We start from the raw sequence: 144179 nt of genomic DNA, 5'->3' as shown, positions 1-144179 counted from the left end.
CACCAAAAAGAGCCTGAAATTGGTTTAGGAAGCATGCAATGAAAGGTCCCTTTGAAAGGCCTTGAATGGGATTGTTCTACACATGCATCATAGACATAAAATATGGCCAAAGGGGCTCTGGAAAGAGTCAAGGCAGACCTCAAAACTCACAAAATAGGGCCTGAAATGTGACTTCACAACATGCAAGATGGAGCCCCTTTGGAAGGCCAACAATGCTAGTAAAGAGAACAAGGGGTGAGAGGGTCACCCCTCTCTGATTTGAAGCTCAAAAACACATCTAAGCCACTGAAAATCCACTAGATTTCATTGGCTAAAAGGCCAAACCAAGGACAATGCAAATGCTCAAATGCAAGGCTCAAAACATGAGGAAATGAAGCATGGAAGGGGGAAGATGACTCCAAACAGAAAAGTGACCTCAATCAAACTTAAAGAGAAGGTCAAAGCAAGATTTTCTTCAGTTTAGGTCGAAGTCCAAAAATGCTCACAAATATGGCTAAGATAGGAAGCAAAATAATGTAAAAATGGGAGAAATAAAGACTCACCCTTATAGACAATGACTCCAGCAGCTTCTAGACCAAGATGGTGAGCCTTCAACCTTTGGAAATCAGCCCCAATATGCTTGAATGGATGGTGGAGGTGGTAGGCTATGAGGTGTAGTACAAATGGTGCAAGAATATTAGGGTTTGGAGACTTGAAGTATAGAGATAGAGGGAGTTGTATGTATGCTCCAGCCAAAAACTTTCTAACCTTGCAAAATGGAGTTGAGAGCTTGTCTTATAGAAGACAAAGGGCCATGGCTTCTCTAGGAAGCCTCAAGTAAAGGGTGCAAGCTTATAAAGGAAGCTAACCAAAAGGGTCAAGCTTCTTGAGGAAGCTAGACCAAAAGGGTCAAGCTTCTCTTAGAAGCTAGGCAAAGGGACCAAAGCTTGCTTAAGAAGAGAAACAAAGGGCTCAAATCTCGGACAGTGGGTCAAGTGCTTCACAGCTGGCACAGCTGTGTTGCACTTGAGAAGAGCAAAAAGCAGAAAGTTGGCCGACCAGCTAAGGTGGCCGGCCGGCCACTCCCCCTGGTCGGCCGACCAGGGGTCAAAAGGGTCAATGAGAAATGCTGGCCGGCCATACCAGAAAGGTGGCCTTCCAGATGAGTGCAACACAGCTGTATGGTAGAAAACCAAAAAATGTGACCCAAGAGAGAGAAAAATCAGCTTTTTAGCAAGGTTCAAAAGGGTCAAGAAGAATTACTAGTCGAACTACCCATATTGGTGGCCTCCCAGATGAGCACAACACAATGGTGGTATGAAAAGCCAGAAATTGTGGCTCAAAAGTGAGAAAAACAAGCTTTCTGTCAGAAAAATCGGCTTTAGAGGAGAGAAAAAGAGAAAACTGGTTTCCAAGGGAAAAAGGTGGCCTCCCACCATACTACCACCTCCCTAGCAATGAAAATAGAGTCCCTACCAAAAATGGACCAAGACGGATGCAAAACGAGGGTTCGGGGGCCAAAAAGCGCAGTCTGGGGCCCCGAAAACAGGTTGTTAGGCACCGGACGTGGCGTATGACCACGAAGGTGGTCTCCCAGGCCACAGTGTCCCTCTAAAGGGAGGAAATAAGGTGTGTGCCAAAAATCAGAGCAAACGGAAGTAGTTAAGCGGTCCCGAACTGAGGCACACGGTCGACGGCTCCGAAAATCGAAAACTAGGCTCCAAACGGGAAAAATGGCCTACGACCACGAAATGTAGCCTACGGCCACTGAGAGATGGTCTACGAGACCTCTCCCTCCCTTTGGAAAGAGAAAGCAAAGAAAACAGGACCTGATTCGCAAACCGAGGCAAAGCACAAAAGAGCCCCGAAGTCCAAAGGCAAGGCTCGCAGCCGAGACTCCGCAACCTCAGAACGAGCACAATATGCAACATCACCGAGCACTCAATTGGTGACGTCTGAGTCTTAAGGTCGGTCAAAAATGGGGTGTCTGCAGTGGGCTTCTCGCTAGCTTTATGAGTGGTGAGTGTGATGAGACCCAGATTGTATTGCCGAGAGTGGTGCTTGAATTACTTAGAACCCATAGGCTGTATGCCAAGTTTGGGAAATGTGAGTTCTGGCTAGGAGAGGTCAAATTCTTAGACCATGTGGTCTCCGGAGAAGGGGTGTCGGTTGATACATCCAATGTAGAGGCAGTGCATGACTAGGCACAGCCTAAGAGCATTTTTGAGATCCGCAGTTTTCTAGGATTAGCTGGGTATTACCGTCGGTTTGTGAAAGATTTATCCAGGCTAGCTTCACCGTTGACTAGATTGACGCGGAAATGGGTCAAATTTGTATGGAGTGAGACTTGTGAAAAGTCGTTCCAGGTGTTGAAGGTTAGATTGACCACCGCTCTGGTCTTGATTATTCCGGAGAGAGGTTTGGGTTATGCTGTTTATTGTGATGCCTTATGAGAGGGTTTGGGTTGTGTGTTGATGCAAGAGGGGAAAGTAGTAGCATATGGCTCACGTCAGTTGAAAATACACGAGAGAAATTATCCTACACATGACCTAGAGTTAGCAGCAGTGATCTTTGCCTTGAAGATTCGAAGGCACTACCTTTATGGTGAGAGGTTCGAGGTGTTCTCGGACCGTAAGAGTTTGAAATATCTGTTCACACAGAGAGACTTGAATTTGAGGCAGAGGAGGTGGATGGAATTTATTGAGGACTACGATTTTGAGTTGCACTATCACCCAGGGAAGGCTAATGTTGTGGCCGATGCCCTTAGTAGAAAATCCATTAGTGATGTAGCTTGTATAGCCATTCGAGAGTGGCAGATGTTGGGTGCACTCGGCGAGTTTGATTTGCTTCTGGACGAATCCGTTGAGGCTGCGGCCTTGTTTTCTATTGTTGCATAGCCTACACTTGTGAGTCAAGTGTTAGAGGCACAGAGAGGTGACCTAGAGGTGGAATCCCTCCGAGAGAAGATCTCCAGTGGGAAGGTTGAGAAGGGTTTGATGGTGTATCCCGACCAGAGTGTGAGATACCGAGACCGTCTGTTTGTACCGGAGTCTTGCCGAGAGGAGGTATTCCGAGAGTTTCACCATTCACGCCTTGCGGTGCATCCAGGAGGCACTAAGATGTATCGTGATTTGGGTCGCCAGTTTTGGTGGCGGGGTATGAAGAAGGATGTGGCAGTTTTCATATCGAAGTGCCTTACTTGTCAGCAAGTGAAGGCCGAGCATCAGAGGCCAGCTGGTTTGTTGCAACCCTTGCCTATTGCCGAGTGGAAGTGGGAGCATGTCACTATAGACTTTGTTGTAGGTCTTCTGAGGACTCAGCGGGGTAGTGATGCTATTTAGGTGGTTGTAGACCGGTTGACTAAGTTGGCGCACTCCATTCCTATACGCGTAAGAGATTCGGTAGATCATCTCGCCGATTTGTATATTTGGGACATAGTGAGGTTGCACGGGGTCCCAGTGACGATCGTCTCAGATTGAGATCCTCGTTTTACTGCTAGGTTGTGGCAGAGTTTGCAGAGTGCCTTAGGTACTGGGTTGACCTTTAGTACGGCTTATCATCCTCAGACTGACGGGCAGTCCGAGCGTACTATTTAGATCCTTAAGGATATGCTTCGAGGTTGTGTTCTTGACTTTAGTGGGTCGTGGGAGAGGCACTTGCCCTTGGTGGAGTTTGCCTACAACAAGAGTTTTCAGTCGAGTATCGGTATGGCACCGTTTGAGGCCTTGTATGGCCGACCTTGTAGGTCCCCAGTTTGTTGGGCCGAGGTAGGTGATGCACGTTTGTTAGGCCCGGAGTTGGTGTGGAAAACGACGGAGAAGGTTGAGCTTATCCGTAGGAGGCTTGTTACAGCCTAGAGTCGCCAAAAGAGTTATGCTGACCGTAGGAGGAGGCCTTTGGTTTTTGAGGTGGGTGATCATGTTATCTTGAAAATATCACCTAGGCGGGGTTTGATGAGATTTGGGAAGAGTGGGAAGTTGTCCGCTCGGTTTATTAGGCCTTTTGAGATCCTTGAGAGGATTGGGGAGGTTGCGTACCATCTAGCTCTGCCGCCGCAGTTGTCCGGAGTTCATAACGTGTTTCATGTTAGTATGCTTCGGAAGTACGAGCCAGATCCAACGCATGTATTGGATTGGACCGACTTAAAGGTTGATGAGGATGCCTCGTATGAGGAGAGACCGGTTCTGGTCTTAGATAGGCGGGAACAAGTCTTGCGAGGCAAGACCATTCCCTTGGTAAAGGTTTTGTGGAAACATCACAGGGTGAAGAGGCCACTGGGGAACGTGAGTTAGAGGTCCGTGAAAAATATCCGGACATGTTTGTTGATGTGTAATCATGTATTGGGAATTTTGTAATATTGTAGAACTTGCCTTGAAATGGAAATCATCTTAACATTGTGTACGTTAGATATATTGTAGAAATGCAAGCATGATATTAATGTTGCAAATGTTATAAAATTGTGGAAAATGTGTTGAAATTGGTAAATTTCAAGGGAAAGCATGATAATAATGCATATTGAGTATATTGTGAAATGCCTCTTGAAAGAGATGAGATGACCGGTAATGGGTTAAGATATTGAATTATGGATTGTAATGTTGTTGGGAATTAAGAAAACTTGTTTTTGAAAACTTATACTTAATTTCAGGGACGAAATTCTTTAAGGGGGGGAGGTTATAGCGATCCCAGGATTTACTCCTTTATGTTCAGTGTTCTGGGCTTTGTTTCGTAGTATTGATTGTTGTTATGTCTTGTTGTCATCCTTTGATTTCTTATATTTGAGTTTTAGGATGTATTGGGCAGAGTTGTTACAGGTTGGTTGAGCTTTGGTCCCATTCCTTGTTGCCCAGATTTTTGGTGGTACGCTCGAGCGGGTACTTTTGCGCTCGAGCGGAGTTTGATTTTTGGTTGTCCACTCGAGCGGGTATCTTTGCGCTCGAGCGGAGTTTGCACACTTCCAGTATATGGGCCTTTGCAAAAGTACTGCGGGGTTATTTTTCACGCTCGAGCGGATTTCTTCATGCTCGAGCGGGTCGCACTTGAGCAGGTGTTCTGTTTCTGTGAAAGTACTAGAGGTGGTGAATCTACGCTTAAGCGGATGTTCTTTCGAGCTCTAGCGGGTGTGTTTTGCAGTTGTGTCTTGGTGCTCGAACGAGTATTCTTGCGCTCGAGCGGGTCCAGTTTTTGTGCTTGACGCTTGAGCGTCCTATTTTCCGCTCGAGCGGACCTGTTTGTATATCACTTCGGGACTTCACCTTTTTGGATCACTTTTTGATTTCCTTTCTCTCTCTTACTTTTTCAAAACTCCATTGGAGAGCTCCCCTCTCTAAAAACTCACCTTCTCTCTAGGGATTGATCTAGTATGAGTGATCCTTTACCTTTCGGCCTTTGTAAAAAGTGTGGGGATCGTTGAGGGCTACATTTTGATCCGAAGATCTTGGATTTTGGAGCAATTTCGTTTTTCTTCATCTTCTTCCTTGGGTTCATCTCTTGAGGTGGGGATTCCTACTCATCTTTATGAGCTTTAACCTAGATGTTGAGCTTTTGTTTAAATGGTTTGATTTGGGGAAGTTAGGGTTTTGAAATGTGCTATTTTGAAAAGAGGGGTCTTATAATTTTAGTCCAAAAACATGTATTTTGGGTCTTAAAAAGAGGTTGTTAGTGTTGTGGGTAACATTTGGACCTTTGGGTCAATTTTGAGAAAAAAGGAGAAAATGCCATGTTTGGGTATATTTGGGTCATTAGTGTAATTAATGACATTTATTGTGGAAATATGAAATTGAGATGAGGATAATGAAATTGGCTCATTGTGAATTAGAATGGTGGTGTTGAATTTAATAATCACCCACTTGAGAATTATTGACAATTTATCTGTTAATGCATTTATTATCAGTTTAAAAATAATTGCTTTGGGCTACCCGTGGAGGGTAGTCTTGATTGTTGTAGACAATGCATGATGATTAGGCAAACTAAAACTAATCAATTGAGTATGCCATCGAATATGGCGGTTGACATAATACATGAATTTTATGTATTGATTTGATTATGTATATGATATGTGTTTATATACATTGTGTTGTATGAGAGGAGATAGGGGATGTACTCCACGATTTAGGAGAAGATAGGGAAGAGACCTCTAAACCGGATATTGTTTGGGAGGAGATAGGGGATGGACTCCATTGATACAGCACTAAAATGTGTATCATTTCTGAAGTATGGAAGTGTTTTTATGTGTTATTGATACAGCACTAAAATGTGTATCATTTCTAAAGTATGAAAGTTTTTTTATGTGTTATTGATACAGTACCAAAATGTGTACCATTTGTGAAGTGTGGAAGTGTTCAGTTTGTGATTGATACAGCGAATATGTGTATCAATTATGAAGTATGAAATGTTTAACATGAGTTATTATCTCACCTGAAATGGAAATACTGTTAATAGGAGACGTGATCTCATTTAAATTGTGTGGCCAGGTTCTGAGCCTTGGATGTGAATTGAGAGTTGAATAAGAAGTGAAAAATGGAATAACTCATGGACATCTTAGTCATGGAGTTGAAATGTGTTATAGGTTGATGTAAATAAATTAAACATTTATCGAATGCTAATATTTTAGTTATTGTTCATACTATGTTTAGTATATCTCTACTGGGCGTTGGCTCACCCTATATAGGACATCATTTTTAGGTTCAGGTATCATGCCGCCTCCGAGATCTTAGCTTGGATGGTTGTGGGAGTTGAAGACTCTTTTTGTTGTTTTGTTTGTATTACATGTATATCAAGCCAAGGGCTTATCTTGTATAGAGTTAGTATTCTTCTTTTTGTAATCAAGTGTTGACTTGGAAAGTTGTAAGCCCATAGGGCATTTAATTTTGTTGTCAACATGTAATACATTTGTAAGAAATACTCTGATGAAATATAGTTATGCTTCATTCTCTTACGTCTAAGCATGTCAATATCATATGATTTATGGGTTTATTCTGAGGGCGTTACAAGAACCGATCAAAGGAAAAAAAGGATATCACGAGAGAATCTACTGTAACTTGATGGTGTATCATAGGTTCATCTCTATATCTTCTACCCTTATTTATTTTTTTTTTTGCCTTTTGGAGTTAAAGGGAAATCATACCTAGATCCAAGGAAAATCAAGAAAGAAAATAATATTCTGATTACGAGACATAGTTATGGGATTTAAACACACCCTTAGACATTTATCGTTCATACAAAAATGAACGATAGTCCCCTGGTCACCACGTGCCCTGCAGGCCTGGGTTTCTGGAAGATTTCATCTCCACTTCACAAAAGGGTTGACAGAGAATTTTTATAATTTTTTCAGTTTATTTATTTTATTTTTGAAATAAAAATAAATAAATGTCAAAAAATAGCCCAATATTGGAGGTGTTTGTTGTGGATTAAATAAGTTGTTTATAGTTTGTCTTAATTTGAAAGTATGTATCGTGCAATTTCTTCTGCTTATTGCTTATTGAGAAAAACCAATTTTTTAAAAGTTTGGATTTTGGTCTTTATTTTTTATTATTAACTTGTGGTTTACAATAAGGTACATCAAACAAATCTATTAAAAAATAATAATTTAAAAATATTTATGGTAAATTATACTTACCTCCCCTAAGGTTTCTGACAAATGTGGGGGACCTTCCTAGTAATTTTAATAATTACAAAAACTTTTCCTACTTTAATTGACAATATCAAGATTCCCTCATTTTTTTATTACCCTTCGCACAACTAACAAAAATTACTGATGCCATCAAAGATAAATTTTGAAATACCCATAATACCCTCAAGTGTCTTATTGAGAAACGACAATACCCAAATTCAAACAAAGCAATACCCAGTTCAAGTGATTTTTCAAATCTCATATATGTGAATAGATACATATATATAAACACATGCAAACTTATTTTGATTTCTAGCAAAAAAAATAAAATCCAATTAAATTTATTTGTAAATTTGTTTAACAGATATATATATATACATTCAAACATGGAAGCAATTTTTTTTTCTTCTAACAGATATATATAATATATGAATCAAGATCCTCTGCTTGACTTTTCTCCTTGACTCCTTAGACCATCTCCAACAGTTCATCAAATACATCAACAAATTCAAATTTTGTGAAAAAGTGGAACTTTTTGTGCTCCAATGGTTTCACCAAAATGGTATCAAATTGAGAACGGACTAAATTTTTCACCATTCTAAGGATTTCGGCAGATTTCAGCAGTTTACTTTGCGTTTACATTCGGAAGGGTCTTACTAGACGTCCGATCGGTTGTCCCTCCGGGGCCGATCATCCGGATAACTGAGCAATTCCCAGAACACAGCCATGGTTTGGACTGTAAATTGGCTTGCAATTTCCAGAGCTAGCTTAATTTCAACGTAGCCACAACTAGAATTCACATATACTTCTTCAACTCACAACTGCACAGTTTGCTATTCTAGTCCCAAAAATCCAGCATCGAATTGAATTAAAGAAGATTGAAAATACAATGAAAGCATATGTGGATGATCACTTGATGTGTGAAATCGAAGGCAACTACCTCTTCGTCACCGCCATCATCAATCATGACGGCAGTGTTTGGGCCTAAAGCTCCTCCTTCCCTCAGAGTTCTACTCATCTTCCAATTTATTCAATTGAGTTGGATTCCTTGATCTAAACCACCATGCCCTTTATTGTTCATTTTTGATGTGTTGTTGTAGTGAAAATGATGAGATTTCTGGAGCTATTAAGCTTTTGTAATTATTATCAATTCTATCGAATTGATTTCTCTAATTTGGATATGGGTTTGCTTTTGCTTTTCTTGCAGTTTGCTTTTGTAATCTGTTTATATCTGTCGATTGGCCGAATTTCGGTTTGTTGCAAGGGATGTATCTAGGTTTGTTACAGTTTGCTTTGCTTTTGCTTTAGCTTTTGTTGCAGAAATAAAGGGGGGGAAAAAAACCATTCTGCTCTTGCTAGTCAACCGGCCAGTTGTCCCCATGGACATCCTGTTGTTTGATGAAAGCTACAGTATTCACCATTGGAGTGGCTGATATCAGATGGAGGAATTCGTCTTTTTTTTACTCAAATTTTGTGAAATTTCTAATGAACCGTTGGAGATGCTCTTACTTGTTGGGCCATTGGGTCCATTTTTTGGCCCAATTTCGATAATCCGAATCGTTCACATTATAAAATTTGTTGAGTATATCATACCTGTAAAAATCAAGTTGATTGGATATCAGAAAGCATGTGTTCGGAAAACTGTTTATTAAATTTTTTTAAAAAATGATTTTTAGTTCGATGATACGAACACGTAGTTTCTGATATCCGATCAATTTCATTTTTTACAAGTATGATATACTCAACAAATCTTAAAATGTGAACGGTTCGGATCATCGAAATTAGGCCCAAAAGTGAGCCCAATGGCCTAGCAAGTAGGGAGTCAATGAGAGAAGTCAATGAGAGGATCCTGATTCATAATATATACATACAAATGTATTAACATGGAAATAATTTGTTTAACAAATATATGTATATTTATATACACACACACACACATTAAAATTCAAATAGGAACTTGTTTGGAATTCTAACAAAGAATAGAAACCCAATTTAAGCAAATCAATAGCTACGATAAGAAAAAAAGAACAACTGAACAAGACAAATGATCAACACAGAACAACCGAGAAATCATCCAAGACTCACCAACCCATCATAGCAGCAATGAAGACAACGAAAAAAAAATAGAGAGTTGAGAAAAATAGTTATTAAAGTGATCAATCCACAGATTCAAACACCCAAGCCCTTGATTCTTGCAAAATTGAGCTTCAATATTGTTAATCACACCCAGAAGTACATCAAGCTTCTTTCTTGCTTGAATGTGCACCTCTAACCAAAAATCATAAAGAAATTGCACAAATCAAGCTTCAATCTTCAACAACATGAGTAGATGTAGGTTTGTAATTCATGAAGAGGGGTGTATTTCCTTTCCAATGAAGATTACGAGGCTGCACAATGAACCTATGGGCTCAAGTTTTGTTTTCTTGTAGTTGAGAGTGCATAACATTTGTTTAAGAAGTATGACCCTCATTCCTCTCACCTCCTCCCTCTGTATTTTTCCAGACTTGGCAATAGCGATAGCGATAAATGAACAAGGGCGGCGAGGAGAACAGGGGATAGAAGGCAATGAAGAAAAGAGGTCGCCATTAGAAAAAGGGGGTTGAGGACAATAATCGCCAGCGGACTTTGGGATCGCCAAAGGCAGTTGTATTTGTGGTGGTCGAAGAGATTATGGATAAAAGAGAGGAAGCGAGAAGAAAGAGATAGAGAAGGAAAGAGAGAGAGAGAGAGAGAGAGAGAGAGAGAGAGAGAGGGGGGCAAAGCATGGTGAGGTAAGTATGAGAGATTTAGGAATTAAAGGGTATTTTCGTCTTTTTGTTCAAAATTGATGGATTAGGGGAATCTTAATATTATAAGTTAAAGTATGAGAGGTTTCTGTAATTATTGTAATCATAGGGGAAGTTCCTGTATTTGTCAGAATTCTCAGGGGAGGTATTTATAATTTATCCAAATATATATTTTAAAAATAAATCACAAAATTTAAATAATGAAAAAATAGTCTCTCTATTCCCATTGTGGAATAAATGTTTGATGAATTGTTAAAAATGGTGGAAGGAGCATACCTAATAGTCTCTCTATTCCCATTATTTTTGTACTTTAATGAATCAAATACAAAATAATTCCCTCTAATAATCTTCCTACTCAATTTCCTATTTAAGGGAGTGAACTTTTGACCCTTTACATTTAGGAACACTTTAATAACTCTTTATAATTAAAAAAATTATTATTTTTTTCTCATCCCTCACATTTTTCTTAAATGGTGGAGGAGAGAAAAGAAAGTTTGGAAAAGTATTTTTAATAAAGAAAAAATATTTTTAAAATATATAGCGAAAAAATAAAAGGTATTGCTCAAAATGATAATTGAAAAGGTGATATCCTAAAATAAGAAAGACACTTCTTAATTAAAATCATAAAAAATAATAATAAAAAAATAATAATAACGATAGTTAGAGATGCTCTAAAATAGTGATTAGTAATGGTAAATGGCCAAAAGTGATATTTCATGGTAAGAATGGTCGAAATTGATGGCAGATAATGATGACCAGCGGTAGGTGGTTGATAAATGAGTGAAAATGAAATAAAATGTTATTTTGAAAATAAATAAAATGGTTAATTATACTTTACCTCTTAATTATTATTGAATTTTACTTTCCCGTTTGTTTTTAAATTATTTTATAAAATGATGAATAAAATAATTATTTCACCTCTAATTTCGTATGATTGGATTTGAATACTACATTTCATATGGAATTGCTAATTCCCTCACTAAAGGATATTTCTAATCCCATGATCATTTGTCCAAACAAGCATCATTCTCATGACCCTACCTCACTACTAATTCGATCTCATCATCAATCACTCAAAATAAACAAGATTTTACATCTCTAAATTATCAAAAATTATAAATAAAAAAAGGGCCCGTTAATGAGGGCTGAAAATGAAACAACAGTTGAAAGATAAGGTAATATTTAATAATAGTTATGGAGGTAAAATGTAATTAATTAACCTAAATAAAAATATCAAAACTTTAAGAGCTTGTTTGGTAATATTTTTATTTTAAAAAGATTGATAAACCATAAATAAAAATTTATTTGATTTCTATTTTCATTTTTTAAAACTTGTAAACGAATTATAAAATTTAAAAGTTGGTTCCACTTGTTTAATTTAATTTTTTATTTTAATTTCATTTTTTCCTCTTTTGCTCACCATTTTGGACTATCACCAATTACTCATCACTATAACTAGCCATTATCGGTGACTTCCTCCGTCAACCACCTTCTCTTATCACCTCCAACCACCTTCCATTAGCAATAATCACTTTTAACTACCATTTCTGACCACTGAAAACTATTTTTAGCCATCACTTCCTGTGATTAGCAATTACCTCTGACCACCACCAACCACCTCTGATCAATGGCCACCACGTTCGGCAATTAACAACTAGCTCTAATCACCATATCCAACTATCGATACCACTTCTCACAACCTCTCTTTTCACTTATTTTTTAAAAAAAAATTAAAAATACTTGTATACCAAATATTGTTTTATTTTCTTTTTTATCCAATATAAACATAAATATGTTTAATGTTCTATAAACTAAAAATAGTAAATTGTAATCTGGTAGAATTTTTATATCCCTGTATTGCTCTAATTTATTTATTTATTCTAATCACAAAGCAATTTGTTTTTAATGTTCAAAAACATAAAATGAAAATGATTCCAAAAATTGTGGATCGTAATTAGGGATGGTCATTTTAATTCAATCTGTGGGCTCACCCATATCCTCTCAAATGGAACAGATTTTACCTGACTTGACACTTACGTGGGGCAGGGGTGAGTTATATTTTGATCATCCGCAACGGGGGTGGGACGAGTGTATCGCCTCCCCCGATCCAAACCCAAACCGATATAATTGATAATATATATATATATATATATATATGTATATTTATAATATAATTAGATATAAGAAATGAAAACTAAAAGAATGTGATTTTGTTTAAATATAAATAAATAATAATCCTAAAAGTCTCACGATTTATATATATATATATATATATATGAAAACAATAAAATTTATTTAGTGTGCTAAAAATTTAAATGATTCTTAATTTTTTTGACTATTTGAAATATGATCGGGCATCCACGGAGGTGGAGATGGAGTTAAAAAATTCCACCGGTAACAGAAGCGAGGGTAAGGTTTATCCGTGGAAACAGGAGCGCAGAATGACAAACCCGCCCCAAACTCACCCACCCGTCATCATCCCAAATCATAATCACTTTACTTAATAATAATAATAATCAATAACACTTCGGATCAAAATCAAGGCCACCTAGGCATATTGGCGGAATTTAAAACTTCCCCCAAACAATACCCAAAAAAAATAAAAAAATAAAAACAATTTAAAAGACTCTTCAATTCCTTCCTCATGTCAGATGACATTTTCCGGGAAAATCACAAACAAAGGGAAGCAAAAAAGAAACGGTTTTTTTATCCCACCAATCTCGCTGATCACTGTACGGAACAAGTGATTCTCTGATCTCCCCATTAATTATACCTTTATTACTCTGTCTTTGTTTTCCTACGTAAGTTCTTCATATCTTTTTGTTTTACAATACTTTATACGTTTGTAATAATCGTGATGTATTGCTTAAGATTACTATTACTGATCTCCTAGAATCTCAAAAAATTGTTTCTTTTTTCTGGGTTTCGATGTGATTGGAGACTAAGAAACGGGTTTGCAATTGTAATCCATACAATGTATATACATGGCATGTATTTGTTTTTACCATGAGGGCCCTAGGTTGTTTGGTTGATGAGAATCTGTAGGAAAACGATAGAAACTAAAAGCGAGATTAAATTTTTGAAAGTTCTTAATCTATGATTTGCAAATACCAAACTGTTTTTCATGTTTTTGGAAACAAAAGCAATGAAAAATTCAAAGACAACCATTGTTTTCCATATCTTTTTCTTTTTTGTGTGAAAATAGTTTTTGAAAATTTAGAAAACAACTTGAAAATGTTTCCTTCAAAAATTTCGGAATTTTTTTTCCTAAAAACTATTTGTCAAACTGATTTTTATCCTCACTTTCCTTTGTTTTTTCTGTTTTCGATAATAGAAAACATAAAATGAAAACAATCATTTTCAAGTTTTCGTGCGTTCGGAAACAAAAATGAATTAAAATTTCGGAGACAAACCATTGTTTCCATTTCCTTTTCTTCTTTGTCCGAAACAATTTTCAGAAAGTTTGAAAACAACTTGAAAGCGCTTCCTAAAAAAAATTGTTTTTGAGAAAAGTTTGCTAAGAAACAATTTTAGAAAACAATTTTTCAAATAAATTGTCTGTCATTATGCCAATAATTTGCTTCCTTTAATAGAATTCAGACTTCAAATATAAAACCTATCATTAGATTTTGCTTGCTTTCTACAGTATCATTGCTTTTCAATAACTAGTTTTTTCCTATTGGTCTTATTGGCAAAGAGCAGTGTTTGTTTGCAGAGAAAATTTTATAGAAAAGCATCAATTGGTGCAAGATGAGTCAACAGAATAAGCAGGCAAGCACTTCCACGCCAGCAGACCCTCCATTGAAGCGTAAACGTGGTCGTCCACGCAAGGATGAAAGCCTTGTCCACAAGGAGAAACCAGCAGAATCACCTCAACCCACTCCATCTGATGATGTAAGAACTAATCAACACACTGAATTTGATCCGAGTGATGATATAGACAATGACATGGTCGGCCAGGTGGTTTCTGGTGTCATAGAGGGCTCTTTTGATGCCGGGTATTTCCTTTCTGTACGGACTGGCAACACGGGGACTCTTCTCCGGGGCGTGGTGTTTCAGCCGGGGCTATTCTCTCCCATTACTGCTGCAAATGATGTTGCTCCACAAGCTAAGATGTACCAAAGAAGAGAATTTCCCATCCCGGTCCTCAACTTGCACAGCCAAGTTGACGGTTCTACTTCTATCCCACAACCAGAAAGGAATAATGAGCACCCTGTCCGGTTAGAGAACCAGGCACCTACCATTCCAGCCCTAGTTTTACCTTCCGAGCTCCAATCAGGCTCCCCATCTACACTTGCTAGTCCTAATGCACGAGGCTCCCACGACTACGGGGTATGTGAAGGGTTGGGTGTATCCAGCCATACCCCTGCATCCAAAGAGGCTACGTATGTGGCAAAAAATAAGTCAGATGCTTTTATGGGAGGAAAAACCGTACCAAAGGAGAATTCTGAATTTGGGCTTGAGAAACAATCCACCCCTGATTCAATACCTCTAACAGATAAAAAGGATAGTCCTAGTGCACGAGACTCTAGTTATTGTGGGATTTGGGGAGAATCAAATGTATGCAGTCTTACCCCTGCATACAAAGAGGCTGCTTTTGTGACAAAAAAAGAGTCGGACCCTTTTATGAAAGAAAAAATTGTGTCAGGACAGAATTCTGAGTTTGGGCTCAAGAAACAATCTGCCACTCATAGCAGTCCTGGTCCACGAGACTCTAGTTACTGTGGGATCTGGGGAGGGTCATCCACTTTTATGGGAGAGAAAACCGTGCCAGAGCAGAATTCTGAGTTTGGGCTCAAGAAACAATCCACCCCTCAGACCAATACCTTCCTAAAGATTGATCCAAGAAAAGACTTGCCACAACAACTTTCTGAGTTTGGGCTCGAGAACCAATCTGCCTCTTGGTTGCAGCCAGTTGCTTCATTTCCCAGTGTTAACCAATCTGCCTTTGGTAAGATACCGATGACTGATTACTTGTGCGCTTCCTTGGGAGCGAAAAATGTGCCAAATCACAACTCCGAGTTTGGACTTGATAACCAATTTGCAGTCACTACCAAATCTGCCTCAGTTATGACACCTCTGACTGATTCCATGGGAGGGTTAAAAGACGCACCACAACAAAATTCTGGACCTGCACTTGACAACCAACTGATACCACAACAAAATTCCAAGTTTGGATTTGAGAATGTATCTACGAAACAGGATGAGATAATGCAAGATCTTGAAGATTCAATTCTGCTAGAAAGGCATAACATTGATGGAGAGGGAATGAAAGATGTGAATGTGGTACTAGAAATAGGATCTCAACGGAGTGTTGATATTTGTCATGGTGAGGAAAACATGGATCAGGTGCCTCAAGTTCAACACGAGGCTGTAGATTTTGGGCTCGAGTCAAGTGAGTTGGCTTGTGATGAGCTAAAGAGTGGAAATCCCGAGCTACAACAAACTCCAGCTGGTGCTAAAACCGATACACCACAGATTATGCAGTCAGAGTCTATCAAAGATTCAGGGAGAGATGAAATTACCCAAAATTGAAAACCGGTAATTGATGCTGGTTAATCAACCAGTAACATTTGCCGGGAAAAGGTGCTGCTTTTGAACCTAAGGTAGCAGCCGGAGGAATTCTTTGTTCTGGAAAAGGTTAGTTCTTCTGTTCTAGCCAATGATGTGGATTTTGTTCTTGAAGAATTCCACCACCTACCAGGAATCACAAGAAGAAAAGAAAAGAAAAGAATGAGAAAAAGAAAAGAATTCACAGCTAAAGATAGATAAAGACTTCAGGAAAAACAAGTATGAGCGGAATTCTATACTTTTGAACTTAACTTTCATGTTTCTCTTATTGTTGTTTCAATCATTCAGTTCTTACTGTTTTCTAGTTGTTCACAATGTGTTTGGACAAGTTTCATTCGTTGCTTCATTTTTTTAGCATTATATACTTCATCGTAATCCAATATTTCTTGAATGTTTGGGTAATGTTTACTAAGAAATTGAAGATAAAAGCAATCCTTGGCATTGTTGATTGAGTTTGTACTAACAGCTGCTTATGGCCTTGGATGAAATTGAATGGGAAACAAAGTATGCATGTTGCCAACTCCGGCTAATGAGAATAGGTTTTTGTTGAGTTGAATTTAGTTGAGTTTATATTTACAAAAATTTTAAAAACTGGAAATGAAACTTGTTTGGTATCTTTTTTTGTTTTCAAAAAAATTGTAAATAGTTCACAAATTTTACTAAATTCTTATAATTCAAAAAAAAAAAAAATTACTTATCTGAAAAATAAGTTTTTATTCCTTTCTCCATCTCCCATCTCCTGTGGCTGTCATCTATCGCTCATTACCACCGCTAGCAACCACCTTTAGCTATTGCCACCAACAACCTCCTCCAGTCACCATTTCCTACAGTCAACAAATATTTCTGACTACCACCAACCACATCTGGACATCTTGTTGACAACCACCTCTTGTCACCATTTTCGATCCTCAATAATTCATCCACCACCGCCCACTGACAACCAATGTTGATCACTCCTCACTTGTTTTTCAAACATTTTCAAAATACATCAGCCAAATTTGTTTTTTATTTTCATTTTCCCCACACACACACACACACCCAAAAAGGGTATATGATCCATCTTTTGGTATTTTACAATTTGAGATCCATCAAATTAACCAAAGACTCTCTTTGCCAAAATAGTTAGTCCTCGTAGTTATTTTTTGTCGTGCACTGCATTTCATTTTAAACTCAAAACTAACTAGTGTGTGCGTAGACCATTGGAAAATTATGAGAAATGTGTGGCGGATTAAATTTTGAAGCTAGGATGTGAAATGCATCCGAAAAATGATAGGGTAATGGTATTTTTAAAATTTAGAGCTGTCTTTATGAGTAATTTTTTTGTGTGTTTTAAAATGAATGGCGTCACCAATCCAACCTCATCATCATCTTTGAAAATAAAAATTATGCATTGCTTAATTGGTTGGTATAACATTGTTCTTCCCTGGAACTACGTTAACAGTGGTTCAAAATTGTAATAAAACAGGCTTTAATTTTTTTTCTTTAATTTTGTTGGTCATAAAAAATTTAAAATTTAAAATAAAAAAATTGATTATTTATTCCAAATCTAGATTCAAAACATACAAATTAATTGAATGATAATGTTATTCAAAATTGTATTTCATAAATTCATATACGGAAAAAATCAAATTAAAAATGCAATGAAAATGAAGGGTAAGCATCATCTAACTAATGATATTAGGGTTAGAAAGATACTGTATCAAGATAATTTTGACAGGTTCACACATTTTAACCAGCCAACCAACTGACCCGCCGATTTTTATCACTCGAACTACCCAACCCAACCCGCTAACCTTCTCAAACCGCACAACTGATTTGGGTTGGTGCGGGATGGCAAATTAAAAGAATAAGCATAAAGGTCTAGAACCATGCTGTCAAGAGAATCATGCAATATTTAATACTTCTCATTTACCCAAAAGAAGTCCCATGTGTTACTATCACCAAACTCCAACATTTCTATACTGACATAATTCCCAGCACCAAGCCATAGAAAATAAATGGTAATAAGGTGAGCAAACAGGTATGTATGACTAGGACAAACAGGAAAAAGAAAATTTTGACGGATCAAGAATGAAGTAGCATGCAAGTTACAAAAAAGACAACTCTCAAGTACAGAATCCTCCAAACACTAGGTACAGAAATGAAGTCAACAACCAGTGATTTAGCCAAAGTATGCTACATTATGGGCAAATAGAACTTTCATAGTCTTCCTCTTCACAGATATGACGTCAATCACCATCCACCATCTTTTGCAGCCAAATGAACCAGAAATACACTGCATAATAACATATCGTAACTCAGTTAGGTATACCCGTGCAAAGAGAAACTACATGAGCATACTGCTGTAGCATATAGGCACAAAAAGATTCAGGAATTGATTAATTCATAATTTCACTTGTATCGACAAAGAGCCAACTTATATCTGTATTCTATGATGCATTACTAAATCATAACTGGTAACTACCACCAAACTTCCAATGTTGTGCATGTGTCAGCTCGAGCTAAGAACTGAACAACTGCGGTGGTAGTGGTTTAGGTGGTGATAGGGTGGTGGCATTGATAAAACTGTAGTCTGGAAAACATTTTACACTTTTTAAAGGAGTGGAGAACATTTTCCGCCCAAATAAACTTGTTTTCCATTGACTTTAGTTTTATGTCCTAACCACCAAACAATCAAAAATGCAGAAAATATTTTCCAAAAAATGTTTTCTGCCAAAACAAACAGAGTGAAAAATGTGATTAGAATCATGAGAACTTGGTCGTATGCTAACCCAAAAATAAATATAAAAAAATACTGAAAAGCCTAAGAGCACTCCACTCTGGGTTCACCATCTCCTTCTTTGCCACAAAACAAAAACTGCCCTCATTGCAAAGGAAAACTATAAAGGGAATATCACACCAATATTGGTAATTTCTGAACTCTAAAACTAAACAAAGTTGGATTTAAGCATTGCTTCCAAATGGCTCTAGAAAGGAAGATAGTGTATAATATTAAAACTCTGATCGGTAAGTTTAACCAAGTATTCAAATAATTAAATCAATAAAACAAAAAGTCTAACAGCATCATCTTGTCGAACATTTTAATAATGCAAAAAGAATAATCAAATAGATAAGCTATAGAAATCGACTTGGTCATCACATCTCAAGTATTTAACCACATATTCACATTTTATATTTAGGACTCTTGGGGGTACTTTGTCCTATAACTACACTAGGAAAGAGCACATGACCAAGTAATACCAAAACTGAAAGAAACTTTAAGCATCACTTGAAAGAATAAGTTATTGGCTGCAAAAGAAGCCAAAGGGCACACTTATATATCTTACCTCTACTGCTGCTGGGGGGGTTGCTGATAGTTTCCATATCCAGGATAGTTTCTGTAGTACAGATTGGGATCTTGAGCAGCTGCGGCATATCCATAAGTTTCATATCCAGGTGTATATCCATAATATCCCCCATTCCACTGGCTTGGATCTGGTTGAGACTGAACAAAGCCAACAGACGGAAACTGTATATTTTAATACTACAAGGGAGAAAATGTGAAGTAAATGCAAAGAGCACAAGTTTCTTGGTTTTAGAAGATACGAACCTGTTTGCTTGAAGGACTACGACCCCATGAAAGCCGAATTTTTTGACCACCCAACTGAGTTCCATTTAACATCCTCAGTGCTTCCTCAGCACAATGCCTGCCATCACATATGCATGGAACAGAACAAAGTCTCACACATTAATGTTTAATTCCAATCAAGGAAAATTCGAGGCAGACCTAGCTTACCTGTCAGCAAATTGAACAAACCCACATCGCTTGCCCGCTGGTATTTTCACATGGACTAATTGCCCATATGGGCTGAAAACTTGCCTGAGTTGGTCATCCGAAACACTTTCATTCACACCACCAACAAATATCTGGCCATGCAAATTGTTTTCCACAAGCGTATCAGCCCCCGTCTCCCCAAAAGAAAGAAAATTTGAAAAATTCAAAGAAAGAAAAAAAAAGTACGCACAGTTGTATTATTTGGATCAGCCTCATCCTGAGTTCCTTGTGTATTCTGAAATGAAGCTGCAAATACAAAAAGGCTAAAAAAATGAATTTTCCTTCTACAACTACGTCAGATGCTATGGATCATGTTAAAAAACCATGCAGAAGATTTTCATCCAACATAATTGGTATATTGAAGACATTATCAGAACATCCATAAGCATACAAAAAAAATGGAAAAAGAGAATAAAAGTGCAACACATACAAGCTGACAGAAGATCTGACTGATCACAAAACCAAATGAACACACTATAGCCACTTTGTCAAGATAGTAGCATTCAGGAAAATCTTTTAACAGCAAAAAGATAATGCCAGAATGAAATATGCCATCTTGCAAACAGAATGCCAAGTGGCCATTGCAATAGTTCACTTCTTAGTTCTTAAACACATGTACAGAAAAGAAAAAAGAAAAAAAGGGAAAAAGATAACCACTAAAACCTTATTATAGCATCAAAGCAGTATGCTCAAGAACGTAACAGCATATGTGAACTAAATATAATAGACATAAATATTTTTTTCATTATCGAACACATGTTGACCCACCAAATCACAAAATCTTACAGCCAGAGAGTTTTATAACGTGGATACACAAATTAATTTTTTTTTTTTTTAATAACATACCAAATAAATAAAAAAACCTGCTACTGTATCCAAGTCAAGACAGCTCATTGGCTCGGTAAAAGAAATGAGACGACTACACAACTTCCCTCGCTTGGTTGCTAACATATCTGATCCCCACATCATTAAATCCCTAAGATGTGAGCTCCACGAGTCACGAATAATTGAACATTAACCATTTGTACTGCTTCTAAACCAACTACTACATGCAGGGGGGAAAATGAGCATACAAGACAAAAATTTACACAACATTTGCAGTGAAGAAAAATGTTGAAATTCAGAATGGCACGGGACAATATTTAGTTAAATAAACTATTATAACAAACCAAACCAAACCAAACCAAGCCTTGTGTCCCAATCAAGTGGAGTCGGCTATATGAATCTTTTTTCGACATTCAAGTGGAGTCAGCTAAATAAACCATTGTAAAAAGCTAAAGCATTTCCTAATTTAATGCAGTATCTAAATTGAAAAAGAAAAATTGTCATAGCAGTGTTTCCTTTCGTCTTTAAAAAAATAAAAAGAAAAATCGACAAAGATTTCAAGGGAAAAATAAAGAAGGAACGGAACAATCCAAATGGACTGTACAGACTGAAAAAACAACCTATTCAGGAAGCTGAACTAAATACATACATTCATATTTGTAAGTTGTGACTAAGCCTCCTATATGCAATTCCAAACAAATGGATGAAAATTGACGACTGTGGTACGAAGTCAGCCTTTTCTCAAAGTCAATCAAAATAATAAATAAAAGATAATTTAAGCTTCAGGCAACAACAGGAGGAAATAGGGGACAAATTCAAATCTTAACTCAAAAGCAGATGATACAGGATGTAATGTGCCGAATAGTGTTATCTCTTCTGGAAGACAAATCAAAAATAATTGACAACAACTGGAACGGAAAATGAAATACAACTTTGAATGACTGCTAAATCAAAAAAAGGAACTGGAGAAAGAATTTGAAAATTGTAGCGTAATTGATGCCACAACGAACTGATATAAAGGGCAAAGTAATGACATAAAAAAGAAAACTGACCTAAGTAAGGCCACGCACTATAGGGGTAACCATTTCAGCTGAAATCAGTTCCCAGTCCCTAAACGATAGAGCCACTTGACACCCTGCTTTGAGACAACAATTTTATAAGTTGTTGCAAGTTTTAGCATTCATATATTATTAATGCCCAAAATTTCGAAAGGGAAGCACTGGAAGGAAATTAATTTAAAGCCGGTGCTTTATCCAAGAATCAAGAGCATAACTGAAAGGAACTGAAATCAACAATATTCTTTAGAAGACAAAGACTGCACGTAAAAACATTGGGGAAAAGAAACTATCAAGCACGGGTACTTCACAAATATTGCCATACTCGTACTAGGTACTGGTACTCGTACCGATAGGGCTGCATGCCTACCGAGTACTCGAAATACGTACCAGGTACTTCTTATACATTCTTTGCCAGTTGGGTACTCCATGGATACTTCATGGGTACGAGATGGGTACATCGAGGGTACACCAAGTTATGGGACATTGATAGAGATACGTATAATTTATTTAAGAGTTCTGATTTACTTGAAATTGTAAGATGAAATTGATGCAAGTGAAAATTGAAATTTTAAGTTTTCAAATTTTGCTTAGTTCGCCTTTGGAATGAAGCTTTGTTTTGTAATTTTTCCTATTTAATGGCATTAAAACAGCTTATAATCTTCGCTTTGGTATTAGTAATAGTATTGTTAAACTACGATTTCTCTTTCAGTTTTATAATTTTTTTCTTTTAGTTTTGGTATTGAACTTTGATTTGTGGATTGAATATCAAACTATAAATTATAAAAATAAAAATCAAATTATTGGCGTACCCCAGCCATACCTGTATCTTATTTTTTTTAGGTTTTGTCGTATTGGCATACCCATAACATACCCGTGCCAGTATCCGTACCTGAACCCGTGCGTCATAAACATAACCTACCATACAATTCTAAAGGCAAAATTTGAAAAATCCAACCACGTGATAACATATGCACACAAGATTAAATATTCGTATCCAAATAATAATGCCATCTGAATGCAGAACATTTCAAATGCACTAACAATTATCACAAAAGGCCCCGGAAAGTATGTAACACTATTAAATACACCTTCAGGGTATTGCCAACTTACCCACATTCTTCTTGTTAGCAGCTGGCCCAACACGCATGGGCCTGGTTGAACAGAACTTTCCATTCATCTCGGTTATAGCACGTAATTGTTCACTTTCATCTCCAAACCTGACAAACCCATAGCCCTTCGTCCGTCCGGTCATCCTATCAGTTACAACCTTTGCACCCTTAACTGAGGGATATTGGGACCTGAACGTCTCTTGTAGCATGTAATCTGTAACATCAGATGCCAGGTCTCCAACAAATATGGTGAAGTCAGGCGTACCATCTGAACGCTTTTCACCAGCACCAAACGATGCCCAGTTCAGTCTGTAATTCTGCTCAACATTTGGCATCAAGGTACCATTATATGTTTGTAAAGTTCTTTCTGCAGCAGCACGACTTCCAAACTCAATAAACCCATAACCTTCCGATTGAGCAGTTTGCTTGTTACGGATAACTTTCGCAGTGACCACCTGCACTCACAATTGCACAAACATTCCCAATTAGAATACATGTAGGGAGCGGCAGGTGTCCCTGACATAAATACCTACACAGTTGTCTGCATTTATGCCCTGTACATGCATGCCTATTCACACGATCTGGATAATGATTATTATGATGTATCTTCGTGCATCAAGGCGGGTGCATAGCGCTATGACAAGCATGATGATACATTTACTCATACAGAAAATCAACAGCCTGATTTAAATTTGCATAACAAATTTCAACCATAAATATGCTTTGCACATCGTAAACGTTAAATTCTGCAAAACTAGTTTTAAAAAAAACCATTCGTGACATGTTAACCATTTCTTTTTTGTGAATAATGCCATACAGAACCCACATAATTACAGAAGCATGAATACATCTGTTAAAAACCAAATAACAAGTTGCAAAATAATACTATACAGAACCCCAAAAAATAATGCAGAGCGTTTCTTGTACAACACAACAAAATTTAATGCAAAAAATAGATTTGCTCTTCACTACACCAATCAATTGCATAAGCAACTGCTTTGCTTAAACTTTCTCGCAAACCAATCAATCCCAAATAAAATAAATAAAAACCAAATCTTGCAAAATAATAGAACTAGTATAGACAAAAAAAGGAGCACCACATCACAATGCATCCCCAAAACACCTATGTTTCCAGGTACGTACAGCATAATAAAATTCAATGCAAATAATGGATTTCTCTCCACTACACCAATCAATTGCTTAAACTTTCTCTCAAACCTATCAATCCAAAACATTTATAAAAAATTTAAAACAAAGCATCACAATACATACCTATCAATTGCGTATCAACTGGCAAAACTCTTTCTCAAACTTTACTTCCAATCCGAAACATTTCAAAAAATAATAATATTAAAAATAAAAATAAAAGATAAAAGATAAAAGATAGAATAGAGCAAATGAGAGTTACCTCGCCAATCTGGGCGAAACAGTTGACGAGATATTGTTCATCCATCCAGTACTGGAGATCGCCGATCCAGAGCGTGTGGACCTCGTCGGAGCTGGCCGGGAACTGCGATTGCGCCGCCTGAGACGGTGGTTGCTGCTGGTGATAATACATCGGCGGCTGCGGCTGCGGATGTTGGAAAGGTGGTTGTTGTGGTGGTTGTTGGTGGTGGTGATTGGGCATCATCCATGGCTGTTGTTGCTGTTGGTATTGGAAGTGGCTCTGTTGGTGGGGGACGGTTGGAGGCGCCATTTGTGGAGGAACCAAGGTCGTTCCTGGTTGTTGCATCATCGTCAAGATCCTTACTTTGAAGAAAATGTAGAGATAGAGGGGTTTGGGGGTCTGGAAATCGTAACCCTAGAAATGGATTAGAAGAAGCGTCACCGAGTGGTGCCAGAACAACGAAAGCACAATTTGGACAAAAGCTGTGTCGCCCTGTCTGCTTGAGGGCCATGCTGATATATTTGTTAATCCATGGGGGTTAATATTATTTGTCAAGGAATGAGTTGGGAAATTCTATTTTCACGCGTCACATTATCTGCTTATCTTTTCTCACTCCACTCATTTGATAATTTAATTTTTAAGGTGTCATTTGGAAGCATTTATATTTTTAATTTTTTATTTATATTTATAAAAATTTAAAAAATTCAAATAAAAATTTGTTTGGTAAAATTTTTTATTTATAAATCAATAGTCTCCAGTTTATAAATTTAGCTAAAAAATGAAAATACAAAAAATATGTTTCCATTTTGAGTTTTCAATTTTTTTTTTTTTACCACCCAACACTAGCCACCACCCGCCACAATTTTCTACCATCGTCTTCCGCCACCACCACCACCACCACCACCACCACCACTACCCACCACCCACCACCCACCTGCCATCCACCCGCCACCACTCGCCACTACCATCTACCGCCCGCCACCACCACCACCACCTACTTGCCACCACCACTCACCACCCACCTGCCACCACTACCATCCACCACCTGCCACCACCAGCCATCTGCCACTCACCCGCCACCACCACCCACTACCCGTCACCACCACCCACTACCCAGTACCACCACCACCACCACGATCACCCACAACCCACCTGCCACCACCACCCGCCACCACCACCCACTCGTTACCACCTACCACCCGCCACTGTCACCCAACTACCCACCCACCATCACCACCACCATCCGCCACCTACCCGCCACCACCCAGCCACCTGCCACCACCCGTTACCGTCACCCACCCACCCATCATCACTACCTGCCACCACCCGCCATCCGCCACCCACCTGCCACCACCATCCACCACCCGCCACCATCACCACCACCACCCACTCGTTACCATCCACCACCCGTCATCGTCACCCACCCACCTACCACCACTCGCAATCCGCCACCAACCTGCCACCACCACCCACTCACTACCACTCACCACCTGCTACCGTCACCCATCCATCACCACCACCACCCACCACCTACTCGCCACCACCACCCACCTGCCACCACCACCCACCACTCGCCACCGCCGCCACCACCACCCACTCGTTACCACCCGCCACCATCACCCACCCACCCACCCACTACCACCACCACCCACCATCACCAGCTACCAACCACCCACCGTCACCACTTTCCACCACCGTCTTCTGCCACCACTTGCCACCACTCGCCATTTCTCACTCTTTTTTATATTTTAAATTTTTTTAAAACATTTTGTCAATTACCAAACGCGTTTGTAGTTTATGTTTTTCTAAAAATAAACAAAAGTCAGTTTATAAAATTTTTGTAAATATAAACTGAAAACGTAAACGTTGCCAAACACACCCTAAGTATTTATCTCAATTCATACGCCTCACATTTCAAATATACTCTTTTAATAAAAAATATATACACACCCTTATTTTCTTCATCTTCCAAACTCTAACCCTAGCCAACAACCACCTCCTGGGCACTAATTTACTAAATTAAGTTACATATTTCTTTCTACTTACCTTAAGCATGGCAGTAGGTCACTAAAAAAAAGTCATATCTATTTTATCAAGAAACAAGGTGTTTTTCCTTCTTTTAAACTAACAATGTCCATGTGATTTCTTCGCATAGCCAACAGTCAATACCACATCCCATGCTCCCTTTTTATGCTTATCAATTACCAATCCTTCCATGTGATAATCCAAAATATTGTTTGGCAGACGGTACATAGAACTACAAAGACATATTACGTTAAATATAAAACAGACCCCGTAATATTTTCTTAGACTTCTAAAATGTTTCACAGATAATTGGTTCTATAACTCCATTACTTTCTTATCTTCATTATTTTTAATTGTTGTCAAATGGCTACTGGTAGTAAGTAGTGGCTAGGGTTTTGATTGAGGGTTAGGGTTTTAATTGAAGGAGAAAGGGATATTTTGGTAATTTCATTTAAGACAAAAATGTAATAAAAAAAATTCATTACGTGTGTTGATAGAGAATAACTGGTGTGTGGAAATAGAATTTTCTGAATGAGTTGCCTCTTGCTGGAATTTCAATTTACCACATAGTTAAGGCAAAAAGCATTAAGCGCTTGTTTGAATGATTTAAATAAGTATATTTTTTGATTTTTTATGGAATATGAATTGAATATGGATTGGATTTGAAGTGATGTAATAGTGATGTGATGTGACTTAAATAAAATGATATGACTTAAATAGGATAGTAATTTTTTAACTTTTTACTTTTTTTAAGTTATGACAAATAAGATTTAAATAAAATATTCTTAACTTTAAGAGTTATTAAATGAAAAACTCTCACTAAGAGTATTTGAAAAAAAATTATTGGATCATATATTCATAAATTTTTACCCATAAGAGACGTCCGCTTAAAGATTGTTACTAGCAATAAATCTTAGCTGTCTAGTCCAATTGCAAGTTCAACTAGAGACAAACTAAATTTTGTAAATAATTATTAATATCCAGCCAGTAATGTTTTCCAAAAATAATTATAAATTTTGTAAATAAAAAAATTTCTGAAATATTCCTCTTCAATTTTTGTTAGTAAGAGAGGTACAATATCTTTTTTCTTATTAATAAAGGTCTCTCAATAATATTATTAAAAAAAATTCAGCTCATCATTTGAAAAATTGAAATTTCACTGTGAAAAAAAAAAATTATTTGTGTTATTTGTGAAGAGTTGAAAATTGTAAAAATGTTTAGGAATTTTAATTACTGTAAAATATTATATATGTTTTATCCTAGAAAATCTTAATATCATGAATCTTAAACTAAAAAAAATCTCGTTATAAATATTATTAATTAGAATTATAAAAATAATTAAAATGTGATGTAATAGAAATAAAGTTAATTAAGGGTCCGTTTGGCAACAGCTAAACGGGATTTTTTTGGCTATTTTAGCCACAAAAGACAAAATAGGCTATTTTAGCTACAAAAAATAAAATATTACATCTAACCCATAATCATTACATCATTCTCTCACAAAAAAAGTCAAAAAGTCAAAGAATTTTTCTCAAACTAAACTTTTTAACCTAAACTAAAATAGCCAAAAAAATCAAAAAATTAAAAAATCAACCAATTTTTCAAACGGAGGCTAAATAACTTATTTGAGGTGTCCAAAAGAGGCCATTTGGGGTGTCCCCAAAAAGGCGTCAATTGCCTATAGCTTAGCTCACAAGTTTGCGACAAGTTTGCGACACCTTTATTCGTGATTGATTTGTACAAATTCATTTAAGATCAATTTGTTGCGTAAATAAATTAAATTTAAATATAATTTAAAACTTATTGATTTTCCAGTTAAGTTTAAATAATTTACTATTCAATTCAATAAGTTTATATGATTGTAACCTAGGGGTGGGTGGCCTTCTGGTAAGAGCATGGGAATTAAGCCCCCGAGTCATGAGTTCAAATCCTCCCTAGGTCAATCTCCTGGGCGTAACACAGTTGGTTAGGAGGTTTGATCTCAAGTTGTCTAACCAGCACTTGGTGTGGGTTCAATACTGTCCCGCTATGCGAGTCCTGATTTTAGCGGAGCCTGTCTTGGAAGGTCGGGACAAGTTCCCAGATTATAATCTCCTCGCTCGAAACGGCTAACGGGAACAGCTAATAGGACACCAGCGAGTCCTGAGTTTAGCGGACAAATTCCCAGGTTATAATCTCCTTGCTTGGAACGGCTAACAGGACACCTTAGTGATCTCTACAAAGGGGCGCCGCCTTGGACCTGCGGGAAAGTAGAGAGGATTTTTCTGTTACAAAAAAAAATATATATATATATATATATATGATTGTTAAAATAAAATTTAAAAATAAATTATAAAATAAACAAATTGAGATTGATGACAAAAAATTACAAATTAATATAAAATTATTTAAAATATGCTACATGTGAAAAGGGGAATAAAGTACAAAAAAAAAAAAAAAAAATGAAATTCCCTTTTGAATTATGAAATTATTCCTTCCGTCTCTTCATTTTTTTTTAGTAGAAATAGAAAGCTCTAGACAAAAAGTTCTAAAGTTTGAGCTGATAGTGAAAACAAAATATATATATTAAAAATGTTTGGGAGTTTTAAGGGTGTGGACTTTACAGTGATAGTCATGTTTTGCCTTGTTTTTGTTTTTTTTTAATTTTTTATCACATTATTAGAGTTTAATTAAAATTTAAAAATTCAAAAAATGTATCATTACTTTAAAAAATAAAAAAAAAATAAAAAAAAGCAAAACTGGGTAAGGCCCACCCATTAAAACTCCCTTAAAACTCTTAGTTCAAACTCTCAAACATTTTTTTTTTTTCTCTGCAACTTTGAATTCCATTGGCCACCACCACCGTCATCCCCTCCCTCCTCCATTGTTGGCCTTTTTCCCCAAAATAAACATCTAAAAAATATTTTTTAATTATTTTTGTCAATAAAAATATATTAAATTATATAAAAATAACGATGATTGACCTATAAATTTTAAAAAGTGAACTTGCGGATCAGTAAGTTCTAACTTTATTTTAATTAATACGAAATCTCATTAAATGAGAATTGGTACATTTGCCCATGTAATTTAATGTATTAGTCATATTTAGAAAATACACTGATTACGTTTGGAAAAAATATATATATTAAAGTATTTTTTATTTGTTTTATATTAGTCACTTTTGAAAAATACACTAAGAGCCACATTTGAAAAATATACTAGCCATGTTTCACTTTTGAAATAAGTACACTGAAGATTTTTTTGAAGGTCCTTGCTATTAAAATTTTGTAGTATAAAGGATACTTAATATTTTCATAATCTCTAAGGTCTTTCAATATCGATTCAGAGAAAATTCAACCTAGAGAATTTCTCTGAACTTCCTAAAGATTTTCTCTAGAAAAATTCTCTCTAAAGAAATTCTGGGAATTTCTCTAGACTTTCTAGTGATTTTCTCTCCGTAAAAATTCTAGAATTTCTCTGGACTTTCCAATGATTTTCTCTCCAGTGAAATTAGACTTCCAAGAGAATTTCTCTAAACCTCCCAAAGATATTCTCTCCAGAGAAATTCTTTCTGTGGACTTCCCAGAGAATTTCTCTGTGTTTTTGACCAATTTTCTTTGATTTGCTCATAATTTTCTCTGAACTTCCCAGAGAATTTCTCTGGACCTCCCAAAGATTTTCTCTTCAGAAAAATTCTCTGTGGACTTCCAGAGAATTTCTCTGTATTTTTCACCAATTTTCTTTGGTTTGCTCATAATTTTCTCTATGTTTTTTATCAAACCATAGAAAATTGAACAACTACCATTTTTATTTTGATCAATTTTCTCCAAACTGTAAGACATTCAGACAACAACAACTAAGAAAAAATTGAACATCAAACTTATCAACTAAGAAACACCTCAAAAGCACCAGCTAACAACCAAAGAATATTAGAACTAAATATTACCAACCCTCCAACACCATTGTTGTTTACACACAAATAAGAGTTACACAGAGAGAAATTTACAGATACACAAAAGAATATACCTTCACTGGAATCAGATTTCTCATCAAAACCAAGAGTGAAAATTGAAATTTATTTGGCTTTGTTCACAAATTTCTCTGTATTTGTTCACAATTTTAAACTAAAGAAAATTGTATTAACCAAACCAGAGAAATTTTAGCACAATGATTTTAAACCAAAAAAAATTATTTTAACCAAACCAAAGAAATTTTAGCACAAATTTCTCTGTGTTTGTTCACAATTTTAAACTAGAGAAAATTATTTTAACCAAATCAGAAAAATTTTAGCACAATAATTTACAATATTATTAGAGAAAAAAGCAACCAACTAACAACCAAAGAATATTAGAACTAAATATTACTAACCCTCCAACACCATTGTTATTTACACGGAAAGAAATTTACAAATACACAAAAGAATATACCTTCACTGGAATCAGATTTCTCCTCAAAACCAAGAGTGAAAATTGAAATTTATTTGGCTTTGTTCACAAATTTCTCTGGCTTTGTTCACGGAGAATTTCTCTAGCTTTGTTCACAAATTTCTTTGTATTTGTTCACAATTTTAAACCAAAGAAAATTGTATTAATCAAATCAGAAAAATTTTAGCACAATGATTTTAAACTATAGAAAATTATTTTAACCAAACCAAAGAAATTTTAACACAAATTTCTCTGTGTTTGTTCATAATTTTAAACCAAAGAAAATTGTTTTAACCAAATCAGAAAAATTTTAGCATAATAATTTCAAACCAGAGAAAATTGTTTTAATCAAATTAGAGAAATTTTAGTACAAATTTCTCTATATTTATTCACAATTTTAAATCAAAGAAAATTATTCTAATCAAACCAGAAAAATTGCCCCTCATTTACTTCGATGAGTCTAGTGTTCCGATCATGGTGTCAATCAATGTATAATCAGAATTGAGAAAAACTTGATCTTAGATAGATTATTAGAGAGAGATAGAAGAGAAAAACCCACCACTCAAATATTCTTGTCTTTGACCATGTCCATGTTTACATCTCCTTGTTTAATGGCATCAAAATCACTAACCTTTCTCTTCCTAGAATGCATCTTGACATAGACAGCAAGAGAATGATTGTTACACAGAGAGGGGAAAGAAAAACCCACCACACAAATATCCTTGTCTTTGGCCCCGTTTGGTAAAGTTGTGGAAAAGTGATTATAGCTTATAATTGTGAACACAAGTTGATTTTTGACTTATAAATTAAGCTTCTCCTCCCCCACTCAAAGAATAAATTGATTTTTGACGTACAAAAAGCTATAAGTTGTATTATTAAGCTGAACCAAACACATCAAAATAGTTTAAATTAAGCTAAAAGCTAAAATAAGCTGGAAATAAGCCCTACTAAACAGGGCTTTTGACCATGTCTATGTTTACATCTCTATCTTTAATGGCATCAAAATCACCAACATTTTCTCTTCCTAAGATGCATCTTGACATAGAAATTAAGAAACAGTAAGAGAATGGCAGCATTGAGAACCGAAATAACAAGAGAATGCGAATATATGTATATATTTATATGTGCACGTATATATAGGACGACGATGCAAACACAGTTCCTTCGAGAACGTGAATTTGAGCCATGGATGTTGCAATTTATGTGTTTGAATCAACAAAACTCAAACCCTAACCCTAGTAATTGAAGCAATATGTATATTATATGTATATATATGTGTCTGTGTATAGAGAGAGAGGGGTTTTGGAAATTAGCGACAATAGATGAAGAGAAAGAGAGATGAGGTTTGATATGAAAGAATCAAATTTCTCTCTGATATATGGGTGTAGGGGTTAAGAGATCTTAGACATCACAAAATAATATTGTAGACATTTCCTATTACTAAAAGTAGAAGAGGGACGTTAGACTAATTTTTTCTTTTTTTATTTGTTTTGTACTAGCCACGTTTGGAAAAAATACACTAAGGGCCATATTTGGAAAAAGTAGACTAAGAGCTTTTTTATTTGTTCTGTATTAGTCATGTTTGGAAAATGTAACCCATTAAAAATAAAATAAAATGAACTCAATTTTCAATAAGGAGAAAAAGTGACACAATAATATGTTAGGATCTCGTAGAAAATATTTCTAAATGAATAGCACCTACCGATTAATAAAAAATAAAAGAAGATTTTATGATATATAAATTTCTAAAGTGGGGTTTTTAAGTAATTTTTCCTAAAAATAATCATCTTGTTTGGTTCTGGTTTTCAGAAAACAGTTTTCAAAAAATTCAACTTTTTTATTTTTCGTATTTTAATGTTTTCAATGAATTTTTTTAATATTTTAAGTATTTTTTTTAATTTTTAGACACACCTAACATAAATACACTTAAAAAGTATAACATTTGTGAAAAAAATCTTTAAAAAATACACTATATTTCATAAAAAATCAAAAAGTGCACTTATTTAGTCTTCCCAAACTAGGCCTAAATACTAAGGCCAAGTTTGGAAAGTTTGAGAAAAGTCAAAAAGTCAAAAAGTTACTCAAAAAGTTAAAAAGTTAACACTATTCACCAAAAGTCAACAATTATGGCTGCACAACTCCTAATTCTAATTTTCCTCTACAAATCAATTTTTATAATTTTTTATTACACATTTTTCCATAAAAAGTCAAAAAGTTAACTCAAACATCCATATTTTTTTCCTCAACTTTTTAGTCTAAAAATACAAAAATTACACTTATTAGGACACCCCAAACAACCCCTAAAAACACAAAAAATATGAAAATTCATTATATTTTTCATATTTTTATATATTTATTAATTTTTTAAAATATTTTTTGACAAATATTTTACTATATAGATACATCTAAATAAGGTATATCTAAAAAAGTTTTTAAAAAATTGTTTAAAATTTAAAAAATACTCACTAAAAATAAAAAAAAAATACAAAAAACAAAAAAACTCAATTTTTGAAAAAACTGAAATCAAATACACTGATTCAGTAAAAGTTTTTAATTTTTTAAGTAAATTGAAACCAATTTTTAAGTAAACTCAATTTTTAAAAAACTGAATTCAGAAAATTGAAACCAAACACACATTGAGTTTTTAATTTTTTTTCAGTAACAAGTTTTCTTAAAAATTCGAAACCAAATTATTAAAACTTAACCAAGAAAAAAATTTCAACAGTGCTGGACTACCGAGTTGGCTGGTTGTGTCCATTTTTAGCAATACCATTGCGCATGCTGCGTCAGTATCTTTTATGCTATGTCAACCACAACATTTGTTATGTTATCCCATTTGATAAATCTCATCCTTATTAAAAAGTCCATTATAACCACTTTAAAAAAAAAATCCAAAAAAAACATTTGTCAAAAAACTAATTTATTTTTTAAAAAATTATTTCTAACTAATACAATAACTTCTTTTTTTTTTTGTTTTTTGTGTGTGTTTGTTTGTTAGTGTTTATTTTTAAAGTTGAGGTTAACTAATTTATCGAAAAAACTAATTTATTTTTTAAAAAAATTATTTTTAACTAATACAATAACTTGTGTGTGTGTGTGTGTGTGTGTGTGTGTGTGTGTGTGTGTGTGTGTTTGTTTGGTGGTGTTTATTTTTAAAGTTGAGGTTAATATTTTCACTCCGTAAAAAATGAGGGATCTGGTTGGTTATTGAAATTAGCTAGATATCTCACCATCAAGACTGGCTTACATATTTCCAGTATAGCATTAAATTACATTTTCATATGTAAGGATATCAGGTGCTGCTTATTTTCTTCTTTTGAAGTAATTTATTTTTAATTATTAGAGTCTTACATAAATTAAAATAATGTCTTTAATTAAGACTATTACTTCTACGACTAATAATACTAAGATTACCACTCTTTTAGAATTATGTATTTTTATCTTATATTTGGAATATCTAGATTAGGAGAGAGATTAGTTAAATCTAAATTGAGATCCACTCAATTACATTATTTGATTAAGGTAAATTATATGATCTTATTTTTATTTAAAATTAAAAAAAAAATCATTATAACGGTTGACATAATTTTTTACAATTATTAGACGACATAATAGAGATCTTTTATTATAACTATGTAAGATCAAATGAAAGAAGGGTTTTTTTTTAAGGTCCCTCGTATTAAGATTTTATAGCATAAAGGACATCTAATATTTTTATAATGTCTAAGGTCCCTCAATTTGATCCAAAGAAAATTGGTCCGAACAAAATTAGTTCAGAGAAAATTGGTCCAGAGAAAATTAATCCAGAGAAAATTAGTCCAGAGAAAATTCACGTCACAGAGAAAATTGGTCCAAAGAAATTTTAAAAATTTCTCCAGACAACGTAGCAACCCTTTCTACAAGCAACCTTTGCTCGTGCTGGAAATCCAGAGAAAGTTGGAAAAGAAGAGGTTGCCAAATTTCTCTGGACAACATTGAGGACTAGTTCAATCCAAACCAGAGAATTTCTCTGGATCAACCCAGAGAAATTCAGTTCATTCAGTTCAAACCATAGAATTTCTTTAGGCCAATCCAGAGAAAATTCAGTTTAAACCCAAGAATTTCTCTGGACCAACCCAGAGAAATTTCAGTTGAAACAAGAAAATTTCTCTTCACCAATCCAGAGAAATTTCAGTTCAAAGCAGAGAGAGAAAATCATTTCATTGAGTGAATAAGCAACAAATAGTAACCTATATATATATTAAACAAATTTCTCTGAGTTTATTTTTTTGAAATTTCACTGACTTGTCTCAATAAATTTCACTGGGTTTGATCCTCTTCCTCAAAACCTCATTGCCCCATTTCAATCATCAGCTTATCCGGATCAATCACCGATTCCTTCTTTCCAATGGCTTGCCGTTACGAAATGGAGGTGAACGTGACATCGGCGAAGGATCTAAAGAATGTGAACTGGCGTTACGGGAGACTGAAACCATATGCCGTGGTGTGGGTTGAGCCCAACAACAAATGCTCCACCAGGGTCGTCAGCGCAGCAAGGGGACTAAGTCAGATCGGCGAAGCTCAGCCGTCGCCGTGAATCGCCGTCGTCTCAGTTGTACTAAATCTGCACCAGATCTTCATCTACAACAAAATATCTCGCAACTTTGCATTCGCCGCCTCCTCCAGCGGCTTGGGGTCACAAGAACTGTCGGAGCATAAACATAAGCCACAAAATTTGCAACCTCTCAAACAATCACTACATGTGCAAAAATGTCAGAACATAATGTTAATAACCCATTAGACCAGTACGTTTTCCCACAATAATCAAATTCATTATGCAATGAAAGAAACTAAATAAATTAAAGATTAAACTATAAAATAAATATAAAAAATAAAAAAGTAGTAGAGATCTAATTCGGACTGACCTGCGTGAGTGCCTGCATCAGCAGCACGCTTGAGCCATTTCTTCTTCAGGATGAAACTAGTGCCTATGAACAAGCTCGAACCCACAGCTAGTATCAAACCTTTCGCATTGTCCAAAATCCCCATCTCTATCTCTCTCTCTCTCTCTCTCTCGCAACACATAGCCTTGTGTGTATCAATTGAATCGTGTGTCAATCGATGACCGAGATGAGGACAAATCTAGATTTCCTGCCAAGAGAACTCGAACTGTTGAGCCTTTTTTAATCTTCCCTTCCCTCCAAGAACGAGTGTTAACAAAGAGTAAAATTTCTCTGATATATGTTTAGGGACCTTAGATATCAAAAAATAATTTTGTGAATCTCTTTCATTACGAAAAGTAGGAGAGGAACCCTAGACTAATTTTATATAATGATTTTATTTCTATTTTCGAATTGTCGTGATTCTATCCCAAGATATCTTAATCCCAAAAATACATAGCCTAAAAGTGGAAAGAGAAAATTTAGGAACAGAGAAAAAATATAGGAATAGTGAATTTGCAACTTCATATACCAGATTTGCAGATTTTTTTGTATTTATAAATATTTGAAGGTTATTTTTGTCATTTCATCATTGAATCTCTACCTCAGCAACCTCACCTTTACCATTTCCCCAAGATAGATACCAGTTGTTCTTCAATAGCTCTGAAGAGCCAATCATCAATTAAACATTACTCTCCAACTTGGCCTATAAATATACAAAACCCAACTCTCTTTTCTATCTCCTTCATTCAACCAACCAATCCCCATCTCTCCCAGCCTCCAAATTTTCTCTCTCATTTTCTTTTCCCTGAAAATCAATAATGGACCTCCCAACATTTCATCAATCTTCATGGCCTTCTCTGTTCACCTCTCCCTTTCTCCTCCCCTATAGCTTCATCCCTGAAAACTATGTCCACTGGACTGAAACCCCTGAATCTCACATCTACTTGGCTGACCTCCCTGGTATGTTTTCGCTTTCGTTTTTTGTTTTCTGTTTTTCGGAACAGAGTGCTCTGTTTTCCATTGGTCATATGAACATGTGTTTTTTGTTTTTGTTTTTTTTGCCAAAACAGAGTGCTCTGTTTCCTATTGTTCATATGAACATATGTTTTTCTTTTTTGTTTTTTCCAAAACAGAGTCCTCTGTTTCCAATTGTTCATATGAGCATGTGTTTTTTGTTTTTGTTTTTGTTTTTCCCAAAACAGAGTTTTCTGTTTCCTATTGTTCATATGAACATGTACATATGGAAAATGTTATAGAAATTAGCAATTCTTGTACTATGATTCTCCTTGATTTCAAGGGACAAAAATAAAATAAACAAAATTGGCTATCTAAGTCAAAAATATTTTGACTATTTGGTTTCATTTTATTTAGTTGACGATGAAGAACAAAATAATATGTTTGTTTCTACTTTTTAGTCTTTCTAATCTAAAGATATCTAAAAAGTACTAAAAAATAAAAAAAAGCAATTTTTTTTGGTCATTTGTCAAATTCATTAGATTTTTTTAGCAACAACATTATTCTAAAAAGTTTTTTTTTTTTTTAAAAAATTTTGTCAAAACCAGTCTCAACTTATGTCACATATAATAATGAAATTTTTGAATTTACTAATAGAGTCCACTTCAATGCAATTTGATAGTGTTACATCAGTTGATAAAGTAGCTTGTTAGAGCATCTCCAACCCACTAGGTATATGATGTTTGTTAGTCAAAATGCCTAATGTGACTCACTTTTTTTAACTCCAATGCACTAGGCATATGATTAGGCATTTTGGCTCATCTCAAATTCACTAGCTACATGTAGCTAGCCTTCAAGACTAGGCAAAATGTATTTAATCATTGAGATTATTTCCCTCAATCTTTGTTGCTGACGTGGCATTCTATGAAGTTAATAATATTTGGATGAATAGCTAAAATAAAGAGCATGGTTGGAGTAGAAACATGAAAAAATTGACAAGCAAAATAAAAGGTATACTTTATAGTAATATTTAGATAGGTAAAATGCCTACTACCATTGGAGATGCTCTTAGATGTATTAGTTTATAGCATTAGGTTGTGCAAATACTGATTAGATTAGATTTCTCATTTTTGGTTGCTATGACAGGTGTGAGGAAAGAGGAGATAAGAGTGGAAGTTGAGGACTCCAAGTACCTCATAATCCAGACCACAGCGGCCGATGAATCGACAGAGCCGGCAAGGAGCTTCTTGAAAAAATTTCGACTACCTGGGATGATTGACGTGAACGGGATCTCAGCCGGGTACGAAGATGGTGTGCTAACGGTGACAGTGCCAAGGTCTTTTGTGAGGAGGGGATTCTATATTGAATCGGCTGACTTGCCGGACCGAGTTGAAGTTTTGGCTAGGGCTGCTTGATTTTAAAACATTGGCTTTAATGTTGTACGGTTTAAGGGCTGCTAGATTTTGAAACATTGGCCTTTAATGTTGTAGGGTTTAATTTGATTTGATTTTAATTAGAAAGTCTAGGCATTGGTGGTGGATGAATTCATTTGGGGATTTTTGCTTCTTGATTTTATTCTACAAATTGTTGAATCTAAATGAATGATGACTTGCTATGCTATGTTTGGTTAAGTATATTCCAAGTTATCTTTTATTTGTACATGTCTTTCCAATCATCTTTCATTGTGATGTTTGATCATGTGTAAAAGGGTGTAATTTTGTTATATAGTTTCTATATATCATGTTTGGACATAACAGATAATTCACTTAATGTATTTGGCTTCTTTTTTTTTCATTTGTTAATACTAATAGTACTATGTAGATGTAGACACATGTTTCCTAATATTATAAGACTACCTAATAATTTTAAGTTGAATAATATTAATTGTGATTTTCAGTTTTGTTCTAAAGAGGGATTAATTATGGCCTAATCTAATTATGATAAATAACTCTTTTTTTTGAAGGCAATATTATATAAACTTACAAATCTTTAGAGCATCTCCAACAATCTTCACATTCTCACTTTTATTTTATTTTATTTTAAGGAATCAAACATAAAAGAATTCCCTTCAATCTCCCTACTTAACTCCCTGTTTAAATGAATGAGCATTCGGCTCCCTAAATCCTATAATTAAAAAATTATTCTTTTTCTCAAATGATGGGAAAAAGAGAAGAAGTTTGGAGAATATTTTTAATAAAAATAATTAAGAAAAAATATTTTTTAAATATTTGAAACATATAAAGAAGAAAATATAAAATATTGTTCGATATGATAGTTACCTAGAATAGGGAAGACAAATTTTAGCTAAAATTTGAGAAAAAATTGTGGAGGATGCTTTTACAAATTCTATTTGAGATGTCATCTAATAATAGAATTTTAAAATTAGAAATAAAGCTCATTTCAATAATATGATATATGCCACATCAATTAGTAATGAAGAGTATAAAATTTGTAAGATTGTAGTTCTTGCATATGTGGGATCTAGTTATGTTCTACTGAAATTATTTAAATCGTTTATTTTGTATAACTTTTTGAATAAAGCCATTTATCCAAAACATAGATTGATTAAATATTGGTAATCACATGATTATGCCACATTTGTCTTAGTTCAAATTTTTAAGACAAATGTGATGTGATCATACAGTTCTCAATGTCTATTAAATTTAATTTTTTGCACAAATAATATATTCTACAAAATAAACGATTTGAATTATATTGATGGATCGACTATAATGACACTGGCAGTAGGGTTTGTTGTGCCTTGTTCACAACAGGATCCCAAATCCAAAATACAGCGCAATCCCGACTCCAAAATTTGTTATTTTTTGTATAGAATTCTACGATATGTTTGTGTGGAAGGAAAACATTTAAAATATTTTGTAAAAAGTATTTTTCATATAAATTGGCATTTGGTACAATAGAAAACAAAAATCAAGGGATAACCTTTTTTAAAAAATTTATTTATAGTTGATGAAAAACAAAACTATTTGGGCTTAAAATATTTTTTACTTTTAAAATACCAAATTTTTTTCCGGATTATCAATATCATAATACTACCAATGCTACTCTCATGTCCACCACCACACTATCATTGCCACCATCACCCCATCTCCGCCCCACCATGACAGTACCACCTCCACCTCTACTTTCGTTCCACCACCGTTATCATCAATCATAAACACCTCTACTTTCGTCCCACCACCGCCATCGTCAAACATAAAAAAATATATTTTTTCTAGAAAATAAATTTTTTTTAAATCTTAAAAATATTTTCCATTTTAATGTTTTGTCCAAACAAGTGGAGCCTTACTTTTTAAATTCAGTAAATAAAGGGTTCTGGTAACAAATACTGACACTTGTTAAGAATACATTAAATACGGTTAACCACCTCCACTATCATAGAAAAGAGTAAAGACTATAAATATGTTTTGTTAGAAACCAAATTATCATTTTTTTTTCTTCTAATTCTTTCTATTTTAAAATTATACACTTTTCATAACCAAATTATATGGTGTAAAAAAAAATAAAGAACATATATTTGTCGTGATTTTTTATTTTTATTTTTGTAATTTTTATATGTACTTTATTTTGCAACAATCATAAAAAATATATATGCCCTTTATTTTTTTCATTATGTTTTTTTAATTTTTATAGAAAATATAAAAAATTATATGCCGTTTATTTTTTTTTAGATTCATTTTTTTACACTATATAATTTAATTATGATTGAAAATAGAGGACATTTAAAATTAAAAAAAAACTAGGAAATATTATTTAAAAATAAAGACAATTACTTTTGCAATAATTTTTTTTTAAAAAAAAAAACTCTATTACGAAAAGTATAGAATTTTAAAATAAAAAGAATTAAAGAAATGTGTAATTTAGTCTCTAGCAAAACATAATTATAGTCATTACACTTTTTCTATAATAACAGAGGTGATTAACCATAGTGAGGTCCACATGTGATGTGATATGTGTGCTTATATATTTTTTTCCTTCAGCCATATTATTAGAGCTCTCTTTAGAGTTCCAAAATTAAAGTTGTCGTGCTATTGAAACGGCACCGTTTTTTTTTGTTTTTTTTAGTGAGGATTACATTAATTCTTATTTTATTATAACAAAACAATGAAGCTGCTGCCGTTATACATTTTTTTATTAAAAAAAATTTAAAACTATAAAATGCGTAACATTACCACAAAAATACATAACATTGTTATAAAAATATGTAATATTACTACAAAAATACATAACATTGCTATAAAAGAATATTTATGAATTACAAATTATCGTAACTCTTCAAAAAAAATTATATAATATTTAGACGAAAATACATAACATATGCAAAAAAAAAAAATACATAATAAAGTAATTTTCTTATAATATACAATTGTGTTTCTCAGTCCATTCACAGAGAACAAACCAAATCATTATACTTGTTGAACTCACTAACACACTGTATAAAATAAAACACGAAGTATATACACATACATATACATATATATAGATACACATATCAATTTGTTAAACAATAATGATCCATAATTTTGGTGGAAGGACGGTGAAGCGAAGATAGAGAACACCGTCTCATTTGTTTGAGAGAAGTTAAAAACGTATAAAAATTATATTAAAAAAAATAAAATTAGCTTTTCTATTTTATGTAAAGTGGTGACCTTTTGCTTGAGAAGGTTGACGACAACGACTTGATTGTTTTGTTATAATAAAATAAAAATTAATGTAATTCTCAAAAAAAAAAAAAAAAAAAAAAACAACATCAAGCGCTTGCAGGCACAGCAAGGAGGGAAAGACCACAGTAACCCCTCATCCTCCCTTTTATTGTTGTAACAGTATTTAATGCATCCTTACATCCTTGATAACAAAACCCATAAATAAAAATATGCATTGATGGAACTGTTGAAATCTATGCTACATCATGCTTTTTCTGGGCTTTCAAACACATTCAGCCAAGTTTAGGTTGAAGCGAAAAAGTTATTTAAAAAATTAAAAAATTATTATTATTTATTAAAAGTTAAAAAGTATGATTTGATAATTTTTTATTTTAATTTTTTTATATATTAATTTATATAATTTTTTAATATATATTTTTTTATAAAAAGTTAATCTAAACGATCATATTTTTTTTCTTAATTTTTTAATCTAAAAAATTAAAAAGTGTACTCATTTAAGACTTCCCGAACAACCCCTCAGTGGTGTTTTGAGAAAATAACAAAATATTAAATTTTTGAAATTTTAAATTTTAAATTTTTAAATTTTTTTTGTATAAAAAAATAAAGAGATAATACGACTCAAAAAAACATAAAAAATTGCTTGTTTTCACTTTTTAAAAAACACTTTTCAGAAAATTCTACTTTTTTATTTTTCGCGTTTTTTTGTTTTTACTGAATTTTTTTAATATTTTAAGCAATTTTTTTACTTTTTAGACACACCTAACATAAATACACCTAAAAAGTAAAAAAATTACAAAAAAAATCTTTTAAAAATTCACAAAATATCAAAAATATAAAAAAAATACAAGAATTTGGTACATTTTTTGTATTTTTATGTATTTATTAATTTTTTAAAATATTTTTTCAAAATTTTTTTACTTTTTAGATACATCTAAGTAAGGTGCATCTAAAAAAGTAAAAAAAAAGTTTAAAATTTAAAAAATATTTACTAAAAACAAAAAAACACGAAAACCAAAAAAGTCAATTTTCAAAAAACTTAAAAATGTTTTGAAAAGTTGGTAAAAAATTGACTTTTGACTTTTTACCAAGCTTTTTAGCTTTTTGAAAAGTGATTTGGGAAGTTGGTAAAAAGCTGGCTTTTGACTTTTTAGTTTAATATTTGTTTATGATGTCAAATCAAATTAAAATGATCAAAATACCCTTACTCAACATAAGAAACTTATTTTTTTTATTTTTTTGTCATAAGCCTCAATTTGTAATTTCACACTTGCGTTTTTATAATTTTCCAAATCAATTTTATTGCGTTTTTGGACTTTGGATAAAAAACGTGACTTTTTATTTTAGTTCCCAAAATATCACTTAATTCAGAAAACTTAAACCAAACACACGGAATGTTTCCAAAACACCCCAATAGTGGAGTGGAACCAACTAAACTTTAAAGAATAAAGAAAAGGGTAAAATGATAGAAATATTAAATTTTCTATTAAATAAATGATCAAACATCTCATATGATATGAAATCCATAAAAGTATAAGTTCACGCCCATATGAGACATGTAATCATTTATTTGATAAAAAATTTAGAATCTATAATAGTTTTCTAAAGAAAAACTCTGATAAAAAAATTGCAATTATTTATTTATTTATTTATTTTTGATGATCTAGAGATCAGAGACTCTTTCTGTGATTGGCAGTAGATGTGGTGGGTGGTCAATATTTGAACTGCCAAACAGGCCCTTGGATTGGGGTTGGGGTGGTGGATATTTTTGGGACGTGGAACCTATCTCCTTTGTTTTCCGCCCATCCAACTGTGTTCGAGTGAGAAATTTGTCAAAAAATAAAAATAAAAAATATTTATATTTTATTTAATTTTATATATATCTTTATTTTAAATTTTTCTTCAAATCCCTCAATTAAATACAAGTCTAAAAAATGATTTTTTATGTAACCCACATGTCACATTTTTGGGATAATATGGTCTCACAATTTTATTTAGTAATTGATATTGGGTTGTTTGGGATGATCTAAGGCCAAGTTTGGCATACTCAAAATAATCCATCTTTTTATCTTTTTTCATCACATCACCTCTCTACTTTTCTGTACATCTTTTCGTAAAAAGACAAAAAGTGTACTTATTTAGGTCATCCCAAACAACCCCCAAATAAGTGCACTTTTGACTTTTTATGAAATATGGATTGAATTTAAAGGAATGTGTTAGAGAGGTGATGTGACTAAAATAGGATAGTGACTTTTTGACTTTTTCCAAACATGTCAAACTAGTAGTTAAATTTAAGATCGATGTAATTAAATACTGAATATTTTATATTAAGCAAAAAAATAAATTTTCAAGTCATATTTTAATTACATATTAATTAAGAAGTGTTTTAGGAAAATAGTTAAAAGTAATATTTTGACTTTTCTTAACCTTTTTATGAGATGAAAATAAATTAAAAGTTAAAAAATAACTTTTAACCAACTTCTCAAAATAGCCTTAATGCTTCAAAAAGTACTCATATCAATTGACATACTTGCTGAACAATTACTCCAACTTTTGGTTGAAAAAGTAAAAGGTGGACTATCGATTCGGTTGAATTAATAATCTTTTGTGTGAAATAACTTAATTTTATGAGAGGTGTGGGGGGTAGAAATAAACACATTAAATTCATTTTCAAATTTGCTATTAAAATGACCAAATCGACATTCAAGTATGCATCATTTATTTCTTTCATTTTTTTAAGCATGTTACGTTTTTTTTATTTTTATTTTAAATACGTATAAACTAATATTGTAATATATAATAATATCTTTTATTAGCAAAATAGTAAAAGGAAATACACTACTAATGTTCAAGAGAAAAACAATATATAATATATATTTTAATTTTTTTAAAAATGTTGAATTTTTTTAAACATATATAAATTAATCTCATGGCATATAATAATTTTCTCTCATTTTATTTATTTTTTTTACATTAGCAAAATCACAAATGAAAATATTCTTTTAATATTGTATTTAAATAAAATTAAAAGTGATTTTAATAAATTTAAATAAAATAAAATAAAATAACTTTAAATCTAGCATAATCGCCTTTTGAGAAGTTTATCATTTTTTTAATTTATTAATTAGTATGAGAGTCACGACATTTTCAGACATTTAAAGCGTCGCGACAAAATCACCAAAATAATTTCTCCACGTGAAGATAAATTTTGTGGGCCGCGACTGCAAATTTTTAAACTTGGGTTAGGGTGTTTTAAAAAAATGTATTTTTTATTTTTTTTATGAAAAGATGTACAGAAAAGTAAAGAGGTGATGTGATGAAAAAAAGATAAAAAGATAAAAAGATGGATTATATAGGTTATGCCAAACCTAGCCTTAGAAAAGAACACTTTGACTACAATGTAAAATAAATAAATCAATCAATAGAAAATAATCATTTCTCCTGCCTTCGGATAATTTTAAAATAGATAAATTATAAATAAATTTCCTAAAATTTATTTATTTATTTATTTATTTTTGATCGGCAAATGTTAGTTGTTAGTTGTTAGATTAGCACCTATGCGAGAAGATCTCCTCACCCTTGGCAAAGTATATAAGTGTTTGCACTCTCTTAATTCAACTTCCTAAGGAGAATTGAACACATGACCAAAATTTACTTAGAGTGTAGATTGTTTTCTATAATTTTTTTTAAAAAAATGACTAATAAATCTTATATTTTAAACTTGTAATTTATACGGGGGTGTTTGGGAAGTGTTTTTTTTTGGCTAAAAAAACACTAAAAGACAAAATTGGTTAAAAAAAAAAAAAAATCCAGACAAAATGTTACATCAAATTCATAATTATTTCACTTTTTTCTCACAAACATCACATCCAACTATAAAAAAAAACAACTATCTTCTCAAATAAAAAATTTTTAACCTTCTAAAATAATCAAAAACTAAAAAAAAATCTACTAAAATAACAATGAGAGAGTAATTTATAAGTAAATTGGGTCGAACTGGGTAAATAGGTCGCAGTAAAAAGGGCCAAGTGAGAGGACCTTGCAATTAGCTCGGCCCAAATGTGCTTGTGGTTACCACGGTCGGTATGGTGTAATTAGCGCAGTCATACCATTCTGAGCCAAGATGATTTGGGCTGTCCTCAGGACCTTGCTCTTGATTAGCTCGGTCCAAAGCTTGCTATGGTTAGCTCGGCCTCAACAAGCGAAACCGAGGTACAAACAATGAAGAGAAGAACCAAGCTAGTTAGAGCTCGGTCATTTCTGTCACTTTAGCATAGCCATGTTAGCTCGGTCGTTTTGTCATACTATCGAGGTAAAACCATCTCACTTGGTTTAAGCAGTGAAGGGGTGTTGAAGGATAAGCATTATCTTTCAGGAGTATGATTCTTAGGAGGACTCTACATGGAGGAATAAGAGTCCTACTAGGATTGTGCCACACGAAACTTATAAAGAGCTCACAACATAACATATATAGAGGTAACACAACTTTGATTCTCGAATACACAGAGCTTTTGTCTATTTGTCTATTTTACTGACTTAGGTATTGGAAAGGTATCCGGCACACACCCGCCGGCTAACTCACGTTTATGTTTTCAGGGAGTAAAACAACGACATTTGGAGGAGCACAGACTTGATTAACAGGATTATACGAGAACATTATTTCTTGCTCGTACAAACAACTTCCCAAACACCCACATAGTCCCACATTTTGTCTTGTAATCCATTTAGACATTTTTTATATGTAATGACTCATTTATCCACCATATTTGAGTGTCACACTTAAAAAAAGAATACTAATGAGTTTTTTAATGTCACATCATACCCGTTACATTAAAGTATCATATTTGAGAAAAGTATACTAAAGAGTTTTTAATTTTTTACAATGCCATATTATACTCGCCACATTAGAGTGTCACGTGTCACGTTTGAAAAAAGTATATTAATGAATTTTTAGTTTTTTTTTAGTGTCACGTCATATCTGTCACGTTGTCACATTTGAAAAAAAAATACACTAATGAATTTTTTTTTTAATGTCACATTATACTCATCACGTTGTCATATTTGAAAAAAGTACACTAATAAATTTTTAATTTTTTTGGAGTATCACATTATACCCGTCTCGTTGTCACATTTGAGCCATGTTGTCACATTCAGAAAAAATACACTAATAAGTTTTTAATTTTTTTGGAGTGTCACATCATACCTGTCACATTGTTACATTTGAAAGAAGTATACTATGGAATTTTTTTGGAGTGTCACATTATATCTGCCACATTATCACATATGGAAAAAAAAAATTATACGAAGGAGTTTTTCTTTTTTTTTAATAAAAAATTTAGAGTGTCACATCATACCCCGTCACGTTGTTACATTTGAGAAAAGTATATTAAGAAATTTTTAGTTTTTTTAGTGTGTTACATCATACCTGTCACGTTGGAGTGTCACAATAATACTTGCCACCTTAGAGTGTCACATCGTACCTATCATATTAATAAAATGGTATAGTCATCCACCAAAATACTACCAAAATAAAAAATAGGATCATATGAAAAGAAACTTTCTACTGATACGACTTAACAGATCAATAAAAAAAACTTGAGACTAATTAGAGTATTTGTTTGTGAGATGGGATTTATTAATAAATATCCCTTTAAAAAATTATAAATATTTTCTTGTCAAAAAAATGTATTGAACAGAATTAATTGAAAAAAATAAAATTAGTAATTACTCTCCTATATAATGATATTACTTGAATTATTAATTAAAATAAATTTCCGAGATCATAAAAAATTATTAATTAACTTAATGATTTATTAATAAAAAGAATTATATGTTATGAAATTAAAAACTTTAAGAATAAAATGTAATTTCTAAAAACAAACTTTAAAAATTATATTTGTTATTTACCATTTAAAAATTTATATTTAGACTTCCCTCCATTTTTTAGACTTAAAAAAACTTGACGCGGTGTCTGCCCATCGTGGTATTATTCGAATTTTTATTTTATAATACTCTTTATATATATAATTTATGAAAATAAATTAAATCAATTTAATAATCGTAATATTTTTATTTTAGTAAATAAAAACGATAAGACATCTAATAAACATAATAAAACAAAAATATTACTATTATCGAATTGATTTGTTTTATTTAAATAATATATGTTAAGAGTCTTACCAAATAAACTATTCATATACTTTAAATATTAATTTGAAAGAAGTCTAACTTTAAAATGAATCATACCCATGTTATGTTCCGCTCAAGTGGTAAAGATGGTCTTCTTTATTGGACTCAATTTTTAGTCTCAAATCTCATCTTTCCTTGTATATAATTTTTTATTTTAAATATAAATAGAAATATATTTAAAAAATTCAAAATATAAGACTTGGTTTGAAAGGGTTTTTTTTTTAAGCTCCCTAATAATAACAATTTTCTGCATAAAGGACATTAAAAAATGTAATACTGTCTCAGGTCCCTAACCAAAATACCCACGCATTTTATCAATTTCTTGGACCAAAATACCCTACGTCTGTTCATCTTCAGACGAGTTGATTTTTTTGACCTGAATGGTGCAATTTCAATGCGTGTTTAAACCTTTTCAATCTCAATTTTTATCATTTCTGGTTGTAGGAATGAGAGATGATTCAAAAGAATTTGTGTTGGAATTGTTCAATGCTCTGAGCAGACGACGAAGGTTGAATGTTGACAAGATCAGCAGAGATGAGCTTTACGAGTATTGGTCTCAAATCACTAATCAGAGCTTCGATTCTCGACTCCAGATCTTCTTCGACATGTATGCATTATTACTTTTTCTTTTCAAAAAAATTTAATAGATGTATATATATGATACATACATATATATATATATATATATATACAATCAGTTGCTTACTGTCTTGACTAGTATATATATGATAATTGATCAATTAAGACCATTTGCAACCATAATCAAACAGTCACTCTTAGTTATCTTATCTATGGTTGCAAACATATATATATATATGATACATACATATATATATATATATACAATGTCAGCACATATATATATATATATCCAGTGTTGAATATAACATCTTCAGGTTCAAAATTTCTCTGAGTGTTGAATATAATATCTTTTGATTTTTTGGGTTTAGTAGAATTGGAGTTGTTTCTGGAAAAGCAATATTTGGACCCCTACTTGAAGAATATTGGAAAAAGAAGCTTGAGGAAGAGGCAGCAGTAGATGAAGGCTTAAAGTGATCTAGAGAAATTTGAATTTTCTCTGGATTCAACCCAGAGAAATTCATACCATTAAGTTTAAAGAAAATCTATCACAAACTCATAGAAGAACTATTAATTTGTTTGTGCAGGAAATTATAATTGAATCAGCAGCAGCAAAACCAATGACAAATTAATCAAATCAGAGTTTTATTGTTCCAGAGAAATTCTGGACCAGAGAAATTTGAATTTTCTCTGGGTTGAATCCAGAGAAATTCCTTGGAAGTCCAGAATTTCTTTGCTTCCAACTGATGATGGGTTGCTTTCCTTCCAACTGTCAAAATTGAACTGCTTTCTGTGCATTTGGGGCTTCTTATTGAAGCTTCTTGTGTTCTTGTTTTTGTAATTTTCTCTGGCTTGCTACATTTGTGTTTCTCTATTGTGTAATTTTATCTGGTATGTTTATGTTTCTTCATTATTTTCTCAAGCAAATTATCTGTGGCTTACTACTCTATTGGTGTGGCTAATTTTCTCTGGCATTTATAATTTTCTCTGGCCAAATTACTTTTCTTACTTGTGTGTCTAATTTTCTCTGGCAGCATTTATAATTTTCTCTGGCCACATTATGTTTATGTCTTGTGTCTAATTTTCTCTGGCATATTTATTTTGTTCAATGCTCCATTTCCTCAAAATTTCTCTGTTGTGTAATTTTCTCTGTCATGTTTATGTTGTTACCTTGTAATTTTCTCTGTTGTGTAATCATTGCTACCTTGTAATTTTCTCTGGGATTTAATGTTTATGTTTTCATTCTATAGAAATGACAAAACGCAGAAGCAACACAACCCCAGAAACCCCAAAAAAGAAACCAAAAGTCTCTGTGTCTGCGTCTTATGATCTTAGATCAAAACGCAGTAGCAGCACCAGAACACCACAAAAAAAAACAAGGCCAAGTTGAAGAAGCAATAAGCATCAAGATCAAGACACCAACTTCAAGGGTGATTTTCACTCAACTACAAGCTTAACATTTTCTCTGTCATTTTCATTGGATTATAATAACAAACCTACGATTTTCTCTATACTACAAAGAAAAGTCCACAAACATGAATAGTGCAAAAAAAAAAAAATGAAAAGTGCAAAGAAAACATATCAGAAAACTTTGAAAAGTGCAAACATATAAAAACACATAAAAACACAACATATAAGTCCAGAGAAATTTGTAATACTTATCATTTGTAATACAATCATATGATTTTCTCTGGACTACAAAGAAAAGTCCAGAGAAATTTGTGAATTTATATTCACTTTCAATATAACAAAAACAAAAACACATTAACATCAAGAGACAAAAATATATTAAACACAAGCACATAAAAAAATCACAGAGAAGATCTGTTATGTTCACAAAACATTCAATTCAAAAAATTTAAAAAAAAAAAAACAAAACACTTACTACTCTATTGCTACGTCTGTAAATTTCTCTGCCCACTTACAATTTTCTCTGTGATTTTCACTGCACTACAAGCTTACAATTTTCTCTGTGATTTGAGTTCAATTATAGTAACAAACCTGTAATTTTCTCTGCACTACACAAAAAATGCAAAGTGAACAAAAAACAGAGCACAAAAACGCAGAAAAACAGAGCACCAAAAAGCAACTCATAACCATGTTGACAGAGAATGAAAAAGCAACTCCAAAAATCAAAATCAACTCCATCGAAAATTCATCAATAACAAATAATGAAAAATTAACTTCAAAATCAAAAACAACAACACTGAGTTCGTCTCTCTCACATTTATCAAAACTAAAAACAAAAACCTAATTCAACACCTACACGATCAAATCAAATCAAAAATTGAAAACTTATCTAATTCAACTCCACATGAAATCAAATCAAACACAATGAACCAGATTTCAACTCCTACACGATCGATCAACACCTACAAACAACGAACATGATTTCAATTCGTACAGGATTTCAACACCTACAAACAACGAATAGGATTTCAACACCTACAAAAACCCTAGAAAATCTCCACAAAAATCTGAATCGTTAAGTTCATCCTCACGTAATCTCCCACAAAATATCAATATGATCTTTAGCTGCCAAATTGAAAACAACGTATATTATAAACAAGGGTAAGACAGGTATTTTACACTCTAAAATAACATTGAGGGACCTTAGGCTACAAAAGAACACATTGTGGACCTAATCCATTACTAAAAGTTGGATAGGGACCTTAAACCGATTTTCCCGGTTTGAAAACATCCCAAATAAGTTATTTATTGATTTATTAATTTATTTCCATCTCATCACCTATTTATTTTTTTACATATTTTTCATAATAAATAAAAAATAAATTATGTCCAAAACAAAACCAATACTAAAGTGAGTGTTTGGGAAGTGAGTTTTTTTCTAGGTTTTTTTAGTTGTAAGATATTATTGGAGAAATTTTTTTTTGTGTTTGGGAAGATAGTTAGATTTTTTTGTGGTTGGATGTGATGTTTGTGAGAGAAAAAGTGAAATAATTATAGGGTTTGATGTGATATTTTGTTTGGATTTGTTTTTTTGGTTTTGTAACCAATTTTTCTTTTAGGGAAGAAAAAACAAAACAAAAAAAAAACCCAAAAAAATTGTTTCCAAACACTGCCAAAGTTGCAAGCTGCTAAATTGGATAAAAAAATATCTTATGAATGAAGCATTAGAATATCTCTAACGGTTTAGCTTTTTTTCATTAAATTTGAGTAAAAATTTTATTTAATATCAAGTATTTCAATGGAAGATTTTGTACTTTTATCAAAATACCGATCGGCCGGATGGACGACTAGGCCGATATTTGGCCGAACCTCCCAGTGTATTTTTTTTTACAAATTTTTACTTAGGGGTGGTCATCTAAGTCGAGAGACATCTGGGAGGATATTTGGTGTTAAAAATTTAACGATTATAAATAGTGATTTGATGAAAACTCCCAACATCTTTAATTTGATACAAGAAAAAAAAAATCATATTCTCAATTTAATATTTATTTGATGAGACTATTATAATAAAAAAAAATACTTTTTTTTATTAAATTTAAAATTAATAATGGAATGATGAACCATTGAAAATGGTCTTAGAACTGTGACCGTGTCTTAATTGGACCCGCAAGGCAATTGGCCATGCTGACTGCATGTGCTCGTGAGTTTCTCTCCTCTAAAAACTGATATTAACCACCGCCATCTACAATTTGTCTATTTAGGAATAATGTGGAAAATAAAAATTACATACAAGTGAGAGTTAGGAAAAAAAAATTATAAATTTATGAGAATCTAACTGCATTTAAGATGAGTGTAAATAAAAAATTGTAGAGTTATACGTGCCACTTGCACCCCTCTATTTGTTAGTATTTTTTTTTTTCTTAACTCCTACCTGCATTTTGTTTTCCCTTTAGAAAAAACGTATAGAGACAGTTTGATGATTATAATAAAATAAAATATAAATTTTGTTAATTTAAATTATAATATTTTAATTTATTTTAAATTTAAATTATCAATGTATTTGTGTTTAATAAAATGGACCAAAAAAAGATAGATATTATATTCAATAAACGTATATATAAAATGTCTAAAATAATATTTTTTATTGAATTTAATAAAAATAGATAAATAATTTAGATTGAAAATAAATAAAAATTTTTGAATTTAAATTAATAAAATAAAAAATATATATCTATTATAAGGGTCAAATCGTGAAATTTTTTTTTTGATAATTTTTACTTTTATTAATTTATACATTAGGTCTACAAATCCAAAAAATTGACAAAAAATCTACATGGTCCATTTGAAATTCTGGTTTGATTTATGGTTTTATATGAACATAATGTTAGGTTTTTATAATTGGTAATCTCGTTTGACAAAATTTGTTGTAATTTTATTCGTTCTTTGTTTCAGTGAGCCTGTGAGTGTTTAGATTCGAATCCAACTCGAATTGTGCTTGTGTAGAGGAATTTGTGCTGACATTCCGTGTTTTGAACATTTCTTATTTGCCACTTCGCTCACTATGTACGGGACTTGAACGATCATTTGTATACTCGAGCGGTGAAGTAATACATCCAATATTTGAGTTTGCATTCAAAATTTATGGAAAACTCGTTTTACCGTTCGAGCGGTGGATGTTACACTTGAGCGGTTGGCTTATAAGTTTTGCACCACCTTTACTCACACCGTTCAAGCGGCTTTCGCGGTTTTGTTTGTTATAAAGTGTGTTGTTGCTCGTTTTAGGGTTTAACCCGTCTAAATTATCAGAGAGGATAAAAATACAAATACATTGGATGCTGTTTTTATAGAGTCCGGATCCTCTCCAGCCAAAGCCTCCGGCCCTTCCTCCAGTCAAGGGCCACGATTTGGCCACGTCGCTTAAATGAAGGTCTACGGCTCAGATGCAAAAAAATAATAATAATAATAAAAAATTGAATTTCTTTCATTCAACCCAGCCACAAAGCTTCGAACAATACAGCCACACAGCCACAATTTTTTTTTGAATTTCTTCAGCTTTGGTGAACGGCGACGGCATCTCGTGACATCGACGACGGCGAATCCAAGTCAGCGGCGAACATCGGTGGGCTCTCCCTCTCTCCCTCTGTCTTACTCCGAAGATTTGGACTGTGATTTAAGCCGCGAACCATAGTTAAAGGTTAAAAAAAAAAATTATTGTTTCCCCCAAATAATCTCTTGTCCCTTTCCTGTCCCTCACCAGAGATGAAAGAAATCTGAGATGGAGAGACCACCATTTTAGGTTGAAATGTTTAGTGAAATTGAAAAAATCTGAGATGGTTGTTTTCTGGGATTAAAATTTTCTCATCCCTTTAGGTTAAAATGTCTCGTCCTTTGACCACCATTTTAGGTTAAAATGTTTAGTAAAATGTTCTCTTGTGAGTTATATAGTTTTGCTGGGATTAAAATAGTTGTTTATCTAAGAGCCACTGTGATGCCCCAATTTTAAAGCAAGTTAGTTTTGCTGGGATTAAAGTGGTTGTTTATCTAAGAGCCACTGTGATGTCCCAATTCTTCTTTGATTTGTTTGTTAATTTTTTTTTTATTATCATTTTGATTGATGACTTAATTTGTGATTTTTTTTATTATCATTATGTTTAAATAAATGTGTATATTGTTCATTGAAGGGCGTTTTTTATATTCTATTGATTCAGCAGTGCCAATGTGGTTGTTCATGTGCAAACAGAAACATCCACAATGGAGACAAAACTCATAAGCTGCTATATTATGTGTTCACGTGCAAACTCATTTATTGTTCTATTAACTAAAAAAGAATAGTTTGTTTCATTCTCTCTTCAAAACTAACAGTATTTGATTTGCTTGATGGTGTGAAAACTCTGCTTAATTAATGATATGTTAAATTCATTACTTTATAATAATAAAGTAGTTCCTATTAGGTGTGTGCAAAACTACGATGACCATAGGAAAACTAAAGGAGAGTGGAGGGAGAAGAATGAGTATTAACAGAGCTTAACTCCATTTCATCATTTCAAATATTAAGAATTTCAGTCCATATTTCAACACAACTGATAGGTCACACCTCTTTTTGCTTGTTTCATTGTTATCTTTACGGGTCTTTCAAGAGATCTAAATACATTATATTTTCTTCCACATTTTTGCTTGGACTTTTCCACAAAACAACAAATCAATATATGCTGTCAGTTTTTTCCTATTTAAGAAATTTATTGTCATGTTTTCAACATCCAAGGTTGCAACTCAAATTTATTGTTCTATTAACTAAAAAAGAATAGTATTGTTTGGTAAGAGTTCATGAACTCAAACATTTATACTTTTGTAGTGTATAACATTTATACTTTTGTGGTGTAAACAAATTTCCGTAAGAGATGTCTTCATGTGCTTTGTTATTTGATAATTTTTTGTAGGTCAATGTCAATGTCAAGCACAAATGCAAGTATGGACAACATGCATGAAGTTAGATTCGACAACCGCACTTGTCGATGTGGCAAAAAAGCTATGGTTAAAATTTCTCAGTCAATGGATAATCCAAATTGCCTTTATTTTGTATGCCCCAATTCACCGAATGGTTGTAAGTTCTTTGAGTGGTGGATCCCTCCACATATGCAGCATAATTTGAAGGTGGTCAAGAATGATATTCTTGAAGAACGCATGGAAGTCTTGTCTACTCTTAGAGAAGTAATTATCGTGTATGTAATGTAAGGTAGAATGAGTATGACTTGTATTGTAGGTTGAATGTGTATGTAATATATGGTGGACCACTACCATTTTGTTCAAGTGGTAATGAATGTAATGGCATTTTTTGTTTGATGAAGTGGCAGTGATTTATTTGCTTAAGAGTTGAATGTAATGGCTTGTGACCTGCTTGTGAATGAGTATGAATGAGTATGATTTATTTACCATACAACAACTAAATTGAACTCCAACGAACAACATCAATGCTAATTAAAATGCATTCATAATGGTAATTAAATACTTCAACAAGTTTTGTGCAACATCAACATCAATATCAATGTTAAATACTTCATTCATAATGGTCCAAAGAACAATTTCACCATTCATGCAAATCTCATCCCAATTAAAATTCATTCATAATAGTCACTACAAAAATTCAACATGAAATTTGAAGTCACTACAAAGCTTCACTACAAAAACATAATAGATGCATAACAAATGGTGTGTTGCTGTTGCACATCAGAGGCATCTCCTATACATGGAATTTGAAGTGCCTTCCATCTCTTCATGGCCATCCAAACCCTGGAAAAAAAAATTTGACAAACAGCAAAAATTCAGCCACCAAAACAGTATTTTAGCAGCACTAAAACTATATTTCAGCAGCACAACATGACAGTATTTCAGCACCAAAAAAATGACCAAAATACAGCAACTCAACAACACAAATTCAGCACCAAAAAGAACATTTCAGCAGCACAAAATCAGCACCAAAAAGAACATTTCAGCAGCACAAAATCAGCACCAAGATAGGCTTGATCTCCCATACTTTCCACGCAAAGATGAGTAAATCCAAAAATAAATAGACTTTACCAAACACCTGGGGGGGTGGGGGAGATTAATTTGACATGCAAAATGAAGTTTAAGGCTTTCTACTGCCACAAAAAATTTCAGTGACTTTAAAATGCCAACAATCAGATGCAAGCATGGATTTCTACTTGCTTTCTATAAGATGTCAAGAGTACCATTCAATCTAACCAAAAAATAACACATGGAAAAAGAAGAAAACAAGTGCACATGACGGAATAGTTACTTAAGAAAGTAAAGTGAACAATGCATGGAAAGACAAGAAAATTCAAAAACAAACTTGTGTTGTTTAGGTTTATTCTTCAAAATAGAAGGCATAAAAATGAATATGTGCAAACTCTTTTGACAGCAGAATGAATTGGGTATACTTGACATGCCTACAGATTCACTTGTTATGAGCACACAATTTAAAATAGAACAACTAGTCTCCAAAGCCTCAAGAAGAAATTTGAATGCAGACAATATTAGTGATTATTATTTTTTTGGGGTAAAAATGTTCTGTTTCCTCTTGTTTGCTAAATATCATGTACATGCTTTAGGAAAGAATATGTGTACTTCTAAATTGTTTCAAGTTCAAAAAATTAGTACAGGTGGAAAATTCTGACAAATATAGAAGCTAATAAAAGCTTAGAATCTCAAAAGATGCTAAAAAAAAATAACTATAATAAACTGAGGATAAAATTACCTCCATAAGAGAACGTAACTGGCAAACCACCAAAAGTTATTTGAACATGGCAGATTTGAACATGGCAGGTTATTTGCGGAAAAACGCTTTGAACATGGCAAGGAAAAATGCTTTGAACATGGTAGATTATATGGGGAAAAATTAAGGAAAAAAAATATTACCTTCAGTTTGATGACGAAGTGCAGCTCTGGTTCGCGGAGTCGCCGGAGCTTGGTTCACCGTCGATGTTCGCCGCCGACTTCGATTCTGCGCCGATCATTGTCGATGTTCGCCATGGACTTCGCCAATCGTCCTTCGCCAGAGCTTCGAAGAGGGAGGGAAAACGGACTCGTGAATGGGAGGGAAGTTGCTGCTGGGTTGAATGAAAGAAATTCAATTTTTTTTTTTTTTTTTTTTTTTTTTTGCATCTGAGCCGTTGATCTTCACTTAAGCGACGTGGCCAAACTGTGGCCCTTGACCGGAGGAATGGTCGGAGGCTTTGGTTGGAGAGGATCCGGACTCGTTTTTATATGGGTTTCTTTGATGTATAGAAAGTGATTGATTGATCAACGAACTATAGTGTCAAACATCAATAGTTGATTTTGTTCTTTTATTCACATAAAGAGAGATGTGTTCACCTGTAGATTTCAGGAAACTTGGGCTTGCAGCTTTGGTGGATTTTGGCGTGACTTATTGTCGTAGATTCAACATCGGCGTTGTGGATTCAATATTGGACAAAGCAATTTCGTGGTGAAGACGGTGTTGGAAGAAACACAATGGGTTTGGTTCAATTCGGGTATAGATTCATTAGGTAATTGAGGATACTCGTGTGTAATTCCTTTTTATCTTTTTAGGATATTGTTTTGTGATTTTTTTATCACAATTGGAGGTGTTCCAATTATAATTTTTTTCACGTTAAATCGTTATATTAATTTGTCGTTGATTGTCTGATTAAGATTGATATTTATTATTTTGAATTGAAACATAATCGCGAATCAATAACACGAGAATTTTTAGATTCTTTACATAATTTTTTGTATTGTATTTTGCATTAATTATATCAAGTTTTTCAAGTTTTGTATCGTTTTATTTCTCTCATGTATGAAAAATGAACCTATATGCATTGATTTATTTAACTATAAAAATTGTACAAATATCTCTTTCTAAAGGTGGTTTGGAAGAGTAAAAACGATACATTTTTATAATTGAATTAATAAATATATATATGTTTTTAAAAGAGGGATAAAATTAACAGTTGAGATAGCGTTGGTGTAATGTATCCTAGTATTTTGTATAAAATAATCTAGAATTTTGTGAATTTTTTATTTTAAATTAAAATACCTATTTTTGTAATTTATAATTTAAAAACTATGACTAACACCATTTTTATGATTTTGCTGAAACATAATTTTATTTAACGGTCCAGCTTGTCTTTAGTTGGAGATTAAGACTGGACCGTCCAGTCTAGCATGTGGGTTTATTTTTTAGTCCCGTTTCGATAATATGAACTATTCGATATGTAGAATTCATCAAGTACTAATATCTATTTGGTCAGATCAATTTTGTATAAAAAAAATGAACGGTAAAACAATAAATTGTTGATAGAAATCTGATCTGATCAAATAACTATCGATATCCGATCAATATGATATTTTACAAGAGTATAATAATCAACCCATTATATATATTGAACGGTTCAAATTAGGGGTGGGCGCGGGTCGGTTGCGGCCACGGAACCTCCAATCTGCCATTCGTCCGCCAAATTGGCGGATTGGAGAAAATCAATCCGCATCCGTCTGCCAATCCGGCGGATGTGGATTGAGCGGTTTGGCGGATGGATGCGAATCGGTTTGGCGGTTTAAGATTTTATAAATTTTTAACATAATTCAACTTGTGCACTTTCTCAAAAAAAAAAAAAAGAGAAAAAGAAAAAGTATTACAGTCAATGACTTAAAAAACTATTACAATTACTGTATGTCTCATCCAAAAAAAGAAAGTTTGAAACTTTAGAATATCACAATCACTGCATGACTCATCCACATATTACAATCACAGTATGATTCATCCACATAAAGTATTACAATATTTGGTTCTTAAAATATAATAGCAATTCAAACCACCAAAACCATGAACAGGGCAGTAGTAGAGATTGTATGTCTCTGTATTGTGACATCTATATATGTTTTTGAAAACAAAAACCAACTAGCATATATCATATTTTCTATTTATTATTTTTAGAGTCAAATTCAAAAACCAAAAAATATAGATAAATAATACGTTTATTTTTTTCAATTCAACAAATATATTCAAGTTGAAAACTTTTTTTCAACAGAATATTTAAACTCTTTTTCAATTGAAAACACAAACAAAATATTTAAACAAATTGAAAACATAAAGTCTTATAAATTATTAGGGGTACTCGCGGTTAGGCGGTTCGGTTGTGGCCAAAAGAATCTCAAATCCGCCATCCGTCTGCCAAATTGGCGGATTGGAGAAAATCAATCCGCAACCGTCCGCTCGTCATCACGCATCCGTCCAAAATGCGGCGGATTGGTTCGGTTCGGTCGGTTTTGGAGGATCGGTGTATCCGCTGCTCACCCCTAATTTTTATATAGTAAAATTCATACTTAATCTCAACCACACATTAGTTTTCTAAATCAATTCATCACTCAAACTATTTACTATTCTTTTAAGTAATATTCACTTTTTTAAAACTCATCCAAATAATACTCTGATCGAGCTCTTCATCATCCTTGTTGTTGTCATGTTCACTACTAGGGATGGTAATTTGAACCCGGCCCGACGAGGACCCCCCAACCCCGATTAGAGTGATTTTTCCTCGAAAAATACTTCCGACGGGCCGGGGATGATATTAGAAAATGAATCCTTGATGATTTTCGAGTCGGGACGATGATACATTTCTTAGCCTTATTTCTGGCCCGTTCCAAGCCTCGACCCCTATCCCGTTTCCCCCGCAAAGTAAAATTACGATTATACCTCTGTCTATATATATGTGTGTGCCTCTATTTTGTTGACTCACTTTAGGGTTTGGTTGACAGACCCTCACACACGGCTGTTGCTCCCTCACACACGACTTCGTGTGAGAAAAATAAAGATAATGGTAGATAGACACTTACATTTGGTTGTTGCTCCCTCACACACAGCTTCGCATGAGAAAAATAGAGAGGATGGAGAGAGAGAATGAGAGAGAGAAGAGAGCCACCATGGACCTCACCTCGCCCTCTTCACAGCGCCGCTTCTCTATCGACTCCTTCGCCGATCTCCTCCGCCGCTTCTCTACCGACTCCTTCCCGACCCATTCCATTTTTCTTTATTCCTCTCTTTCACTCTCTTTCTCTATGTGTTTTATATATATACATATTATAGATTGCGGCTCAAATCTATGAGATCTACGATCATGATGATCTGTTGTTGTTGATTTTTTTTTTTGATCTGTTGTTGATTTTTTTTTTTTTTTGATCTATTGTTGTTTTTTTGTTGATCTGTTGTTGTTGATCTCTCTCTTTTGCCATGTTGATTTGTTTTTTTTTAATCCTCCGTACAGTTTCAAAGTAGTTTTCAAAAAAAAAAAAAGGGTCAAGGATTTTTCGAGGTCAAGGAAACCTAATCACTGTTAGGGGACGGAGACGGCAGGTGATGGGTTCCTCGCCGAGATCAAGGGCGGGGATAGGAACAAGGGCAGGGACGGGAACGAGGAATTTTGTATCTTCGGGGATTGGGGACGGGAAGTGTAATCCCCGGCCCCGGCGTGACCCATTGCCATTCCTACTCACCACCTCCACTAATCACTATGCAACTCTGGTATAGTTTTTTATATTTGCAAATTTAGAAAAACAATGTTGGGGAAATGAAAAGGTACCGTTGGAGTTTTAAAGATTTAAAAAAAAAAGTGTGGTTTTAGTTTTTCTTATTCCATATATGGGTGATTAATTTTTTTTTTAAATCCATAAATTATGGAAGAGTGTTCATTATTTAAAATTTTATTTATTGACGGGCAAGTCAATTAAATATTTTTAATTTTTTACAAATAAAAAAATTTGAAAAAATTGTTTAAAAAATTTTAAAAAAAGTTGCCAAATTATAAAGAACAATATAAGACACCATATTCTATTAAAAAACTCATAACTATATTATCAATTTACATATATAAAAAATAATAATAACAACAATATAAAAAATACACAAACGTCCACCAAAAAAATAAAAATAAAACTTCAAATTAACTCTCAAAACAAAGATAGTTAAACACACATACATACATATATATATATATATATATATATTATCAATTTAGTTGGGAAAAAAAAAAGTCATATAGAGAAAAAAAAATACTCACACAAAAATAGAAATTTACAAAAAAAAAGAAGAAACAAATAAATTTGAAATAAGTTTGGACTATTGACAAAAAGAGATACTAATCTTTGCATCATTACATTTGGAGAGGAGTTGGCCGAACTGAAAAAAAGATCAAATATTGACTATTCTAAAGAGAGAATTGTATTGAATTTTTAATTTGATTGGGTTTTTAAAATTTTAGGATTTATATTATTTTCGAAAAAGATGAGAGTGACTTACTATATTATTTTGAATTTTGAAATTTAAAATCAAAGATAATTAGTACTTTTATTGTTTCTTTATTTGAATTGTTTTGATCAATATTATTTTTGAAAAGAGTGAGGGTAACTTATCATATTGTTTTGAATTTTAAAATTCAAAATCATAGATAATTAGAGTTTTTTTTTTTTTTTTTTTGACTTAAGGAACTAACCAGTAGAGTTTTTTTTACTTTTTATTTTTATTATTATTTCTTTAAAAATTAACAAATTAACAAAATTAGTTTGGGAGTTTGAAACTTCCACAATTGATGTTCTTAAAAAAGTTCCTTTTCCTTATATATATATATATAGATTTATGTTTTATATGATTGATTTTTGTTTCCATGAACTTATTGTTGGGTTTGTGATGTTTTCTTCCCCTCTCGGTTACTGTTTTGTTAGAATATGGTTGATGGGTGTTTTGAGAAATAGGTTCAAAGTTAATTTTAAAATTTTTAAATTTTTTTTTTATAAAATTGTGTAAAAAAAACAAATAGATAGTATAACCCAAAAAAATTAAAAATTAAAAATTAATAATTTAACTTTTAATTAACTTGACAAAATAAGCCAAAAATCAAGGATGTGTAGGGGCAATGTGGGAGCATAGAGGTGTCGGAATAATTTGTTATTTTTAGATGGAGATGGTAATGATAAGGTATAAGAGACATAAAAATTAATTAGCAATGAAAGTGGAAAAAAGTAAAACCACAAAAAATTATATATATATATATATATATAAGAAGCTCTTTCTTCATCATGGCTCATCTTTTTTTTCTTTTTTGTATTTTTATTTTGAATAATTTACTATTTATGGCCTATATTTTGAATAAGAAGCTCTTCTTCATAATGCCTTTTCGTAATTACACAAACATTCTTGATCAATTACGAAATAGGTTTTTTTTTGTAATTATGCAAATATTTTTGATCAATTATAAAACATAAATATTTTATTTTTGAACAAATTACAAATACAATCATAAAGCTTATTTAAAATTTGAATTTGTCCTACAATACTATAAATTACCACTATTGTTTGTTATAAATTTTAATTCAACACAATACTCAAGGGAAAAAATATATTTTCCTATGCAATAATAAATTATTAAAATTGTTTATTGAAAAATATTTCTCATATCATGAAAAATTGTTAATTGACTTAATGATTTATTTATTAACAAAATGGTTAACTGAAAAATATTTTTCATATCATTAAAAATTGTTAATTTACTTAACGATTTACTTATGAATAAAATTGATCATATGTTATACAAGTATGATTTATATATTAATAAAATTAATCATTTGTATATATATATATATATATGTATTTTATTCTGCTTCTTGATTAGTTCAGTAACTTATCTCAGTAGTTTTTTTTAGATAGGAGAATTATCTTAGTATTTGTTTTATATTTATCTGTTAAGAAAAGTTGCACACCATAATTTTGTTTTTTTTTTAGTAAATTCGGAAGAAATGTTAAAACTCATAAATTCATCCAAAATGATATAGTAATGGAATTGGAGTTGATATCATTGAGTGTATTTAGTTAGAGATGAACTAATTTTGATCACTTAAATTCTTGTTAAGTAAATAAATTAAATTTAAATATTTTTTAAATATGTTACTTTAATTAAAATTAATTGGAGATCCTTTCAAAACACAATATATTTAAAATTGACTAAAGCCCCTGTCTAAAAAAAAATTGAATAAAGCTGTAAGTGTTCTTAGAGCACTAGCTAATAAGAACATAAGTGGTACTCCAATTCTATCCAATGTGATCTCTGTAATTACAAAGAACAAATGCAGAAAAAACTAGATGGGTACGAGAGGTTTGACAATTATTTTATAATTATATTTTTACTTTGTAAAACAAATTTAAAATTTATTAAAAAAATCATATTTTTTATTTGCTAGAAAATTAAATTAATATTTGTTAATTGTAAATTGTTTTAGCCTGAAAAAATATAATATTATTAACTTATTTAGCCAAAAATAAAATTTTCTAGATGCCTTGGGCTTACCTCTAATTCATGATTTAGACTGAAGGATATTTTTCAAGTCTATGGGACCCATCATAAGTTTTATTTTGATAAACCATTCATTTTGTAGAGATCTTTATACATATCGTTTACAAAAAAATTAATTGTATGATAATATATATGGAGAAAATTATTTTATATAATTGATTCTATTTGTAGCAACACTTCTTTTAGCTTTTCAAAATTTAACATAAAAATGTCAAGTTTCACTAATTCAATCAATAAAATACAAATTAAAACATATCACTATGCATGCTGCAGCACCCACAAGTTTTCCACACCCATCAGTTATCTATGGAAGTTTGAAGATTGGTTGCTATTTGGAAGGACCATGAGCATTTGGGTCCACACACACACACTGTCTATGCCTCTGTCAGCAAATTAAAATCACAAAAATTATAAAAACAGGCATTACCTGTAGTACTACTACTGTACAAAATGAAAATTTTCATAAAAATTTCATCAACATCCACACCTGTCAGGTTCCTTTATTGTGTTGCTCAAGCATTGAAAGTTTTATTCTATTTTTTCATATATATATCTATATATATATATGAAGAGAGTGAGTGTGATGGAGAAATTGGGAAACCAGGAAGACAAAAATCAACATATACATTAAACTTTAGACAGCAAAAAATGAGTATTTCCCACTTCTTATGGAAGCAACATACACCATGTTTATTTGGGTGGACATGAGCTTGGGATTGGACTAATAGTTCAATAAAATTATTAATCCGATATTTGGTTAAACAATTGAAGTACGGATTAATTATTTTAAACTTGACTATTAGTTAAGATAGGATACATAATCTAACGAATTCGTAATCTTAGGACTATTAGTCATAGGAATGCTAATCCAGTCTGCCCAAACAAACATGGCCATAAGGTGTTATCTCAAGACTATTACCAACTCATATCTGCCAATAAATAAGTTGCGATAGAAATGATAGTTCATCCATAATCAAAACATGTGACACAAATGTGCACGTCTTTTTCTAAGCTTCCATTATTTCATAGCCCTGTGTTATCAATTGTACATGGTCCATGGAGGGACCAGGTATTTACCTTCAAAGTAATTCGAACGCAAAATTATCCAAAAATGTCTCTGTCAGACAGTGGCCCCACCTTTATCTGTTTTTTAATCTTTTCATTAAATTATTGTCTGACCTGGACTTTTCTGGATGGTGTTCTGAAGCTCGGAGTATGGTTCCACTACCAAAGCATATGAAGCTAGCTTACCCAATTGCCAAATTCAAACATGCAAACATGCCCCCATTAAACACATTGGTACCCACCCAAAACAAAAAAACACATTGGTCGCATCATCCAAACAACAAAACAAAAAAACAACACACATTGGGTCCTAAAGGATTATGTCATCTCCCCCTTGCATAGCCAAAAATAACAAAAACAAAATAAACACACCAATAAATGCAAGCAGACAACTTGTTAGGAGAACCTAATCTAACATAACTCTTTTGTGGTACATTGGAGGGAATGAGAATTGAACTCGTGACCTCTTACTCAGGTACACGAGCTCTGGCCATTGGGTGAGTCCTAATGGGTTGGGCTTTAATGAAATGGGGTATTAGGACTATCTCTATAAAGGGACTATACTATTTATTATTGTTAGAAATTAGACGCTTATGTGGCATGACCCTTTCAACCTTTTGAACCTTATCTATATAAGTTTGAATTTGAATTCAAAACTTACTTGGATAACCACTCAAGATATCTATATCTATCATACCAACTGATATGGATAGATGAGATATTATCGTATATATCTAATATGATATGGGATATGGGTGATTAAGAGAAAAATATGTCGTATGTTTTTTCTATATACTGACTCTCTCCCAAAATACAACGATCAAGAGCCATTTTGCACTGTGACTTGTGTGGGTGATATTCATTCTGTAATATCACTCCATTGCTGGGTTGATTGATCAGATTCAGGAAGCACGTGATTTACCCACGAGATCCTTCAATTCAGACTCTGCAGAAAAAAGGTATGACCGTAATTTTTCATCTCCTGCGTTTTACCTTAGATTTACAATAATGCAATATTTCTTTCTAGTAACTCAGTATCCGGACTATTGGAACGACTAATTTGGGATAATTCCCACTGTCTAGGGGCTCAATTAAAAGCCCCGTATGGACTGGTCCTAATAAATTATTTACACTTCGAAGAGTTTTAACTTGAGACCATGCAAATAATTGATCATTGATTACATTACATCCAAGGTTTCAAAAAGCAGTATTACGTAACGATTGTGGTGATAAATGTTACTCGTTACAACTACTTTTGCAATATATGACAAAAATTCACGTGTAATGGCCGTTTCGGTGTTACGTATCGGCCGTAGCGATACCGTAATGGCCTGTTACACACCATTACAATATTCTGAATATCTTCGTTCCCCCCTCTCCCAAAAAAAAAAAAATAATAAAATCTTATAAAACAAGAACAAATATTCAAGTGATCAAAACCCAAAGGAAAAACCTTGTATGAATTTTTTTTCTTTATAATTTTTTAAAAATTTTGATTTCACTACATTAGTATGTAAAATAAAAAAAAATATAAACAGTTATTGTATTTATTTTTATAATCATTTCATTTAATTTTTAATTGTAAATATTTTTTATTTTATTACTATAATGTGTTGTCTAAAAAATGTCTTTAAAAAAAATCAGTAGCTCAAAAATAATTTTTACTTATGGCACAATTTTTATTTTTATAATCATCTCATTTAGTACTTAATTGTAAATAATTTTATTTAGTTAGGTATAAAATGCTAAAAAAATGTCTTTTAAAAAAAAATTATTAGTTCAAAAATAATTTTTGTTTATGGCACAATATATATATTTTTATAATCATTTCATTTAATAATTATAAATATTTTTTATTTAGTTAGTTCAGGTATTGGTCAAATTTTTTTTATAGACATTTAAAATTAATTATTTTTAAAATCATTAACTATTATAATATAATATAAAAAGCTCTTTTTATAGTAATTTAAAAATATGAAATATATTAGATTATATTTAAAAACTAACAAAAATTTATCAAAATCTATTTTAAACCCTAATTATGTGATTTTGAAAAAAAAAAATATGCGTATCTGTAAATTTTTTCAAATTGTGTGGAAAATTAAAAAATTCATGATTTCGGTTACCACAACCGTTATGCTATAGCCTTTACAATCTGCAACCACAACCGTTCCACCGCAACCGTTATGGCGACAACAACTGCTTTTCGAAACCATGATTACATCCCTACAATGCGGAAACCCTCATGACAAAATATGTATATTATAAAAAAATAAAATAAAAAAAGAGCAAACAAACAACAACAGCAGCATATTCATCCAAACTTAAAGATAGAGAATTTACAGGAAGGGGGAAAAAAATCCACACAACTCACAACAACTGTCATTCATTGTTCTCTATCTACATCTCACAGCTGAAACTTCAAAGCAAACAAGCATTTTCAAGTCTCCAACATCAACCACCAAAGCCAACACCACTAGGATATGCTAACAAAATCATATTTCAAATACAAAAATAAAAAACAACATGCTATTTACATCTACCACACAAACGTGTCACGCGAAAAGCAGGAAGAGTACCTTTTCCTATCGACCATCAATTGAAGTAAACGACTCCGCGAATCCAGTAGGCTTTGATGGTATACTACTCTGTTGGGAAAAATTACTCACATTACATAATTTCACATTGCATATCGCAAAATTATGAGATGAACAAAACAAACCTTCAATCCCAGGAAAAATAACATGCTGAATAAAATACAGATAAAATATAAAATGGTTAAAGGAAGCAAACCGAAGCCTGTGTGATACCACAGTCTCCTTAAAATAGATTCGTCACCTCACCGTTGGGTGCTGGAGGTACGCCGACGTCTACTTCCCAGGATACGACGGTTTTTACTAGCTACAACAGAAGCACCTTCTGATTAGCTTAGCGAACGGACAATGGCAGCACTCTCTCTCAGGAAGAAAATTATAGGAGAAGTAGACTGACAGTGTATGGATGTCAAGGAAAAATTTTATATCTCTTTTCAAGGAATAGGGCCTCCTTTTATACACCATAGGGGACAGGGGAGGAGCCTCTAGCCATCAAGGCTGGCAACTAATGCTAGTAAAACTGCCCAATCAATTTTGTAAAATTGATGAGCCTTAAATGTGTGAGTTATATACACATTTATGAGGCAATTTCTTATTCAACCATTTTTCTCCAACAATCTCCCACATGAATAAAAATTGACCGAATACAGCAAACGCTCAACGTTTATCAACAAAGACTCGGAAAGAGAGAGAGCACATAGACTAACCCTGCATCAGAAAAGGTAGCTGTTGGCCTTGAACCTTTCGTAGTGAAAGCCTATCGGATTTACTGGCTGACCAGTGAACGCGATGTCTTGAACTATTCTGCCGTTTATGTAAACCGAGACAATAGACCTCACACAGGAGTTAGTCCAACCATTGTTCTTGTTCTCACTGGTGTGTCCGGTATGGCCCTGGAACACTAGCCTGGTTCTGTGAGTGTTTTTAAAGAATTCGGCCTTAGCAATTCTTAAAGAAGCGGCCCCACTTCGCACTCACATAGGTGACCTAGATACGGTATTTCATTACACCACATCACTAAGGTCATTAAAAGCATTAACTTAACCTTCCACCCCCACAGCACATCATTGTATAAAGGAATGGGCAAGAGGATTTACCTCTTCAGTGACTCACCCGTTACACGAAGTTAAGTTGTCCCTTTGAACCTAGATCTTGGGATCTCCAGTCAACTAGGTTGGGTTTTCCGTTTCGGTAACCTTTACTAAAGGCCTTAACCCCATTCCTCTTGACGACTTTTCTACTAACTCTCGAGTTAATCCTTTGGTCAGCAGATCCGCAATGTTGTCTTTAGACTTGACATAGTCTAGAGAGACAACTCCATTTAAGAGTAGTTGTCGTATGGAATTATGTCTACGACGGATATGTCTAGACTTTTCATTATACATATTACTCTGTGCCCGACCAATCGCTGATTGGCTATCGCAATGAATACTGATAGCTGGCACAGGTTTCGGCCAACGTGGAATATCCTCAACAAACTAGCGAAGCCATTCAGCTTCTTCAGTAGCTTTATCTAAAGCAATAACCTCAGATTCCATCGTTGATCTCGAGATACACGTTTGCTTGGCAAATTTCCAAGACACGGCTGCCCCTCCGAGGGTAAACACATAACCACTAGTGGATTTAGAATCTTTTATATCAGATATCCAATTTGCGTCACTATACCCTTCTAGTACCGCTGGGTATCTGGTACAATGCAGCCCATAATCCAGGGTGTAACGGATATACCCCAACACCCGCATAATGCCCTTCCAATGAGTAGCATTAGGATTACTCGTGTATTTACTCAGCCTACTAACAGCGTAGACGATATCCAGCCTTGTACAACTCATCAGATACATCAAACTCCCAATGACCAGAGAATATTCTAGTTGAGAGACACTCTCACCATTATTCTTGGTCAAATATAGACTTAAGTCTACCGGTGTCCTAAACATACTTGTATCTGACTTTCCAAATTTCTCAAGTATCTTATTAACATAATGAGCTTGAGAAAGTACAATACCACCAGATGTTCTGGTGATCTTAACACCCAGAATGACATCTGCAAGGCCCATATCCTTCATGTCAAACTTAGAGTTTAACAATCTTTTGGTAGCTTTAATCATTTCATCATTGCTACCAACAATGAGTATGTTATCAACGTATAGACACAAAATGACATAACCTTTGTCAGTGTCTTTAACATATACGCACTTATCACACTCATTGATTCGAAACTCATTTGACAACATAGCATTGTCAAACTTCTCATGCCATTGTTTGGGAGCTTGCTTCAAACCATACAATGACTTGACAAGCTTACAGACTTTCTTACTTTTTCCTGGAGCTGAAAACCCCTCGGGTTGCTCCATGTAGATTTCTTCATCTAAATCTCCATTTAAGAAAGCTGTCTTTACATCCATCTGATGTATTTCTAAACCACTTAAAGCTGCTATTACAATCACCATGCGAATGGATGTAATCCTTGTCACAGGTGAATACGTATCAAAGTAATCCAGGCTTTCTCGCTGTCTGTATCCTTTAATAACTAGCCGAGCTTTATATTTGTCAATTGACCCATCCGCTTTTATCTTTCTTCGAAAGATCCACTTACTCCCCAAGGCCTTACTGCCTGGGGGTAAATCAACCAACTCCCAAGTATGGTTCTGTAAGATGGAGTCAATCTCACTCTTAATTGCTTCTTTTCATAAAGGGCTTTCAGGTCAAGCCACAGCTTCATGGAACGTTCGAGGTTCTCCCTCTAACATATAAGTCAAGAAGTCTGGACCAAAAGACTTTGTGGTTCTAGCCCTTTTACTCCTTCTTGGCTCATCTACTTCATCAGCTTGATCATCTACTTGATTAGTTATTTGATCAGCTGTTTGATCATCCATGTGATCATCTATGTGATCGTCTTCGTGATCATCTATTTCTTTCATGGAACTCGGAACCCTGTCTTGGGGACGACACGAAAATACATCTTCAAAGAAAGATGCACTTCTAGATTCCATGATAGTATTCTTGTGTATATCTGAAATATCAGACTTGTGCACAAGAAATCTATATGCACTACTATTTTGTGCATAACCAATGAAAATACAGTCCACGGTTTTCGGACCTATCCTAACCCGCTTGGGTGTAGGTACCGTCACTTTTGCAAGACACCCCCACATTCGTAGATATTTATATGAAGGCTTGTGACCTTTCCACAACTCATATGGAGTCTTGTCCACTTTCTTCCGTAGTATTCTATTAAGAATATAATTCGCGGAGAGAATTGCTTCCCCCCATAAGTTCTGTGGCAACCCAGAACTTATCAACATTGCATTCATCATCTCTTTCAGCGTCCTGTTCTTCTGCTCAGTAACACCATTTGACTGAGGCGAATAAGGCGCTGTGGTTTGGTGAATAATCCCAAATTGAGCACAAGTCTCGGCAAACGGGGATTCATACTCACCACCACGATCACTTTTCAATGCCTTGATTTTCCGGCTTAATTAATTCTCAACTTCATTCTTAAAAAGAATAAATTTATCAATAGCCTCGTCTTTGCTTTTAAGCAAATACACATAATAGGATTTAGTGCAATCATCAACAAAAGTGATGAAGTACTTGTTGCCACCACGTGATTGTACAACTTTCAAGTCACACACATCACTATGCACTAAACCCAAAGGCTGGGTACTTCTTTTAATAGAATGAAAAGAAGACCTTGTCAATTTTGCTTCTACACAAGTTTCACACTTGTGTTGTGGACTAATCTTGAAAGATGGTATGTGATCTAACTTGATTAATCTACGTAAAGAGTCAAAATTTACATGACCCAATCTACCATGCCATAAATTAGGAGACTCAAGCATATAAGCAGAAGAAGAAGCTTTCTCATTAATCTTAGGGATAAGTATCATTACATTCAATTTAAACATGCCACCTGACATATATCCCTTCCCCACATAGACCCGCCCTTGGTCAACACGACCTTGTCTGATTCAAACACCATACGGAAGCCATGCTTGCTTAGGAGAGACCTCGAGACAAGGTTCTTACGAATGTCCGGCACAAAAAGGACATCGTTCAAAGTCAGTTCTTTTCCTGAAATCATCTTTAGGATCACCTTACCTTTACCCTCAACAGCTGAGGTTGCAGAGTTTTCCGTTCGAAAGTTGTGAACATTCTCTTCTCTACACAAATAAGGCGAGTGGCCCCAGTGTCCACCCACCACTCCCTCGGGTTTGACCCCACCATGTTCACTTCTGACACAACGGCTGACAGATGCATGTCGTCCACATCGTGTGACAATTCCTCCATTTCAGCCATATGTGCCCGATTTTTGTGTTGGGGAGGGTTTTTCCTGTAGGGCTTCTTCTTCAGACAATCAACTGTCCGATGCCCGTCACTTCCACAATTGAAGCATTTGTCATCAAACCTAAAAGTAGGCTCCTTTGGCTTGTAGACTGGCCTTTTGGAGATTCCTCCTCTAGCCCCCAACTTTGAGCTTTTGCCTGTCGGTGGTTTTTTCCTCGCCCCCCAGGACTCGCCATGCTCAACCATGTTGGCTTTGACAGTGGAGGTACTCCCTCCTTTCTTCATGTTGTCCTCTTCAATCCGAAGCCTGACAACGAGCTCTTCGACTGTCATCTCCTTTCGTTTGTGCTTCAAGTAGTTCTTGAAGTCTTTCTAGCCGTTAGGCAGCTTCTCAATCAAAGCAGCTGCCTGGAATGACTCACTTAGGACCATCCGTTCTATATGTATCTCATGCAGAATCACTTGGAACTCTTGGACTTGACTCAGGATAGTTTTAGAGTCCACCATCTTGAAGTCTAGGAACCGGCCGACGATAAATTTCTTTACCCCAGCATCCTCGTTCTTGTACTTTTTGTCCAAGGCATTCCACAACTCCTTAGCCGATTTCTTGGCATAGAACACGTTCAAAAATGGATCCGCCAAGCTGTTCAGAATGTAATTCCGGCATAAGAAGTCTGCTTGTTTCCAACCGTCCAGAGCCATGAGCTTTTGTTTATCTTGCTCATTCTTCTCTACGGCTGGTACATCTTCACTCAGAAACCTCGCAAGGCTTAGAGTAGTCAAATAAAACAGCATCTTCTGCTGCCATCTCTTGAAATTCACTCCCGTGAACTTCTCCGGGCGCTCGTGATGATTGAGCGGTCCTCCCAGAACAGCCGAAGTAACAACAGGAGGATTGACCACAGAGGTCACAACAGGGGTTGGCAAGCCAGTTGCCCCGGGGTTCGGATCTCCACCAACATTAACAGCAGCAGTAGCAACATCAGAGACAGTTGCCATTTCTGAAAAATTACAGCAGAATTTTCACTATTCTGTATTTCCAGAAATCAAACTTAACACTAGAAAATCCCACAATTGGAAATTTAATTCAAAACTTGTCTCACCACGCAATCTAGAATCGAACATGGTCAGGAAAGTTTTCAGGAAGACTAGAGGAGTCACACCGGTCCCACTTAAAACCCAATTAACCTTAGACAAAACTTTCAAGAGCATGTTGACTCTTAGTCCATGGGAAACAACTTTAAGAATTAAATTTTTCAAGGGATGAACTAGGTTAAACACACCAAGTTCCAAACTGTACAAGCAATTACAACAAAATTGCTACAACAATTACAAGCAAACAAAACGTGCTTTACATATTGGTGAATAACCACAAATGAACACTCAAGCAAACAATTGCTTCAAATATTTAGTCCAAATTGATCCTTTTTCCCATTTCCATAGGTATTCCTGCAATAAAAAGTTAGCAGCAAAATACAACAAAACCTCCCTCAGCTTTTCTTTGCTTTTGACAAAATAGTAATTGAAGGGGAGGGTACTAGCAAACAAACTAATAAATAACTGTAAGTAAAGATTAAAACCAACCCTTAAGTTACACATCTAGAATTTAAACTAAAAAAAAATTGTAAAAAATTAATTACATAATAAACATATAATTAACTATGTAAGTTACAGACCTAAATTAAATATAATTAAACCATATTTTAAATTGGTAAAGGTTACATATGAATTTATGGTACACTAAACATGTAATTAATTGAGGCAAGTTACAAACATTTTATAACTCCAAAATACTTAAATCACATTACTAGGCAAGAATTACAAATGACATGATTAACATGCAAATAATTCTAGAGAAATTAACATGAATTTAAATATAGGCAAGTTATAAACTTTACAACTCCACACCTAAATTAAAGATTAATAGGTACAAGTTACATGAAAATTTACTACCTAATAAACATGCTAGAAATGTAAATTACACTAAAAATTAAACCCGAATGCACATGTAATTTATATTGTAAACTACAAGCATGTGAACTATAAGCATGTAAATCTAGAAATACAAGGCATGAACCGATACACCATAAATTAATAAATTAATTGGAAAATACAGTGAATTAATGTTGCACCAATGGAACTCTTCTTCCCTATTGATAACAGTGGCCTATTCCATGCCATGGGAAGACCAAACAGTAGCATACACAAAATGGCAAAATCAAAAGCTTAACCCTGTGTACATGCATCTAATAAACCAATTAACTCACTAGTACTACCAGTGGCCAATTACATGCAAAATTATTACACACACCTATGAATCTATTAATCTAATTCTATGATAAACGTCGAATCTATTTTAAGCTTGTTGGGAAAAACTACTCACATTACATAATTTCACATTGCATATCGCAAAATTATGAGATGAACAAAACAAACCTTCAATCCCAAGAAAAATAACATGCTGAATAAAATACAAATAAAATATAAAATGGTTAAAAGAAGCAAACCGAAGCCTGTGTGATACCACAGTCTCCTTAAAATAGATTCGCCGGCTCACCGTTGGGTGCTGGAGGTACGCCGGCGTCTACTTCCCAGGATACGACGGTTTTTACCAGCTACAACAGAAGCACCTTCTGATTAGCTTAGCGAACGGACAACGACAGCACTCTCTTTCAGGAAGAAAATTATAGGAGAAGTAGACTGACAGTGTATGGATGTCAAGAAAAAATTCCATATCTCTTTTCAAGGAATAGGACCTCCTTTTATACACCATGGGGGAGAGGGGAGGAGCCTCTAGCCATCAAGGCTGGCAACTAATGTTAGTAAAACTGCCCAATCAATTTTGTAAAACTGATGAGCCTTAAATGTGTGAGTTATATACACATTTATGAGGCAATTTCTTATTCAACCATTTTTCTCCAGCATACTCTTGGTGTCCTCTAGGTCCAAACAAGAAATGTCCTTTCCTTCGCTTCTTGCCAGCCCTTCACCATTTGGTTTAGTGGGAGACTGTAATCAATACCATAATACTCCTCTGTGTCATCATCTAGTGGTTTCCATTTCTCGACAAGGGGGCTCAGGACCTTCACAGCGTGGCCCATATCAGGTCGTTGGTTTGGCTCTCTTGCAGTGCAGTGACCAGCAAGTTCTGCAATGACGGAGATGGTATCGAATGTTTCTTGTCTGACATCGAGAGATGGGTCAATGGCGGTCATGAGCTTGCCTTTAGTTGATTTGATTTTCAAGAACCATGAAGCTAAGTATTGGTTTTCCTCGGGTTTGTCCTCGTCAAGTGCCGTCAATCCAGTTAATAGCTCCATTAAAACAACACCAAAACTGAAGACATCGGCTTTGGTCGTAATTTTACCCATAACTTCACCAATTGAAATGTCACAGACAGAGTCGGTATGATTTTAAACTGTAACTCCAGCATATACCAGAATGAAAAATGAACGCATCTCAGACATCATTGCCTATTCACTTCTGATAACTATTTCAATGTTTAAATTTATCAATGGAGTCCTTTGGAAAAAAATGGAAGCTATGTCAGAAAATGATGTTTAAATTATGGCTTTTTGTTATTTCAACCAAATCTGAAAATGATCTTGTGTGGAGAAATTCAATGAATCTTGAATTACTCAATTGAAAATATGATGAATTTCCAAATTGAAATGCAATGTAAAAAGTTGGAATGGGGTCACTCAAATTCAAAAAGCATCCAAACAAAATGTAAAATTTATCAATGGAGCCATATGTTAAAATTTTGAATTTTTACTATTTCAACAAAATCTAAAAGTGATCATATGTGAAGAAATTCAGTGAATCTTGAATTACTAAATTAAAGATGATGAATTTCCACATCGAAATGCAATGCAATGCAAAATTTGAAATGGGTCAGTCAATTTCAAAAGGCATCGAAATAGGACTAGGAAAAATGATCACAAATTCATTTAGGTTGTGTTTGGATCTCGGATTTGGAAACGGAAAGGAAAAATGAAGTAAAAATGACAAAAACTTAGCTTATATTTTATTTACATTTCCCTCTCGTTTTTCCTTTTCCTTTCCAAATCCCTCCTCAAATCCATATCCAAACACACCCTTAGTGTTTTCTTAGCCAAACACTGTTCATGACTTCAAACTTTGGGTCAAGCCTCAAATTCTTCTCTAGGTCAAAATTTCATCTACAAGGTAATGACAATTCTAACTAGCAACTCACGGGAGTTTTTGTAAATATTAATAGTTAGGCTTTCAGATGTTTATAATCACTACGTACTACATAGGGAAAAGAATGTAATACAGAGAGCTTACCAACATATTCTGGTGCCAGGTATCCAAAAGTCCCTGCAAGCTTGGTTACCACACACTTCTCGCCATCAGGAACGAGTTTCACTAATCCAAAATCTGAAACTTTTGCTCTAAAATCATCTCCGAGTAAGATATTCGAAGACTTAAGATCTCGATGTACAAAGCTCTGATGAGCAAGACTATGAAGATACTCCATCCCTCTAGCCACATCCAAGGCAATATTCAGCCTTCTCTTCCATAATAAAGGTTCCAAATTCAAGCTCTTCCAGTGGAAAAGGTGCTTGCTGAGAGCTCCTTGAGGCATATACTCGTAAACTAAAATTCTCTCGTTGCCTTCAATCGAATACCCAAGAAGAGATACCAAATGACGGTGGCAAACCTTTGAAAGAACGGCTATTTCAGCTTGAAACTCATCCAAAGCTTTGCTGCTAATCACACCAGCTTCCATTCTTTTCACTGCTATCTTTGTTCCATCATCCAACTCTCCTTTGTAAACTACTCCAAAACCACCGCGGCCAAGCTCATTTTCAGGGGCAAAATTCTTAGTCACATTCCGAAGAACTTTAACTGATATGACCAAGTTTCCAGACTCAATGATACGAGACTCACCTATTCCACTACTGTTTCTGCTCCCAAGACCACTTTCCATAGAAACACTTCCATTGGTATTTTTCGCAACTACAATCTTAACCATTTTATCTACGTTGGAAGGGTCACTAGGGTGAATCACAAAGGAAGTTGGAGCTTCAAAGGCATTCTTTCTTTTCTTACAAAAATAAACCGCCAAAGGAACAATGAAAAAGACAACCAGGGCTGCAAAACTTGCAATAGGGACCACAATCACAACTAGTTTAGACGTTTTGGATCTTTGCTCTTAAGTTGATTGGTTAGGAATAAAGGGATTAAGCGGTGAAAAATGGTCATCAATAGGGGATTGCGAACCCCCAGATGGCGAGTTGTTTCTTAGCCAAGGGGTTTCTTCGGACTGATTAGAGTTTAATAGAGGATTGTCAAATAAGACAAGTTTGACAGAGCCACTAAATTTTGGCAATGGAGCAGAAAGCACTACAAGAAATATGACTTTTGACGACGTTTATTTAACGGCATTTTATTAAACGCCACATTTTATAATATTTAACGACGTTTTTTAAACGTCGCTTTTTGTTTAAATCAAAACGGCACCGTTTCATTAACTAAAGGCGTTTGAAAACGCCTTCGAATGTCCTATATCTCTCCCTCGGCGAGCGGGTGAATATCAAATATAATAGCCCTAATCTCTCAGTCTCTCACCCTCTCGTTCACTCTCTCGCTCTCCTTCATCTCTCGCTGTAGCCCTAATCGAAGTTCTCTCTCTCAATTTCGATTTCGAAATCTATGTTTGGGTGATTCTTTCTCAATTTCGAAGCTTATTTTGAATCTCAGAATAATTGTTAAAGCCTTTGTAAACCCTTATTTTGAATCCTCACGCCTTCAAATCTCGCCTCTCTCTCAACGCTCTCTAAACCCTTATCATTCTCATGATGTTGCTCCAGAACGGTGTCATGTTTCAGAGCGATTTCGATTTTGAAGCTCCACAGCCACCACCGGCGACTTAGCGACCACCATCGCCGAGCGATTTCGATTTCGAAGCTCCAGAGCGGTGTCTCTCTCTCTCTCTAGATCTCTCTTCATCTTTGAGATTCAGAGATTCAGATCGGTCTCAGTGATTTCATCTTAGAGCGATTTTGAAGCTCCAGCGAGGTATCGATTTCTCTCTCTCTCTCTCTCTCTCTCTCTCTCAAGCCCTTCCTTCCTGTCTCTCTCAATTTCTCAATTTGGTATTTATTTGCTTGGAAACCTGTTCAATTTCTTCTTTTGCTTGCTTTGTCATTCTTCCTTAATATGTTGTTTTTAGCAAATTTTATGTCATTCCTAGATAGTTGGCCCTTGTTTCTGTGTCATTCCTGTAATTGAATGATGAAATTCTAGGAGTTTCATATCTTACAAAGCCATAAGATATGTATCTGTTCAAAATGCAAAGTTTAGTTTGCTTATCCCTCCATGGCTTCTGGTTAGTTCAAGTGTTCTTTGCGTAGTTTTTGTAGTACTTGGACTCTAGGTATTAAAGGCATTGTTATGCACATTCCCCTAGTGTTAGCGTTCTTTTTCATATATGAATTGTAGAGACTGTTGGTCACTGCTGCATCTACAAATTTTTAGGATGATGCTCTTCAATCTTTTTGTTCTTTTAAGGTTCTAAATTATACATTCTGTTTTTAAGCTTATATTGACTTTCTTATGCATTTGATATGCTTTGCAATCCTGCAATTCTTAGGTATCTTGCTTGTGCATTTCCTGGAGTAGCTGATCACTGGTGAGAATTGTTGCTTCTTTTTTGCAATTAGTTTGCCTATAAGGACCTGTGTTATAGCATTGAAATGACAATTCTAGTTGGGCCAAATGATTCTATTGAAATGAGAATTGTAGAAGCTTAAATTTGTTCACTTTAATTTGCACAAATCCCTCCCAGAAATCTGTTGTTGTGTGTACAATATAACATGAGTCTACCATTTGATCAACATATAGGCTATAGTTTGAAAACATCACAATACAAGCTTGTTGTAATACTTTAACTTGAATTGCACGTACCCTTCTTTTTTTCTTTTTTTTTTTTGGGAGGGAGGGTGAAAGTTGGTGGGTTTTGTTAATTGTGTGATATTGATTGTCTTGTTGTAAGGAGGAATTTTTGGGTATTGGGTCATAGACCCACCCATGGTTTTGATGGCTGAAACTGTTGTGTTGATATGATTGATACATTCCTACAGTTCAAGCAGCACTGCCTCGCCTTTTAGGAGCTGTTGCTTCTCCTGGAGTTGCTGCTCGTGAAAATCGCCGTCAGTGTCTCAAGGTAATTGTAACACGTCATACCAATGAAAATCTTACCTGATAAATTGAATTAATTGTATCCCATAGGTTTTGCGATTATGGCTTGAGAGGAAAATCTTACCTGAGTCTCTTCTTCGCCAATATATGGATGACATTGGAGTTTCAAATGACGACGCATCTGCTGGATTTTTCCTTCGGCGTCCGTCTCGAGCTGAGCGTGCTGTAGATGATCTAATTAGAGATATGGAAGGCATGCTTGCTGATGAATATGGGAGGTCTGATGCTTCTTAATTGCTATTCTTATTTGAATAATTTTTGCTTTTACTTTCTTTTAGTACTTAAATATGATGTTTTGTCACGATGGGAACTGTTAAACATAGTCATTGGTTGTCTATCTATTGTTTCTGCTGGATATCAAGAGAATGAGTTAGTAAAGTAGTAATCATGTTTAATGCTAATCAATTTGTCGCATGCATTCACTTATTCACTTATAGTTATTTTGACTCATAAAACTTTGTATTGTCATTATTCTCAATGTATTCAACAATTTAGTGTATAAAAACTTTAGAAGAAAGTTACTACGTCCATTCACATAACTGGATTGGCTGAATGGAAGCGACTGTACCTTTCTAATGATGGAGACCAAGTTGTCAAATAATGTGTCATGTTGCGTGCCCTTTCTTATTTTATTTTTTATTTTATTTTTTTTGTATTGCATATCATAATTCTTTTACATCTTGAAAATTGGTAAACATGGATAGGCAACCTTACATTTATCATTAGAGTGAAGCATTAAGCAATCTTTATTTACCTTGAAAATTGCTCTGGGTCTAGTAGGCTATACATACACTTTTTGATATCATTGTTTCATAAATATTGAAGCTTCTTTTACCAATCTGTTTTGCTTTGAACATGAAAGCTTATAAGGATAGAGATGGAGATTTGAATGTACTCCAGAAGACGCCAAACTTTGCATCTTTTTTTTTTTTTTTTTTTGATTAAGCCCCAAAACTAGTTTTTTGTTCAATTAAGCTGTCCATCTTTCCCAACACACCAACCCTTCATCACCCAATGTTGCACCTAGATTTTTAGCTAATAGTGCAATTTGACAATTGAATCCTTACTTTGATTATTGATCTTTGAGCTATTTTAATTCAGTAGATTGTGAGTTGATGGAATTTCTAGGTTGATTATTGATCTTTGAGCTAGTAATTCCAACTGCTAGAGGACCGGGGAATTTGATGGGATAACTAATTTGCGATATGGTTAAGTATTTAAAATGATTGAAGATAACAGTATTACTAACCTCAGTTGGTTAAAAATATTTTAGCATATAGTATTACTAGCCTCTACACCAAGGTCACATAGACCAACTACAGTCATTGCCATGATATTACACAAGGTTCTGAATGAGGTAATCTCTAAACATCTAATCACATTTTAGCTAACATCTAGTGTTCTTTGCGTCTTTGTATGAAAAAAGGAAAAAGAAAGTGAAGTATAGGTTCCTTGTTAGTGGAACTGTCGTTGATTGCATTGGTTATTATTGATATGGGAAATTTCCTAGGTCCTTATGCAACACTCATCTGGTAGTGATTGACTGAATGAAACGTACATCGATTACATTTTTTTTTCCCCTTCTTTTTTGCCCACAATGGTCCTCATTTTGATTGGGTGTGTAAAACATTTAATTGAATGTGAATATTGGTGGTTGCTTGTGTTAATTAGTTAAGAGTACTGTTTTTTCTCGGAGGAAAATCTTGTTACTTGCATCTTTGAATGTCTTATCAACATGCTGGTCTCCCTCCTGTTGGATAGAGATTATGTTTCAAGGTTATACTACAGTTTTGGAGCTGAAGTCTGTTTTGGTTTGGTCATTTTTTGTCATATTTATGGGTAAAACTATGGACTTAAGTTGTTCTAACTTCTGAGTTCTACGTTCTTGGTGTGCTGCATTGATATCTCTCTTTATGTCTTTAGATAGTTCTGAAAATCAGTACCATCCTTGAATACTAAAACAGAAGGATGTCTTTAGATAGTTCTGAAAATCAGTACCATCTTTGGGGTATCTCTCTTTTCTGTTTTATAAGTTAGACTTGGTCTAGCTTAATCGTGGTCTTTTCTCTTGAGTTTTAAGTATTCAAGGATGGTACTGATTGGGGTCATTGTTGATAGTTCTATTATGTGATCTTCTTATTTGATTTTCAAGTCCTATTTACAAAGCAAGCAAATGCCTTCCGTTTAATAACTAGTGGCTTAATTGTGCTATGTATTGTTTTGCAGGGAGAGTTCCAACACTACAAGAGGGAAATAGAATGGAAAATATATTTAGTTTTCCATGGTCGAAAGATAGTCCTATTGTTCTTGGTATGCGTCATGTAGATAGCACAACCTGCTGCAGCTCTACATTTATAGATCCCTTGATTTTAAACTGAATTTTGTTATGACTATTGAGCAGGACCGAGATTTAAGGATGCATTCCAAGACCCAAATTCATACCTGTAGACACCCCATTTTTGACCGACCTTAAGACTCAGACGTCACCGATTGAGCGCTTGGTGATGTTGCATAATGTGCTTGTTCAGAAGCTTCAGAGTTGTGGCCGTGAGCCCTGCCTCCGGACTTCCGAACCCTCTTCTGTGCCTTGTCTCGGTTTGCGAACCAGACTCGGTTTTCTCGGTTTCTTTTCCTGAGGGGAGGGAGAGGTCTAGTAGACCATCTCTCAATGTCCGTAGGCTACATTTGGTGGCCGTAGGCCATTTTTCCCATTTCGGAGTCCGGTTCCCAGTTTTCGGAGCCGTCAGGCCGTGTGCCTCGGTTCGGGACCGCTTAACCATCTCCTATTGCTCTGATTTTTGGCATACATCTTATTTTCTCCCTTTTGAGGGACACTGGGGGCTGAGAAACCCACTTCAAGGTCGAATGCCACTTTCGGTGCTTAACAGCCCATTTTCGGGACTCCGAACTGCGTGTTTTGGCCCCGGAACGTTCGTTTTGCAACGGTTTTCGTTCATTTTTGGCAGGTACCTCTGTTTTATCACGAGGAAGGTCACTGAAGGGTGGGAGGCCAGCAATTGTTGCAGCAGCCAGTTATCTCTCCTCCGGAGCCTCCCGGCGCCCGTTTTTCCAACTTCCAGGCTAATGTTGAACACCTTGGAGTTAGTGTTGCCAACTTTCAACCACATATCTGTGATCTACACATTTGGGAGGCCCCTAAAAGTTCATGGCCGGCCACTATTTTTGATCAATCGGCCACTTCTCCTAACCGAGACCTTTTCTTGAGGGAGCTTGACCCTTTTGGCCTTTTTTTTTTAGCTTCTCCAAGAAGCTTGACCTTTTTTAGCTTCTCCAAAAAGCTTGACCCCTCTTTTAGCTTCTCCAAGAAGCTTGACCTTTTTGTTTAGCTTCTCCAAGAAGCTTGAACCTTTTGACCCTTTTTTAAAACATCTCCAAGAAGCTTGACCCTTTTGAACCTTTTTGTTTAGCTTCTCCAAGAAGCTTGAACCTTTTGACCCTTTTGGCTAGCTTCTCCAAGAAGCTTGAACCTCTTGACCCTTTTTGCCTAGCTTCTCCAAGAAGCTTGGCCTTTTTGCTCCAAGCTTCTAAGAGAAGCTTGGCCCTTTTGGTCAAAGCTTCCAAGAGAAGCTTTGCCCCTTTGGTTTCTCTATATAAAGAGAACCTCTCCTCCCCTTTAGGAGGCTAGAAAATTGGTTCTTCAAGCCTCAAGAGACAAATCCTCCTCCATCTCTCTCATTTTCCTAAAAAGCTTCAAGTCCTACACCACCATTTACACTACAACACCAAGCTCTACCACCACCACTCCATTCCAAGAGCAAGGAGAGGAATTCCAGAAGCTAAGAGGCGACAAAGTTGGCCCAAGAAGCAACAAAAGAATTGATCTTCAAGGGTAAGTCCACTTTCCCTCTTTTGAGCTCATTTTTGCAACATTTCTTAGCCTTTCTTTCTTGCACATTTGAGCTCCGACCAAAACTGGAAAGATCATTATTTTGAGCTCATTTTCATGTCTCATTAAGGGCTCAACCCTGTTTGAGCCCTCCATGTTGCACTTGCTTCAATGTCCTCCTTAAATACCGTTTTCTTGCATGCTTTGGAAGCCCATTATGCTTCCATTTTTGGACGATTTGCAGGCCTAGAGATAGTCTTATTTTGACCTTCTTAACATGTTTCATTAAGGGTCTTTGGCCATTTGTGGAATATTTTGCATACCTCATGTTATAGCCTCTTTTGAGCCTTATTTTGCATTGCATTTCTAGCATGTTTTTATACTGTTTTGGCCATTTTACAGTTCTGGAAATATGCTTATTTTTTGTCCCTCTTCAATGTTGTAGAAGGGAATTTTTCAGTTTGGGCATTGTATATACCACTTGCCTCTTTGGCCATCTTTTGGCCCGTTTTCTTGCATAAAAGCTTAGCCATATCTATGTTTGTTTTTGAGGATTTTACAGTTCTGTAAATGTGCATATTTTTGGCCCCTCTTCAATATTGTAGAAGGGCCCGAACCTGTTCGAGGACAGTAGCTATGAGTTACTTCTTAATCTCATGTTTATTCCCCATTTTTGCATGCTTGTTTTGCCCTGTTTTTGTCCACTGTTTGGCCATGCTATAAACTAGTAAAATGCTAATTTTGGGGCTGCCTTGCTCATGTCTTTACATTCCATGTCCATATTGTGCACACATTGCATAGCTATAGGCCATTTCAGGTGCCTAAATTCGTATTTCGGGACTATTCCATGCATTTGGTGTCATTTCGCCTCATTTCAGGACTGTTTTACCCCATATTTCATTGCTGAAAATCCATTACCATGTTTGCATACCATTTCCCATGTCATTACATCGCATTCTATCATCGCCTCGGTTTGCGTGCCCATGTGCACGCATTTCGAGGCACTTCATTTTCATTCACCGGCATCCTATGTGAGTGTGGCTGAGGCTCGCTCATGTTGGTATAAGCCCATATCAGATTTCCATGTCATTTGCATTGCGTATGCAATTGCCTCGGTTTGCGTGCCCGTGTGCACGCATTTCGAGGCACTTCATTTTCGTCCACCGACATCCTATGTGAGTGTGGCTGAGGCTCTCTCATGTTGGTATAAGCCCATATCAGATTTCCATGTCATTTGCATTGCGTATGCCATTGCCTCGGTTTGCGTGCCCGTGTGCACGCATTTCGAGGCACTTCATTTTCGTCCACCGGCATCCTATGTGAGTGTGGCTGAGGCTCTCTCATGTTGGTATAAGCCCATATCAGATTTCCATGTCATTTGCATTGCGTATGCCATTGCCTCGGTTTGCGTGCCCGTGTGCACGCATTTCGAGGCACTTCATTTTCATTCACCGGCATCCTATGTGAGTGTGGCTGAGGCTCGCTCATGTTGGTATAAGCCCATATCATGTTTCCATGTCATTGCATTGCATTCCGCCATTGCCTCGGTTTGCGTGCATGTGTGCACGCATTTCGAGGCACCTTCTTTTTATCCGCCGGCATCCTATGTGAGTGTGGCTGAGGCTCACTCATGTTGGTATAAGCCCATTTGTCATTTCATCACATTTTATCATTGCCTCGGTTTGCGTGCCCGTGTGCACGCATTTCGAGGCACTTCATTTTCATCAACCAGCTTCTTATGTGAGTGTGGCTGAGGTTCACTCATGATTAGTATAAGTCCATGTTACATTTTCCACTCCATTTTCATTACATTCTGCCAATCGCCTCGATTTGCGTGCCCGTGTGCACGCACTTCGAGGCATCTCATTTTCATAGCATTTTATCATCGCCTCGGTTTGCGTGCCCGCGTGCACGCATTTCGAGACACATCATATCATTGTCTCGGTTTGCGTGCCCGCGTGCACGCATTTCGAGACACACATCATCGCCTCGGTTTGCGTGCCCGCGTGCACGCATTTCGAGACACATCATATCATTACCTCGGTTCGCGTGCCCGCGTGCACGCATTTCGAGACACATATCATCGCCTCGGTTTGCGTGCCCGCTTGCACATATTTCGAGGCACCTCATTTTCATAGCATTGAGTATGTTAGGATTATATATTAGTTGCATTTCATGCATATCATGCATATTGCATCATGTCCGGAATAGGAGTTAGCCCGGGCACGGGAAACGAGGTACATTTCGTACTCCGAGTGACGGAATGTGTCTTAATTCCCCAGTCACCGACACTCCGGATTATCCATGATGGAGTTAGGTTTTAGCTGTAGTTCCATGTGCATTCATCCTATATTGAGTTGCGCATTTCGATTCCTCGGCCATCATGCCTCGGTATGCGTGATTGGTGGCACGAAGATCGAGACATGCATATATCTGTGCAGATACATTGCTATGCCCCTTTCCTGCTCTCTGTTGCAGCAAAACAAAGAATCAACAACCTTTTGGGACTTGGCACGCATTTCAAGAACAGGTGTAAACAGAGGCTAATTGGGGCATTCCGGTGGATTTCCGCGCAAGACAACCCGGATATGCATCATCCATCAGAAGCAAGGCAGTCCCTGGCTTGCACGCCAGTTTTATTTGCTTTCTTAGCTAATTCATTAATTAATTAGAACTTTGTAATATTTCGGACTGTAATATTCTTTTATTCGGGACTGTAATATTCGGACTGTATATTTATTCGGACCCCCTGAGTGAGGGCACAACTGTAATAAGTGTGTGTGAGTGTGATGTATGTCTTCCAACCCCACGTCTTTCTCCCTTTTATTTATCCGCTTTTGATGGTTAGATTAGGGCATGTTTAAATTAGCATACAGTATGACAGCATGTTTTCATTCATTCATCTGTATTGCATGCACCGGGCTCGGCGCACCATACTAACTGCATCGTACTTTCAATTCCGAGTTGAATACATGGTAGTTGTAGCATCTCATATACCATCTTAGAATAGCCGAGCCTACTATAGTTGCATTTTTGCATGTGTTGCATTAGGCATTTCTGTATACTTAGGATCATGCATGATTTCTAATATAGTTTCTATTTTGGCTTGGAGTACTCGGTGAGTTTTATGCTTTAGCATCCTTGCATGCGTGTGAGTGTTGCCATGAATAGCATGCTTACCATGAGGCTATGTGCTTATGTGATATAACTGCCTGAATGCCTGTGGGTGAAGGTTGGGTTATCTGAATTGGAGTAAATCATCAAATGTTTCAAGCCTACCTGCGGGTAGCAAACCATTCTCAAAAACAAGCATGAAATGTTTTGTTCCAATTCGGGCGACCCGGTCTATACTTGTATGCTGTGCGCATCACATAGTAACCTAGGCTAATAACCGGTATAAGAACTCACAATGTTTTCAAAAATTGATATCATGGTTAGTAGAGGCCGGTCTATGACCGGGCGAGCGAGGGTGCTCACGAAGTGACCTTCCCCAATCGTACCCAAGTTCCCGAGCCGAGGCAACTTTGGTGATGACGGACACGTGGCCTTTTGGCACCGAGTCAGGGTTTCCTAAATTTCCCAAAATAAAATATTTAGGTGGCGACTCTGTATCTGGCAAAGCAGTCCATGTTTGGCACTTCTTTCAAAAAATCAGTTTTCCTAAAACGATTTGCCGAATTTGGACTCTTTGGTTCAGATTTAGAACCGTGACTGCGGAAAGTCGAGTTCGAGCTGTAGCGAGGTCCCCCCGCGGCCCTGTTACAATACCTTGCCATAGAGCCCATCTTTGAGGTATCGTGTCCTTTTTAGGGGTGATATCTCACAAGCTGGGAACTCACTCTCTGTTTCTCTCATGTGCGTTCTTTTCAATTACCTTCCCTCTTCTCACACATGATTTCACGTTCTTCTCTTTATATATATTTCTTTGACTTTTACAGAAAGAGAAGTATATAGTAACATACAACCCTTCAAAGGGAAATATATATGCATTGCTCAAGGACAAAGCAAAATCAAATGACATTTTGAAAGCAGCTTTCCATGTGAGAATCTCAATTCTTTGTGTTATATTGCCAGTAATTTAGTATACTTGTGTAAGATGATTTTACCTTGAATTACAGGCTCATGTGCTTCTGCATATCATTCACTAATCAAATCAGAATCAGCCTCCTTATAGGAAGCATCGAGAAACTGATCATTCAGTGTTTATGCGTTCTATTACCGATCTTCAATCTCATATTACTGAATCTTGTAAGATGGTCTCAGCTTTATATGGGCCTTTCAAGACCAAAGCTACAGAACAGGTAGGATGAATTTTTATAACTTGATTTTTTTTTTTCATATTTAATCAATATTGACTCTCGTTAGCTAAAATGTGTAAGTTTGCCCTGTAATTTTGCTTAATGAATGAAGATTAGTTATGAATTATATAAAAACAAACTGAGAGGTTAGGAAGATAAGATACATAATTGTCCATTCTAAAAGGTTTATCCGTGTTATCATCTGCTAGCACGCGATTTGTGATCCAGTTTGTACGATCCGAAATATGGGGCCTGCACTAAATTGGTGATGAGAGTTATTGTTTCTTTCACTCTATGTTGCTAATATAAAAAATTGACAAACTGAACATTTAGACTTTAAATTTTGGGAAAAATGTTAACCATACATAACTCAAGAAACTCAAGAGAATAGTGCAAACAGGAAGCAAATTGTGTTGTGGCCTTGACATGGTCAACTCATGTTAGGTATTTTCTGCTTGGTACTTTTGAAGGACTTATCCGCAAACAGAGAATGGATTTTCATTGTTTTCTGTCTTTAGGTATTTAGCAAATGTTAACCATACATAACTCAAGTATTAGTTTCTGTCTTTAGGTATTTTGGCTTGAAAAGATCAAACAGAGAATGGATTTTCATTGTTTTAAGTATTCACCACTGGATATTCTAATCAATCTGTCTCTACCTTTACAGCTGGGAGCCCCGTTCGTATCACAAATAAGAACTTCATTGACTATCTCTTCGTGCAGAGTTTGGAGGTTGCCATACAATATGATTTGCCAATGCAGATACACACTGGGTAATGCGTTTACGATTGTTAAGTGGTTTCATTTGATGTGTTTCCTTGCTGAGACATTTGGAAGAAGAAAATAACAACTTGGAATGCTTTTAGAAGTTTGGTATGGGCTAGATGTTTCAAGATATCAACTTATTTCTTTTTCACCTGTCCTATTGTGATAGATCAAACAGAGAATTAAGGCAAATCTGTTTTCTCTTTTTGTAGTGCTTGTTTGACTTTGACTCTTTATTGACTACATTTTTTTGTTCATTCTTTCCTCGCATCAGTTTTGGAGATAAAGATTTGGATTTAAGACTCTCCAATCCCTTGCATCTCCACACCCTTCTTGAGGACAAGAGATTCTCTAAGTGTCGCTTAGTACTTTTACATGCATCCTACCCATTTTCAAAGGAAGCATCATATCTAGCCTCCGTTTATTCTCAGGTAAGATATTGAAGATTACAATGAACAATACGTTGGGATGTCTTTCTTTGATGTTAAACTTGCTAGTTCTCTAACAAAGCAATGCATTCAATCTTTAGGTTTACCTTGATTTAGTAAAGAAATCTCATAAAAAGATAAAGAAAATTACAAAACTGGCAAAATCTGGCACAATAAATTTCTCAAGTTTAGAGGTCATAATTAAACATTTTTACCCTTTTGTATTGAACTTAGATTAATTTGTTTAAAATCATAAGGTGGACGGAAGGTAGAGGATAATAATAGCAGAATGCGAACTGTAGGAGGACGTGCTGCAATACTCAAGGCTCTTTTGAATTTCCTTCCAATTTTTATTCATTCCTGTTTAAATTCTATAAGGGTCAAGGCTTTTTCAAGAACCTAAAAATAACTAACTAGATAACTCTTTATAAGAATCCATCTGCTTCTGACTCACTCCCACATTAAATAAAAATTCAAAGTTATTTATTTTGGGTGGGCATCCATTTATGTGATCTTTATTTGACAATTCGGGCTTTTAGATTGTGTCACAATGTCCTATAAATGAACTGTGCTTTTTTTTGTGTGCGCGCGCGCACGTGCACAGGCCTGGGATTGGCCTGATTTGTCCTATGTTTATTAATTTCAGAGAATGCAAAAAAGTTCTTTCTTAATTTTCATTAACCCATATTGGCACTGCCAACTGCAGAAACCTTTGAAACTACTTTTATTGCATTATTTTGAAACCAATTATAAGAGATACAAGGACCTCCAAAACCCTTCTCTAGAATGGTACTTTGGTAAATGCAGTCATCAATTTTGCTTTAGAGGATGTTGTGTCTAGGTGTTTGAATCTAGTGGAGTCCTCTTTATTCTCCTCCACCAGAGGAGGTAATTTGTTGTTTTTCTTGGTGAGGCATTTATGTGGATAGTCTCTTGAAAAAGAGACAAAAAGGAATGGATATGATATGTGGGATGCCAATGTTATTCTGTAAAAGTATAGAAACAAACCGTGGCCCAAACCTGATTTTTATGGATATATTGCTTCTGTTAGTGTCATCACATGTCTTTGCAAGTTGAGATTCATAGCTGAAGAGTAAATATGTCCCACCCATATGTTATTTCAGATTATCCAAAGCATTTCTCATTGAGCACCTCTTGATTCTAGAATTGAACAGTAAAAGTAAGTGTTTTTTATGTTTCTGTTTTTGGTCCTTTATCACTCACAATGAACTCTTTCTCCTACAGGTTCTTTTGGGGTTCTCTGCCCTTGTTGGTGCTAGTGCTTGGGTGGATCTACTGGTGCGTCTAAAGTATCATTTTTACTTTAATAATTGATAGATGAGTTTGCTTTTTAATTATTAATTTTTAACTTACAATAAGCTGCACTAAACTGGCTAGACTCAAAACCCACATAATAGCTTGATTAAGATGAAACCAAACTTGGGGATTACATTAAGTGAGTAGATTTGTTTTGCAAAGTGATGGCAAGGCTTTTGTGAGTCACTTCTAATGAATTTTAAATTTATACATTTTAAATTTTGATAATTTTTTTGAGTAATTTTTTTGAATAAGTAGCATTTCTAATTTACTGGCTTTTAGCTAATAATTTCACAAGGAACCCAATAACATGATTTCATATGAATTATTTTACCTGATAAACTAAGATCATAATAACTATCCTTAATAGTCCAAAGTAATGATGAACCATATTACATACACAGTAATTATGTTCCCTAATCCTCATTAATATATTAGTAAGAGTAATAATTATGTTTCTAAACCCTTTAAAGATGTTACTTATACCAAAGAAGGTATGTTTGTTCAGATTGCTTTTCAAGTACTAGTGAAGGCATTGGTTAGCATGGATCCAGGTGATGACACGGAGTTCCACGGAGTTTCTAAAGAAACAATTTCAAGAATTCATGGCTGGTCTCATGTCTTTACCAATTAACATACCTAGAAGTAGACTCCACAAGTCATTACAGGCAAGTTAATTATATAGTCACATTAATTTCTTTATTTTTCTTATTTTACACTATTATGAGAAATTAATAATAAATTCGAAGATGGGTTGTTTCAGGCAAAGAAGAAAATGTTTCAGGCAAAGAGGGAATATGATGAAGTTTTTTTTATTTGTTCTTGTTCTTTTACTTTTCCCTCCCTCTAATTCTTTTTATCTTGTTTAATTAGATTATAGCGTACTGTATGGTTTCAAATGTATCATCTGTTGCATATAGTTTAGGCTCATCTTTGGATATAGTTGGAAGACAAGTGGTATTTTTAATATTATAAGCCATATTAGTGTGCTTTCTATTCCTTTTTAATTTTTTTTGGGCAAATTACACTTCTTGACCATTTTCATTTTAATTGATGTATTTAAAGTCTGAATTGTTTCTATTCTTAGGTATGCAATGCATTGTTTCTTATTTTTAATTTTGTTTTCAAGTTTAGTTTATTTATTATTTTAATAAACATCAATTATTAGTTCTTGATAATTGTTTGACAGGTATTTTTCAAGCTTAGTTTATTTATTATTTTAATACACATCAATTATTAGTTCTTGATAATTGTTTGACAGGTATTTTTTTTATTCAACCATATAAAATTAGCACAATTTTAAAATTTTAAAAAAAAAGGCTATGGCAACGTTTAAAAAACGTCAACATATCCCATCCCAACGACTAGATTTTTAAAATGTATGAATGTCTATGACGGCGTTTTCAAAAACGTCGCTAAATGTCATAGTGACGTCATAGCCAGCTAGGAAAGGACATTAAAAACGCCGCCTATAGTAATATAACGACGTTTTTCAAACGCCATAAAGTTATAGCGACGGCCGCGTCATCGGCGTTCGGTACTAAACGTCACAAAAAGAAATAGCGGCATTTTTAGTGCTTTTAGCGGCATTTTTTAAACGCCGCTAAAAGTGAATTTTCTAGCAGTGAGTTGGGTTCTAACTTCTATGCTTTTTTTATTTTATTTTATAAATATGTTCAATTTTCTTTGGTTTGGTGAAAACAAGGACAGAAAATTATGAATAAATCAGAGAAATTTTGAACCAGAGAAAATTAGTCAAAAACAGAAAAATTTGTGAGCAAAATTTTAACCTAGAGAAATTTTCTAGCACAGAGAAAATTTAAAAAATTGAGCAAACGAGAGAAATTTTGATTCAGAGAAATTTCAAAACAGAGACAAATTTCAGACAAATTTCTCTAGATCAAAATTTCTCTAGAAAAATCTTGAGGGACCTCAACCACTATGCAAATATTACATGTTCTTTATCCTATAAACTTAATACCAAATACCTTAAAAAAATTGCCCAAAAATAAAAATATAAGCAAAAATGTTGTAGAGTTACATAATTAATTTTAATTATATTTGGATTTAAATTGAGTGTCCTCCTTATACATTACAACAAAATCAAACACATAAATTAAAATAATTGAAGAAAATAATATGATGAAAAATAAATGGGATTGAACAAAAATCTTCTTCAAACTCTTGGTCTCTTTGAAACCACTTTGAGTTTGAGGGGGGACCATTAGTAAATATAATAGTAAATATATCTTTTATATATATTATATAGTAGCATGTATTATTTTCATAATAGGATAAATAAGATAAGCGGGGAAAAAAGCAAATTAAATAAAACTCTAATAATAGAAAAATTGAGAGTAAAATATATTTTTTTATTTTAATAATTAGATTTGATTTATTAAAAAAAATTCAAGTTCAAATTTAGCAATATATATAAAAATAAGATAATTGTGAGAGAAAAAAAATAAATTAAATCAAACTCTAATAATAGAAGAATTGAGAGTAAAATATTTCGTTTACGTTTTTAATAATTAGATTTGAAACATTTTAAATTAAAGTTTATCATATCTTTTTTAGTATATATGCATATCCATATCCTTCTTATTTCAAATTTTACCTTTTTTCATAAAAAATAAATTTTTATTAGAAATTAGAAAAAATGAAAAGGAAGATTTATAAGACTGCCAAGTAAGAAAGATAATAATAGACGAATTGAGAATAAAATATTTCATTTATTGTTTTAATAATTAGATTTGAAATATTTTAAATTAGAATGTATTATATCTTTTTGAGTTCTATATGCACTAGTATAATACCTGTGCTATGCACGGGTTAAAATAAATAACTAAAATTATTTTTAAAATTAAATTATAACAAAAACTTTATTTATAATATAAAATAAAATTTATTTAATATGAATTAGTTCCCATATAATAATTATATTTACGATAAAATATAAATATATTTCGTCTTGATGAATTTCGTAATTTTTGTTTTTCAATTTACCAATTATCTCATATCTATTATGTAAAACAGTACTGGTAGGAAGCCCAAAAATCTGTGGCTCGAATGGCTTGAAACTGCCAAAACGACGCAAAACGACGTCGTTTTGACAGTTTCGAGCCATTTGAACCACACATTTTGTGGCCCTCAAACATTATTCTATGTCAAATCAATTACCTTATCAATAAATCAAAATTGAAGAATAAATAAAAAATAGAAAAAAATATAGAGTATCAGTGACCCCAATCTTCAACCCACTCCTCAAATAAGATTTCAATAATTTCGATCCTGCTAGGTTGCTAGTTATAACCTCTAAAACAGTCTTATTAAATATTAGTTAATTATATTTACTAATATTTTAGAGGTTAGACCAATTGAACATTTTACAAACCCTAGAGCCATTTTCTTAATTTGAACTCCATATAGATCATTTTTAATTTTTGATTTTTTATATTTTTAATTGTTTTATATTAAAAAAATTTAGAACTAATATACTACACAAATAAATTAAACTGAATATGTATATAAAACAATTTAACTCTAGCCCATAGGCTTAGAGTATTTGAATGAAGATGTGTTAGACCATTTCAATGGCTAGTACCTAAATCTCAATATTTATTTAGTGCGTAAATTGAGCCAAAATGATTACTTGACTTATAGTTAGCATGGTTCAAATTAGGCCTGTAAATGGATCGGATTCGGATCGGATCTGTCAAAATCCGAATCCGATCCGATTATGTCAAACCCGAATCCGATCCGAATCCGTTTAGTCTATATCCGATTATAGATATCCGAATCCGCTGATTTCGGATATCCGATCCGATAATCCGATCCGATCCATTTATTTATTTATTGAGCTACAATTTTATATAATTTGATTTTTTTTTCATTTTGTGTTTTTTTTCATTCAAATTGAGAATACTCGGATTGGATTATCGGGTTATCGGGTCGGGTCAAATTTTTGCAAATTCAATCCATTTAATAAACGGATTAAACGGATTCGGATTATCGGATTATCGGATCGGAGTTTTTTGTAAACGGATTCGGATTATCGGATCGGATTCGGATCGGATTCGGGTTAAATCCGATCCATTGACAGCCCTAGTTCAAATAAAAGGTAATGCATGTACTATATGTGAATTTATAAAAAAAATTTCTCATTTGTTAATAAATTTATGCATAATCCACATTTCAAATAAGAATTTTATAAATTTTTAAGAGTTAATCACAAACTTTAAAAAATAAAATAAAATAAAAATAAACATGATACATTATAAATATGTATGAAATAACTTTATTAATAAACCATTTTTATTAAAAAAATTCTATACTTAATCAAATAGTTCTTCTAGCATTTGAAAATTTAATATTTATGAGAAAATTTAATATTTTCAAATACTCCAAACATTTTTCACATTTAAAATTTATGAATAAATTTATGTAATTTTAAAATTTTATACTTTATTAAAACTTCTAGCATTACAAAATCAATAATTAAGTTTTATCAAATATGCTTTAAATCTAATCATCAACCCATTTTTTAAACAAAATTTTCTCATTCAAAATTTTACCAAATATTTATTTAAGAAAACTATCCACATATTAGTGCACCATGTTTACGATCATTATTAAGCTTATGCAACTTAGGCCCTAATCTAAATGCACCTTGTATTTTTTAAATTTTGTTTAATGTTTGGCATGACACATAAAATGGTTATAAATTATAAGTAAAATTTTAAATTATTACCTTAAAATAAATTGTAAATTTATTTGGTGCAATATAACTTTTGATAATCTATGAAACATTTTTATTGTGTAAATATACATAATGTCTCAAAAGTTATTACCAAGACGAAAGATATGAAACTCTTATATTCATATGTATTTAAGGATTTCAAATATTTCAAATAAGTTTTAAAAAAAGGAGTTACAAATTGTAATTTAAAATTACAACCAAATAAACTATCACACAATAAAATGTAATATAATATAATATAAAAATATAATAAGTATAACATTATTTAAGAAAAAGTGCACCAACTATAAAATCTGAAAATTAAAAGCAAACCTTATAAAAATTTTGAAATATGAAATCATGAAAATTACAAAACATAAATGCATAAATAATATTATAACCATATGTATCACCCAAAAGAAGAAGAAACTTCCAATAAAAATTTGTTAATAGATATGCAAATTTTCTCAATAGCCTTTATTATCCATATTTATGTACTTGATAAATATAGATTTTAAACCGTTGAACCTCGACCAAAGATATTGGAGATTTATTTTATAAAATACACTTAGATTAAATAAACATGCAATAAATTTTTAGAAATTAACATAATTGTTAGATGCATAATAGAAATAAGGATGCGGAGGCTAAAGATTAGAAATTGATCTTTATAAAAAAACCATAAACTTACAATGAAAAAATTTATCAATTGAATTCTTCACAATTATTCCATCACTAACAATTACAACATTTGATGAACACCGACTCTAAGTTGACTCGATTCCAATAAGTGCAAGAGAGAAGATTTATGGGAGATGCGAATTACTTTTCACAATTTGTGATACACAATTTTAAATTTTTAAAATTGATTTAGTCTTCTTTCTTTTTAAAAGTCATAAATAAAGAGAAAATTAGATTTTTTTTAATAGTTATATGGCACACTTTCAAATTTTAAAATGGGTTAGTATACTTTCCTTCGAAATTTCATAAATCATTAGATAGCTATATTTTTATTGTTGAGAAAGTGATACCCAATAGATTTTTTTTTTAATTTTTTAATAATAAATAAAAATTAATTAAGAAACTTAGTATGTGCGTTTGGAAATAAATAAATAAATAAATAATTTTAAAAGCTTACTATATTGAATTTTGAAAGGAGCATTATTATAAATTTTGAAAAAGATTTCTATATTAGTTATAGCATAGATAATGTGACCATTTGAAAAATTTTATAAATTTTAGATTCTGTTGAATTGTTTATCATATAAAGAAAAGGTTTTATAATTTTTAGAAAGACCATTTTCTTTTCTTTATATATATATAGATAGATATCCATATCTTTTTTTATTTCAAATTTTACTTTTTTTTTCATAAAAAATAAAAAAAAATTTAGAAATTAGGAAAAATGGAAAAGAAGATTTCTAAGACTGTCAAATAAGAAAATAATAATAAAAGAATTTAGAGTAAAACATTTCATTTATTTTTTTACTAATTAAATTTGAAATTAGTATTTATTATATCTTTTTGAGTTCTATATGTATATCCATATTTCAAATTCTACTTTTTTTTTCATAAAAAAAAATAATTTTATTAGAAATTAGGAAAAATGGAAGGGAATATTTATAAGGCTGCCAAGTAGGAAAGATAATCTCAACTTTGAGAGTTTAGAAACATCGAAAACTATACTACATTTGTAAATATATATAGTACAGATTTTCGTTCATTCTATTAAAAATACATTCCTTATATTATAAAAAGATATACAATATTATTAAATATTCAAAATAAAAATACACTAATGTTAAATATGATATTTTCCTTTTTTTATTGACTCGTCTTCATTGCCTATATATACATATTGCAATAGCTAATCCGTACATATAAGCAACCCCTTTCTCATACAACAAAGAGAGACAAAACAATGGCAACAGGATTCAAGGTTTTGATCTCCCGTATCATCTCATCCTTCCAATTCTACCGCTCCAAAAACCCTTCCAACATCTCAGAAAATCCTGTCCCTTCATTCCTCCAACTCTCCCAAAACCCCATCTTCATTGATTGCCCGCCGGTGACCCCACCCTTTTCAAACCCCACTACTCCTCCTTCAAGCATCACATGTCCTCCATCTTCTCATCCGTCAGCTGTGGGTTCGGAGCTCGGCACATAGTACACCTCTGAAGACGACCTCACTGAATCACTAGAATTCAAGTGGGGCGAGACGCCGCATTGCGAAATCTACAACTCCTCCATCTCCGGCGATTCCGACAACGACCTCTTCTCTCCTCCTCCGCCACACATGGTGGCAAAGAAAAAACAACGGAGCAAAAAAAAGAAAGCGACGACACGACACCGTATCATCACTTCCTCGACCGACAGTGAGTTGTTTGGTGATGAGAGAGACGGGGAAGAAGAAGGGATCGTAACGCTAGTTTCGTTTTCACGAAATCACAAGAAGAGGATGAAGGGAGCGAAATGCAATGTTTCAAAAGGAGGAAAGGTGTGGTCACCGAAGATTGAGTCGCCGGTGAGGTTGTCGGGGTTAAAGAAGCTGATACCGTCGTTTGAGGCAAAGGGAAAAGTGAAGGAGAGCTTCGCGGCGGTGAAGAAATCAAAAGACCCGTATGAGGATTTCAAGAGATCGATGATGAAGATGATATTAGAGAAGCAAATGTTTGACGTGAGAGATTTGGAGCAGCTGTTGGTGTGTTTTTTCTTGCTGAATTCGCGTCATCGTTACGGGGTTATTGTAGAGGCTTTTACTGACATTTGGGAGACATTGTTTTTTAATACTAGTTGAATTTCCGCTCATCATCATTGAGTTTCTTTCAATGTTCTTTGAAGTTTTTGATAATTGTTAAAAGAAAAGATTGAAAAACAAATTTACTAGCTTTGTGTTATTAATTATTAGAATCTATGATTACTAATGTGCTGATGGGAATGAATTTGGTCATGCATGCTCTCTGTTCCTTTTGTTTGTTTGCTTTTTCTTTTTTTTTTTCCTTGTTTTTTGTGATCTAAAATATTTGACTTAAAAATGGGTCTCTTTTTGTTTGTGGTGGGATTTAGGAATTTAATATAATAGACCTGAAATTTTAAATGTTCAAATACAAAATCCCACTCCAAACAAAAAAAGACCCATTTTTAAGTCAAATATTTTAGATCACAAAAAATAAGAAAGAAAGAAAAAGCAAACAAAAGAAAAAGGGAGCATGCATGACCAAATTCATCACCATCAACACATTAGTAATCATAGATTCTAATAATTAATAACACAAAAACCAGTAAATTTATTTTTTAATCTTTCATTTTAACAATTATCAAGAGCTTCAAAGAACATTGAACGAAACTCGATGATGAGTGGAAATTAACTAGTACTACAAAACAATGTCTCCCAAATGTCAGTAAAAGCCTTGTAATGATTATGCGAATTCAGTGAGAAAAAACACTCCAACAGCTGCTCCAAATCTCTCACCTCAAACATTTGCTTCTCTAATATCATCTCCATCATTGATCTCTTGAAATTCTCATACGAGTCCTTTGATTTCTTCACCATCGTGAAGCTCTTCTTCACTTTTCCCTCCGCCGCAAACAACGGTATCAACTTCTTCAACCCCGACAACCTCCCTAGTGACTCAATCTCCGACGACCACACATTTCCTCCTTTCGAAATGTTGCATTTCGCTCGCTTCATTCTCTTCTTGTGATTTTGTGAAAACGAAACTAGCGTTACGATCCCTTCTTCTTCCTCGTCTCTCTCGTCGCCAAACAACCTACTTTCGGTTGAGGAAGGGCTGATACGATGCCATGTCATCGCTTTCTTTTTTTTGCTCTGTCATTTCTTCTTCGCCGCCGTGTGCAACGGAGGAGGATGAGGGAAGAGGTCGTTGTCGGAATCGCCAAAGATGGAGGAGTTGTAGATTTCGCGACACGGCGTCTCATCCCACTTGAATTCCGATGATTCGGTGAGTTCATCTTCAAAGGTGTACTGTGTACCAAACCCACAGCCGACGGATGAGAAGATGGACATGTGGTGCTTGAAGGAGGAGCGGTGGGGTTTGAAAAGGGGTAGGGTCACCGACAGGCAGTCAATGAAGACGGAGTTTGGAGAGAGTTGAAGGAATGAAGGGACAGGATTTTCTAGGAAGTTGGAAGGGTTTTTAGAGCGGCAGAATTGGAATGATGAGATGATTCGAGAGATCAAAACCTTGAATCCTTTTGACGTTGTTTTGTCTCTCTTCGTTGTATGAGAAAGTGGTTATTTACATGTACGGATTAGCTATTCCAATATGTATTCATAGGCAATGAAGATGACTCAACAAGAAAGGAAAATATCATATTAAATATTTAATATTATTGTGTATTTTTATTTTAAATATTTAATATTATTGTATATCTTTATATAATATAAAGAATGTAGTTTTCAATAAAATGAAAGAAAACCTATACTATATACTATCTATATATATACAAATGTAGTATAGTTTTCGATGTTTCTAAATTCTCAAACTTGGTCTCATTCAAAGTTGAGATTATCTTTCCTAGCAGCCTTATAAATATTCCTTTCCATTTTTCCTAATTTCTATTGTAAATTATTTTTTTATGAAAAAAAAGTAAAATTTAAAAGAAAAAAGATATTGATATACATATAGAACTCAAAAAGATATGATAAATTCTAATTTCAAATATTTTAAATCTAATTATTAAAAAAATAAATGAGATATTTTGGTTGATATAACGTTGGCCAATCTTCCCCTACTTAAGTTCATTCACAAAGTTCTTTTAGGGATTTTAACACTTTTGTTTCTTGCTGTGTGTGAAAGCCTACAAAAAGGTTTATCAGACAAGTTCTGAAAGTCAGTTCAAAGTCGCTTTGCTTCTCTCTCTCTCCCTCTCTCTCTCTGCGGGAATTGAGAGCATTAAAAGCACAAATATCAGCCTCTTGAGACTGGGGACACAAAAAATGTTATCAGGACTCATTAGGCATTGCCATTTGTTGATGAGAGGCTGATTCCAACGTCAATTTTGCTTCCTACTCGGTGGCCTCATCCCCAAACCAACGAAAAAGTCATATACCTTCCCTTACAGCAAATCCATACATATATCCATTCATGTGTATATATTCATATTTTGTGGGGTAGTGAATTAAATTTAAGCCCTTGACTATTCATTGTATTTGAAGTCCGTACGTTAATCACATTTTCATTGCTTCACTTCACCCATTCTTGATCAATTTTTGAATCAATCGTTACGGACAATGAGCCCAAATGTTGCAGGACAGAAGGCCACATGGCCCCATTTGTTTGGAATTATAGGAAAAGGATTGGGATTGATACTAAGGTTAGACCCACTATATGGGATGTTTGTTTTGAGAGATGGAAAGAAGACTCATAATCCCTTAGTATTAGGATAGGCCTTGAAAGGGGAATTGGGATGGAAAAGGTAGAAGTGGTGTTAGAAAAATAGTCCTAAGGACTAGAAATTTTTATTTTTTTTTAATTTTTTACATGTTGGGAATTTTTTTTTTTTTTTTGAACATTAATGTTTAATGTTTTTGCATTTTTTTATTTTAATTATTTTACATAAAAATAATTTAACAATCCCTATACTAACAACTATCATCAAAACAAACACAATTTTACTTAATCCCCTCACTATCAATCCCCTTACTATGAATCCCTTCCATTCTATTTCTGAAAACAAACGGGGTTGATAATTGAAATGGTTGCTGAAAAGAAAACCAGGAAAGGAAAGAGAAACCTATGATATATTTGTTAACAACTCGCTACAGATTTATCTATTAAAACAAATAAATTCTATTTACAGTCGAAAAATATCAGTCCATTCCTCTATTCAACCAGGGGTTTTAAATACCGGCAGTTATGTATTGTATGGGCCATTAAGTAACAGGATTTTGAACTTCTGATACCATTATTTACTAATATATCGACCACTACTGTCCAATTTCGACCACTACGCCGATGTTTATACATGTCCCTATGCTCTTGTTTAAATCTATGCTCCTGACCCTACATGCTAATAACCAAAACCCACCACAATTCCATTTATCCTGCGGAACTATTAAATTTACAGGTTTCTTTTTAACCTGTAAAAGTGCAATAGAAAATCATGTGCCACATAAATAAGGAAATTGATTGACCACAAACAAATAGAACAGAAGGAAGTAGACTTACTGGGAAGGTTTCTTAGTACAAGTACACTTTTAGATTGTCAGCTTTCACTGATTAGAGTGTTTAGTCGATCAACTGCAGACTGTATTTTGTGCCTTTCTTCAAGGACCATGTTGTCTTCCTCAGATGACTGCATTATGATCATATGGAAGAGAATTAACTTACATGTGCACGGAAACACAACTGATGACTAGTTGCTAAAAGCATAAAAATGGTGTTGGGCTATTTAGTCACTAGCTGTTCAAAGATAGAACTGATGTGCTGCAACAGTGCAAAAATCAGATTTAATTTAGTAAGAAAAGAAAATAACTCCAATAATTGTAGGCAGTGTGAGCATGTTAATTAACCAAACAGTGTAACATTTTAAGTACTTACCCTAAGAATGAAGCTCCTTTGGGAAATCTATGTTTTGGACATGCTCAGGAACTACTGCTTTTGTTAGAGAATGAAATTTAGCAGAGGGAGGAAACTGGCAAACAAGGAAGTAGTGATTACATCAAGCAGTGACTACCCTTGTAAATATACTGACAATCATGCTCCACTAAAATCTCAATAACCTTTATTTTCTAGTTTCTTAAAAGTTCAACTCAACTGGACAAAACTTGATCCCTGTTTACTAGGGTTGGAAACATAAAATTGTCTCCTCTAATTGGATCCATACATAGCCATAAACTCAAGTAAGTTCAAACGTCTGTGTCCTTTATCTTGACATCAATCCATGCCTCATTTGGCCTACTTCCTTCTAAACTTTCAATTTAGATAAAATTACTCTTTTGTGACTTTGCACCAGTTGGGCTTCTTGCACACAATAATACCATCTTCATCGGCTTTACCTAAATTGATATTCAACTGGTGCCAGTTTTAACTTCCTACAGATGCATTCACTTCTTATTCCATCATCTCTTTTAACACCTTTGACTCATCTTAACATCTTCATTTCAACAATTACTCAATTTTTCAAACATATTTCTTAACTATCCAACTTATATTCTAAGAAGCACAGACACAACCCAACATGATAATTTTCAAAAAATGCAAGACACAAAACGTGAAGGATATGCACAAAATATATGATTTTATATATTTATTACATGTCATATATAAAAATATATCATCCAAATATAATAAAAATGCAAAATAATACTAATTTATTATAAATCTACATTTTTTTTGGAACAAACATTACTGTTTTTCTTTTATCATTAGATCTTAAATTAATTTGCTCAAATTTATAATTAGTTTAATGTGTTTTAAGCGAGAGCATGTTTCCCCCAAGTGTCCGAAGTGTGTTTGGGTCTACAAAAATTAAAATAATTAAATAAAAATTAATATAACACGTTTGGACAAGTTTCTGTCAGGAAGTGTTTAAGCGAGAGCATGTTTCCCCCAAGTGTCCGAAGTGTGTTTGGATCTACAAAAATTAAAATAATTAAATAAAAATTAATATAACATGTTTGGACAAGTGTCTGTCAGGAAGTGTCCAATGACTGTGAGTGTCCAACATGGATCCAATACAGATAAGACATGAACATGCTAGTCCATGCTTCTTAACTTATATCATATTAAGCAGTCATTTGATTTCATTGTAGCTAATAAATATACATTTTTATCATCAACAAGGCATGCTGCTGTCACTACATAAGGGTCTACAAGTATAGAAATAGGAAACATCAAATGAATTCTGGAAACAAACCTTCCAATCTTGGATTATTATATTATAGATAAAGTTCTAGACTATATAATTTTATTGTCCTTGAAATAGAAACATATACACAAAGCTCAGTTCACTATAAAAAACAAAATGATCAAATTTTGGATAATGTTTTGTTGCCTTAAAATGAAAGATAAACTTTAAAGGTAAATAGGACGACAATGATGTCTCTTGCTTTAGGTGCAAAATCATACCTGTACCACGAGTATACTCTGTAAAATGAAGTCAATATCTGTCTTGCATGATGAAAGAATTTTCCAGACTTTAACATCCTTATGCATCAGTAGGACAACAGAAACAATTGCAGTTATCCTACTCTTTTCAGTTACCAAAGATCCCATCTTCCTTAAAACAAGATTGAGTAGTTTGTTGCTCCTATAAAACAAGATATAGCAAGGCAGGAAATAATAATGTCTTGTGCTTCTAAGGACTGGGATGCGGGATTCATCATCATCTTCTGGAAAGCACTGCATCAGAAGTAGAAAGATTCAATATTAAGTGGGTATTGTGACAAAAAGTAGAGGCCAAAGAAGTAGCATGATAAAACATTAAAACATCTCCCGAAGATATACATGCCCATAGCTTTTGCTTGGGCCCATGGAGCACCAAGGACCTAATTAGAAAATAAACTACAAAAACTAACCATGATCTTTTTTTTTGGTTGCAAAGTTTCAATCAAAAATATGCTGGAACAATTCAAATGTTAAAACCTATCACCTACTTCACTCACTTAAACCTACTCCACTAAACCTAACCCACTACACCACTACCACCTCACCTACTCCACTAAACCTAACCCACTACACCACTACCACCTCCACTTCACCTACTCCTTACCTACTACACACTCACCCTCTTCTATATATAGGAATCATGAATCATTGTAATAAATATCAATCAAATATCAATCAATAATATACATCAATTTTTCTAACATGGTATCAGAGCAAGGTTAAGCTCTTGGTATTCTTCGCCTTCCGGCGGGCGGCAACTTTGCCTTGACCGCCCGCCGGACCTCAACCAATTTGAGACCTCCATCAACTCGCAAGATCTCTCTCATACTTTCTCTTTCTAGAACAAGCCATGGCTCGAAACCATGCGGGTTGAAGCCAGATCTGTCATCAACTTTAACATGGTATCTGATCAGCTTTATCATGCAGCTCCAGATGGTGAAGCATCGTTACAGCACTCAACATTAGAGCTGTTGGGTTTGCCAGATTCTTTCCAGCAATATCAGGTGCAGAACCATGCACAGCCTCAGCAAGAGCAATGCCTCCCTCACCAATATTGCAGCTTGGTGTTAAGCCCAAGCCTCCAATCAACCCAGCACAAAGGCCACTGATAATGTCACCATACAGATTAGGCATCACTAGAAGGTCAAAAAGAGCTGGATTTTTCACAAGCATCATACAGCAGTTGTCAATAACAACTTCCTCATATGTTATGTCAGGATACTTCTCGGCAACTTCGCGACAACACTTAAGAAAGAGACCGTCAGTTTTCTGCATGATGTTGGCTTTGTGGATTGCAGACACTCTCTCTCTACCATGGGCCTTAGCATAGTGAAAGGCATATTCAGCCACCCTCTTTTCCTTTCTTTTTCTCCACTAGCCGACATACACCTGCATAAAGAGCCCCTTTTCTTTTTTTCTTTTTTTTTTTATTTATTTAATCCACCCCACTCCACTTTCTCTTATTTTAATATATCTCTATCTATATATATCTATGTTTCTTTTAATCTATTGCACAGCCCATTCTTATTAGTCTTATTATTATTCTTATTATTATTATTTTTTTGTTTCTTTTTTTATTTTTGCACAACCACAAAAACAAAAAAAAAAACAACCAGGCATAAGACGACCTTGCACACCACACTCCTTTTATTCATGTCGGGACTCCCCCCGTTCACCATTTTACATCAAAAAAAAAAAAAAAAAAAAAAAAAAACACAAACAAAACCACCACACCCACAGTGGGATTTTTTCTTCTCTACTCAGCCGCCGGTCTTTTCTTCTTGCCTCCGTCCTGGGTGGTCCTTGCCGGTGTTGCCTCCGTGCTTCCTAGACCACCAAGCAAGTTGCCTCCTCCCTGCTCCTCCACTACAGCATATGGTGGACCTCCAAATCGGAACATCACGGTGGCCTTCCGCTTCAGCTCCTTGTTTTCTGCCTTTAGCACACTTATCTCTGCTCGCGCATCCTTATACATGCGTTGGAGCAAAGCCAGCTGGGAGTTTAACTGTTGCACCTCATTTGTCCTGCTCTGCAGCCGGTGCGACAAGTTTGTGACCGCAGTCATGGTTTCCACACATGACTTCAAAGTATACTGATTGGCCTCAATATCAGTTTGCACCGCCATTTTTTGCTCCACCGACCGCATCGGAAAGTTCAACGGAGCAAAACCAGAGGTGTTTGGTTGAGGTTCACTGGCCACCGCACCAGTTATTTCTCTTGTGGGCTCGTTCAGTTCTGGAAAGAGCGTGAGCAGACCACGGGAAGAGGAGGCCATGTTTTGGGTAGCTGGACGGGAAGAAGAGGCCATGTTGCTGAGTGTTTCAGAGACGGGTTGGTTACAGAGTATTACAGAGTTTCTCTCTCAGCACAAGGAACTCTCTTTCTCAGCAACACGAAGGATTTTTCAGAGGTTTCTCTCAGTTTTTCTCTGCCTCAGCCTCTGCCTTCGTCTTGGTTATATAGCCAAGGCGGCCACGCGCATCGCGCGCCTCTTGACGCCCGACAAACTGGCACGCCTTTTCATGGCACATCTTTTGATAAAGTGGACACGCCTTTTGATGGCATGTCTTTTGATGGCACGCCTTTTTATGAATTGGGCACACCTTTTGAGGGTGCAACTTTTTATGGGTCCGACAAGACTCTGTAAACTGTCCCGACATTGATTCCGGTTAGCTCCTTCATGGGTCCGACAAGACTCTGTAAACTGTCCCGACATTGATTCCGGTTAGCTCCTTTATGGGTCCGACAAGACTCTGTAAACTGTCCCGACATTAATTCCGGTTAGCTCCTTTATGAGTCCGACAAGACTCTGTAAACTGTCCCGACATTGATTCCGGTTAGCTCCTTTATGGGTCCGACAAGACTCTGTAAACTGTCCCGACATTGATTCCGGTTAGTTTCTACAAGGGTCCAGCAAGACTCTGTAAACTGTCACAACAACTGTCACAACATTGTCTGCTACAACGGTCCGACATGACCCCATAAACTGTCTTCTACATCGGTCTGACACCCCCATACAGTGTCCTCTACAACGTTATGACACCCCCATACCGTGTCCTCTACAACGTTATGACACCACCATCCAGTGTCTTCACCAATGGTCTGACACGACCATACAGTGTCACCTATCCTCTTTTATTTTTATGTATTTTCTTGTTTTGTAACTCTCTCCAAACTCAAGTTGGTTAGTTCCTATCCCCCTTGAGTTTGCGGGGGGCTGTTAAAACCTATCACCTACTTCACTCACTTAAACCTACTCCACTAAACCTAACCCACTACACCACTACCACCTCACCTACTCCACTAAACCTAACCCACTACACCACTACCACCTCCACTTCACCTACTCCTTACCTACTACACACTCACCCTCTTCTATATATAGGAATCATGAATCATTGTAATAAATATCAATCAAATATCAATCAATAATATACATCAATTTTTCTAACAAAAACCAACCACCAAAAAAATGTGGAAAATATTTTGAGGATTCTTTACATCTGGAAAACCAATGCCAGTAATTGATGAATGACAAATAAATATTATACTAGCATATGTTGGTCCAGGGGCATGGAGGAGGCTTGGTAACCAAAAAATGGTTGTTAGCTCTAGGACAGAAGGTCACCACCACTTTTTTCAGAGTAAGACCGGTTAAACAAAATGCCTTGGCAACATGGCTCTATATGGAGTTTTCTCGATTGAGCCAGTTTTTGTGTTCTACGTGCTACAATGTTGAAAAATCTGTAACATACTCACAGGTTAAAGCTTGAATAACCTTCAACAAGGGTTGTATCCAAAACCAATGTAGGAATTAGAGAACATATACGATGAGAAACCTCAATGGAACTTTGCAAAATAGACAGTCAGTCACTTTTTGATCAACAAAAGCAGTGTCTCTTGATAGCATATGCAACAGTGACCAGGCCCAGATGATTATTTACGAAACCTCTAGTCTCCATATAGTCTTTGTACACATTTTCTCAAAGTTAAGGAATTTAGTTCTTGCAATCTGTCCCACCAAATGGTGGCTATAGCTATAGGAAGACTTGGTTACATAGACAGGTCAGTGAATAATGGCCTTGTTGCTCTGATGGAGAGAGGAATCTATGATTCACTTTTTGGGAAATTGTAACAAATAATTTCAATAAAATATTTCAATTTCTTAATTTACTATGTTCAATTCAATTCTATGTATACTTCTATCCATATCATAATTGAATGTACATAAATGGCTGTACTGGTGCTCTTATTTGAAATAACAACTATTCTACGACGTTTTAAGTGGTGCTAATGATTTAACGTTTATCTTCCTAGAGTTTCAAGGACTGCTACTACTTGTTAAATTAGGCTTGGAATGAACAGAGAAAAGGTAATCTGGAGGTAAAATTATTTTCTGGTTTTTTCTTTTTTCCACCCTTGGGTGGAGAGAAGGAACCATTCTAAATTGCTAGAATCTTAAATAATAAAGGTGTTCATGAAAACCAACACTGCCAGCTAAATTAGACAGAATTAGTAATTTGATATGATGAGACAATCCACAATGCTCATTGTAATCTTTATAAATTGATTGCAACAAAAGTTCAAGGAGAATAATTACTTACAGACACAACATCAATTAAGTATCCTGGAAGGAAATTGCTTAGATTGATAATACTCTGTTGAGAAAACTCGTGGGTCTAGCATCAAGTGTGACAAGCATCCTGAGCAGAGCACATAAATTGTCTAAAGCTGGGTTCAGTGTCTGAAATAAATAAATAAATAAAGGGGATGGGGCTACAGTAAGAAGTTTACTTTTGCAGGCACATCAACAGTAACAGAAATAAATAATAATAATAATCAATGGAATCAGCGAAATGAGGAAGAAATAATACAATATAGAGTCTAAAAACGTAGTAAACAACAGATAATGAGACGAGGGTGATTGAGTCAACTCACTATCTGGTCAAGAACTACTTTCTCTAGTATCTGGAAAAGAAGACAATAATCACCCATCTGTAACAAGCAAGAGCAGACGGCACGAGTGATTGACTTAGAAATTCCACAATTTGAGATCTCATCATTCTCCAACATAGGACAACTCTTTTCTGCATAACACAAGCCAGGCGTCATACTAAATATAACCAACTCATTAATTGAAGATCTATTTCAGAAGCAAAAAAATTCTCTCTTAAAAGAAATTATAAATAGTGATATTGGTAGATGGAGAAACAGGAAAGCATATTTTTCTTCTCCTGATAGAGAAGACAGTCATGAAGTTTCAACCACATTAGACATACAATAACTTTGCTTATAACCATAGACAACTGACAGAAAATCTTGTTTGCATGGAGGAGCTCAATATTTATAAGCAAACTCAAGGTCGAGTTCATTTTCTCTGTCGGTTTAGCATTTACTATTTATTGTATTTTTAATTAGAGGTTAATTAAATGTTTTTTAATTTATTTCCTTTTTCTTAGGGATTCTAGTTTCCTGTTTTTATTAGGGTTTCAAGCTTATAAATATTAAGTTTTTTGGCATTGCATTTTTCAACTTTGGAATAATATTGTGTTTAATGCTTTGGTCGTTGTATGAGGGTTGTGGCCCTTCAGCTCTTCCCCTCTCTTCTTTCTTGTCTTTCCCTATGATGTGTTACATCACACAGACAGTAACTTTATTGGTTTTGCGTTCTTTGGTGTGTTAACACTGAAGATTCTATTAGAACACAGAATGCCTCAGTATTAAACAAAATAAGAGCAAACAACTAGGGCCTTCTTATTTAGGAATTTTGAAGCTCCATTTAAAGATAAATTAAGTGAAGAAAATTGGAGAGAAAGGAGAAAAAACGAGTTTAAAAATAACATTCGAGTCACCAGGCTTCATCACAGGAAAACAATCTCATATTCTTCAAGGTGTTATCACTTAGAAATACAAGGAAATAAGTTGTGTCGAAATGGGAAAGATAAAAGTTTATGATATAACTAGAGATTATGTGAAGACTCCACAGGAACATGGAATTAAAATTTTAAGAAAAAATCTAGAGCACAAAATTAGCAATCTCTGCTTATATGGTGGAGATTGTTGATATATGGTGCCATCAGTTGTAAGTAATAAAGAGCTTGAGACGAATGATTACTCATCAGAAAATATAAACATCCCACCAAGAGATTACCCTCTCATCCAAAACTACTGCTTCTGTCACAAAATTACCAAATTACCATTTAGTAACAACACAAAACTGGCAAGGGAACAATGCCTTCTACCAACAGAAAATTTTATCAAATTGAATTCATGCTTACAGCAGGCAACAGAACCCATATATGAGAGATATCACTGAAAAAATAACTGGGTGACAAGTAAATGTATCCAACTTACCAGCATAAACTTTGAAGCATGAGAGTAAGGTGACAAAGAAACTAATGTGGTCGGCAATTTGAATATGTCCAGCTTTATAGGACGAATGCAGAACCTCTATGATTCGAAATATTATAATTGGTTCCAAACCATCATCTGGAATAAATTGGGAAGTAAGATGATTAGACAAAGAATAAATAAATAAACACGCTCAACAGAAAAACAATGACATAGTTTTAGCCATCTTAAAGTGCCAATTTTTTAAGTTGCATTGCTATGAACAATAAATATATTGCCTAACTTGGATTTTGCCTCACCAACATCAATTTATTAAATAAAAGCAGATAACCTTGCTAGTAGAGTATAACACATTTAGTATTCACCTGTTTTTCAGCTTACTCCATGGGCACATTTACCCTTAAAATGAGAGAAACACTTTTCAGTTGTAAATGCGGTGTTTTAGTGCTACACAAACCTTTCAATAAATGGGTTGTTGATGTATTTAAAAAATAAAGCCACTTGCAGTTAAAATAATGGAAATTAAAACATGTACAGCATAAGTTGACACATACAGGATGAGTCTAAGCCATTATTTGCTGTCAGTACTGAAACCACACATCATACACCCAGCATCAAAATGACAGAAATGGAACAACATTAACTTGTCAATGCATCTAAGATAATCCATAATGAAATTCATCATGGTGTTTGAAACAACAGATGTACTCACATAAGCAGCACCAAGCTAATGACTTGAGCAGAAGGGAGTCCACATGAGAGAAATAATAAAGGCAACAGATAGAAAACTCCTGAGCATCTCTATTGAGTTTAACAAAAGGACCATAAGATATATTTCCTGCAACACCAAAAGTCACCAAGAAGTTAACTAAAAGTTCTCTAATCTGCATATACAAGTATATTTGGCCAATATAAAATTTTCAGACTTAATTCTCACTTTCACCCATGCAATTACAGTAAAATTCTGCCAATGAGTCCTGCATGTTGTCATACTCCTGTGCAAAGAAAGTGTTTGCAACAGCACATTGTCCCAGCCGAAGTAGAAGACTCAGTACACTCTGCAACAAGCATTGCAACCACTCAGGGAAAAAATACCCATGTGACAATTGGATATGAAAACTAGTGTCTGGGAAGCTAAGATTCTAATGTCATCATCTCCAATTTCTAGAGAAGATTTTAAACAAACACTTGTTAGATAAAGTAAATGCATACCCTGGAACGTAATGGGTGTTTATCATCTAACATGATTAGCAGCAGAGGAAGCTCTCTCATCCAAGTAATCTGATAGTCTAACAATTCTGGATCACTTGCATCTAGCTGCTTCAAGCCTTGTCTCTGTGATTTGCATCAAAAAATTGGATTTTGGAGTTGAAAGTAGGAAAGAACAAAGAAGAAGGAAAAAAAATTACTGTCTACATGAGAACAGCCAAATGAGTTTGTCTTGTCCACCAAAGAATGTCAAAAGAAATCAACATAGATACAAAGACACAGACTTGTGATGTTTGTACGCAAACAGCCAAAGGCTTTACAAGAATGTAAAACGTGGATAACTGTAGACAATACCATAAAATATCAAATATCAAATACCAAATTACAAGTATAGAGCACATTGTAGAACTATAAAACCAAGAGCTTACCGGAACCAGCATTTCTTCAATTGCAGAAAGGCAAGCCCATTTCAGTGAAGACTCTAGATTGCAACTTTTGAAAGTCTCTGTAAAAGCCTGCAATTGAAGTACCAACCATTCAAAATTACAATTATAAAATTCATAATTTTTTCAGGAACTCCAACATCTTAGAGAAAAGATCTAGAAGTACAGGATCACCAAAGTTCTTAAACAGATGCCATCATCAAAAGAAAAGAAAAAAATTTGAGATGAGAAATGGCTAAGAATAGCCCCTAGTACCCAACTTATTTGAGAGAAAATAATGCAAACCTGTAGAATACGAGACTTCCAAAAACCCACTACTTGGAATACAAGTTTCGGAATAAAAGGAATTAGTGAAAGTATGTGCTTTTCATGGATTGCTTTACCAGACTGTGCGCCACTGCATATCTGCAATTAACAAATACCAAGTTACCTTGAATTACTGAAAGAAAAAATCATCCCAAAAATCTCTTTAGTATAGAGACCAGATGCCAGAAAGGCAAAAAGAAGAGTAAGATTTAAAGCCTTGAATTAGTAGCACCCACTCCACATCCACCACAAAACAGATGATATAAATTGACAGATCATATTAGATGTAGGCTGGCCTCGATCTGGGAACCAATCATTCAACAAGCACCCTCTCTATTGAGACCAGCTTGCATTAAGATGGTTGACAGGTGGTTCAGTGTTGAGCAATCAGACTACGTAAGATTATGGCATGGAGTCTGTGATCATTAGATTGCGATAAGGACACGAGCATATAGGTAATTTCATATGAGACATTTGTGACATTGCACAAGAAAATTTTGGTTTAATTTTGACTATTGTATATGTTGTCTTTAAGTTAGAAAGTGTTTGGGATAATCTAATTAAGTATACTGATTGACTTTTTACGAAAAAACATGAAATGAGTTGGATTTGAAGTGATGTGGTAGAGAGGTGATGTGACCCAAATAGGATAATGTGCTAAAATAGCTATTTTAGCACATGCCAAACACTCCCTTAGTCTCATTACTTAAGTTAGTTCATGTTAGAATTTACCAATTTACTCCTCCACCTACCATCTCCACTAGCACCCACTTCACCTACCACCTCCACTATCTCCACTAGCACCCACTTCACCTACCACCTCCACTACACTACACCTACTACCACCTTCTCTTCTATATATAGGAGTTGTAATACATAACACAATATCAAACAATCTTGTAATACATCAATCAATAATATACATCAATATCTTTTACATGGTATCAGAGCAAGGTTAACAACTTAGTAATTCCGCTTCACCGGCGGGCGGCAGCCTCGCCTTGGCCGCCCGCCGGACCTCTACACATACCTTCCATCCGCTGCCACGAAAACCCTTAACCCAGAAGCTACATCACCGAAGCCCATGTCTCTCTCTGCCATGAAATTTCAGGCACACCGTTCAAACCACTGAGATTCTCGCTCTGCAATTTCGCTTCGTTTCCGATGGGTAACGTTTTAAGGAAACTCAGCATGTGCGTCACCCGCGACGATGGAGTTCGCCGGAGAAAAGACATGTCCCTCGTCATCTCCGACCCCATCGCCGATCTGGGTCACTCCTTCTGCTACGTCAGACCCGACCCAACCCGTATCTCTTCCTCCAACGTCCACTCCGAAGACACCACCACCACTTTCCGCTCCATCTCCGGCGCCTCTGTTAGTGCCAACACTTCCACCCCTCTCCCCACAAATCATTAGAAAACAGAAACACAAAAAAAAAAAAAAAAAAAAAAAAAAAAAAGCAAACCAGCACCGCTACTCTCTGTTTTTTCAAAAGCAAAACTGTTTTCAATCTCTCTCCTCTCAACAATGGCAGCTAGTCCCTCTTCTCTCTCATCGTCCCCTCACTGTTCTCTCCCACTCAACCGCTCTATCTCTCCCTGTTTTCATCGAACCTCGTTGAACCTTGCTTTCTTCAACAACGACCCTCCGAGTCCGAGGCTCGTTTCGGTTCGTGCCCAGAACCAAAGTTCCGAATCTGGGTCGGGGCCCAAGATGGCCTCGCATTTGGATGGAACAGAAGCTTCGTCGTCTTCTTCGGCCATTGATTTCCTCACATTGTGCCATCGTCTTAAGACCACAAAGCGGAAGGGATGGGTCACTCACGGAATAGAGAGTCCAAGTTCTGGTATTTTCTGAGGGAGCTTAAGAAGGTGACGCCAAGCAGCACTATTCAGTGTGGTATCACGGTACTCCTTGTACATGTGGTGATACCCAGATGTACCCTGAGATGGCTTCCCCCCACTCTCTCTCTCAACTTTCTTTTTCTTTTTTTATTATTTTCCTTCAAAAGACTTTTGGCCAAGACATATCTGAACCATTCCACCATCTTTTTTCTTTTTCATTCTTTCCACTCAAATTTTTTTTTATTATTTTACTTCCTCTTTTGAAACAAAAACAACACGGCACACAACTTGCTTTGTCCCCCTTCTTTTCCTTTCTTTTATTTTATTTAAACAAAAAAAAAAAAAAAAAAAAAAAAAAATTACACATTTGCACAACACACCCTATTTTATTTATCTCCGGGATCGACCCCGATCACCATTTTACATAAAAAAAAAAAAAAAAAAAAAAAAAAAAAAAAAATCCACAGGCGGGATTTTTCTTCTCTACTCTGCTGCAGGTCTCTTCTTCTTGCCTCCGTCCTGGGCGGTCCTTGACGGTGTTGCTTCCGTGTTTCCCGCTCCACTAGGCACGATCACTACTCCCTGCTCCTCCACTGCAGCATATGGCGGCCCTCCAAATCGGAACATCACGGTGGCCTTCCGCTTCAACTCCTTGTTTTCTGCCTTTAGCACACTGATCTCTGCTCGCGCATCCTTATACATGCGTTGGAGCAGAGCCAGCTGGGAGTTTAAATGCTGCACCTCATTTGTTCTACTCTGCAGCCGGTTCGACAAATTTGTGACCGCCGTCATGCTTTCCACACATGCCTTCAAAGTATACTGATTGGCCTCCACATCCGACAGCCCTGCCATTCTTTGCTCCACAGACCGCATCGGAAAGTTCAACGGAGTATACCCAGCGGTGTTTGGTTGAGGTTCACTGGCCACCGCACCAGTTCTCTCTCCTGTGGACTCGTTGAGGTCGGGAAAGAGGGTGAGCAGCCCGCGGGAAGACGAAGCCATTTTTTCTGGGCAACAGAGTGTTATAGAGAGTGTTACAGAGTTTCTTCTCAGCAAAACCTCTCTTTCTAAGCAGAATGAAGAATTTTTCAGAGATTTCTCTCAGTTTTTCTGTCTCAGTTTCTGCCTCCTCCGCTTCGGTTTATAAAGACCATGACACAGAGGCAGCCACGCGCATCGCGCGCCTTTTGACGCCGACAACCTGGCACGCCTTTTCATGGCACGCCTTTTGATGGCACACCTTTTGATGAGTTGGGCACGCCTTTTGATGGCACGCCTTTTGACAAAATTGGGCACACCTTTTGAGGGTGCCACTTTTACAAGGGTCCGACAAGACTCTATAAACTGTCCCGACATTTGATACCGGTTAGCTTTTTCAAGGGTCCGATAAGACTCTGTAAACTGTCCCGACATTGATTCCGGTTAGCTCCTTTATGGGTCCGACAAGACTCTGTAAACTGTCCCGACATAGATTCCGGTTAGTTTCTACAAGGGTCCGACAAGACTCTGTAAACTGTCCCGACATTGATTCCGGTTAGTTTCTACAAGGGTCCAGCAAGACCCCATAAAACTGTCTTCTACAACGGTCCGACATGACCCCATAAACTGTCTTCTATAAACGGTCCGACATGACCCCATAAACTGTCTTCTACAACGGTCCGACATGACCCCATAAACTGTCTTCTACAACGGTCCGACATGACCCCATAAACTGTCTTCTACATCGGTCTGACACCCCCATACAGTGTCTTCACCAACGGTCTGACACGACCATACAGTGTCTCCTATCCTTTTTTCTTTTTATGTATTTTCTTGTTTTATTCCTCAGAATTTACCAATTTACTCCTCCACCTACCATCTCCACTAGCACCCACTTCACCTACCACCTCCACTATCTCCACTAGCACCCACTTCACCTACCACCTCCACTACACTACACCTACTACCACCTTCTCTTCTATATATAGGAGTTGTAATACATAACACAATATCAAACAATCTTGTAATACATCAATCAATAATATACATCAATATCTTTTACAGTTCACAATTAGGGTGTTACCGTATTTTCAAATCATGGGCTTAGCTGCTTAGGTGGTTTTTCTTGTTAGTGGTTGCTTGGTTGGGAAGTGTATTTGCTGTTAGTTTAGTATCATTAAAGTTAGTTAGCATATTTTTGCTAATATTTTTTATACGCATAGGCCAAAATCCGGACTACGCCCTTGTGGTTTGGCCATGGGGCACTTTACCTCCCCAATTTTTAAATATATGCAAATTCATCCTCACATGGTTTAGGGCTAAAGTGTTACCATTACAAATTCCATCCAAATTAACAAAAATTGTGACATGAGCCTAATTTGAGAAGGCACAGATCTCTGTTCGTGTGTTGCCCAAGAACCCTAAATTTCATGTTCATAACGTTAAGTTTGAAATTTAGTTGTAAATAACTTGCTCTCACATACCACTTCACCAAAACATTTCGTCTTCATCGTTGTTCATTTGAGGTATGTTGACATAAACAATTTAATTTTATTGGTTGGTAACCTATGGAGCATGGGTACTTTGAAAAACAATGTATCCGTACCGGGTACTTACCAACGTATAGTACTTCGTCTGCATATGTACCGAGTACACGAAACATGTACTCAAATTTTTTCTTCTTAATTTTTGACGTACTCAAACGTACCTTGTATATATACAAGCCATAACATACCTCAATCGAAGCAATATTTTCTTCTATTGCAAAGATAAAATTCATTTCACTAGACTTCTTTTTTATTGTTAATTTTATACTTAGCATGATTTTAAAATTAAGCTATGGTTATAAGTTATTTACTATAATGACATTTAATTTTGGTTTATACCTTTACTTTTGACATTAAATGTTAATTGTAGGTTGAAACTTAACAAATTAAACCATTTAATCAATTTTTTCAAGACTCCAAATCAAAAATAAATATTTTTTTACAAATGTACCAAGCCGTATGTATACCCTATTTTTTTGAGATTTTACTGTATTATGTACACGTATCATACCAGTACTCGTACCCGTGCTTCATAGCTGGTAACATTCAGTTCAATTTTTCTGAAAAATTCCATTGTTGGTTGAATAATTGGTTGGAAATTTCCATAGTTCACTGGAAAAATTCAAGACACTTGCCAAACTAATTGGAATGGAGTCTAGAGCAATGTTTATTAATTTGATGAGCAATGTTTACCTTGCCCTGTATATTCAATGGGCGATGTTGTTAGGGTGGTTCAATCTGCTGCTGCTGCTGCTGCTGGTGGTGATGATTGTGACCCAGTGGAGAGGAAGACACTGTTACAGTGAAGAGGGTATATTACTTATTACCAGGTAACCAACTTTTATTAGCTGCTAGAGAATAGTTTTCTCAATGCGTGGCGATACACAAAAGTGTCACAAAAACAAAAAGTCTCGGCTTGAAATTCCAAGATCACAAAGCCTCTAGCGCAGTTAGCGACATCTCCATGTTCTCAAATTACAGCAAAACAATGACAACTAACATGCAAATTCTCTTTCCACATCGTTGGTTCCAGAGTCTTGAAATAAATAATGAGTATATTAACAACTCATCCACCTGTTTCACTCAACTCCCAATCTTAAATTCATGTGTTGCCGATAAAGGCTTGACAGATTCTACAGAAAAAACCTTCAAAGAACATGAAATTCAATAGTTCAAGTACCATACCTCTTCAGAGAGAGCACATGCAACGAATTCAAGAAATTTTTCTAACAGAGCAGCAGGACATTGCCAATCAGTTGTGTGTAAAAAGATTTCTGTAATTATAATATTGACGGCGAAATATTTATCATCATCCTGTTTCAGAAAATAGAAAGAAAAAAATTTTAATCCATGCTACAATGACAGGGAGTGCAGTTAGAAGAGTTTCTATTGCAAAAATACCAGAGATCCCTAATGAACTACACACCAACTTACCAACTACTCACAATGAGGTGAGGTGTGGACCCTACACGCCATTGTCATCATTGTGAGTAGTTGGATTATGTATAATCTATGAAGAATAGACACCTCTCCTCTCCAAAGATCACATACTAGTGTCCAAAACACATGTCAACTACAGACACTGTCGGACACGCTGGAGGAAGTGTCCCATCTTGTTTTTTTTATCCCCCTTTTTTTCACCGGAGTAGCATATGCACGGCTGATAAGTTTGCTAAAAATAAATATTGGAGATATAATAAATATATAAATATCCAAATATATAACATATATTAAATATATAAAATTATATGTTTTGCATGTGGCCCCCGTGTGTGTGTTATTTAAATTCAAAGGAAAAACTAAAGAGGTAAAAACACTATAGGAGCAATAAAAAACATTATAACATCATGTTTAATACAACCGTACCTTTCCTGAAAGGTGATGTGTTGGGTTGAGGGGGAACAAATCAAATAACTTCTTTAATGACGATGGCATGATAGTTTGACCTCGTATGGTTGCATCCAATCCTTCATAAGGCAGCATAGACACTTGTAGCTCATGCTGACTGTTATCGATCCCATAAGCAAAGAACCTGACTACAAGGTCTATGCTCTGAAGTATAAATAGCATACAATCAAACGATTGCACATCAAGGTGTCGCATAGTATGTATGAACCAATCGAATAAAATCTTGGAAACGACTAAGTAAAACGGGCATAAGGTCCTCTAGTTTCTTTTTGATGACAGAAAATCCTACAAAGCCAAAGATAGCAGCAGGTAGAACATTAAAATAATTATTATCTCACTTTATCAAAAAATAAAAAATCAAAATCATATAAGAAAAATGTAACCCAAAAAGAAAAGTGCAAGGACCATCATGAATTACAGAAAACTTCATGGTGCTGGTCAAGGACCCAGGTAGTCCAAAAAATCATACAGATTCAAACACAGAAACATTAAAATTCAAAGAATAAAATGACCTGAGAAATCTGATGCAGACAGCAGTGGAAGATGCAATGGGGAAAACGTTAAAATTCAAGGTATAATGTTCTTTCACTTACCAGCAGCATGTTTAGGTGTGTCAGGCTCAAAAGCATGTAAAATCCCTTGTGCAGCATCATCCTAATACATAAAAAGATCATTATATACCCAGAGTGTTCTACGATTTTTGTGTTTTGGCTCCGATACCAAAAAGAATGAAAATAATTAATTGGCTTACCTATGAATGAGGTAGAGCCTTGTATTTATAATGAAACAATATTACAAAATAAGAAACAAACAAACTAAGAAACGAACAAAATAGGAAACGAAGATAAAAAAAGTATTAAATCTGTGATTGACACAATCACAGATTTTATACATACTACCATAATTACAATATCACTCTTTCCTAATTCCAACACTACCATAATTATAATATCACTATTTCCTAATTCCAACAGCTACTGATGCAAAATAGTTGACATGCCGGACAGGGGCATAATGATTTACATGCAATTGGCACTACAGTGTCCATTCAAAAAACCATAATAAGAAATTTACTCCAAGTTGTCAAAAGAGGATTATGCCCTAACCAGCCAGGAGTGAAAGATTATAAGGAACTAACAACTCAATTCAAAAGAACTTTTTTAACTATTCGGCCCTGTTTGATTGCTGGATTGGGAGGACAAGAGAGAGAGAGAGAGAGAGAGAGAGAGAGAGAGAGAGAGAGGAAAAAAACATAGGGCCCCCAATTGTCACCTAGTCCATGGTTTGGTTGGCCTTTTGTTGCCTGGGATAAGGCCCCCTGGATTTCTTACTAATTGGGATTGTCTGGATGAGCTTCCAGATTATTCCCCCCTTCACCAAATAGCAAATTATCTGAATTAAGCAGTGAGTTAAGCGCTTAATGCTAATCCCAAGATACAATTATATTTTATAATATCAAAATAGTAAGACATTAAACATTCTATATTATTGGAAAGGAAGTGTGAACAAAAATTCTTAACATCTATTTTAAAAAGGTCATATACACAAATAAATTGGAAGTTTTAAAATTTAGAATACTAAAAATCTAACAAGGGAAGGATTATAGGTATACACATTATTTTTATTTTATCATTGGATCCTAAGTTATTTTCTTCATTCATGCAATAGTATCTAACTTATAGTCACGTGTCCCCAAGTTTCTGAACCATGTCTGGTTCTAAAAAAAAAAAATAATGACGACACGTTTAGACTTGTGTCCAACATGTAGAGAGTGTCCAACGAGTGTCCAATGCGGATGACATGTTCTTGGAAGTGTTAGTGTTCTTGGCCCACGCCTCTTTCCACTAATTTGAATCCTCCCTTCCCAGCATTGTCTTCAATCTTCAGATCGAATGTCGCCCACTCAAATTGAAAGAGAACAGTCCCACAGAGAAACACATCGATACTCACAAACCTATTGCAAGAACGAGGAGTGGTCAAAGGGAAGGCTATTTGTCCTACTTTCTAAACCAGTCCAGTATAGTTCATTCACTAGGACACAAAAACAAGCTACATCTACATTACAATAAAATTGATGCTAGCAAAATATGAAATTCATACGGAAACATCACATTCAAGTTCAGCATCTTAATATCCTAGACTAGAAGTGGTGAGATTCCTCTAAATGTTAATAAACAAGATCAGGCAAAAATATGAAAAATTGACAAAATAAAAGTAGGAAACCAAGGCTAAAAAATGAAAGCTTTGAACAACTTCTTTCAAACGACATTGTGTTACAAATATAAATGAAAATGCACAAATTAAATAGTCCTCTAGGTTGACAGCAAGAAAGTACCTTTTCACATGGTGAATCATTATCTGCCTTACTACTTGGCAACAATAACAAGCAGTGAACTAGCCCTGCAAGAACATTCTTAAGCTTGCCCTTGTCCTGTAAATAGAACTGATTCTTTCGTAATACATCTTCGTAGTTTTGGAAAATCTGTTGATGGCGTATCAAATGAAAAAATCTATTACAAACATGAGCTTCAAATACAAATCAATTGACAAACTAGTTGGACCAGCCACAATATTTGAGTAAAATAATAAACAAGAGGGAGGAAGAGGAAAAACAAAGAAAGAAAGAAACAGAAAGGAAAGGAAAATAAACAAACTAATGGAATCATTACAAACATTACCACCTACAACAGTTGTAATAGCAAGAACAAGTTTCAAAATTAATAAAGGAAAAACCAGTATCTACTTCACCAAATTCACACATAAAGAAACAGCCATAGTATTCTTTTGGGTGAATCAATTAAGTATATGATAAAGAAATATATAGCTCAAGTATTGTTGACTTGAACCTTAAATACTATTTTAATAGAGAAAATCACATAGTTTGGTGTGCCTCAGAGGCAACTACTATCAAGAAATGGAAGAAATAATAAATGCATATGTCAACATCAAGTAATTAATTAACTCACAACTCTAATATTTTACTGAAACAAATAATTTAACTACCTTTTCAGAATATAAGGAAAAGGACGATGGGTAGTACTGAACAACAAGGTCAAAAAATTTGAAAGCCATCAACCGAACATCAATTGCCAAATGTGTCATTGCATTGAAAATATATGCCATCATCAGTGAAATGAAAGGTCCTTGATTGTCCTGCATAAAAAAGGCACAGGATCAGCTACAATGGACAGAGAATCAGCCACTATGGACAATTGAAGAAATCAACAGTAACAATCAAACAATTAGAGGGAATGTCTTCTCAAGATCTGCTCTTGCTAGAGTCAGAAAACCTGCAGATGTAATAAAAGTACAAAACAAACAGAAGCTAAAGGGTTGCAAACCGAGTGAAGGAGTTCAAATTTTGACTTTTGGAAGCGGGCACCCATTTCTGAGTTTTTGCTTCACTAATGCACTCTCCCACACTAAATTCAAGCATCAGCCCAGCTAGTGATGTTTTAACCTTTTCAAAATTTTGTTTAAATTTTTAAACATGAAGAAAAATGGCATATATTTCATAGATTCTCTGGCACTGTGGAATGGCCTGCAAGGAGGGTGCTTTGGTGTTTGGGGGAGGGGTCCAAGAGGGCCCAGTGGACAAAAGTCAGGATTACACACACCAAAATAAGGGGGAGAAAACCTTATACAACCTAATAGTATACTTACTGACTATAAATTTTGGTGCACAGAACATGACCCATTGACCTCTCTAAATCCAAATAAAAAAATCACCATCAAATATGAGCGAAACATCTCACCATGGAGTCCTCCCATAATGTTTTTAATCAGTATACATTCACAACCAAATACAGGACAATAGATATCAAGAACACATACAAATAGTATAAAAGGTTTCCTTAAAAACAGAACGTTAGACAAGAAAGGGTCTTGGGCCACTTGGATGTGTACTGTATGTTTGTTAATGAAATAAATAAATAAAATTCTCTGTTGGCTGTTTTAGACTAAATTAGACACAGAATAAAAACATTATGTATTAACTATTGAACATAGTTTATGAGACCAAGTGCAAGAAGAATTTAGCAAGGAAATACTGAATTAAGGAAATGCCAGACCTGGCATTTACAGCAAAGGAACAAGAATCAAGAATTACCTCTTTACAGGTAGGGAAAATCACTGACTTAAGAAGTTGATATAGTGTTTCCCGAACCAGTTTATCATCATCACTAATGCGTTCACGCAGCTTCTCTATAACGGCAAGTTTATGCAATCTCAACTCTGTTGGGTATTTAAGAAAAATATCCCCAATGCCGATCAAAACATCTTGGAATAAAAAGAGGAAGTCGTGTTAACAAAATGGCCAATCAATATAAAGAACCACAAATTTAAAACAAGTCTCTCAAAGGGGCAGTTATAATAGTGAATTACTTCAAATTCAACTTAACACAGTTAATGACTTAATAAATCACATAATAATACGGCGGATACCTACATGCAAAAATCAAATTAAAGTCATACAAAAACCATCAGTAACACATTGGACAACATGGTAACGCAAATAACAATGGCAATGTAGCAATTTTTATTGCAGACAAATTGTATAATTCACATTATTTAAAAATTATGATAAGTAGTTTTTTCAAGATCACGACAATAATGTTGAACTGAATGAAATTGTAGGGTAGTTATTGTGGTAACTAGAAGCTCTATAGTTTAGATAGGATATCTACTGAATGTAATCTTTCTTGATAATAAAAAAAAGAAAGAAAAATATTTATGTTTTTTTCTTCTTTTTTTGGGGGGGGGGGGGGGGGGGGGGGGGGGGGCTGAGTGAATAACATGCTAGGGGGCAAGGGGACAACCACAGAGCACCAAAAAAGAAGCAAAGCAAGACAAAATGGAAACCATCAAAACAAAAACAAACAAAGCTAGAGGACTGCGTCAGCAACATTCAACTTCACAGCCTTCTGACAGCAATGGGAGCCTCTGCACCAGAAAGGGACCATGAAAAATTGATCCTAGAAGTCCAAGCACCCAAACTCATGCACAGCTTGATTGCTTGTCTAGGCCAATTCTTCTTTGAAGCTAACAGCAGATTAATGTCACCCACCAATAATGGTATCATATCAATAGACCAAAAAGAAAAATATTTCATGTCAAAAAAAGGGATTCTTTTTCAAGCAACCACTTCATGTATAATATCCCATCAAATGAATAGCCTATCAAGAAAATATTTCTTCAACATAATGTAACCAAAATTATATTCTGCCAAGACAATAAGAAATTTCACAGTTTGAAAGAGGCAAGCAAGAATAACATCTCCAAGGAAGGGGGAAGCATCAAGCTTGTGAGAATCAAATGGTTTCAACTTCCAATCCACAAATAGTATAAATTAATAAATCAAACACAATAAACAAAAAATATAAATGGTTTGGCAATGTGCCTACATCCACGAAGATCAAATCCACTATGCACCATAAGACTACAAAGCTCAAAGCCTCCGGGCCAATGAGGGGGGCCTCCACAGGCTCATTACAATAAATCCGATTGAACAGTAAAAAATACAATGCACCCTATGAAGCACGGGCACGGGCACGGGCACGGACACGAGACACAAGACACGGTGATTTCAAAAAAATTAGGATACAACTAGGGCGGGGGACATGGCAAATTTTTTTTTAATTTATTTTTATATAGATTTGCCATGTAGATTAATATTATGTTACCAAATAATCAAAATTACTAAAAACTAACATTAATTCAATATACAAATATATATATATATATATATAAACCACTATATTTAAACAAATTAATAAATTATCTATATTTGGACATGCGTATCCCCGAAGTGTCCCCGGAGTGTCCCCAACAAAAACAGAAAATGTGTGTCCCAACCATGTCCCCAGCGTGTCCCTATGTCCCTGCCATGTTCTCTGCAAAAAAAAAATAATAATAATAATAATAATAAAATTAACGGGACAAGCCATTTGGCATGTCGCATACGTGTCCCCGGCGTGTCTCCGTGTCGGATACCGCTATGGCTCCTATTTTGAAGTATCCATACTTCATAGAATACACCTCATTACAAAAGGTGAGCTTAAGCATTAATATTCATTTCTATTCATTTTTAGGTCCACAGGTACAAAAATCCAACCACTATTATAGCAATCCTTTACACTAGTATAGAGTATTAGATTAATAACAAAATACCTTTTCGGACTTTGGAATTGTGATGAGATGTTTGCTGAAGAAGCTCTTTCAATGTCAAACCTTTTTGCTCACTGCCAAACCCGCCTTTTCTGATGCTACACTCTGCTCAGGAAGGATAATGGCTGCTCATAATCCACAACATAGCGCTTTCTTTAGGAATGTAATTCTTGTTCTTTTCAACAACATTAATTCAACTCAAACTTGTTGGCATTTCACGTAAACAGGAAAAGAAAAGAAAAGGAAAAAAAAAAAAAGGAGTTCAGTTGTTATCTAATATATATATATATATATACTAGATAATTAAGATTTGCTAAAATTGTTGCACTGTTTATCAATTTTTTTCATTTTTCCTTTCAGACATTTGGAACTGGGAATATTACTCTATTCCTCTTATTGGTATAGAATCATCTATCATGTAATTGAAAAATATGCCATGCCACTTCAATTCTATCTAGGAAAGTTCTATCATTTGAACGTTGACATTAAACATAAATGACATGAACTTAAACAACACAGGGAGCAAATATATATTCTATCTATACTATTATGTTCTCTATCTATCTATACTATTATTCAACAATGATTCATCCCCTTTTCCTCCCACCCCTTTGACCCCCTCTATGTATACTAAAGTTGGTGTTGACATCTCATTTTTTGGATTTTACCAAAATACCCCTATATCAGTAGTTACATGGCCAGCAATGCACTAAATTCAGGGTTTTTTCTTCTTTTTTTTTTCTTCCAAATCTCTCAACTTTTGATTTTTCCAAATTCATTTCAATTCTCATATTTTGAATTCAATCATACAGTTTATAATCTTATTTTTCTGAAACAGAATGATCATATGCACAGTCACTTCTAGTATGTATGTATGTATCTATATACATATATATAAAGCATTTGAAGTATATGTTTGGTTTGAGTTTGGGAGATGAGTTTTAGAGATAAAAAGTACGAAAAGTTGTTTGGTTTGGTTTTTTTCAAAAGATGTTTTGAAAAATTATTTTGAGAGAGAGTTTTGGAAAAAGTGATTGATTTGATGTGTGAAAGAGAGATTTGTTTGGAAAACTATAAACCAAACAAGTTTTGGAAAATTTTTTTGAAAAAATTTATTTGGTTTGATTACTTTTGAAAACTTATTCGTAGAGAATTTTTCCCAAAAATTTTTGGAAACACAAACCAAACAAGGCCTTTACCTTTGGATTTGATTTCAGTGTTTGTAGCATTTTTTGGCGGCGGGAATTTCCGACCAATCTTTCGTTTTATTTTCTACGAAATAAAAAATAAAAAATCAATAAATACAGTAAAAAAAATTAAAAATCAATTTTTAAAAATTTTAAAAAAAAACTCAAAATAAAGAAATTACTTTGAAGTCGACACCGCGCTGTTGCTGCTTCTTTCGGGGAGCCTTAGGCCTCACCATTTTGCACTGTAATTAAAACCCACATGAAAACACAAGCAAACTACATTAGCACTACAAGACTACAACAATATTATAATCTCACCATTCTGTTTGATTGCCAGGAAAATAGTGGAAGGGAAAGAAAATAAAACAGAAAATAATTACAGATATCGCAGGGCGAGGAAGAAAAGCGGAGAAGAATAAGAGAGAAAGCGTTGGCAATTGATTACAGTGCTTGGATGACTTATTTAAACTATTCTTCTTTCCTCTTTGTCTTTCCGTAAGGTTAGGGCTTTTTTGCTGTGATCTAGTAGGCCCATTAGGGTTTTTGGTTCAATCGAGCTGAACTCGGTCATGTTTGGTTTATCCACATGAAACGCTTGGGCTTAACCTTCAGTCCTCAAAAGATCCTGAGGCCTATCATGGTTTCGCTATACTATTTTTTTTTTTTAGCTATGATAAAAAAATTAGTTATGGCATTATTTTACTTATAACTCATGTTATATTTAGTTGTAGTTTTTTTTTTTTTTTTTTTTTACTCAAAAAATTGAAGGCTCCATTTGGTGGAGCTCTCAAACTGTAGTTCTACCCATTAGTTTGAACATGGTGTTTGTTTATAACTTTCAAAAATTAATTTTACACTCATTTTTGAAAACACTGTCGAAGGTGGAAAAATTTGGGCTAACCGGTCGTCCCCCGAACATCCAGTCGGTTGACCGGAACGGTGCACAAATTTATTTGTTTTTTAAAAAAATTGCCACCTTTTATTTTTTATATTTAAAATAAAAAAAATAAGAATTTTTTTTAAAAAAAATTATGAACTTTGAATAGAATTTTGAGTTGTGTATTTGGTTATAAGTTATAAGTTTTTGTATCAAATATTATATGTCACATCAAAAATTTCACACTCAATTCAAAACTCTTTTCAAGACTCATTTACTAAACAAATTTTTCACACTCAAATCATAATTTCAAAACTCACAAACTCAAAATACAACTCTATTCTCAAATCATATTTAAAAAACTCTACCAAACGCTACCGAAGTTATTCTATTTTTCTTTTTAATTATAAGGTGTATATGGTAAACACCTTTTAAATAATGATATGAACCGTTTGTTTTGTATGACATTTTTATACTCTCCCGTCCTGAAATATTAGTCCATTTTGAATAATATAACTCTTTTTGGCAATACGATTATTGCATTCCAAAAATAACTTTCCAAAACTACCATTTGATAGTAAAATTATTACACTTCAAATAATGTTAATAAATTTAAAAGAAAGACAAAATAAAAAATTCATATTATTTTAGTCCTTACTTTTTGAAAAAGAACTAATACATTGGGACAATGAAAAATTGAACAAGTGACTAATATTTTGGGACGGAGAGAGTATGTCGTTTATAAAAAATAAAAAAATAAATCAATTTGATAATTTTAACTTATTCATTTTATCAAATTTATTTTTAAAAAAATAAACGACAAGCTTGTTTTTTAAAATATACTATCTTTTATTTTTTAAAGACATAATAAAATGAAAATATTAAGAGATTTGTCATTAAAAAAAAAAATCACTTATATTGTTCTACTAGCACAATTACCCGTGCTATGCATGAGTATAAATAAATATTCAAAAATTAAATAATAATCTAAAAAATTAACTAGAATATTTAGTAAAAATAATTTAGAATCAATTAAATTTTATTCATTTTTATCACAATTATATATAAGAGAATTTTTTTTTATTCTTATGTCATTAATTGTGTACTCTAAGTTCTTAATAACAAATACATGTCATAATTTAATTGGTAAAAATTAAAAAATAAATCACAAAAATTATATTTATAATAAAATATAAATACATTTCGTCTTATGTGTTTCGTAAATTTAATTTATCATATGATAGTGGTAAATTACATTTGTCAATATATTAATTTTTTCATATTTTGTTAAGTCTAAAAATTAGTCTAACATCAAAATTATAATTTATCTTATATTATAAGATTTACGTAAAAATTAGAATTCACCTGTGATATTAAATTTATGCTTAATATTAGATTTACACCAACTTGTACTTCGCCTAATCATTAAAAAATTATCTTTGTCTATTCCCAACTTATATGAATCATTTGACCTATCTATTTATTAAATTATTAAATAGATATTTGTAAGTATTTTTTATAATAATTAAAATTTTGAACTTGGTTTTAAAAAACTATATATTTATGTTTAAAACAATTAAATGAATAGTAATATATATTTATGGATGAAAAAATTATCTAAGACAGATCCACCTTAAATTGTAAGTCATATTCTAGTCCTAATAAATTTAAATTTTATCATAGCTTATCAATTCATGACTGGTATATCAAATTTGGGATATTTTAACATTGGATTAAATACTAAAACGTAACTAAGAAAATTTAACCCTGGTTTGGCTATCATTTTGGGGCTAAAAAAACACAAAATAACAAAATAGGCTCAATAAGCTAATAAAATAAAATATCACATCCAACCTATAATCATTACACTTTTTATCTCACAAAAGTCGAAATAGCCAATAAAATCCAAACCAAACGAGGCTAAAAAAGTTAAGCTAAAAAAGTCTCAACACAAAAAATTAACTATATTAGCTATGGGTGGGCGCGGGTTGGTTGCGACTACGGAACCTCCAATCCGCCATCCGTCTGCCATTTTGGCCAATTGGAGAAAATCAATCTGCATCCGTCCGCCATTCCGGCGGATGTGGATTGAGCAGATTAGCGGTTTGGCGGATGGATGCGAATCGATTTGGCAGTTTAAAATTTTATAAATTTTCAACATAATTCAACTTGTGCACTTCCTTTAAAAAAATAAACAAATAAATAAATATTTCAGTCAATGACTTAAAAAAATATTACAATCAATGTATACCTCATCCAAAGAAATAAAGTTTGAATTATAGAATGTCACAATCACTGCATGCCTCATCCACATATTACAATCAGAGCATGATTCATCCATATAAAGTATTATAATATGTGGTTCGCAAAATATAAAAATAATTTAAACCTTAAAGAATGTGCTTAAGTGACACTAATATCGTTAAGCTACAATTACTTAGTAAAATATTTTTCTTGGTTGCGAACCAAGATTAGTTTGAGTTAAAGTTAGTCATTTAAACTAATGAAACTATTACTTATCCAAGCTAATTAGGTGCTACAACACAAGAGAGAAGGTTGGAGAATGATGGAGATTGTATGTCTTTGTATTATTAAATCTATATATGTTTTTGAAAACAAAAACCAATCAGCATATATCATATTTTCTATTTATTATTTTTAGAGTTAGATTTAAAAACTAAAAAATATAGATAAATAATACGTTTATTTTTTTCAATTCAAAAAATATATTAAAGTTGAAAACTTATTTTCAACAGAATATTTAAACTCTTTTTCAATTGAAACACACAAACAAAATATTTAAACAAATTGAAAATACAAAGTCTTATAAATTAATAGGGGTGCTCGCGGTTTGGTGGTTCGGTTGCGGCCAAAGAAATTTCAAATCCGCCATCCGTTCGCCAAATTGGCGGATTGGAGAAAATCAATCCGCAACCATCCGCTCGTCATCACGCATCCATCCAAAATGCGGTGGATCAGATCGGATCGGTCGATTTTGATGGATCAATATATCCGCTTCTCACCCTTAATTCAAATTATTAAAAAAAAAACCAAAAATAAACTTACAAATTAGATTAAATGGACCAATCTTAATCTCCAATAGAAGACAAACTGAACCCTTTATTTAGGCTTGGTTTGGGTACCAAAAAAAAGTAAAAAGTTAAAAAATCAAAAAATTACTAAAAAAGATAAAAAATTATCACTATTCATCTAAAAAAATATTAAAAAATTAATTTTACACTATCTTCTTTTCAAACAACTTTGACAAAAATTAATTTTACACTATCTTCTTTTCAAACAACTTTGACGGCAGAGCAGTGGAGGTAACATTTGGGAAAAATTACACTTATTTAGGTGTACAAATAGCACGGCACTGTTCGGCCCATGGGGGCCTATCACGGGTCATTTTTTAATAATCTGAACCGTGCAATGTGTATAACTCATCGAGTACTATTTGTATGTAAAAAATTGCATCGATTGGATATCGGTAACTATATGATCAAATCAGTTAAAATTTATAAATTGAATGGTGTTATAGTTAACAATTGAAAACAAACTTATCCGATCAGATAGTTATCGATATCCAATCAATGTTATTTTTTACAAGAATATACTACTCGACGAGTTCTACATATTGACGGTTTCGATTAGCAAAACGGGACCCATGGTGGCCCCCACAGTACCTCCAATTCAATGCCCGAAAAGCAAAGAATCATTCCCCCAGCCTCTACACTGCCAACTATGTCCCTAAATTCAGCCAATCTATTCTATCTAATCTTCTCCTATACACTAATTTATATAATTTTTTAATACACATTTTTTTATAAAAAATTTAAAAATTATCCCAAATAATTATTTTTTTTCTTTAATTTTTTACTCCATAAAATTAAAAAAATATACTTATTTAAGATACCCAAACAACCTCTCCTATCTTTTCACCCCTTTGCACAATTTTTGGCACAGCGCATGAAATTGGGATCCTCCCATTCATTTCGGTCCTTCATTCCCTCATTGCAGGACCTTCGGACCCACTTCGAGGCCCAATTTTGATAATCCGAATCGTTCATATTTTTAAATTTATTCAACATATCATACCTGTAAAAAATCAAGTTGATCGAATATCATAAAGTATGTGTTCGGAAAACTGTTTATTAAAAAATAGTTTGTAGTCCCAATTTTCTGAACGCATACTTTCTGGTATTCGATCAACTTGATTTTTTACAGGTATAATATACTAAATAAATCTAAAAATATGAACGGTTCGGATTATCAAAACTGAGCCTCAAAATGGACCCGAAGACTCCTGCCAGGAGGGAATTAAGGAGGGAGCTCAAGGAGGGGATCTGGACTCCAAGGCATGAGTTCAAACGGAATGACATCAGACTACACGACAAATGCTAATTACAGTGTCACGTGGATAGAAACTACTCCATCAATCAAACAAAATAAATGATGTCGTTAAAAAAAAAATCAAACAAGGCTATGTTTAATTTGTGTTTGAGAGATGTGTTTTAAAAATAAAAAGTATGAAAAGTTGTTTGGTTTGATTTTTTTTAAAAGATGTTTTGAAAAATTATTTTGAGAGAGAGTTTTGAAAAAAGTGATTGATTTGATGTGTGTGAGAGAGAGATTTGTTTGGAAAACTTGTTTAGTTTATAAGTTTTGAGAAATTTTTTTGGAAAAATTTGTTTGGTTTGATTACTTTTAAAAACTTATTTGTAGAGAAAATTTCCCAAAATTTTTTCAGAAATACAAACCAAACGAACCCAATAAATGCCAAATCAAATTTGTTATCCTCTTGTTCAAAAAAAAAAAAAAATAAATAAATAAATAATTTTTTTTTTTTTTGGTTACCCTCTTCACAGCATGGTAAAGTTATTGGTTAGTTCAAGCTTAATTTGTAAAAGTTGTGGGATTTATAATTTTGTTTTAAGTAAATGAAGGGTATGAGAAGATATAAGGAGTAGTGATTAGTTTGAGACATAGATACGTAGTGTCTCAAGTCCACCTAATAATTTTATTTTAATTTTTTTAAAATAAAATTATTTATATTGATTTTCAGTTTCTAAAAATATTTTCTTAAGTTTTTTATTTATATTTTTATATTTTTAATAATTTTTTAAAAATATATTCATTAATCTTTTTTTAATTTTTAGATCTACTTAATCTTAATATACTTAAAAAATAAAAAATAAAATTATTCAAAAATCTGTAAAAAAAAATTTATTGAATATTACAAAATACGAAAATGTATTGAATTTTTATAATTTTTTTGTATTGGGTGATTTTTTTAAAAATAATTACAAGTATTATACTGTTTAAATGTATTTAGATTAGATATATTTAAAAATAAAAAAAAATAAGAAAAATATTAAAAAATTTCACATTAAAAATAAATTGTTTGGTTTGTATTTGAGAAACATGTTTGAGATAAAAAGTACGAAAATTTATTTGGTTTGGTTTTTTTTCAAAAGATGTTTTGAAAAATTATTTTGAGAGAGAGTTTTGAAAAAAGTGATTGATTTGATGTGTATGAGAGAGATTTGCTTGGAAAATTTGCAAACCAAACAAGTTTTGGAAAAAAAATTTGAAAAAATTTGTTTGGTTTGATTACTTTTGAAAACTTATTTGTAGATAATTTTTCTTAAAATTTTTTGAGAAACACAAACCAAATAAGGCCAAAATATTCAGGCTTATTTTGGGAAGATGGTAAAAAGTGACGTTTTGGCTTTTAACCAAGCTTTTGGCTTTTTTAGACAAATGATTTGGGAAGTTGGTACAAAAGTGACTTTTGACTTTTTTTATTAATTTTTGTTTATGATGTCAAATCATAATAAAATGACCAAATTACCCTAATTTATTTAAAATATTTACGACTTCACCTATGTAACACATTTTGACCCATGAGGGTAAAATTGTAATTTCACCATTGGCTAAAAACCAACTTCCTAAATGAAAAAAAGACAAACAAGCCAACTTTTAACTTTTGCTACAAATGAAAAAAAGTAATTTTTAGCCAACTTTCCAAAATAGCCCTCAATTTTGTCAAAGTTGACTTAACCAAACAATGGTGATTTGTGTTTAGACTTTTAACATTTTATAGCACTTTTTTATTAGTCTGCTCAAAATGAAAGTGAGTCTTACATCATGTGATCATGCATGATTAAAAAAATAGGTGAGATGTAACCGGAATATAATTATATATTTTTTTTCTTTCGTTTTTTTTTTTTTTTTTTTTTTTTGTAAATTTATAAATTAAACACAACCTTAATAAAAAATAATTATATTAATAGACCCATGACATTCATTCAAAATTTTATATCTATTTTCAAGACATATATTTACGCCACGTTTGATAATTGATTATTTTAATTAATTTTTTAAATCTATCTATCTATACTATATATGTAATCAAATGTAGTGATTTTGTCAAAAATCTGTAAATATTTATTCTTAAATTCTCATAATTTTAAAATTATCTCTTTCCTACGTGGCAACCCTTTTTTATTGTCTTTCGTGTTTTCTATTTTCCTCCATTTTCTATTTGTTTGATTAATTAAAATGAAAATTAATTTAATGGCTTATGGATAAAGATTTGAATTTCAAAATTCCTCCATATAGATAAACATATAAAAACTGATAAATAATTTTGAAAATTAATTTCATGGTATACAGATAAAGATAAAAATTAAATACTTAATTTCATAACTTATAGATAATTTAAAATTTCTTCCCATAAATAAGCATATAAAAATTGATAAAAAATTTATAAAAATTAATTTCATGGCCTACTGATAAAAATAAAGGTTAAAAAATTGACTTAAAAAAGATTACTCATGTTTTTTGCCCTTCACTTTGTACTTTAATTAATTTCATTATAAAATAAACATATAAAAAAATCATAAATAATTTATGGAAATTTATTTCATGACATTTAGATAAAGATAAAAAATTTAAAAATTATTTGAAAAATAATAATTTCATGACTTATAGATAAATAAACATATAAGAATTGATAAATAATTTATAAAAATTAATTCCATGGTCTACAGATAAAGATAAAGATTAACTAATTGATTTACAAAAAAAAATTAAAATAATAAAATTTAGATAAATATATGATTTGTTAATCCATATCTATCAAAAACATATCTATCTAAATCTTTATTTTGGTTTACTTATATTTTTTTTCTCCTTTTATCACATATTATCTTTTTTTATTTTGAATTTTTTATCTTGTGAAATACTCTTATCTATAACTTCTTATCTCCTCTTAACCTAATCCTCATAATTTTTATTATTTGTTATTATCTACCAAGTGATAAAGATATATATAAAAAAAGAATGGTTGGCTATGAATAAGAAGAGTATTAATAATTAAATAATGAAAGCTGTATGGGAGAAGGCAATACAAAAATCTCACAAAATTATTTTCCGTCACTATATTTATCCAAGGTAATAATTTGATATTCTTTCTTTTAATTTTTAAAAATAGTTTACATTAGATCATTGCTATGTGTTTTTTCTTTTTCTTTCTTTTTATTTTTTTTATAAGATTGTCATTTGTTATAGTATTTTTTCAATCCCATCTCTACATTTTCTCTTTGAAATTTCTATTTTTTTAATAATAAAGTTTAGAACTAATTTCTTATCAAATTTGTTTTCTTGGTGCTTATTTTATTGAAAGATTGAGACAAGTAAAACTTTCATATGATATATGAAATTAATTAATATAATACAAAGATGGTAGAAAAATACTACATATTTGTTGATATCTCTCTTTTATTATTAGTTGATTTATTAGATTACATTATCAATTTAGAGCCCATATGATTTAATTCAATGTCCATGACTTTAGTTATATTCGACCATTTTGTTGTTGAGTAACCTATATAATTTTTTTTTTTTTGGTATATAATGATTAAAGCTATCATTTGTTATATTTCTTCAAATATAATTCAAATAATTTTTCATCATTTTTTTTTATAAATAAAATGGATTAAACTATTTTCTTATATAATTTTTATAATCCTACGAAATTCTTATCTTGATTTTTTTTTTTTAAATATTGTAGAAACTATGCAAGTATTATTCAAGTTATGGAGAATGATTACTTACAAATTATAATTAAAAGTTGAGATTTATTCATAATTTGGTCCCACAATAATAATATAAATCATTGATTTAAAATAAGTAAATTTATGATAACTTATACAATTTATTTCTTTTAATGCTTTGTTTTTGTTTTTGTTTTGTTTTGTTTTTTTTCTGTTTTTTTTGCATGACACTATAGTCTGATACAAATTATTTATGTTAGCAAGTGATTGTAATACTATTATCCTAACAATCTTTATAATTAACAATTTTTTATGTATATCAAATTTTTATTGTGAAATTTTGTAGATTAATTATTGTTAACATCAACCAAGATGGCCTAACATCATGGCTTGCTGCTGTTAAAATATAATTCAAGATTACAATAATTTATATATCATACAAAATGTATATAGTTTATTTTTCCGTGCGCTAATTTTTTATTGAAAGACATGTAAAGATAGATAGAGTGATATAATAACTCATAATGATTTTTTAAAATATATGTTATTATGTTTGAGATTATAGTAATAGGGTCATCACATTCATTCAAAAATTCATATCTATTTTCAAGACATATATTTACGCCACGTTTGATCATTTGATTATTTTAGTTGATTTTTCGACTTTCTACTAAAATACATGTAAAAGTAGATAGAGTGATATAACCATTTACAATGACTTTTTAAAATATTATGTTATTATGTTTGAAAAAAGTATATTAAATTTTTTTTAGTGTGTTACTTGGAAGATTATACTTGGTAAAAACACAATAAATAATTTTTGTGTATTACATTGATTGGAATATCATGTTTGGAAAATTATACTAAGAGGGTTTTTTAGTGTGTTATATTAGAGTGTTATGTTTTGAAAAATCACAGTAAGGAGTTTTTGTGTGTTACATCGATTAGAGTGTTATATTTAGAAAAAGTACACTAAAGAGTTTTTTAGTGTGGTACATTGAAGTGTTACGTCTGGAAAAAATATGCTAAGAATTTTTTTTAAAGTGTTATGTTTAGTAATTTAGTGTGGTACATTGAAGTGTTACGTTTGGAAAAAATATGCTGAGAATTTTTTTTAAAGTGTTACGTTTAGTAATTTCAACATTATAATAAAATCAATATTTTTTCCTCAACACATAAGTCACACGTGTTTATATTTTGCCGTTTATGTAATTCACAATAAAATGAGACCTTTGGGTCTATAGAATAAAAATGATGACCAAACAGTTCATAAGATCACTACTTGACATTTATTAGTGTTTCACAAAAAAAATAATAATAATAATAATAATTGCGATGAAGATCAAAAAATAAAAATAAAATCTACAGATACAAGGACCGGTCGGCCCAGACTGAACCATAAAAATCATATCTAAGCCCATTAACGAACTTTTGTTTTGGTGGACTGAGGTTGGGCCGAAAATGTAAGCGTGGGCTTGCCCAACGGGCTTGGATTTGTAACTCATTTAATTCAGGAAGGCTCATGGACGAACTATCAGGTAAGTTTCTTTTGAGTAGTCTGTCTCCAACACAAATAGAATGGTCCAACTTCAATACCCAGGCCCAAATCAGCTCAAATACAATTGGGGTCAGCTAAACTTGCTTGGGTTGGGTTGCAGCTCTTTGGGTCAAATTATATATGGTTAAAGAGGATAAAAAAAATCATTCACTCGTTTTAATTTTTGAAAATTAATTTTTTTATTTTTCATATATATATATATTTTATTTTTAGTGAATATTTTCATAATTTTAAATAATTTTTTTTCTAGATGCACCTTACTTGAATGTATATAAAAAGTAAGATATTTGTAAAAAAAATATTTTAAAAAATTAATAAATACACAAGAATATGAAAAATATACTGAATTTTTATACTTTTTTTTATATTTTTGGTATTTATTGATTATTTTTACAAATATTATATTTTTTAAGTGTATTTATGTGAGGTGTATCTAAAAATTAAAAAATTGCTTACAACATTTAAAAAATTCAGTAAAAATAAAAAAACACGGAAAACAAAAAGTTTTTAATTTTTTAAAAAGTGAATTCAGAAAACTCAAACCAAATAGATTTTATTTAAACCTTTTTATTGTTTGTTTTCTAACTGGCCTAGTTGAGTAAATTCTAAAAATCTAAAAGTTAAAAAAAGGATTCTCTAAAAAAAAGTTGACAAGAAAATTACTATAAAAACCAATTTCAAACACCTTGTTTAAACTTCTCACTAGTTTAGAAAGAAGACTTACGGTTTGTTCGGATAATTGGATCCATCAAATTTTCATGGGTAGATATTCTATAAAAATAACAATCACATGGTGATAATCTTAATTATAAAATTGAGAACCATTATATATTAGTTTTTTCAACTTTTTATATCACCAAATCATATGATAATTTATTATTTTGCTTTCATTAATTCTTGGTAATTATCTCCAAATAAAAGAACTAATCATAAATATTGATGTAAAAAGTGATATAAAATAGTTATAAAAAATCAGGGATATGTTAACATTTCTCTATAAAATTCTATCACAATTCTCCTAAACTGTTAAAAAATATTTTTAAACTTTTAAAAATTACATATAGTCTCTCAAAAGATAAAATTTGAAAAAATTACCCAAAAATCTCATTTGGGAAAATATTATTCCATTTAGTCCTGAAAATTTTCTTTCAAACCAATTAGTCTTTTTATTTATGGTATATTGTGGAGTTTATTTGTTTACCCTTGAGTGTGATTTTGATTGTGATTTTTTCGTGATGTTTGGGTGAGTTGGTTATGGTATGGTGTTAGTTTTTCAAATTTTTGTCGAGGATTGTGTGGAGTAATTTGTGGAGTTAGTGATATTTAGCCATTTGATGTGGGAGGGCTGATGTGGAATCATGATGTTGTTGTTGGTTGTTATTATTTATTTATTTTTGATTTTGTGACTGATGTTTAGGTGGGTTTATTAAAGTATAATGTTATGTGCCTAATTTTTATTGTTTGGGTTGAGTAGAGTGATTTTTGGGGTTGATGTTGTTGCCATTTAATACCACACTACATGTGGGATACTTCCCAACATGGATGTGAATGTAATCACACACAACCAAACATGAACGTAGTGCATACTTCATATTAACTATGAGCTGAATAATTAAAAAAAATACCAACACATTAACACTACCACCCGCACATGACCGACTAAATACATGAACATACGTGGTGTAAATGTTATTGCAAAACCCACTAAATACATGAACACTAATTCCATTTTGTGGTGTCATGTGTTTAGTAGGTCATGAGTGTTCCATATGTGGTATGATGTTACTGCCAACGTTTACTAATAGATACATTGTGCAAATGTTATTACAAAACATTTTCATAAATCAAACTTTATACGGTTGTAATCACATTACATGGATATCGTACATTGCAACAATGCGACACCTATCAACTGTACAACATACATACGCTATTTTCAAATGTTCAACTCAACTCAACTAACTACACTAATATTCTACAAGCCTAAGGCAAATAATTTCATCACTCATCCAACGATTGTTGCCTACACGTCACATGACCTATATGACATTGTAATTACATATATGCAATTCCGACAACATCAAAATACGCCATTGTCACCCGCTCCCCACGCACCCCGCTTTCATACCACGGTCACATTCAAAACACACATACATAATGGGAATGCAAGCACAATATTACCAACATAATTACATCAGCGGTCGTACCGACAAAATTGGAATGTTGTGTTTTACCCATTAACATCACACGCACAAAAGAATACAAACATCACATTGAATGTGCACACTCACACACCAATCAACATACACCTAACATATCCAATTTGGCTAACTACACCTATGAACACTATCACGAAGACAAAAAAAACTCTCATAGTCATACAAAGAATCTTCAACTCCTGTTACATTACGTGTTTCTCCGACCAGCAAGATATGCTTATATGTTCCCCATATACGACATCACAAAATGGAATGCAATGCACAATAACGCAACCTTCAAACCAATACATACATCAACCCCCCAATAATACTTATCATCATGTGTTCCTATAACAATCTCTGGCGTCGATATTGTGTAGTCGTATTCACCACTAATGCATGGACGAAATGGTTATCATATACAACGTCACGAACACCGCAAAGTATTACTATAAAGGGGGTTTTTGGAGGTACGCTATGTTAATTTGAGGGATTAACATCAACATTACCAAACAGAACACAAATCTCAAAAATCACGTCAATGAATCGTTGCAACATCGGAATCAAAATCCAAAGCCTTTCATCTTTACCGTCATAGTTCCGATCACACAGGAAGGACAACAACAGAACAATACCTTTCGTTGTTGGACACTTTAGTAATTTTAACGTCAACACAAACCCATATTTGCCCTCATTATTTCAAACCTGCATGCATAAATCTTGGGCTATAAAGTCTTTAACATTGAAATAGGACCTATCAGTCTTAAAAAAAAAAACACACATAGGACTGAATGGTTTAACATTTCAAAATTTGGGATTTAATGGTACTTTACTCATAAAATTATGTAAAAATGATAAGTGTTTTTTTATTTTTTTTATTAGTTTGACCAAATTAATTTTTAGTTTTTATTTTTTATTTTTTTTCTAAAACAAGTTTCTACAAACCAAACCAATCATGGCCAATGATTCATCCCTTAATTTTGCTCTCCAATTCCACTTCCAATGATTTGGGAAGTAGGTTAAAAGTTGATTTTTTGAATTTTTTAAAAAATAATATGTAAAAAAAGTAGTGAGGTGATGTGACCTCAAAAAACCAAAAAGTCAACAAAAATTGCTTTTAACCGAGTTGCCAAAACAAGCCTAAGAAAACTAAAGATGAGAGAGAGAGAGAGAGAGAGAGCAATGTAAGACTGCTTCACATGGAGGTGGGCCATGTCATTGGAGGTGAAATTGGAGGGTAAAATTAAGAGATGTAGTGCCACTCTTATCTATTATTAGTTGAACACACTGCCAATATAAAATACTCAAAATGCATAATAATTACTCCTAAAATGAATCTTTTAGAACAATATTACCTACACATAATTAATTGCACAATCAAAATTTATTTAACATGTACCTTTTAGAGTTGAATTTAAATCGTACCTTATTTTTCTTAATATATTTATATATATAGATTTTGTGCATATACCTTAGGGTTATTTACATGAATGCTTTAAATTATTGAGCAGCATCATTTTGATTTCTTAAATTATAAAAAATGTACAAATGCATTCCCCTTTAAACTATTGATAAGTATCATTTTGACCCCAAACCCATGGTTGTGTTGAGGTAAGCAGCGAATTGATGTCATACACGTCCCCCAGGATGAGTTTCATGCATAACTCCTTCAAATAGCGGCATCGGGGTCCACGAAAGAATGATGTTACAAGATAGTTTGTTGCTGAAACTCAAAGCATTTTTCTCTTTTCATGAATTTGGAAAGAAGATACAAAAGAGGAATGTAAAGGATGTGGTGGTTAGGGAAGGAGGAGGAAAGCTAGCAATTTTATCATTCAAATCAAACTAACAAATGAAGGAAGAAAGAGATAGAATGAAGAAATGGATCTATGAATAGAATGATCAAGTATCTGAATAGGAAGAAACGAAATTTATAGACCAAGAGAGATGTGTCTGGCTTACTTATGTGGGTGTCCCTCTAAATCTTTGGAGTCTTAAAACCTTCAGAGATATTGGTAATATATAGGGCAAAGTAGTCCAGTATGATGAAGATACAATTGCGTGCAAGCACTTGATGTTTGGCAAAGCAAGGATTATCACAAAAACTATGGAATCTATCAATACGGTAGTTAATCCAGTAGGTAGTGTGAGGAATTATCAAGTGTGAGTGTATGAAGTGCCAGTAATAAACATCTGCTAATGTAACGACGATTACAGCTGTTAGAAAAATGAAGTCATAGAATCCAATTTGCAATATGAGGTTGATCAATTGTCCAAAATCAGGAAACAAGAGGATGAGGCACAGAAGGTGGCAGATGATACTGGAGATGACGGTGGGGTTGAAGTTGAAGGTGGTAAATCTGCAGAAGAGGAAGAGGATGATGAAGTAGCAAAAATGGATGACGTGTTAATTAATAGAACTCACACAATAGAAGGTATGTTAGATGACGTGGAGGAAAACAATAATTGTATGGCTGCTTCAGGTGTCCAAGAAACTGAGTGTGCTCTACGAAATTCAAACGGTGGGGGCTGTAATAATGCAAAAGGAGTGGTGCAGGTGGGCTGCTCAAGAATAGTGGAGAATGGGGAAGTTTAAGGGATAGATGGTCATGTTTGCACATTTGGATTTATGAATAGTCTGAATGGGTCGGAGTGTGGTAGGCCAAATATTAATTTAGAAGTTGTGTTAAATGGAGCCCAAATGGAGCCCAAATTGAGCCTATGAATAATGGGCCAAGATGGGTGGTTAATTCAAATTTGAGTGGTTGTAGGGCCTAGTCCCAAGTTTTGTCTTAGTGGGGAACTTAGCCTATAAGAATCAACACTAGAGGGCTAACCCATCGCAGAGGGTTACTTTTAGAACAAAAAGGAATGATGATTTAAAGATGAAAGAAGCTGAACAGAGGCAAGGAAGAAGGAAGTAATGGTGCACGATCAAACCAGAAGGGGCTGTTATTCAGTAATTATTTAAAAAATGAGGCGATTCTTAGAGCGGCAGCAGCAACCATATCCTTATCAGAGTCTCAAAGTACCAATTCAAATAAAAGAAGAAAGCTACTACAGGAAGCTCAAGCTACGGTTGAGATGGGGAAAATATTAGGGATAAACTGTGAAGGGAAGGAAGATGACGTGGTGAAAAGAATAGTTGAGTTGGAGGGGAAAGATTTGGATAGAGTTGAAGGGAGGGGTGCACTAGCTTAAGCTGTTGGCAAAAAAGAGGAGGTTAGGAGCTATGCTATAGGTTTTTGATGAAGACCATGTCATGGAACGTTAGGGGTCTTAGAAGACCTAAAAAAAGGAGTAAAATTAAAGCGTTGGTGAGGGAAAGAAAAATAGATGTGCTGTTGCTTCAAGAGATGAAAAGAGACAGTGCTGATGTAAAGTTCATGAAATTGCTATAACCATTAGAGGAAATGGGTTGGGTGGAGGTTGATGCAGGAGGAAGTGCTGGTGGCCTTCTGTGCATTTGGAATACACAAATTTTTGAGTTGATTGAATGTTGCAGTGCAAGGAATTTTATACTGCTTTCAGGTCCTCTCTTCTTAAGCTTTTAATTATGTTATTTGCAATATATATGCTCCGAATGATGTATTGAAGATGAGCCAACTATGAGGGAGTCTTATAAATATTAAATTGTCATATCTTAATCCTTGGTATCTGGGAGATGATTTTAATGAGATTAGATTTATGAGTGAAACGAAGGGTTGTTCAAGGTGGGATAGGGGAATGGGAGATTTTAATAATTTCATTGATATTTTGGAGTTAACTGATTTACCTATGCAAGAAATATTATTCACATGGTGTAATGTAATGGATGGGGAGAGGTAGAGTAGGATTGACAGGTTTTTACTAGACCCTGCTTGGCTGGAGAGGTATAAGCTTAAACAATGGGGATTATCTAGAGGCCTTTCTGATCATTGCCCAGTTCTGTTAATGGAAGATGTGAGGGATTGGGGACCAAAACCTTTTAGGTTTATTAATACATGGACATTTCACCCCCAATTTAAGAATGAAGTGGAAAAGGTTTGGGAGGAGACCTAAATTCTAGGATAGGCTAGTTACAGAATTATGCATAAATTGAGAAGCTTGAGGGCACATCTGCGAAGGTGGAACCTGAAGGTATTCGGTAATATTGATGATCAACTTAACAAAGCTGAAGCTGAGTTACATGAGTGGGACTTAAAAGCTGAATCTAGATCCTTGGTGGAATCAGAAGTGCAATGATGAAGAGAGCTTAGAAGTCAAGTTTGGAATCTCAGTAGAAGCAAGGAGAGGATGTGGCTGTAGAAGTCTAGAATGTCTTGGGCACAAAATGGTAATAAGAGTACTAGACTATTTCATTCGATGGCAAGTAACAGGCAGGGGAAGAATTTATTGGACTCTATGAAGACAAATGTGGTGTTATGGTTGAAGAACCTAGTATGGTCAGATAAGTAGTGGAGAATTACTTTAAAATACTGTTTGCTGAAAGTTGGAAGAATAGGTCTAAATTGTCAAGTCCTTTTTCATATATCAGCCTTGCGGATTCCAAAGATGTATTAGAGTCAGACTTTAGTAAAGTTGAAATTTGGGCAGCCATTAAAGATTGGGATGGAAACAAGGCCCCTGGGCCAGATGGTTTCAATCTTTCTTGCATACAAAAGTGTTGGCTTATAATGAAAGGTGAGTTCATTAAGTTGTTCGAAGAGTTTCACATAAATGGGAAGTTGGCTAAAAGGTAAATAGCTTTTTCATTACTTTGATTCCTTAAAAAGAGTACCCCATAGACTTGCATGAGTTCAGACCTATTAGCTTGGTTACCTCAATTTACAAAGTGTTGGCTAAAGTGCTATCTAGAAGGCTAAGACAAGTGCTACCTAAACTCATAGGAGAAGTTCAAACTGTTTTCCTTGGTGGTCGATGTATTCTAGATGGGGTTTTAATTGCAAATGAGGTGGTTGATTGATGGAAGAAGGTAAAAAGAAAAGGAATCATCCTTAAACTGGATTTTGAGAAGGCATATGACTCCGTTAATTGGGAGTTTTTTATGTCAATGATGGAAAACTTTGGGTTTGGTGCAAAATGGGTGGGGTGGATTAAGTCGTGCATTTCTATATCAAGAATATTAGTGCTTGTAAATGGATCACCTACAACAGAATTTTCTTATCAAAAAGGCCTCAAGCAAGGTGATCCACTCTCTCCCTTGCTGTTTAATATAGTGGCTGAAGGTTTAAATATTCTATTAGAGAGAGAAAAAGAAAAGGGGCTGATCAGAGGAGCTTCAGTCGATTATAAGGAGTTGAAAGTGTCTTATTTACAATTTGCAGATGACACCATTATTTTTTGTGAAGCCAATTGGGATGAAATCATTATGATTAAAATTTTTTTGAGATGTTTCGAAGTTATGTCAAGTCTAAAGATTAATTTTTATAAAAGTATTGTTTGTGGAATTGGTGTGGAATAGCGGTTAGTCAAGGAGTTTGGTAAAAAGCTCAATTGCCTCAGTCAAAAATTACCTCTTACATATCTTGGTTTACCTTTAGGGGCAAACCCAAGGAGAAAAAGTACATGGCAACAGTGGTGGAGAAGGTTAAGAAGAAATTAACATCTTGGAAGATGAGGTTCTTGTCATTTGCATGTAGATTAATCCTAATTTAATCTGTCTTGTTAAGTCTACCAGTGTATTTTCTATCCATCTTAAAAATGCCTGTTGGTGTTGCTAGAGTAATTGATAGGATTCAATCTAACTTCTTGTGGGGAGGGTTTGAAATTAGACGGAAAATTCATCTAGCTAGGTGGAATGAGGTGTGTAAAAGTAAAGATTAAGGGGGGTTGGGAGTGAAAAGTCTTATTGCTGTTAATGTCTGTCTGATGTTAAAATGGTGGTGGAGATATGGTAGAGAGCATAAGTCATTATGGAAACAAGTGATCTGTAGTAGATATAGTGGTTCTAGAGAAATGTGGATCCAAACACCAGTGGAAGATGACAGGGTATCTAAGGCGTGGAAGGATATTGTATCATTAGCCTCATCAAATATTAGTATGGTTGAGTTCTTCCTTCAAAATTTCAAAATTATCATAGGAAATGGGGAGAGGATTCAGTTTTGGACGGATAAGTGGTTCGATAATATCAGTCTTGAGAATGAATTCCCTAGATTGTTCAGTCTGTCAACTAAGAGGGAAGGCTTATTGTAGATTTTCTATCAAAATAAAGGTCAGGACAATGATTGGCAATTGGTATTTAGAAGATCACTCTTAGCTTGGGAAGAGGAGGAGGTTAAAAGGCTAAATGTATTATTGTCAAAAGCACCTAATCTGAATCAAATGACTGAGGATACCTGTACATGGATGGCTAATAATTCTGGTGTATTCTCTGTGGCTTTAGCATGGAAAAGGTTAGAGTCAATTAATGGGCCTATGCTTAGCATTTCAAAGTTTCTGTGGAGAAACTCTGCTCTTCCAAAGGCTAAGTTTTTCAGTTGGTTAGTTTGGAGAGGGAGAATAAGGACTGCAGATTTTATGCACAGAATTGGAGCTCTAACAGCCAATGTCAGCTCTTTATGTGTGTTTTGCAGTGCAGAGGTGGAATCAATTAATCATGTGCTGCTTTTATGTCCATTGGTCTGGAAATTATGGTCTAAAATGGTAAATTGGTGGGAGATTAAGTGGGTAACTCCAGGTTAAGTGGATGTGTTGTTGCAATGGTGGTTTGGTATGAAATTTAGAAAGCAGGAGTTGGATATTTGGAAGGTTGTTCCTTTGGCCATGTTATGGTTTGTATGGAAACTAATGAATGATTGCTTGTTTAATAATGACAGTGCTGATCTTACTGAGATGGTGGAGCTATTAAAAGTTAGAGTTGCTCAATGGGTGAAATCAAATTGTAAAGGAATAAATTACTCAGTGCATGATACTGTGGCAAACTTGAAGCAGGTGAAAGGTTGTTTGGCATAAGAGGTCTATTGGAATATGAAGATGATATGAGGATGCAAATCTGTATGCTGCTCTGGTGATGTCAAATTGTTTTTGCTGTTATTGGAAACTAACTGTTTTGGTGTTGGTGCAAAGGTGTATCAGGTGGTTGTTGTATTTGCTGTGTTGTTCTGTTTTCTTCTTTGCTGCTGCTATGGATTGCTGTTGATCTGTATGGGCAGTGATCATTTTGAGTTTTGGTTGCTGGTGCTGATATTCTCTGTTGTTGGCTTGATTTTGCTGATATGGCTTGCTTATGATCTATGTGGACAGTGATCTTTTGGAGTTGGCTACTGGAATTGGTGTTCTTTGTTGTTGTCCTGTTTTCTGGATGGTTGGTAGTTTGGGTTGCACTTCTGTAGTAGTTTTTGTTAGTTTTTACTAAGGTGAGGTTGGTTTTGGTGTTTCAGGTTGGTTCCTCACCAACTCTTGATGGCGTGCTAACATATGATTGGGCGGTCTTATAGGTGCCAACCTAGTTGGGATTGATTTGATTCGTTATGATACTTTTTGCACTCATCTTTCTTTTTTCTTTTATTGATGTAATAATGTTTCATCAATAAAGTTCTTTTTCTTTTGCTGATAAAAAAAGAGTATTATTTTGACCCCCTTAAATTATAAAAACGTACAAATAGACTCTTTTAAAACTATTGATAAGTATCACTTTGACCTTTTAAATTATAAAAAGCATACAAATTGACCCCTAAATTATAAAAGCGTACAGATGGACTCTTTTTAAACTATTAATAAGTATTACTTTGGCCTCCTAAATTATAAAAACGTAGAAATGAACCCCTTTTAAACTATTGCCAAGTATCATTTTAACCCCCTGAATTATAAAACCATACAAATAGACCTCTTAAACTATTACACGTACTAATTAGACCTCCTAATAAAAGGGTAAAAGTGAAACACATCAATAGTTTAGGGGTTCTTGCTTTTATAATTTAGGGAGTAAAGCGATACTTTTCAATAGTTTAAGCGATCTATTTGTATGTTTGTATAGTTCAAAGGATCAAAATGGTACTTTATGCCTTATATATTATGGGAAATTCTATTTCAACACACCTAATTAACTCAAGGCAAATATTTTCTCAATGCACACACTTATTAATTTGATTATTAATTAAAATTCTCAATCTAAATCCTTAAAATTACAATTACATCCTTCACATGGTACACACACTTTATTTGCAAATCCACACATTTTTATTGACCCTA

General features: G+C 33.9%; 8 protein-coding genes, 2 long non-coding RNA genes and 1 pseudogene across 25 annotated transcripts; 5 read left to right on the top strand and 6 right to left on the bottom strand.

Moving 5' to 3' along the window:
- The first annotated feature begins 13982 nt into the window (after nucleotides 1–13982).
- Nucleotides 13983–17298, top strand: LOC114281002 (uncharacterized). The gene has a single exon (XM_028223421.2). It carries the CDS (start codon nucleotides 14125–14127, stop codon nucleotides 15907–15909), a length of 1785 nt encoding a protein of 594 aa, XP_028079222.2. The 5' UTR covers nucleotides 13983–14124; the 3' UTR covers nucleotides 15910–17298.
- Nucleotides 17299–17972: 674 nt separating this feature from the next.
- Nucleotides 17973–24770, bottom strand: LOC114277781 (polyadenylate-binding protein RBP45). Of its 2 annotated transcripts, none has more exons than XM_028219729.2 (7): nucleotides 24160–24770; nucleotides 22753–23206; nucleotides 19950–20005; nucleotides 19721–19851; nucleotides 19535–19631; nucleotides 19272–19429; nucleotides 17973–18220 (listed from the first exon to the last, which is right to left on the bottom strand). In XM_028219729.2, the coding sequence occupies exons 1-6, from the start codon at nucleotides 24484–24486 to the stop codon at nucleotides 19274–19276; spliced, it is 1221 nt and encodes a 406-aa protein (XP_028075530.2). In that variant the 5' UTR covers nucleotides 24487–24770; the 3' UTR covers nucleotides 17973–18220; nucleotides 19272–19273. The 2 variants fall into 2 exon arrangements, with proteins under 2 accessions (XP_028075530.2, XP_028075529.2); XM_028219728.2 differs by having other exon boundaries at nucleotides 19272–19453; nucleotides 24160–24735.
- An 11299-nt stretch (nucleotides 24771–36069) lies between these two features.
- Nucleotides 36070–38101, top strand: LOC114277783 (HSP20-like chaperones superfamily protein). The gene is made up of 2 exons (XM_028219730.2): nucleotides 36070–36448; nucleotides 37589–38101. The coding sequence occupies exons 1-2, from the start codon at nucleotides 36307–36309 to the stop codon at nucleotides 37855–37857; spliced, it is 411 nt and encodes a 136-aa protein (XP_028075531.2). The 5' UTR covers nucleotides 36070–36306; the 3' UTR covers nucleotides 37858–38101.
- Nucleotides 38102–52723: 14622 nt separating this feature from the next.
- Nucleotides 52724–54639, top strand: LOC145800067 (uncharacterized). The gene is made up of 2 exons (XR_014341390.1): nucleotides 52724–52921; nucleotides 54240–54639. It is a non-coding gene; the product is annotated as an uncharacterized LOC145800067 (long non-coding RNA).
- Nucleotides 54640–54839: 200 nt separating this feature from the next.
- LOC114277775 (uncharacterized) lies at nucleotides 54840–56573 on the bottom strand. The gene is made up of 2 exons (XR_003634731.2): nucleotides 56218–56573; nucleotides 54840–55089 (listed from the first exon to the last, which is right to left on the bottom strand). It is a non-coding gene; the product is annotated as an uncharacterized LOC114277775 (long non-coding RNA).
- A 14423-nt stretch (nucleotides 56574–70996) lies between these two features.
- On the bottom strand, nucleotides 70997–71623 carry LOC145799997 (uncharacterized). Its single transcript, XM_082889649.1, has one exon. The coding sequence runs from the start codon at nucleotides 71621–71623 to the stop codon at nucleotides 70997–70999; it is 627 nt and encodes a 208-aa protein (XP_082745775.1).
- Nucleotides 71624–73513: 1890 nt separating this feature from the next.
- On the bottom strand, nucleotides 73514–75776 carry LOC114277778 (receptor-like kinase TMK3). The gene is given in 3 exon segments (XM_028219725.2): nucleotides 73514–73596; nucleotides 73599–73997; nucleotides 74933–75776. Coding segments are annotated over 3 exon segments (1158 nt in total). The 5' UTR covers nucleotides 75624–75776; the 3' UTR covers nucleotides 73514–73528.
- A 2715-nt stretch (nucleotides 75777–78491) lies between these two features.
- LOC145798897 (uncharacterized) lies at nucleotides 78492–123877 on the bottom strand. Of its 14 annotated transcripts, none has more exons than XR_014340738.1 (21): nucleotides 123497–123559; nucleotides 123327–123399; nucleotides 122131–122252; nucleotides 120071–120240; nucleotides 118966–119115; nucleotides 118298–118444; nucleotides 116556–116616; nucleotides 115921–116247; nucleotides 115240–115368; nucleotides 109665–109784; nucleotides 109365–109451; nucleotides 108940–109062; nucleotides 108665–108785; nucleotides 108440–108565; nucleotides 107731–107865; nucleotides 106315–106463; nucleotides 105981–106079; nucleotides 101338–101610; nucleotides 99436–99562; nucleotides 85467–86253; nucleotides 78492–80293 (listed from the first exon to the last, which is right to left on the bottom strand). XR_014340738.1 is itself a non-coding variant. In XM_082888209.1 (19 exons), the coding sequence occupies exons 8-18, from the start codon at nucleotides 116155–116157 to the stop codon at nucleotides 99809–99811; spliced, it is 1593 nt and encodes a 530-aa protein (XP_082744335.1). In that variant the 5' UTR covers nucleotides 116158–116247; nucleotides 116556–116616; nucleotides 118298–118444; nucleotides 118966–119115; nucleotides 120071–120240; nucleotides 122131–122252; nucleotides 123327–123399; nucleotides 123497–123559; the 3' UTR covers nucleotides 98724–99562; nucleotide 99808. The 14 variants fall into 14 exon arrangements, 4 of the variants coding, with proteins under 4 accessions (XP_082744335.1, XP_082744338.1, XP_082744336.1 ...); XR_014340737.1 differs by lacking the exons at nucleotides 78492–80293; nucleotides 85467–86253 and adding exons at nucleotides 98724–99347; nucleotides 123698–123877; XR_014340734.1 differs by lacking the exons at nucleotides 78492–80293; nucleotides 85467–86253 and adding exons at nucleotides 98724–99347; nucleotides 123698–123875 and having other exon boundaries at nucleotides 105981–106120.
- LOC114277786 (protein fluG-like) lies at nucleotides 85860–89497 on the top strand. 2 transcript variants are annotated; one of them, XM_082888214.1, is made up of 5 exons: nucleotides 85860–85999; nucleotides 86664–86769; nucleotides 87036–87192; nucleotides 88435–88488; nucleotides 89015–89497. In XM_082888214.1, the coding sequence occupies exons 2-5, from the start codon at nucleotides 86753–86755 to the stop codon at nucleotides 89138–89140; spliced, it is 354 nt and encodes a 117-aa protein (XP_082744340.1). In that variant the 5' UTR covers nucleotides 85860–85999; nucleotides 86664–86752; the 3' UTR covers nucleotides 89141–89497. The 2 variants fall into 2 exon arrangements, with proteins under 2 accessions (XP_082744340.1, XP_082744342.1); XM_082888216.1 differs by having other exon boundaries at nucleotides 86664–86869.
- On the top strand, nucleotides 94650–96041 carry LOC114277784 (transcription repressor OFP7-like; annotated as a pseudogene).
- On the bottom strand, nucleotides 96609–97055 carry LOC145799996 (transcription repressor OFP7-like). The gene has a single exon (XM_082889648.1). It carries the CDS (start codon nucleotides 97053–97055, stop codon nucleotides 96609–96611), a length of 447 nt encoding a protein of 148 aa, XP_082745774.1.
- Nucleotides 123878–144179: the final 20302 nt, after the last annotated feature.

The sequence above is a fragment of the Camellia sinensis genome, chromosome 9 (genome assembly GCF_055761805.1).
Source record: "Camellia sinensis isolate YWXY chromosome 9, ASM5576180v1, whole genome shotgun sequence".
In the NCBI taxonomy this organism is placed as follows: Eukaryota; Viridiplantae; Streptophyta; class Magnoliopsida; order Ericales; family Theaceae; genus Camellia; species Camellia sinensis.
The sequence above is the reverse complement of the archived record's forward strand: the minus strand, read 5'-3'. Positions and strand labels throughout refer to the sequence as shown.

Coding starts and splice junctions, on each gene's coding strand:
- LOC114277783 (XM_028219730.2), top strand. CDS start 36,307: ATGGACCTCCCAACATTTCATCAATCTTCATGGCCTTCTCTGTTCACC. Junction 36,449..37,588: donor CTACTTGGCTGACCTCCCTG/GTATGTTTTCGC, acceptor TTGCTATGACAG/GTGTGAGGAAAGAGGAGATA.
- LOC145798897 (XM_082888209.1), bottom strand. CDS start 116,157: ATGCGACACCTTGATGTGCAATCGTTTGATTGTATGCTATTTATACTT. Junction 107,866..108,439: donor ATTAGCTTGGTGCTGCTTAT/GTGAGTACATCT, acceptor AATTTATTCCAG/ATGATGGTTTGGAACCAATT. Junction 99,902..101,337: donor AGAGTATACTCGTGGTACAG/GTATGATTTTGC, acceptor CTTGTTTGCCAG/TTTCCTCCCTCTGCTAAATT.
- LOC145799996 (XM_082889648.1), bottom strand. CDS start 97,055: ATGACATGGCATCGTATCAGCCCTTCCTCAACCGAAAGTAGGTTGTTT.
- LOC114277786 (XM_082888214.1), top strand. Junction 87,193..88,434: donor TAGCCTCCGTTTATTCTCAG/GTAAGATATTGA, acceptor TTTCTCCTACAG/GTTCTTTTGGGGTTCTCTGC. Junction 88,489..89,014: donor GTGCTTGGGTGGATCTACTG/GTGCGTCTAAAG, acceptor ATGTTTGTTCAG/ATTGCTTTTCAAGTACTAGT.
- LOC145799997 (XM_082889649.1), bottom strand. CDS start 71,623: ATGGCAACTGTCTCTGATGTTGCTACTGCTGCTGTTAATGTTGGTGGA.
- LOC114281002 (XM_028223421.2), top strand. CDS start 14,125: ATGAGTCAACAGAATAAGCAGGCAAGCACTTCCACGCCAGCAGACCCT.
- LOC114277781 (XM_028219728.2), bottom strand. CDS start 24,486: ATGATGCAACAACCAGGAACGACCTTGGTTCCTCCACAAATGGCGCCT. Junction 19,852..19,949: donor CTGATCCAAATAATACAACT/GTGCGTACTTTT, acceptor TTGCATGGCCAG/ATATTTGTTGGTGGTGTGAA. Junction 19,454..19,534: donor GTAGTCCTTCAAGCAAACAG/GTTCGTATCTTC, acceptor TAAAATATACAG/TTTCCGTCTGTTGGCTTTGT.